A 144,179-nucleotide genomic window follows, 5' to 3' on the forward strand; every position below is an offset into this window, starting at 1 on the left:
CCAGGTCTTGAGTATCCTCCTGAAGGTCAGCAGGTCTTGGGTCTGTCGTAGGCTCAGTGGGAGGGTGTTCCATGTCTTGGCGGCGAGGTGGGAGAAGGATCTCCCAGTGGTGGTTGTTCTTCGGATGCGCGGGACGGTGGCGAGTGAGAGGTCGGCGGAGCGTAGCTGGGCGGTTGGGGATGTAGAAGGAGAGCCATCTGTTGAGGTAGGCTGGGCCGGTCTTGTGGAGTGCCTTGTGTGAGTAGCTGAGGAGCTTGAAGGATATCCTCTTGTTGACGGGGAGCCAGTGCAGGTTTCTCAGGTGGGGGTGATGTGGCCGTGGCATGGTACGTCGAGGATCAGTCGTGCCGAGGAGTTTTGGATGCGTTGTAGTCGTTTGATGAGCTTGGTCGGGGCTCCCTCATAGAGGGCGTTTCCGTAGTTAAGTCTGCTGCTGACTAGGGCCTGGGTGACTGTCTTTCTTGTATCTGTGTGGATCCATCTGTAGATCTTGCGGAGCGTGTTGAAGCAGGAGGAGGAGACGGCGTTGACTTGCTTGGTCATTGAGAGCATTGAGTCGAGGATGATTCTCAGGTTGCGTGCATGGTCGGTGGGTGTCGGTGCTGCCCCCAGTGCCGTCGGCCACCAGAAGTCGTCCCAGGCTGAAGGGTTGGAGCCGAGGATGAGGACCTCCGTCTTGTCCGAGTTCAGCTTTAGACGGCTGGTCTTCATCGAGTCGGCGACAGCCTTCATTCCTTCGTGGAGGTTGGCTTTGGCGGGGATGGGGTCCTTGGTGAGGGAGAGGTTCAGCTGAGTGTCGTCGGCGTAGGAGAGTATGTTGAGGTTGTGCTGTCGGGCTACGTGTGCGAGCGGGGCCATGTAAATGTTGAACAGCTTTGGGCTGAGGGAGGATCCCTGGGGTACGCCACAGATGATCTCGGAGGCTTTGGAACAGAATGGGGGAGGCGGATGCTCTGGGTTCTGCTGGAGAGGAAGGAGGTGGTCCAATCCAGAGCCTTGTCTCGAATCCCTGCGGCGTGTAGGCGTGCGCGTAGTGTGCGGTAGCAGACGGTGGCGAAGGCGGCAGAGAGGTCTAGGAGGATGAGTGCTGCGGTCTCGCCGTTGTCCAGCAGGGTCCTGATGTCTTCAGTGGCGGCGATGAGGGCAGTCTTGGTGCTGTGATTGCTGCAGAACCCTGACTGGGAAGGGTCCAGAATTCTGTTTTCTTTGAGGTATCGGGTTAACTGTCTGTTGACGGTTTTCTCGATGACCTTGGCTGGGAAGGGGAGTAGAGAGATGGGCGGAAAGTTCTTGAGGTCTCTTGGGTCTGCCTTAGGTTTTTTGAGTAGGGCGTTGAACTCTGCGTGTTTCCAGATCTCTGGGAAGGACACGGTCTCGAGGGAGAGATTGATGATGTTGCGCATGTGGGGTGCGATGGAGCTGCTGGCTCTTTTGAAGACGTGGTGCTGGAATGGGTCTGACGGAGAGCCGGAGTGGATTGTGCGCATTGTCTTGATGGTGTCATCGATGCTCACGCTGGCCCAGGCTAGTAGGGGGTCGTGGTCGATGGTGTGCGGGGGGTCTGTTGTGTTGCTGTCTGGGTGTTGAAGCTGTCGTGGATGTCTGCTATCTTGTGGTGGAAGAAGGTGGCGAGGGAGTCGCACAGGGCTTGCGACGGCGGGATGTCATTGGTGTTGGAGCTGGGGTTGGGGAGTTCCTTCACGATGTTGAAGAGCTCCTTGCTATTGTGTGCGTTGTTGTCGAGGTGGTCTTTGAAGGAGGTCCTCTTGGCCGCCCTGATGAGGTGGTGGTGGTTGCGGATGGCGTCCTTGTGTGCTGCGTGACTGTCCGGAGTTTGTTCACTCTGCCATTTCTTCTCTAGTTTCCGGCAGGCTTGCTTGGAGGCTAGGAGTTTTGGGGTGAACCAGCTGGCCCTCTTGCTGGTATCTCTGTGGGGGGGTTTCTTCAGCGGGGCGAGGGTGTTGGCACAGTCCTCGATCCAGCGTCTGAGGCTGTGGGCAGCGTCGTCGGTGTTGGAGGGTTTGGTGGGTGGGCTGAGAGCAAGGTATGCGTGTAATTGGTCTTCGGTGATTTTGCTCCAGCAGCGGCGGGGATCTGTTGGGTGTGGTGGTGTGTGGTGGGCTTCTGGAAGGCGAAGTAGATGCAGCGGTGGTCGGTCCAGAGGAGTTCGGTGGTGTGGCTGACGGAGACGTGCGGGCTTGAGGAGAAGACGGGGTCGAGCATGTGGCCGGCGGAGTGGGTGGGTGTTGTGACGAGTAGCTTCAGTCCGAGGTTGGCATGGTTATCGATCAGGATTGTGGAGTTGTTGTCGTTGTTGTTCTCAAGGTGAAAGTTCTGGTCTCCGAGGTGGATGTAGTCGGTGGAGAACTGGGCGTGTGTGCTGATCAAGTCGGCGATGGAGTCGTTGAACTGGGGGTGGGGTCCGGGGGGTTGGTAGATGAGGGTGCCTCTGAGGGTGGAGTTAGGGTCTGTGTGGATCTGGAAATGCATTTGTTCAGGCGGTGCTGAGTGCGTCGTCGGTGTTAGTCGAGACCCTGATGCTGTTCTTGTGGACGATGGCGATTCCCCCTCCGACAGCAAAAAAGTGGGACCCCCTCTGAAACTTACTTTGGGCCAGGGAAAAGAGAGGACAGTGTAAGCAAGATTATGAGATATTCCCCTATGGCCTTATATTTTCATGTTCGACATAGTTCAAACTATAATTCTTGTTGACAAAATCCCATTAGACAACACAGATAACGTAAAAAACTATATTTTCATTAGTTTCTTTTATTATTTTGCTTTTTTACACATAGGTTACTTTCATTTTTTACTTTTTTGTTGAATATTTTCATCATATAAACATTTAATAAATACTGTACATAATTCAAGTATCAAAAAAAGAGAATACAAACAATCCTTAAGGAAAAGCCCTGTTATCCACACATACAATGACAGTCACTCACTATTCATGCATACTCCATAATATTACCCACTCAACATACAATTCAACCAAACATATTCTGTGCTTGAGGTAGTCCAGTTGGTTTAAATGACTGAATACGCCATACGCGTTTCGGTGGATTATCACCACCTTCCTCAGGACCAACAGATTTTCTCCCTTTAATTCTTGTGGAAACAGGGTTTCTATAATATCTGAGAATAGATATTAGTCAGGGATACAGGTGTTGCTTGAAGACATCAATTAGGTCAATCGATAGAAGGTATTTTCTATCCTTATATCAGAACATCAGAGGCATCACTTTACACACACAGGTTCTACTTAAAAGTCTGCTTCTATTTCCTTTATTTTAAGGATGCAAGGACGAGATCCTTATCACCTCATCAAAAGTACATTAGGGGGTCATGGAGAGGTCGTAAGGGCGTTGTCGTGTTTATGCGTTGATGTCCTATGTCCTCACCGTAAGGCTTTCTCAATGAGGCTGCATTCCCTCTGTTTTTTTCTTTTTCTTCCCGTCCTATTTCTCTGGTTTGTCAATTTAAAATCCTTTTGGTCGTCTTATCGTGAGTCGTCATGCTCCGAAACGTCCCGCAACCAGGTTGCGGGACGTTTCGGAGCATGACGACTCACGATAAGACGACCAAAAGGATTTTAAACAGAGGGAATGCAGCCTCATTGAGAAAGCCTTACGGTGAGGACATAGGACATCAACCCATAAACACGACAACGCCCTTACGACCTCTCCATGACCCCCTAATGTACTTTTGATGAGGTGATAAGGATCTCGTCCTTGCATCCTTAAAATAAAGGAAATAGAAGCAGACTTTTAAGTAGAACCTGTGTGTGTAAAGTGATGCCTCCGATGTTCTGATATAAGGATAGAAAATACCTTCTATCGATTGACCTAATTGATGTCTTCAAGCAACACCTGTATCCCTGACTAATATCTATTCTCAGATATTATAGAAACCCTGTTTCCACAAGAATTAAAGGGAGAAAATCTGTCGGTCCTGAGGAAGGTGGTGGTAATCCACCGAAACGCCTATGGCGTATTCAGTCATTTAAACCATCTGGACTACCTCAAGCACAGAATATGTTTGGTTGAATTGTATGTTGAGTGGGTAATATTATGGAGTATGCATGAATAGTGAGTGACTGTCATTGTATGTGTGGATAACAGGGCTTTTCCTTAAGGATTGTTTGTATTCTCTTTTTTTGATACTTGAATTATGTACAGTATTTATTAAATGTTTATATGATGAAAATATTCAACAAAAAAGTAAAAAATGAAAGTAACCTATGTGTAAAAAAGCAAAATAATAAAAGAAACTAATGAAAATATAGTTTTTTACGTTATCTGTGTTGTCTAATGGGATTTTGTCAACAAGAATTATAGTTTGAACTATGTCGAACATGAAAATATAAGGCCATAGGGGAATATCTCTTAATCTTGATTCCCCCTCCGACTCCGTTGGTGGGGTCTCTGCGGGTGATCTTGTAGCCGTCTCGGATGGCTATGGCGATGTCGGGTGCGGAGGAGTCGTTAAACCAGGCCTCTGTCAGGGAGGCGACGTCCGCCAATGTTGTGGCGAGCAGGCCACAGAGCTCGATGGCATGCTTGCGTGCAGAGCGGGTGTTCAGTAGTATGCATCGGAGGTGGTTGGGGTCTTTCTTGGCGGGTGGTTTGTCGGCTCTCAGGCTGGTGTTCCGGCAGGTGAAGGGGCCGTGTGTGCATTTCAGGGTGGCCTTGAAGCAGGTGTGGCTCCGTCCAGAGTTGAGAGCGTGCAGAGTGCTGGCTTCGTAGTGGTGGCGGTCGTCATGGTGGGTGCGGGGGCCAGGGGTTCTGGCACTGGGTGGGTTCAGGCGCAGACGGGCGCAAATGGTCTTGCATATATGGGGAGATGGGAGGGAAGAGCAACTGGGAGGTGGGAGGCGGGGGCAGCGAATGGGCAGTGGGCCGTCAGGGGGGTGGCGCTGCAGGGGACGCAGCGGCGAGGGGGTGAGGGACAATGAAGGTCACAGAAGGAAAAAGGGGCACAAAATTGAGGGAAAAACGAGTTGCACAGAAGGCAAAAGGGCACAAAAAAAGGGTGAAACAGAAGGCAAAAGAGGCACAGAAATGAGGGGAAAACGAGTGGCGCAGAGGGCAGAAGGGCACAAAAAACGAGTGGAACAAGAAGGGCACAAAAAATTAGTGGAACAGAAGGTAAAAGGGGCACAAAAACAGGGGAAAACAAGTGGCACAGAGGGCAGAAGGGCTCAAAAAAACGAGTGGCACAGAAGGCAGAAGGGCACAAAAAACGAGTGGAACAGAAGGCAAAAGGGGCACGAAAACTAGGGGAAAGTGAGTGGCACAGAGGGCAGAAGGGCACAAAAACGAGTGGAACAGAGGGCAGAAGGACACACAAAACGAGCTGAACAGAGGGCAAAAGGGGCACAAAAACTAGGGAAAAAACGAGTGGCACAGAAGGCAGACGGGCACAAAAAACGAGTGGAACAGAAAGAAAAAGGGGCACAAAAACGAGGGACCCCACTCACCACAGATGACACTCTCAAGACCATGAAGTGCATCCACTCCATAGCCCCTTCGGACCCATCCCTGCACCACATCTTCCATAGAGCAGCCATTGCCCCCGAGCTCTGTTGCACCATCAACTGCTCCATCAAGACCGTCACCTTCCCCGACGACTGGAAACACGCCAAGATCAACCCTCTGCTAAAGAAACCATCCGCCAACCCGACAGACTTCAAGAACTTCAGACCCATCTCACTGCTCCCCTTCTCAGCCAAGGTCATCGAGAAGACCATCAACACTAAAGTCTCTGAGTATATCGAAGCAAACCACATCCTAGACAACTCCCAATCCAGCTTTAGAAACAACCACAGCAATGAGGCCTCACTTCTCACCGCCACCGACAACATCCGCTTCCTCCTTGACTTCGGTGAAACTGCAGTTCTAATCCTTCTGGACCTCTCGACCGCCTTCGACACCGTCTCCCACTGCACCCTAATCACAAGACTACATGATGCTGGCATCCATTACATGGCCCTGGACTGGATTCACTCCTTCCTCACCAGTTGAACACAGCGAGTTAGACTACCTCCGTTCCTCTCCGAACCCACGGAGATTAGATGCGGAGCCCCCCAGGGCTCCTCCTTGAGCCCCACCCTCTTCAATGTCTACAAGGCCCCTCTGACAACCATCATCAGGAACTACGGACTCAACATCATCTCCTACGCTGACGACACCCAACTGATCCTCGCCAACGAACCCAAAACCACCAGAAATTACTTCCACATAGGGGTTTAGAAGGCTGATGCCACCTGGATCAAAAACAGTTGCCTCAAACTGAACTCGGACAAGACCGAAGTCCTCATCCTGGTACCCACCCCCTCAGCTTGGATGACTCCTGGTGGCCCTCTGCATTGGGAATCCTGCCCACCCCCACATATCACGCACAAAACCTCAGCATCATACTAGACTCCTCACACACAATGAACCACCAGATCAACGCTGACTCCTTATCATGCTTCCACATGCTTTGCCTGCTTTGAAAGACATTCAGATGGATCCCCACCAAATCCAGAAAATCAGTCACACACGCCCTCATCAGCAGCAGACTCAACTACGGCAATGCACTCTACGCCATCGTCACCCAGAAACTCCTCAGGAAACTACAGAACGTTAAAAAATGCCGCTGCTAGTCTAGTATTCAACATTCCCCCCACCACAGGCATATCACCGAACACCTCAGAGAACTCCACTGGCTCCCAGTCAACAAAAGAATCACCTTCAAGCTTCTCAGGCAGGACTACAAAGCCCTCCATGACGCAAGACTAGCATACCTGAACCGCAGCCTCTCATTCCATGTACCCACAAGACACCTCAGCTCCACCCAGCAGGCCCTTGCCACCGTCCCTCAGATCTACAAGACTAGAACCATAGAAGATCCTTCTCCTACCTCATCACCAAGACTTGGAACACCCTGCCTCTCCACCTCAGAAAATCCCCGTTGCTGACCCAATTCAGGAAGGATCACAAGACGTGTTGCATCGATTTAAGCTGTCCCCCACTTGTTGCCCCATTAGGACTTCTAGATACTGGTTTTCTGACTAAGAGGGATCAGTACCTCCCACTCTCTCTCCCCCCCGCCCCTCCCCCCCACCTTCCAGCGCCTGGAGACCCTCACAGGTGAGTAGCCACGCTTTACAAACCCTGATTGATTGATTGATTGATTGACATAGGGTCTGATTTAGGGTTTGGCAGATGGATTACGCTGTTACAAACATGGCTGATATCCCATCCGCCTATAAGTGCATTATAGCCTATGGCACTTGTGATAAGGTGGACGGCATCTCTGTCTAGTTTGTGACAGAGTAATACGTCTGCCAAACTCTAAAATCAGACCCTAGGCGTTCGCAGCACCTCTGAACTAATCGACCCTGGAAAGTCAATGAGGTTTGGGAGACCAACCTTCAATCACACACCAAGTAACCAGTAAACCAAGGCCCCAGCTTCCTGGTTAGCAGGACACCTGCAATGTCTCCTTTGATATTGGTAGGGTGTTCCCACACTGCAGGGGAAAAGCCAGAAAATAAATCAAAAGTTAAATAGCAAATACAATTGCAAACGTTTTAAAATATTAACACTGGCGCTTTTTTTAACCAGACAACCACACGTGATTTTGTTATGTGCACAAATGTTTATTGTTGAGTGGTCTGTGGAAAAAAACACGGGCCTGTCTTTTCTGTTCTCCCTTTTTCAGTAACCCTGCACAATGATAACAGAAAGGACACGGTACAGCAAGGTATTTTTCTGAGCTACGCGCTAGAACCACCCCACAATGGTGTATTCCAGTACTAGTCACAAGTTCGTGTTGTGATAAAAAAAAACAGTTTCTTAATACGATAGCTAAAGTAAAGAAAGTGCAAAAAGTGCTTTCATATATCATGACTTCTTGCAAGAAAATCACACTCCACGGAACTCAAGTCTGATCAGCATATAAATGAAACATGCCCGAAAGGAATGAAACCCCTGCTAACAAGGACTATTATGTGTTGTGTGAGGCCCGCAAACGGGTTTGTCTCATCAGTCTGGTAAATGAATCCAAGTGCCACGCTGCACGTTCACCCGAAGCACGGTGCACCAGAAATCACTGGTCTATGAGTAACAGCCTGGCATAAAAGGGCTGCGAACTGGAGCTTTCGACGCACACAAAGGGCTTTTCTTCCATTCATGCGCTGGTGAACGCCGGGACTCGGTCCAGCCGGTTTTCGCCTCTGCAAGGTTGCACCACTGTGTTAGACAAATACTGATAAGTTACCAAGGGCGCGCACCTGCTGCTCCCTGCCTGGGTAACCTGTTTGGAGGGCAGGCGCGAGGCGGCAGCCCTCGCCTCGCGCGCCTTTACGCCCATGCAGGCCTCCTCCCTCCCCAAATTCTGCAGGGCGGTTTCACTGCAGGCCAGGGCAGTGCTGAGAGCAAGGGCTTCTTGGCACCGAGGTGGAAGGGAGGAGATCTGCAACAAACGAGCGTCCTGTGGGAGAGTTCCCTGCAGATTAAAGATGACTGCAATATGACTCAGTGCCACAAAAAATCACGGCACCTTTGTTAGACGCCGAAACTGCGAGGGCGTGGCAGAGACGGCTCCTGCAGCTGCACTGTTACTGCCCAGAGTATCAAAATGTGGCCACCCCGGGTTATACGTTAACCCGCAAGTTAATATTGATTTTGCTTCAGCACCTGGCCGCGGTGTGACGGAATCTTTATCATTCTACTACATTAATAGCTGGCACGCAGGAGCAGAGGGTAAAGTGCAGTAATTGCCGGAGGAAGTTGGGCACTTGGGCGAACCTGGCAGCAGAGTGCCAGGCCTAATTGCACAAGGTTAAACCAGTTAATGCAGATCTGCTGGTTTACACGCAGTCTGGGCACAGTGAGTGCATTGTGTCAGCACATACCCGGCCCTGCAAATATATTACATTATTGATATCCTGCGGTTGGGTTTAATGTTTTTGACTGTATAAAAAAATATATTCTGGAGCAGGAAGAAACTGGAAGTGACAAAGCATACACATTGTGCCCAACTGTGTCAGCTTTGTACTTAAGCTCACAGCAGCTGAAAAATATTAAACACTTAATTATTCAAGCAGAAAATTCATTTTTGTTCTATTTTGCTTTATCCTTAAACCTTGGGGAATGTTGCAGACTATATCAGATACTACAGGCATTCACGTTTAATTCACTTTAATATTTTTGATTTATGAATTTGTATTAATGGAAGGCCAAACAAACAGAAGTTGTTACAGTCCATATATATCCCTGATTGGCTTTCTCTTTTAAACTTTGCGGATGAATGTCCTCACATTGTGCTGACAGCGGTATAATCCCTCTTTTTTTTTTAGTTCTGGCTTGACAGTGCAGCCTTCGCTTGACATTATGTGATCAACAAAAAAGAGCTTTAAGAAGCCCAGCTGACCACATGTTGATTGGCTTCAGTACAGATTTTGATGGTGCAGAAATTGTGTACTTCCACTGCAAAATAGTGCTTGTATTCCTCTTTTTGCCTTGTGTGAAAGCTTAAAATAAGTACAGCAAGAATGAGTTGGTTATGGTGACTAGACAATGATCAAGGCTATAGGTCTATTTGCAATGAAAAGTTATGACAAAGGTAGTAGGTCTGGCTCTTTATTTTGAAAAGCGTATGTTAAAGCCAATAGGTCTTTAAAGGTGGATTGACATTACACTGTGCTAAAGCTTGTAGAAAGATATTTTGCTATATTGCATGTCGCAGTTAACCATAGCAGGCAAGGGTTTTGGTGCACGCCACCTCGTGACAACCCCTGTAGGTAGAAGATCTGCACTTGAGAACCCTAAATATAACATTTTGTGAGAATTTGTCATCTTTTTTGCCATTGTAAGTTACTAATTATTTGTCATTTTATAACGGTGTATCTGTAGTGTCATGGGCGAGCCTATGCATATTACAGGAGGTCTGTGCTGGATATGGTAACACACCAGTGCTAAAGGCTACAGGCACAGTTGGTTCTCTGGAAAAAGTTATGTCAGATGCCGTAGATCTTTTTAATTTTATTTTGAAGTTTACTACAAACTCAGTAGGCCTGTTGTGTGTATTGCATGTTGTGTTAAAGCCAACAGACAGTTAGGGGGATTTTTATGATGCTGTTTTAAAGTCAATAGACAGGTATTGTGTTAAATTAATTCTCCCAGATTACCTAGATAGGCAAGGATTGTGTGTTGATTTCCTCCTCTTGGGAAGATGTGTGCCTGGTAATCCTTGTTAATCATTTTAGGAAAGTTTGAATATTGTGTTTCAGCTGTAATTTTGTATATATGTCTCATTTTCCGACTGTATGTTTACATGCATTTTTCAGTAGGCCTGACTGAGTTGGTTATAAAGAGAAACCATTCATGAAGGCTCATTTATTATTTGCTGGTCCGGCAAAGGAGCACCCGCCTAACGCCCTCCAAGGGCTGTTTGGATCCTGGTGGGGCCCCTAGAAGGGCCAGGGTCACCACCAAGCATTTTTTTTATGTTGTGGACGGTTCCTAGGAGCGCAACAAGCCCCAGCAATATTAAAAAAATACATTAAGTCTCCATGGCCAAATAATATATGACATCAGTAGAGCTTAGCCAATTTTTAAATCACTCTAAGCTGGAGTTCTATACTCTCCAGCTGGACTGCTGGGACCCCTTGTTGTTGGTTCTATGACTGCACTTTGTGGTCTGAAAGGTGTTGAAAAAGATTTAAAGACATTTTAATGTCTTTTTTTATATAAATAATGCATTAAACATGTTCTGACAATCACTATTATTAAACATTTGACAAAGACAACAGGGCTACTTTATATATATTGATGTGCTCACATCTTGATAAAGCCAGGAGGCCCCCTTCTTTTGATTTTTGTATCAAAGCCAGTAGGTCTGTGTTGCCTAAAATGACACAGTTACATAACATAGCTGTGCATGCCGGGGGGAGACGGGGTGCCCCAGAGGGTGGATGCCAGGCCTGGCCACAGTCCATGCCTTGCTAATTACCTCACATATTACATCACTCGTGACATGTTCTAAGCCTTCATTGATAACATCACTGCAACATCTGGGACAGCATAATTGACAACAGCACTGTGCATGGTGTGAGCGAGTTACATAACTATAACTGGCGAATTTCAGTGGTTTTGTGTGTTTAAAATGGAATGTTTTAACTGATATTTTCATATAACTATAATGTTCCTTTAACCTTTGCTTTTTTCAGTGAATATAATATACATATATTTCTGTGACTATTGAGTTAGGATCAGTGCGCAATTCCTAAGTATTGGTGTTGGGACGGACGAGACCCCCTCATACTATCTTATTAAAAACACAAGAAAAGAGTTCTCGTAAATGGAGGTAGTGTTTGAATATTATATTTGTGCAGAGATGGCAAAGTTACATGAGGTGCAAAAAAACGTGTTTTAACGGTCTCATCAAAGATAATGTTCCTTTGGTTTTTAACCTGTGGTTGGGGGACAGTATATACCTAATGGGCGAGCAAGGTTAGACTTGATTAGGGCAGCTTGTAAAAGTTTGGCTTTGGGTCATGCTGCATCAGTTCTACTATATCAGTGCTACAGCAACAACACTGGTGGCATACAACATAGTAACTTTTGGAAGGTGGTTTATTAGTAGGTGCAGGTTGGTACCTACAGTTATTAATAACACCACAATAACAAATAAGGTCCAGTCAGGTCTCAATAAATTAATTCTTGCTCAAGTCTTGGTACGTTGGCTCATGAGCAGTCAGGCTTAAAATAGGAGACAGGTGTGTAAAGCAAATCAGTAAATAAGTAAAACACATCACATAATAAAAATACTACACCAATTTATAAAAATAGGAAATAGGGTTATCTTTAAAATCACACCAAAATGACAAATATGAATTTATAAAGATTAAATATAAACATGTGCTTTCTAGTGTTTAAAAGCAAAAAGCGCCAACCAGGGACATCTGGTTACGATTGACCGGTCAAGTCAAAGTCTCTGATTTGCCTCCTGGAGGTTTGGGACTACTTCCCACAATGCATCTAGTTAAATCCTTAAAAGTCCACTGGACGCTGGATAACTTGTGTCTTCTTGGTGGAGTTGATTCAGGTGACTTCTTGAAGCTTTTTTGTACCTGTTGCTTTTAGGGAGTCCACTCCTTCAACTTTAAAACAAGTCAAAGTCCTCATTTGTGAAGCCCAGTGTGTGCAGCAGGCGCAGTCCTTATGAATACAGTCCTCTCTTGGTGCAGACCAGGGGTTCAGCGTGGCAGTCCTTCTTCTCTTGATGTTTCCAGGATTGGGATCAGAGTTGCTGGGCAGGTCTCCCATATGTACTTAAATTTATGGGATGGCAACAGTGGGGGCATCCCTGACTAATGGGGTGCAGGGTGACACCCTCTATGATGACAACTTCCCTAGAAGTGTGGCATTTTTATTTGTCCCAAAAAGCAATTCTCACAAAAATCGAAAATGGAGAAAATCTATCCTGGAGGTTCAGGTCTGGCTAACCCAACCCACATGTGTGGCTAACTTTCCCCTACGCTCCCTTTCCAGCCCCTCTCCTCATTAAATTATAGGGGCATCCCATCTGGCTGGGGGTGCAGGAAGCAGGCGTGGTCCTCGTTCCTGTCCTGTGTTTGTCACTGTGAAGACCAGTTTGGCTACCCATCCCCCTTCCTGTCCTGGCATCTGCAGGTGGATTTCTCCTCCCACCAGCCCAGGGCACTTCACACCCTATTAAGGAAGGTTAGGTCAGCCTGTCAAAGGCTGGCCAAAAGGAAGACGCTGCTACTGGGCTGTTTTTAGGTAACTTCAGGACAGCCGTTCAATAACTTCTTTCCCGCAATAGTCATGATAAATCCAACCTTGGTAAGTTGCTGGATTTATTGTAACTATTATGTTCTTACTTTGAATTAAATTTCTAGCTCGTGCCTGTCAAACGATAGGCTTTATTAATATTTAATAAAACCGTCACATGTTAGCCCATGGAGCTAGCAATCTACAATGGAGAAAACGGAATTGGCAGTTTTTCCACCACTAGGGCATATAAAACATATTTTATAATGTCCCTGCTTATTTTAACAATGCACCCTTCATTTGAAGCACCTGGGGCATACCTTAGGGGTGACTTATATGTAAAAAACAAGGTAATTTAGGACTTTGGAAGTACATAGTATGATTTTAAAATCAGCCTGCAAAGCAGGGCCAGCTTTAAAATGAAATCAGGCACCACAGTGGTACATACTTAAATGCATTAAATCCTTGGGTCTCTCAACCAACATGCCGTACCCTATACTAGGGACTTATAGGTAGTTTGTCAGTTCCAATTGTAATTACACCTAATTGCCATGTACCTTTTAACCATAACACTGGCACTGGGCCTGGTTAACTGAACCCAGGGCACAATCAGAGTCAGAAAACCAGTATCTAAAAGTCTTAATGGGGCAGCAAGTAGGGGGACAGCTGCAAAAAGTCTTTTTTTCTCACAGCAACATGTATCAAGAAATGAAGCATTTACAGTTATAAGGCTAGTGGCTACTCCCCTTACTATATCTGATAAACCCTTTTGGTCATTTTCCTCGATTGTGTTGTCCCCCTGCCTGCTGTCAGTCAGTATATATACATATTGGTTGTGGTTGACTCCAGCTCTAGATTCTTCTAGGTGTGGCCACAAAAGAATGCCTGCTTAAGCAGTCATAAAAAAACCTGCAGTGCCTTGTAGCAATGGAAGCAGTTCATACTTTACAGCTAAGGCTTTTATGGATGCTATGTCTGCCCTGGGAGTACAACTACTAGACTCACATCAATTTAATCCAGAATTGCACAATGTGTCCGTTATGGTCCTACATTTAGACCTTGGCTTCAATATCATCATTCGTCGTGTGGCTTAGTAAGTTGATTTTTATTTTGTTGGTGATGCATGGTACTATCTTACTAAAAGTATAAAACTCTTGTGATTCAGGAGCTGCAACCACATTATTCATCACAGAGAACTAAAAGAGACTTTAATGTTGTAAATATCACTGCATTCTGAAGAAGTTATTTGCGAGAAGTTCCACATCAAATTTTGAGTCCTACATAAGTGATTCAAATCCCCTAAATTTTTAGAATTTTGTTGGATGACATTGTCACTTTAGGTCATTTTCCAAATTCAGTGGACATCAATACTGTTAAATAACTGATGCCTGCCTTGAGTTTGTATGAATCATTGATGAATCATTGGACAATGAAGATCTGTATTTCAACACAAATAATCATCAGGAGGTGTTTCCATCATCGTGAACACCACTACATTCATCAATCAAACAGCCAAAGGCAAGCCTATAATTTTACACAGTGGGAGCATTTTGGCACTCTTCCAATAACAGACCTGGAAGTTTTCAAAAATTTCAGAAAATATGTTTGTATTTTAATAGCAATGACCATTGAGACATGTTGCATGTTATCATTTCCAAGAGCTTGAAAAGTTTAAAAAGATGTAATTGCTCATCACAGATTTATATAGTCACCACAATGTATTGGTTTATTTCTAGAACAAGCTTACTCTCATTGGATGAAATATATTGTTGAGAAAATTGTTTGGGAAACTAAATTTGACATGTTCAGGAAACTTGTATAAAGCATGCAGGATTTGTAAGGAAATTATTTTTCTAAACGAAACTGTGCAGCAAACTACTTGCATACATTTCACTTCTATTTCACATTTAGAGACACCATTCCACAAATTAATTTGATACATTTTGCTCATGGAAATGGAAAGAAAACATCACTGATAATGAGTTGAAACTCAGTTAACACCTACAATGCTACATTGGTTGGCTCAAAACGTATGGCCTTATGCGAAACAGAAACTAATATGTGTATGATCAGGTTTCTATCTAAAGCTTCAGGTCAGTTATCAAATAGACCTGTTCCTACATATAATACATATTCTTATATATTCTTATAAATCACAGTCTAACTGGCTTAGGCAGGTGATGCCAGAGGTGGTTGTCCCGATCAGCCTGAATGCTGTGAAAAAACATTTGATGAAAATAAGTGAAGAAATGGATTTCTAGTTATTTTCGTTTCAGTACACATCCTGTGAAGAATAAAAAGTTCATAACTACAATCATTTTTGCAGCTAAAAAAGAAGAAAAAGTATAGTCAGAGAGCGAAGCCTCAGAAAGAAACAGGGAACTTAACAGAGTAATTATATAAGCCACTTCAGATTTATTGATAATAGCTTTCAAATGTTATCTCAATACATTTATTTTATATCTTTTATCACCTCTTCTCCTTTAAATCTTTTGCAAGAAGATTTTAGTGGCTGGTTTTGACTTTGGAGGATGGAGTTCTGTCCTTCAGGGCTACTGCCCTGATAGACACAGATATCCAATCTCCCAGTTTTAGAGATGTCCAGCGGTCCCGCAAACACCTCTTAGCATTGGTAGGAACTACTGTCATAGCACTTCCTGCCAATCATTTAAAAGTTTGACAGGCGCCCCATCAAAAAAGATCCCAAAGTGGGAGTTTGTTTTTGAAAAATAAAAAAACAATGACCACAAACAATGGGAGTTTTTGCCCATGGTGTGGAGTACTTATTTTATTTTATTGTCAGCTTTTGCATGGCGTTTACAGTCCACCAGTTTCCCTCGCTCGAAGGGGCAAGTCAGCTAAGATAGGCTATATTTGCTTCTAAAGTTGCTATAAGGTATCACCTCTGCAATACATGGCCTTGCATCATAAACAAAAACAATGAAATTTAGTGAAAAATCCACAGTTAAACCCTGGTTTATGGCTCTGGCTCAACCATATGAAACCACTAAAAATCACCAGTTATGATTATTAACGCAATAAACATATGTCATAAGTCAGTGTCCACCATGCTCAAAACATGTATTTCCCAATGGCACAGATAAACAAAATGAGTTACCAGGAGAACCACATTAACAATAACTGTTTTTTAACTATGGTTTTTCAGTGTATATATCTAGGCTCATGTGAATTGCCTGGATACCCCCAGTTTTTCATACCTTGAATGCCCTGCAAACATCTATGTATGGATGAAAAAGCTCTATTTCCCTACTTTTTTTGACAGAAAACTCTAAAATGTCCAGTCGGTAGCAAACATCCAAAATTCTAGGATTTCTTAACTTATCCCAACAAAAACATTACTCAGTGTGTGTGGTCCTGCCACACTTGACAGGAAAGGATCAAAAGTGTAGCTATGTGAAAACTAAATTGATACAATATTTATTGCACATGGGCACAGTTTTGGCCCTTTCCTGTCCATTCCAATATGCCCACCTAAACATGTGGGATACCTTTTTTATTGGGAGGAGCGTAGAAACCAAGATTCGTAGTTCCTTTTCCTCTGAATATAAATGTTATGAGTCCTTCTGGAGAGAGGACTAACACTTGCTGTGCTGCTTCTCACTGTGGTGCTACCCAAGCCTCTTATCCAGCTCTGGATCTTGCGCCTCAGTCCTGCTCTCCTTCATGAAGACCACACAAGCTAAGTCCGCTAATCCAGGAGAAGCTTATCTCTGAGCTTCATTGCTCTGCGCTTCTGCATAGTGCAAGATGTTTGGAACTACCTCCTGCTCTGGGAATTTAAAAAATCAAGGGGCCAGACTGTTTTCTTTTTTAAGACCTCATTTCTTTTCTCTAAGGAGATTGGACAAGAGATACTTGGAGGGCATCCAGTGGTTAAAGATCAAAATTACAGGTCCATGAGTCCTTCAGGAAATCACAGTGTTTGTACTAGGACTTTGTCAGGGCAAGATACTGGAAGATTATTTTCAGGTCAACAGGGCTAGTACCAGTATTAGAGACTGTATAGTGGTCTTCAATTCATTTATTTATTATTATTTTTTTTTTAAAACCTTTATTGAAAGACACGTAGAAGTACAAGCGCAGGCCTACAACCACAGGGGCCGGCCGCAAAAGCAGGAGAGTCAAAAAAGGGGCAACATCAATGCGTACAATAGAATAAATACAGGATAGACGTAAAATAAAGACGTTAAACAGTCAGCGCCAGGATAAGAAAGGTTTCATTTTACATTTTATAGAGGAGGCAGCAACCATATCTACCGGGCGTCACGCAACATATACAGAGAAAGAGGGGGGGGGCGGGAGGGAGACAGCCCCCCACGCAATCAAATAACCTTAGTAGGGCGAAGCCCAAAGACATCCCACGCCCAGCAAAAGTTCAAAAATAAAGGTCAAACGTCAGCAAACAAATAACGTGGACGCCACATGTACAGCCCTCCCGCCCCGGAAAAGGAGAAAGTGCGGACACTTACGAAACAAAGGAGTGAAAACAAAGGGACATAGCCCACCCCCTGAAAAAGGAAAAAGGGACCATAGAACAAAACAAACTAAAATAACAAACACCCCCCCACCCTACATCACTGTAATGGCTACGGCCTACCCCACTAAACAGCATGCCTGTCGCCCAGAGTCACCCGAAATATAGAAGAAAGAGAAAGGGAATAATAACAAAGAAAGAGAAAGAAGAAAGAGAGAGAAGGAGAGGAAAAAGAAGGACAGGAGAGGAGAGGAGCCAGCGATCGAAACATGGAATACTACCCCGCCCGCAATAACGGATCACCAATCGAGGTCGAAAAGGACATTGAAAAAAGCCCACACAAGGATGAAAAACAAGAACTAACCAAAATAATGAGGCCTGGAGATGCCATTTAAAAGGGTCCCACAGGTACTCCGGCACAATCACCCCTGTCCACTTTTATGAAGAGTCGAGCTTCCAGACTCCGCCACGGCCGAAAAGCAGAATGATACAGTGGGTCCATACCAGTCCAGGAAGGCCAGTGGGATCTCCGCAAAACACCGTCCCGGCCAACAAGAAGCAACCAGGAGAACTCGGCAGCAGTCAGAATGCAAAAGTACCTCAACGATCCACGTGGCCAAGCACAATATCTGGGCTGTCCAGCACGAAACAGAGAAATCAGGATGTAGGAAACACTGCAGCATCGGCACCGGGTCCACATGATCCCATAGAATCAAACACCCAGCTGGAGATCCCAGCACAGCAGCCGGAGAAGTTTCAACCATCACAATTCGGGAAGACGACACCGCATCACAAAATGGCGGAGCAGCCATGGCGGAGATCCGCGACTCCAAGTCTCGGCATTTCAAGGACAGGTCGCTCCCCAGAGCAGCCAGGGCAGACAAGACAGCACTCCGAGTAGGGGCCGCCCGAATCAAACGAGGGCTGGAGAAGACAAATGCAGCAACTTCCCTGTCTCCAGGAGAAAGACTCTCCGAGGGGCCATCCGCCATCTTAAGCACAGCGCCCGCCGCCATCATCGTGGGCGCCTCCAAGGCCACCAGGAGCACCGGCGGCCCCAGGGCACACAACCGATCCGCGGCGGATGGCGCTCGGCGGAGAAAGGAGAGTCACCAGAAGAACGGGCGTGCTCCCCACAACACTCGGGGGGAGCCCAGCACCGGACCCCGGGCGGGACAAGCAACAGGAATGGGCTACCCACTTGAGGGGTGCCGGACAGTGCGGCTTCTCTTCGTCGGGCCGGCAGGCAATCGGACATACGGGGTGGCCCACCCGCGGGGGTGGGCCCGCTCCAGGGCTTCCGGCCCGCGGCTCTCAGGCTCCCAGCATCGGGTCTCTCCACCGGTTCCGGACCGCCGGTACTCCGAACATCTCCGGGCAAGCACAGCACTCGAGGCCCCGGCGTCAGGGCCGGGAAGGCCAGCAAGGCAACAAGGGCAGAACGCCGAAATGACTGCACGCCAGAGCCCCGGACAAGGATGGTAAGTGAAGGCTATTCCTTGGTGACCAAATTCGGAACACCCCGAACAGGATGAAATACAGGATAGGTGGCGGGGAGGAAGAAATCACGGAGCGAGGCGGTTATGCGACTGTTCCGATCGCCATCTTGGCTCCTCCCCCTTCAATTCATTTCTTGTTTGCATTGCAATGTTTGATATTTCGTCTTATTTGTGTTCAGTGCTCTCTTGCACTCAGTTCCTTGTTTCTACTCTCTTCTTTCTACAATTTCTGGCTTCCTCTGCCTAACATTATTTTGTTATTTTGGGTGCCATGAGCTTGGTGAGAACAGGCCTTTTGCGGCCATGAAGAGCCCAAAACATCATTGTTTTGCCTTTTGTTCCAGGAGGAAATCAACTGATGCCACACCGAGAGTCCAGAACCTGGCAGGTACCTCTTGAGGATCAGGAACTCACTCCAGCAGTGGCCAGCAGGGCTGAGGCAGGTCCAGGTTTGTTCAGTGCAACAGGTCAGCTGGCCAGTTGCAGGGAGACCTTTAGAGCTTCCACCACACATTATCACGGCTGCTAGCAATCCCCACAGAACAGATTCATCATTTACTAGCCTCAAGAATTGTATTCTTCGCAGCACGACGTTTCGGAAATATTACAACACTGCATTAGATGTAAATTAAGAACTACTCACACTCGAGTCTTCATCGGAACCCGGTTCATCCCACTTTGTAACCGACTCGCTTCGTTTGGTCTAGAGCCCAGCCGGGTTGGAATTATCACCAGCCAAGCGACCTTTTTTTCTCTTGATTGAATTGCACAGCCCTGAGGAGTCGCACTATTATGTGACGAAACACGTGTTGTCTGGCTGCAAAAGATATTAAAGAAGATTATCTTTACAGATTGTGTTGAAGATTTTGTGTGATCTCTGACAGCTATAATTGTTTATTTTGATGCTAATGTGTCCATTGAGACACGGACTTACGAAATAGAGAAGGAATTACTCCCTTTTTGTGTGCAATAGGCATCCTGCTTCTTCGACCTTTAGAGCTTGTTGTGTCCTGTAGCTTAGAACAGGAGGCCAGCTAACTTGCCCTTCGAGTCACTCCGATAGCTTGGGATGAAGGGTGAGAGTCCAGTCTTCCTTCTTGGACATCAGGGCAGGCCTCAAGCAGCAGGGCAGTCCTCCAGTGACAAAGCAGTCTCTCTTCTGTAGTATCCATGGGTCAAGGAGTGTTCTGAAGAGTGGGTCTGCGGGTCCTCTTTTTACCTGATGCCAGCTTTCAAATTGAATGAACTTCTGGAGTTTTTCCCCCACAGAAGTGTCTGGAATTTTCTGCCTCCCTGCCCTGGTCCCAGTCTATCTGCCGTCACAATGGGCTAGTCTGAAGTTATGTGTGTGTGAGCTGAGGCAGAGCCTTTGAAGTGCAAGTCAAGCTATGCACAGCTCTGCCCTTCCATCCTGCTTTGGATGGCCCATCCTGCCAATTTCCAGTCCCTCTATTGTGTTGCTATCTGGGAGGTACCTAGTCATGTAACCCAGGAAACAGACTGCAGGCACCTAATGGTTAGAACAAGAAAATGGCAACTTTCTAAAAGAGGCATGTTCAGAATTATGTTGCAGCAAAGGCCTGGAACAAGCTCCAAGTCAACATCAGATGCTCCCCCACTCTGCACACCTTCAGGAAGAGCCTCAAGACCTGGCTCTTCGACTGATCCAGAGATGAACCTCACCCCCAGCACCTTGGGACCCTCACAGGTGAGTAGCACACTTTAAAAACCCCTGATTGATTGATTGACTTAATATCCAACTTTATCATTAAAGAGGATTTAAAATTACAATTCCTTAGACACCAAACATGATATTTCTACCTCCTCCCACACAAATGTTACCACCTATTAAATGTAATAGGCAGACCCCTTGTTATCCTATGGGTAAAGCAGGCCTCACAATAGTGAAAACAAATTTGTGAGTTTTTACTATCAGGATATGGCAAACATAAAAGTATATGTTAAACATTTTAAATACAAAGCACCCTGACCTTTGGGCTGTTTAGAACCTACCATAGGGGTGGCAATTTTTAACACTGCATACAGGCTGCAACTGCTGGCCTGTGACCTGTTTTAAGGGGTTGTCTCAGTGAGTGGCACAATTGTAGCATTTCATTTATCAGCCTTGGGTATATGGTATACCACTTTACTAGCAACTTATAAGTAGATGAAATATGCCAAACAAGTGCAAGCCAATTTTGCCATGTTTTATGGAGTGAGCACAAACACGTTTGCACTGGTTGACAGTGATGAAGTACACAGAGTCCTAAGGCCAACAAAAACAAATTTAGCAACACAGGAGGGGAGAAGGCAACCACCCTAAGACTGATAGATCTGACAATGACTAAGAAAATGGAAATTTAGCTAATGATAAAACACCATATCTAAACTTAAAAAACACACTTCTTAAAAGTAGTGGGTTAATATAGTCTAAACATTCCTTACACTTGAATATAATTTTATGGTGCTAAAACACTTGTGATAAAGTCTAGGACACAGAGCCTTCCCTTTTCTGCATGAATAATTCCCAATACCTGGCTTTTGCTCTGGCGATTACAGGGGAACGTAATCAGGCCAAGTTCTAATAAAGATATCTGAATGTTGCATAGCGAAGGAATATTTACGTGGCTCCTGGTCGAATAATTATATGATGAAGCGCGTCCCTAAATAGTCTTAGCTCGTCGACACACCAAATACGAAGCCAATACAATATAGGCATTAATTTAGTGAGCTCTACAATAGGCTTCAGTTCAAGATCAAACTTAAGGGTAACAAAGGAGTATTCTGGCCCAGATTCATTAAAGCACCTTAGTAATGTGTTCTCTTCAATCCATAAGATTATTTAATTGCAATATTTCCAAAGCACTGCACTATAAAGAGCAGTATTAATTGCTTGAGCTTTGTACATTTCTATTGCTGGGATGATTGGATGTGCAGAAGTATACTTAGCAAACCTAAGAACAGCTGAGCTCCTGTGCTTAATGGCAAATGAACTTTTGGTAATTTATGACACCAATGAATTGCAGTTTGTTAGCTTAAAACCCAAGTAATCAAATTCATTGACTTTCTCAAGACGATTCTCCCCAGTCTCATTTCCCAGTGATTGAAGCACATACTTGGTCTTCTGGCCATTGATTTCCAACCCTTGCTTCTCTCCTATTAAGTTGTGTTTGTAGTCCTTATGAGGATTTGGAGATGAGCAGGGTATCATCAACAAAAAGTATGTCTGGAACCCTTTCCCCAGCTAGAGTCAGCGCATAATCTTCACAGTTAGTCAGGACGTTAATGCATACATTAATACAAAGAAAGAATACAGTAGAGGCCAGGACTTGACCTGATGAACACCTTTATTACATTGATTTTGCCTGTCAGTTTGCCCTTTGGAACCAACCTAACCTTTGTGAAATTGTCTTTGTAGAGGTCTAATATAACTTTTAACAGGTTAAGTGAAACTCCAGTTTCAGTAAAAACATCCCAGATCCATGTTTCATGGACCAAGTGAAATGAGGCTGTGAGATCGTCTTACGCAACATTAAGGTTCCCCCCGCCAATGACAACCATTCTCCACTTTGCAACCAGAAATCGGAAGACCTGATCCATAGTTCCTGTTTTCTCCCTAAAGCCTGTTTGGTAGTGGCTTAGAATATCATTTTCCTTGATCAAGGACTTATTTTGACAAAATCTTTTAGATGTTATACTGGAGACTTATTAGGCGATCATTTCCCGGTAAGTTTCTGCAGCCATTTCTTGAAGATGGGCTCAATCTTAGCGCCCTTTTATAAGGAGGGGATTGGAGCACCCACAAGTATGGCATCAGAGATAAGATTTATGTAGGGAATCTAGATTTTGAGTTCCAAGTGGAACAAGTCCGCAGGAACCCTATCCAAACATGGAGCCTGCCCCTGCCTTTGGGAGCCAAGTGCATTCTCAATGTCTTCCAACAAGAAGGTAATAGTATGTCTTATTCCATTTGCTAGGGAAGGCTTGATCTCCTCGTAAAAGGAATCTGAGTAAGAAGGCTGGCTTGGACTGGCATAAAGCGATTCAAAATGATTCACCAATTCAGCTGGGTCAATGTGGGTTTCTAGTGTCATGGCGATATTTAGGGGTGGGCGGAACTCACTGAGTTACATAAAAACCCAGCAGACTTCCAGTAAAAGGCGGAAAATGTGCATGTTGCGCTGCTCATGCTGCAGTTTAGCGGGAGTACTGCAAGTAACACTGAAAAATCAATGCTCACAGCACATTCAGTGCACAAGAACACACATCCATTCAAGTTTATTTTGGTGTCGCTCGACTAGAAAACGTATTTGAGTGGCAGCAAATCTACTCGAAAAGCAGCCCCCTGACCACTCGCGACCGCCCTCGACCATCATGCGGGGGGACACAAAATCTCACTGGTGCTCGTGAGCTTCATTTCGGGATCCTCGTGGAAAAAACATTCCACCATGAGGAAATTGGTGGAATTTGGCATGAATTCCGAGTTACAAGAGTAAAACGGAGTCATTAAGTTCTGACAGTGCCACAGGCGGAATGTTAATTCAGCCCGCGCACCCCTGGCGATTTTGCGACCGCCAAGGCTCACTAGATGCCAGAATCTCCTCACATCATTAGTCTTGGATGCTTCTAAAAATTCATCCCACATTCCTGATTCCCACTGCATTTTTGCTGAGCACTGCGTAGCCTTATAAATTGTCCGGGCTTCTGATATCTTGGCCCTGTTTCACTGCTCAGTAGTCATCGCGAAGACAGTCTGTCAGCTTTACAAGTTGGTGTAATCCATTCTTGATGCATGGGAGCTCTAGTAAAATTTTTGTATTTTTTCTGAAAGAAATATTCGAGATTGCTCAAGAGGCACAGTACTTACGGTGTCATAGATCTTTGAGATGAAGTAATTGGAGTTGCAGAAAGTATTCCGACTGACGGTCCTAAGATTGTTACTAATTGTCAAGGCATCAGGACTGGTATAGGGGTAGCATGCCTGTTTGTCAAGTACTTAACTATGTGTTATAAGAGATAATGAGAGTGATCACACTCTTCTCTACGAATAACCATCATGTCGACCATACCACTCCAAACCCTTATATCCAAAAGTATATATAGTCTATATTCATCCTGTAAACGCCCCTTTGAAATGTTAGAGATGCCTTGGTGTCACGACACACCAAATCTTTATTGACAGCCCTAAGGGGTGGGCATCCACCGTCTAGGCCAGGGGTCTCCAACCTTTTCTCTAAGAAGAACTACTTATGTTCAATTAAGAGGATCACAAGCTGCTATTAGATTATATTAGTGGGCGCCACATTCAAGATTACCATCAGTGATTATCTTGAGGAAGCAGGCTTGGTTACCAGTAGTAATGTGAATAAAAGATTTATAAAATATGCAATGAATCTACATTGGACATGCATAACAGCCATAGTTGCAATATCCCTGGAACAGAGATAATATTATTAGTAATAGGTCTCCCCAACAACGCTTGATTTGTCACTGAGCTATCAGCTTTAAAAATATTATGGATACTCCACTCTATGCCACTCCACTTTACACCACGCCACTTTACACCATGCCCTTCCACGCAACACCACTCCACTCTACACAGTGCCACTCCAGGCAACGCCACTCCACGCAAAGCCATTCCATTCTACGCAATGCCACTCCATTATATGCCGTTCCACACTAGATCACACCACTCTACTCGACGCTACTCCACAACACTACACTCTGCTGAACTTTAGAACCCTTCACTTCACGCCCTTTTTCACTAATAACTTTTAGCCATACTGAATAGCAGCAACATTCGAGTACAACATAGCTAAAACATATTGGCAAAGCCATAGGTGAGACCTATTTGCTATGGCAATGCTTGTTTTTGTTTTGCTGACAGACACCATGCCTGAATGCCAATATGCATTGAGTTGCTGCCTGCCCAGCTCACTGGCCACTGGCCATCAGTGACTCTTTGCCCAATTGTGCAGACTGATGGGAGTCTGACTGTAGAGCAGCACCTTAACACACAGTGGCAGCTATTCATAAAGGTATACTTACAAGTAAGTAAATCTATATAAGTTTACTCTAACACTTTTGAGTAGCTGTAATACTTTTGGTTATTCACCATTTACAAGTGTAAAGTTACTCAAAAGTGTAGTCTCACATGCCCGCACAAAGAAGTCCTCCCATGCCTCCATGCCTTTTCCCATTTATTCCCTTTTTACCCTCAACTTCATATCCTTCCTCACATTCTCTCCTACAACCTTTTCTTCTCTTGGTGCCCTCTTTTCAAATCTTTGTATCGTAAATTAATTGGTACACCCTATAACAGCTATGGTGCTTTATACTCAAAATACAGTCTCATTTAATCTCCTCTCCTGCGCTCAGAACTCCGTGCACGCCATGCTATCCACTATTTTCTTCACTTCTCCCGCATCCCTACTTGTCTTCTGTTTTTTTATTTTGTGAATCCTTATCTCATCCTCCCTCACTATCCTCCTTCAGCCATCCCTCATCCCCACTTTACTGTCTTCTCTTCGCCCTCCCCTTCTTGCAAATAAGAAATCTGCAAAGTGTTCCTCTCCCTATCTTCAAAACCGATGGGCTCTGCCATTTATTAGGACTCGCTTAGGCAGCGCTTTCTCTGTCTCTTCGAGACATGTTATATTCAGAATATGGGCTTTAAGCTCTGCCCATTTTCCCGCCCATGCATTTTATTGGCTCCTTTGACTTGCATTTCCAAATGTTTTCTTCCATTGGTTAATCTCTTTATTAGTCCCACTTTCGTACCTCCTTTTCCCCTGTTGAACCCTCCCACAAGGAATGCCCCTGTTACATGTTTTGTTACTCAGGATCTGTTATTTACAGTCTGTGAGCACTATTTTGTTAATTACTTTTTCTGAGCTGCTGTTGCAGGCACAACACGATCTCTCCCTTCCAGAAAGCAGAGTCCTCCTGTTTTCCTAGCTGAGCTAGCCGCCCTATCATGGACATCACACTTTATCTGTTAAAGACACTCCCCACGGCCAGCGTCTATATGGTATGTTCGTATGTTTTCTTTAACCCCTTCAGCGCTCATGACGAGTTCAGCTCGTCATGAGCTACGGCGCTCCGGTGCTCATGACGAGCTGAGCTCGTCATGACCGCGCCCGTTCCGTGGAACGCTCGCATGCTGGGCTGAGTCCCCTGCAGTGCTTAGCGTTCCATTGGAACAGGTGTGGCCATGACGAGCTCAGCTCGTCATGAGCACCGGAGCGCCGTAGCTCATGACGAGCTTATCTCGTTATGAGCATGGGGGCGCTGTGCGCGCCCCCCCCACCCCCCAGCACAGCAGGAGAAACAGCCCCGCATGGAAGGGGTTAAGCAGCTTGTCACGCCACTTTTCAGTTTTAACAATGGCAACCGCATGCCTTTTTATTTTTCTTATGCGTGGTTTGCCAAACTTTTTTAAGCAGAGGGGCATGACGCGTTTGATCTTCGACAATGGCGGACATGTGCCTTTCTTTTCTTAAAGTGGGCTCGCCCAGCTCTTTTTTTTAAATATTTTTTTTTATGCAGCACAGCATGCCACGCTTGATTTTCAACAACTGCTGTGCGTCTTTCTTTTATTTAGCTTGGCTCGCACAACTATATTTGTTAATATTATATGTTTTTAAAGCCGCACTTGATCTTCAACAATGGCTGCAGTGCACCTTTCTTTTCTTAGGCACAGCGGAACGCCCAACAGTATACACATCTTTTCTAGTTAGCGACCTTCAAGTCCTGGCTCAATAAACAATACTAGTGGTACTGCACCCTTTCCTTGCTTCGTGGATTTTCTTTTATATACTTGTGCTACTGCTGGGATATTTTTTGACGAAAAGAAAATCTAACAGACATTATCATTTGCAACACCAATAGCTCAAACTTTCACTAATGTGACACCAATTGCATCGCAAATGCTTGTTTTTAATGAGTCTGCCTGGGTGTGGGAAGGGCCAGGTGGGAGTGTTATTAGATTTCATTACACTCGTGGTATGCACCCAGAATGGAATTTCGAGTAAGGAGCAAATTGCCCATGCTCTATTTTCTATTTGCCATTGTCCAAAATGCTTAAATCATGCTATTTGGCTATACGTTTACATCAGTAAGACCTGACAAGGCCATTGTTCACAAATAGAATGAAATTCAGATTTTGTGCACTCTGGAACAGCGCCAGCCTCAGAGCCTGGTGAAAAGTACACATCTTTTCTGCCAATTGCTTTCAGAGGCAACACATGAGCTAGGGTTGTGCAAAGAGGATTTGATGCTCTTCAGTCCTCTGGTGGCATGCAGCACTAACAGTCTCAGGACTGTGAGACCAAAGCGAAGGTCCATAAGTACTGCATGATATAAGCAAACAAAATGGCTATTCATTAGGGGCCACATGTGAAAGTTTTTTCAGTTCAAACTGTGCGATTTGTTAAAATCGGGCGTGTGCCAATGCAAAATAGCCTTTCATGATGTATGAAAGGCTTTGTAGTCACACTTAGTAATTGCAAACATTGCCATTATTTAAAATTGTGACTACAAATAGGCAATCGCAAATTGTGATTCCCTTAGCACATGTATGAAGTATTTTCCAGATGCAAACTGTGCATTTAGGAAAATGCAATTCCCATTAACTACAAGTCTATGGTAATCATGTAAAAACTTTGAAAAATGCACAAAGTGCCAAGTAGTGCACACAAGCCCTTAGGGCATGTGTGCACATGTGCACATTTTTTTTAGGGTGTTTCAGGGGTGCCTTCGGCCCTCGGGCACTCTTGGCATTTCATTCCCTAATTTCCGATTGCCAACTAGGTAATCGCAAATTAGCTAATACAAAACTGTTCGCACCTATGGGCCTATCCGCCCATATGAACGAATGGAGTAATATTACCTAATAGAGATTTGCTATTTACCAAATCGCTTTTTGGTAATATTTAGGAATCGCAAAATATTTGGAGATTCCTAACATACATAGCATTTTGCGATTCCCAAATAGTAATTCAGTAAAAATCGTTATTTAGTAATCGCAAAATGCTTATTTGATACATGTGACCCTAGATCTTAAAGTTAGCATTCTTTATTTTTCACAATGGTGGCTATTTGTCAACAAGATCCTGGTCAGGTTTTACCTAAGGTAAACTTGTAGGCTAATAGCGCGAGGTATGCTTTTAGTGCTTGGGCAAATACCCCAACTTTGAAATCCTGTTATTGAATAAGGACCTGCAACAATGTATTCAACTCACAATTTCAAGCTTTTTAATATCACCCATACAATATATTCATTAAAAACTATAACATTATGGACTCACTAATAGGCTCTCATTGCCAATACTTTTCGAGCCCCAAATCGTGAATTCATCGAGAAGTGCCACGTCATCTTCACAAGTATCCACACACTATATGCAATTACTCCCAAATCCATTTTATAGGTTTTCCTAGTCTGATTCTGTAATTGCTCCAAATTTATGCACTAGTTTTCTAAAACCAGGTCAGTGATTGCGCCATAAGAAAGCACATTTGTCACACTGATCACCCTGCATTTGGGCCTTCCACGAAGAGCTGAAGTAGCTGGGGTAAAGGGGAGGTTGTCAAAGCTGGTACTGCTCTGAGTCTTGTACCTGTGCTCTAGGAATCTTTTGAGCCTGCTGCCAGTATAGCTGTACCCAGTGGCGGGTATCCAAGTTGAGTGGTTGCAAAAACCCTAAAATTATATGTTCCATCTGTCTGCATCCTTTGCATTTACTTTACGAGACCACTGAAGATGCCAAACATATTTGGTTGTTTTCGTCAAGCCCACAGAGCTGTTACTGTAAAGACACCTTTGTTGTTTTTACCCAAGGCTCTCCAAAATTGACAAAACCATCCTGGTGAATGCGATTAAGCGTTAGTAGGCTGTGGTTGATCACTCAAAAATAATAATGGAACTCTACCATGCCTTGCACTACTTAATTCTATTAGCAACAAACATTTCCTACCATGGTACAGCAGTTTGATTACCACTTGATTACCACTTGAAAATAATAAAGTGCACCACATGGTACCTGAGCACCAACCACTCAACCTCACTTGCTGGAGCAGTGATTTTACTAAGGCAGATTTTTTGGGTCCCCATTGGCCAGCACATTTCCAAATATTCCAACGGAGTCAGCCCTATTGACTTTTAATATAAAAAATTTAGTATTGTAAGAAATTGGGTTTCGGGTTAAGGAGTGTGAAACCCTTCTCAAGCAAGAACCACAAACCTTGACTGGGTGAAGTTACAAGCAAACCCCAAATTAGCCTGTGCTCAACCATCAGGTAGGTTGGCACAGAGCACTCAGGCTTAACTCAGAGGCAAAGTGTAAAGTAATTGTGTAGCACTCCAAACATTAACAAAGTGAAAACACACCACAATAATGATCCCACACCAAGGAGTACATTTTTAATAAATAAAACAGGACCAAAATGGCAAAAATCACATCCGTAGAACCGGAGATATGTAGCTTTCAAGATTTCAGTGAAAATAGCACCGACAAGCACAAATCACCAATTGGAGTATTCTGGTTGCTTCAGATGGGACAAAGTCACAAGTTCAGTCCAACCTTGCTGGAGTGTGGGTAGGCTACAGGGACCTAGTTAGGCCCTCTGAACAAGAGTGCTTTAAATCCTGGTTGCGGAGTTCGCATGGTCCTGCATCAAGGATGCGTTGCACGGCCGAGGCGATGCGTTGGTTATGAAGGGCTGCAAAGCTGTGATGTGAGGTCCTGCATCATCGAGGATCAGGTTGATGAGCGCTTCCAATGCGAACGTTGGCGTTTGATTTGAAGTTGCGGTACGCAGCCAAAGTGATGCATCTGTTTAGAGGAGCTGTGAAGCTGCAATGTGTGAACCTGAATCGTCATTGAGGCTGCCATCAACAAGAAATTTGCCTGCGTCAGGGGTGTGTTGCACAGCGGGGGTTCCGATGTGGGATGCGGGTTCAATGCAGAGTCCTTGCGCTGGGAGAATCCTCGCAGCAGAGGTGATATGTCGGTGCTGCTCTGGGTTGCACCACGTAGCAAAGGAGATGCGTCAGTACAGCTAGATCCACAGATGAGCTGACAGAGCACCTTCTGGCCCACTTTCAAAGGTCCAGGACTGGGGTGGCACCACTTTGCAAGGTAGAATGCGTAGTTGCAGATTCCAGGTGCTGATTACAAGAGACTAGCCCTTGGAGTCATTCTGGTGGTCCTGAGTACAGCTTGCAGGTCCAGTCCTTCTCACCCAGGCAAGAGGCCAGCAGGTAGCAGGTCAGCAGGTCAGCACAGAAGGCAGCAGTCCTTTGGGGCAGCAGTCCAGCAGAGTAGAAGTCCTTTCAACATCACAGCAGTCCTATATGATAGATTCTTCCACAGGTCCAGACGTGTACTGAAGATTTGGTGTCTCAGGTCTAATATTTATACCAAGTGCCTCCTTAGAAGTGGGAGAAGGTTCTAGAGGTTTCCCGTTGAAGTGCACATGTTTCCTGCCTCCCCTACTCTGGCTCTAGACTAACTACGTGGGGTATGCAGCTGTTTGTGTGGAGGCAGGATACAGCTTATTCAAGTGTAAGTAGGGCTGTGCTCAGCTCCGGTCTCCCATCCTGCTAGAGATGGCCTATCCAGGCACACATAAGCTCTCTATTGTGTGTAGCTTTCTAGGAGGAATACACAAAGCTCAACTGTCAGCTATTCCCAGTCATTTGACCCAGATGCAGGCTACATGAGCTAAATGGCTAAGGCAGGAAAATATAAACTGTCTAAAAGTGAAATTTTTTAACTTGTAACTTAATGAGACTTCACCCCAAGAAAGGGATTTTTACTACAATTCCAAAGACACCAGGCATGAAATGTTTACATGTTCCCTTTTGGAAATTGCTGATTATTAGATGTAATAAGTAAACTCTAATGTTATCCTATGGGAGAGGTAGGCCCTGCAATAGTGAAAACCTATCAGGACATATAAACCTTAAAAGTACATGTCCTACATTTTAAGTACAATGCACATTGCTCTTTGGACTGTCCAGGGACTACCGCAGGGGTGACTTATATGTATTAGAAAAGAAAGTTTAGTCCTGGCAAAGGGTGCTGAAGTGGCAGTTTAAAAACTGCACACAAAGGCTGCAATGGCAGGCCAGAGAAATGTTTAAAGGGGTTACTTAAGTGGCTGGCACAATCAATGCCGCACGCCCACTGGTAGCATTTAATTTACAAGCCTTCTGTATATGAAGTACCATTTTAATAGGGAATTATAAGTAAATTAAATTTGCTAATTGGATATAAGCCAACTATACCAGGTTTTAAGAAGGGAGCACATTCATTTTAGTGCTGGTTGATAGTGGTAAAGGGCTCAGAGTCCTAAGGTCAGCAAAAACGAGATCAGAAAAAATTGGAGGAGGAAGGTAAAAGGTTTGAGGGAAGACCACCCTAAGGCTGAGAGGTCTAACAAGCACGAACACCCAGTTACATTCAGAAGACACTTTCTATTAGTTACTAGAGGGCCAAAGAATCAGATTTAAATGTCTGTCTTTGATTAAAGATTACAGGTATTGGTTTTCTTCTTTCTTATGTTATTGTGCCACCAAATACAAACTGACCTAAACATTGCAATTCTCCTCCCAACGTAGCCTGTCGGTTTTTTACTGTCACAGGGAGCATCAAACAAAACAAGCATTGGCTAAGCTAATAGATCTGGCATTTGCCACCAGTCTTATAGCAATTCCTTTTTAGGTCTCCGCTAGCGAAAGGCTGCGCTTGCGCAGTCTCGCTCCGAGACTTCATGTCTCAGAGAAGCGAGGGTAAACCCCGCCCCTCTTCTCCATTGGCTGGCCTCCTAAACGGCTGCCAGCCGTTGGAGAAGAGGTCTCTGTGACATCATTGTCTCGCTGTAAGCCCCGTCCTTTTCGGATTGAGGGGCGTGTTTATGTCGTTTCTTTCTCTCCTCGAAAAACACGCCCCTCAATCCGAAAAGGACGGGGCTTACAGAGCACGGCGAGCGCTTGTATCAGAGCTGACGTGCTTCCAGCGTAGGCTTGTTTTTTGTGCTCCAGTTTTCGCGATCTCCATGGCCAGGTGAGGCACGTCTGCTCCAGCGTCTCTTGGCGCGCTGTTCCCTGCTGCATGGTGCCGGCTGGTGTGAGGAGTCCACATGGCCGATGTGGCGTTCTTCCTGCAGTTCCTTGGTGGGCGGTACATTACGGTACATTCTTTCAGTGAAATTAAAGCCGCAGTGTCTACAACTCCCATAAACCATTCTTTCATAGAGGCCCGGGGTTTAAAAAGAGGCATGGAGCAGATTGAAACGGTAGCATGGGGGTACCACCACAGACCCGGAAGCTTGATAAGTAAAAGTGACTCGCCTCTTCAAATTACTAGCACACTATAGTAGCATCATGTGAGAAATCAGCAGGGCCTGGTAAACAAATATTGGCGTTTTACACAGGCCATTACTTCCCAACCTAAATAATGCGGGTGTTTACATTTTACTTCGTAATCAATAAAAATTCTTAAAGTAGTGAAGACTACTGAGTGAAATTGTTTTCCCAGACTCGTTTTTTATTATTAACTAAGGCAAACAGGGGCTCTTTGACAAACGAAAACGTGTTGTTGCTAACACGAAGGTGTAAACACTCCCTCATTTACAATGCATCTCAAAACACCCTAGCAGTTAGCACCTGCACGTTGTGTCTTGCCCCTCGGAGCGGGCTTTAAACCAAGTCCATTGAAGTTTGGAGGTATGGTAGGTGTGAGGGTGGCAGTCCAGCTCTGCCCGCCACGGAGGTTTGAGAGCGAAGCCTGAGGGACTCCAAACTGCAGAGGGAAGGGAGACGAAGGAGTCTGACTGCCCCAAAATTGACACTCACCACCCTCTTAGCGGATCCAGGCAGCTGCACTGCACCCGATGTGGGTTGTTGGAACAGGAGGGGACCAGTCTGCCTGATCCCTGCGGGAGGGAGGGACAGAGGGCCCGCAGGAGGCAATGCGCCGTGGTGAGTAAACAGCCCGGATGGCTCTCGGGGGTGGAAAGCACCTCTGGAGCTGCTGCTCAGTGTATGAGACCCGCAAGTACTAGGGCGTCTTAATGAAGAGAATACTCACCAGCGCAAATACAGATCATAAGGGTCACCAATGAATCCCTGATGTCTCAGGCCCGGGAACAGGCAAAAGCACACAGAAAACAATCAGGGATCCCTTTCTCTGACTTAGTTGCATGATCTATGCAAACGCATTTGCTTAGCCTTTCTCATTCACAAGTAATACTCGTATGCACAATGAAGTTTGAGAGCAATGCCCAGAGGGATAAGGTAATGTTGTTCACAGGGTCACGCAACGAGGTCAACTGGGTAAGCCACTGGTGATTAGAACTTTATTGTTCAGAGTCGAAAGTCTGCAGACAATGCGTCCTTGGCACTTGATGTGCTACAGCCCAACCCCCATGAGTAATACTGTAATCCTGGCCCAAGATGTCAGCCGTTTAGATGTAAATGTAAACCACCACCCATTAAACAACCCCCACTCCCCAGCTGCCGGGCCCAAGTGCCACTGAGCTACCCCTGGAGCTTTTGAGACCGGGGTTTAGGGCAGGGTCAACTGCTGGCGCTGCTGGCCCTTTCTCCAGCTTTCCTATGTAATTTAGAGGTGGCACACTAGTTGTTACTGGGAGGGAGGGAGGGGGGGGGATAGAAAGGAAAGAACAGAAGCATGGTTAGTTTGAGCGTTTGTGTTTTTTCCGAGCAGTGCTTTCGGTTCCCAGACTACCTTGCATCTGTAACCGCTCTAGAAACGGCACACGGTCGATTACTATAGTCTATGCATCATTGATTTTAGAGATGTCCTGGTTTCTCCTCAGTGGTCCTAATAATGGAGAGGCAAGCGCGCCTACAGTGGCTTCTGAGGCAATATCCATCTGGGGTCGGATCCTTCATACACTCATTATCCACCTGAAGCCGTTGCTGCTACTCCCCATCCTTTTACTGACTGTTTGGTATAAAGTATGTATGGGGCTGTTCACTTATGTCAGTGCTTTCACCTTGAGCGATAACAATCAACAACGTCTTCATTGATTTATTCAGCCAGTGTTGAGGGCAGAATATTCAGTGCCCGTAAAAGCATTAAAGGAGGCTTTTCCCATGACCTAGTCACATGAGGTTTATGTCGTAAGAAGTGGAGCGTTGCAATTCTGAAATAATTGAAGTGCGGAACGGTATTCAGGATATATTGGATAGCTTACTAAAACTAGTTGCCCAATGTGTGGGCGAGCAGTAGGTAGAGTGGCAGTAGGTTCTAGGCACTTCAGAGACTACCTTCCTTTCAGGCATTCAAAAAGGCTTTGAAAACTCACCTTTTTACTCAAGCGTACTTGTAGCGATGCAGCAATCTCACTTTTGATCTGTTTTATTAGGCGCCTTGATACCTTCGGGTTACTGTTTGCGCGTTATACATTCTATTCATTTCATTTCATTTCATTTGTATGCCAATTGTTGGTGTCTTTTGTTACCCCACTAGGGGGATAGGTTGCCCCTTTTCATTGTTCCCACTAGGGCCCCTTAACAAGCATTCTACACTACTGACACCAGCATAGGTATAAGGATGTACAGACACCTATACACTACCCATACTGACTTTAGTACACACGAACACAATGGAATTTCACTGTGGGGTTTAAAAAGTTCAGGGTTCAAGATATGAAGGGCCGATTGCACCCTAGTCATGGGTGTCTTCTACTGGCTTACCCGAAGGACCCGACTGGGACCATTCATGCTACTTTTATTAGGGTCAATCGAATCTGTGTCACTGTGTGTAAACATCATGGCAAATACAATCCTGCCAGGCGCAGTATGTATGACGTTACTGGGGTTAAGGGGAGCATTGACTCACTCAGGACTTTAAGTGGGATGAAAAAACTGGTAGTCTCTCAAAGGGGGGTGGCCTACTTAATTAATGGCATGGCTTAAAAGCACCGTCATTTTTGGTAGCTAAGCCCTGACCGTTTCGGATTGAGGGGCGTGTTTTTTTTCTTCGTTTAATACACTCCGTGAAAAACACGCCCCCCAGTCTGCAAAGGACAGGGCTTAGCTTCCAAAAATGACGTTGCCTCCTCTACCCCCACCCCTATTCTCACCTCTTAACTGGTTTGTGCAGTGACGCGGCCTGGCGCCCATGTCAAGCCCTGTTACACACAAGGAGCAGGAAGTGAGGCTTTGAGTAAAGCGGCAGGCGGGGACATGGAGGCTACTTCACTTATGCTGTCTGCAGTGTGCCTCAGTGTGTGTGTGTGTGTATGTGTGTGTGTGTGTGTGTGTGTGTGTTAGTGTGTGTTAGTGTGTGTGTGTGCGTGTGTGTGTGTGGCTCTCCGTGTGTGTGTGTGGCTCTCTGTGTGTGTGTGTGTGTGTGTGTGTGTGGCTTTCTGTGTGTGTGGCTCTGTGTCCGCTAATACTCTCTAATGCTCACCTATTGCCATTGTAAATGACAATACCATTTATTTATGTTTTTTAAAAAAAACAAAAAATGAAAAAAAATGCCATTTGCAATGCCAATAGCTCTAACTTTAACAAAGCCGAGGCCATTGCATTGTAAATGATTGTTTGTTTTCTCATGGGTTTTGCAAAACTTTATTATTTGTGACGCTACTGGGCACTCATTAAATCTGAAGAAAAACATTTTCTACAGGCAAAAGTGTTTTTGGTCTAAAAAAGTACACATTCTCCGCACGGTGTAACGTCAGACACACAACCCGGATTAGACGGGCAAAGGACAGTGAGCCTGGATATAAATCTGCAAGGAGAGTATAGAGACATCCCTGAAACGATACCCTGCATGTGGCGATAATACTGTGCGGACAGGTTGGACTCTGGCGCCGGGACCGCCATCCAGTATTCGGTGGGGCGAACATCTGGGAGCAGCATTCGGGGAGCGAACCAAACAAGACTGCGTCTGCAGAGAAACCCAAGAAAGACGCACGCAGCGCTGCACGACAAGATGGCGGGGAAAGGGTCCAGAGGGGGCACGGCACAGGCACGCCTCGAGAAATACGCATACGGCAAGGGTGCGTCCTCGCCTTTGGAGGGAAGGCAACCCGGCCGAAAACTAGCGGATGGGGACGGCGAGGGGCCGAAGGCGACGCTGGACGACGTTATGCGCACTTTAACACAGGTGCAAACCACAGTCGGCTCTATCTCCACGGAGATTACACTACTCAGAGCGGATCTCCATAAAATATCGGAGAAAGTGGGCTCACTGGAGGTAGTCACGAAATCCTTAGTGGAGGACGTGTCAGAACTACAGACGGCGATGGAATGTGTCACGGCAGAAAATAGAGCACTGAAAGAAAAGCTGAACGATCAGGAAGGACGTTCGAGGAGAAACAACATAAGGATCCTGGGAGTTCCGGAATCGGAGGGCACTGAAGCGACGGACTTGTTCGTTGAAGATCTGATCAAAAAAGAATTGAAACCCAAGGGACTGTCCACGTTCTTTTCGGTGGAAAGGGCGCATAGAGTACCAGGGGGCAGACCGAAGCAGGGAGCGCCTCCGAGACCCATTCTGGCTCGTATATTTAACTTTCGCGATCGAGACGCCATCTTACAGGCAGCCCGGAGGTCCCCCCAAACAAAATACAGAACACGACACTTGCCTTTTTCCCGGACTACACGGCAGAGGTTGCCCGTCGCAGGAGAACGTTCCTAGACGTCAAAAAAGACCTGAGGGCACGAGACATTCCGTACTCTATGATCTTTCCGGCGAGATTGCGGATAGTAGCGGACAACAAAACTTGTTTTTTTGACACCCCTGAGATGGCACGGGAGTGGCTAGAGGGGTGGAGGCCGGCCTCCCAACACCGAAGGACGGGCAGGACACAAGGCAACCGTGACACCAGGGGTCGCGCGGGCTCGCGGACTCCAGAACACGCCGAAAGGGACCACTCACCAGTGACGGAGAGGGCGGAGACAGACCCAGGAACGGGACAATGATACATCAGACACTGAAAGTCATTAGAAGCTCGAAATGACTGCCTGAGAGACTGCCATTGGACATCGGTCGGAAGGCCCCCGGGGAGAGTATGAGAGGCCGCAGATTACGGGGCATTCCTCACCTCAAGGAGCAAGTATATTGTTTGGGTTAGGGGCCAAGCACTCTGCTGAGTTGGGGGGGCGGGCAGTTATGAGTCCGTGTGGCAAGAGGGCAGGGTGGGGGGGAGTTCAGGGGGGGGTGGGTTTGGAAGTTCATAACTCAACGTTTGGGTTTTTGTTAATTGACGATTTGAATCAAAGTAGAAGAATAAGGTACAAGTTTAGAACACGCGAACACACTGTCATATTCTGGTGCTCCTCTGGGGATCCCCTAGTAGCGGACAAGACTGCTCAACCTCACACTATTTCATGGCAAGTGATGCGCAGACAGACACCCCAGGGTTAGACCCCCAATGGCACCGGTGGCGCCACTGCAGCTCATGTCCTGGAACGTACGGGGGCTGGGGGATAAAATTAAGCGGGTCTAGTGGTACAGGGTATTAGGAGAGTGAATCCTGCCTTGGTCCTCCTCCAAGAGACTCATTTAGTGGGAACTACGAGCCAGGCATTGAACAGGAAGGGCTATCATATGATAGTGCATTCAGAATTCACCTCGGGATCGAGGGGAACGGGAATCCTTATGCGGAAATCGGCCCCGTTCTTGCTCAGTTCTACAAAAACGGACGACCATGGCCGATTTGCGGCGGCGTGTGGTCAGTGGGAAGGGAGACCGTTGACAATAGTCTCGGTCTACATTCCCCCAGCACTGCACAACATAGCATTCCCTGAATTGGGGAGGTTCCTACTGGACCTTCCGCAGGGGGACGTGATCATAGGGGGAGATTTCAACGCAGTCATACATAATGCACAGGACAGGTTCCCGGTACGGGCGCGAGCCCCGGCTCCCTCCCGATTCAGCGAATTCGTAGAAGCACAGGGTTTGATGGATGTATGGCGGAGCATGCACCCCAATGAGCAGCAATATACCTATTACTCGACGACACACAATAGCCTTTCACGCATTGATTACTTCTTCACACTGGGGGAGGGTCGCTTTTACCATTGATGACATACAAATTAGGCCTAGGGGGATATCAGACCACTCACCCGTGATCCTTACACTGTCTTGTCCTGAGAGGGTGTATAAGAGAATGTAACAACTGCGCCCGGGATATCTAGCGATTCCTGCGATAAGGAAGGAGCTGAAAAAGGCGACGCGGCAATATTTTGCTGAAAATATCGCATCGGTGGACCCACCCACGATCATATGGGAAGCATATAAAACAGTCCTGAGGGGACAGGCCATATCGACCATACAAGGATACAAGCGCACACAGGCGAATGAGGCTACGCAACTTGAATTGAGCCTAGCAGAGGCACACGAGGCACACATGTTAGACCCATCGGCAGCCACCCTGCACTCACTGACACTAAGTCAAAGACTCCACACAGACCACTTAAAGAAGAGGGCCATAGAACACATTGCGACAACGGCACAGACAATATATGATGTTGGGGACAAGGCCAGTAAGCTCTTGGATGGTTGGGAAAAAAGGGGGGAGGAGCCAGGCACATAATGCAGCTGAAGGACGCAGAAGGGGGGACGCACACACGTCCTGCTGCGATTGTAGGACTACTGGCGGACCACTTCCAGGAGGTATATACCCCGGAAACTAGTGTCACAGAAGGAATAGCGGTAGCAGCGCTTCAAGACGTGCCAACGCCGACATTGTCGCAAGACGCAGTGGCTGAACTTGAGGCCGACTTTACGATAGAAGAAGTGCAAGAGGCCATTACTAAGATACGCTCGGGAAAAGCTGCGGGCCCCAGCGGCATTCCGATCGAATGGTGTAAGGCGATGTCGGAAACGCTGAGCCCGCACTTGTTGGCTATGTACCGAGACAGCTTGGCTAGGGGGACGTTGCCCGCGACCAGCGGCAGGCCATTATTGTGGCAATCCCGAAGCCGGGTAAACCGCCTGAGGAATGCGGGTCCTACCGCCCGATATCACTTCTCAATGTAGAAGCCAAAATATTAGCAAAGCTACTAGCCACCAGACTGATGCCACATCTTGCCCAGCTGATTCACCCGGATCAATCGGGCTTTATGCCGCACAGGAGTACAGCGTTGAACCTCCGGAGAGTTCATGGTGCGATAGCTAGGGCCTCTCTGTTGACTGAACCGACGGCCATCCTGTCGCTTGACGCTAGGATGGCATTCGATATGGTGGAGTGGCGCTACCTTTTTGCAGTACTGGCTCATATGGGCTTTGGCCCTAAATACATTTCCTGGATCCAGCTCCTGTATACCGATCCGGTGGCACGAGTTACGGCGAATGGGCATGTCTCCCGGGAGATAACACTGACCAGGGGGACGAGGCAGGGATGCCCGCTCTCGCCGTTACTATTCGCGCTGGTCCTGGAACCGCTAGCTGCGGTCCTTAGAACCACTCCACTGCTCAGAGGGATCGTGTGGGGAGACAACTGGGAAGATAGAATTTCCTTGTACGCCGACGATATGCTGGTCTACCTCACAGACCCTGAGAGGGGAATTCCAGTACTCCTGGCAATGTGCGAGGCGCATGGTCGGGCGTCTGGCTATAAGATAAACTGGACTAAATCTGTCATGTACGTGTTGAGGGGACCTCCCCCTGACCTGCCACCTAACTGCCCACTGCAGACGGCAGACGTTTCATTCAAATACTTGGGTATACACGTTACACAAGACGCCACAGCCTTTTATGAGAGGAATCTACTGCCCCCATTGAATAGGCTAAAGGGAGACGTTCGACACTGGAAGACCCTTCCACTGACGTTGCTAGGGAGGGCTGCGTTATATAAAATGATGGCACTACCACGTTTCCTATATGTATTGGAGAATGCCCCGAGCGTGGTGTCCCCGGGCTATTTACGACAGGTGACGTCAGTGGTGAACAGCCTATTATGGGGCGAGCGACCGCCTCGAATAGCACACATGAAACTCATCAGAAGTTGGTATGACGGCGGGATAGCTCTGCCCAATTTACAGCTGTATTACTGGGCGGCACAGCTTAAGGTCATTAATTACTGGTTACATGCCCCGCAGGATGACCCGGCCTACCTGTCAGATAGATCTCAGCTAGGCACACAAAGCTTACTTGCACCGCTGTACAATAGGGGGATGGCAGGGAAACTACTGGGGCCGACCAAACATACAGTGACGCTCTGGCACAGCGCACAAACAAAGCTTAAATGGAGGGGGGTTATAACGAAGCTGACACCCTTGTGGGACACCAGGGCGCTGGGGAACCTAAGACACACTAAAGGTTTTACCGCTTGGGACAACATAGGAATATCTACAGTGGGAGACATGTGGACGGCGGATGGTGTGGTCCCGTTCTCCCACCTCCAGCAGACATATCACCTAGGCCCCAACGAAACATACAGATATATCCAAATTCGACATGCCCTAATGACCGCCATACCAGCAGGAACTGCAGTCCCAGAGTCATCCCCCTTGGAAGATAGACTACTGACAGAATACATGCAAACGGGCGCTACTTCCCTCACATACCGCAAGCTATTACACAATATGCCTGACCCATTGATCAAGGTGAGAGAGAAATGGGTGGAGGAACTGGGTGACATGGATGACGCAGACTGGAATTCGGCGCTGGCGTCCCCGAGGGAGGCGGGCATCTCAGCAAGGTTTCGCCTGGTACAACTGAAGGTCCTTCACCGCATATACTTCACAAGGACAACCCTACATAAATTACAAAGGGCGGAACACCCGAATTGCCTGAGAGGTTGTGGAGGGGCGGGTACCTACCTGCATACACTTTGGGAGTGCCCTAGGATCTCAGACTATTGGAGACGTGTAATTCGCACCATCTCGCAGACACTTGAAATAACACTGGTTCCAGACTGATAAATAATATCTAAAAATAGAACTAACAAAACAACAGTTTTCCTATAATTATAACAAGGGAACGTAAGACGTATTAAGTATTCAATTTATTACATAGAAGAGGCATGTGATTCCTCTATCAAATAAGTAGAATCAGAGGTCAATTCAGAGTTGTTATCTTACTGTAGTTGTTTTATTATTTGAGACCAAGGTAAATTCTTGAATTAGAAGCTAAAAATAAGATGGTCCCCCACTATTATAAAGATAACGAAAAAACAGACTGACACGTAGGAGGTATTGATAATTAACCTGTTTTAGGTTTTACTGCGCTGCATCTTGTAAGTGAACGCCAAATGTAAACAAGCTTTGCAATGTAGTAGATCTCTCATTCCTGAAAGTTTGGGCTATTTACGTTGCAAATAATAATGCAACGGTAAAAGCTCAAACTTTCAGTAATGAAAGACCTATTGCACTGGAAATACTTCTTTAATGTTACAATCACTGTTCCCTCTAGGCTGCGCGCGCGCGCGCACCTTCCCTGACGTCAGCCCGCACCACCTAGCGTGGAGCGCGCACACAGGACGTCGCTAGAGAGTCGCGCCGCCCGCCGCTTTTAAAAAGCGAGCGGCGCGAACATGAGGCACTTTTCCAGTGGTGGCGGTGGGCGTGAGGAGTGCGGAGTGCAGGTAAGGAGGCAGGGGGGGGCTGGTGGGGATTGTGGGGATTATGGCGATTATGGTGTTTGCGGCTGCGTGGGCACGTGGCAGACTGTGGCCTTTTGTTTAAATATTGCTGACAATCAGAGCCCCTTCACGGGCTCCGATTAACAGCAATACTTAAACAAAATGCCACAGTCTGCCATGCGCTTTACTAACAAAAGCATAGACACTTTCCAAACACCGCGTGTACTTTAGCACACGCTGTGTTTGGAAAGTGTCTACGCTTTTGTTAGTAAAGCGCGGGGCAGACTGTGGCATTTTGTTTAAGTATTGCTGTTAATCGGAGCCCGTGAAGGGGCTCTGATTGTCAGCAATATTTAAACAAAAGGCCACAGCTGTTGGGGAACGAGCGGAACAGAAGGCAAGAGGGCATAAAGGCACAAAAACGAGACAGAAAGGCACACAAACGAGTGGGACACAGGACAGAAAGGCACAAAAACGAGACAGGAAGGCACAAAAACGAGTGGGACACAGGACATAAAGGCACAAAAACGAGACAGGAAGGCACAAAAACGAGTGGGACACAGGACAGAAAGGCACAAAAATGAGACAGGAAGGCACAAAAATGAGTGGGACACAGGACCTAAAGGCACAAAAACGAGTGGGACACAGGACATAAAGACACAAAAACGAGTGGGACAGAGGACAGAAAGGCACAAAAAACGAGTTGGACAGAGGGCAGAAGGGCACCAAAAACGAGTGGGGCAGAGGGCAGAAAGGCACAAAAACGAGTGGGACAGAGGTCAGGAGGGCATCAAAAACGAGTGGGACAGAGTGCAGAAAGGCACCAAAAACGAGTGGGACAGAGAGCAGAAGGGCACCAAAAACAATGGGACAGAGGGCAAGAGGGCATAAAGGCACAACAACGAGTGGGGCAGAGGGCATAAAGGCACAACAACGAGTGGGACAGAGGGCAGAAGGGCACCAAAAACGAGTGGGGCAGAGGGCAGAAGGGCACCAAAAATGATGGGACAGAGGGCAGAAGGGCAGAAGGGCACCAAAACGAGTGGGACAGAGGGCAGAAGGGCACCAAAAACGAGTGGGGCAGAGGTCAGAAGGGTACAAAAAACGAGTGGGGCAGAGGGCAGAAGAGAACCAAAAGCGAGTGGGACAGAGGGCAGAAAGGCACAAAAAATGAGTGGGACAGAGGGCACCAAAAACGAGTGGGACAGAGGGCAGAAGGGCACCAAAAACGAGTGGGACAGAGGGCAGAAAGGCACAAAAGACGAGTGGGACAGAGGGCACCAAAAACGAGTGGCATTTGGCACCACAGACACGCGAGGTTCGGTTCCTGGCGCACATAGCCATGGTTGCAGCGCACAGAGACCCTCCATTGCTGCACACAGAGGCAAAAAATTAGAGGGAACATTGGTTACAATGTCCATATAATTCCGACAATTCTCCAAAGAAAATGAAGGGATTTCTATTATGAACAAGGCCAACGTCTCTCAAAGGCAGGTGTAACAAGTGGTGGCCAGCCTGGACATCATCCGTATTTCCTATACTAAGTCCACGTCATTGATTATGAATAGGTACTGTTAGACCTGGCATTTTTGGCTTGGTTTCCCCTGTCTTTTTGGCCTCTACCTCCTGTATTTTTGATGCTGTGCTGGATTTCGTTTTTGCTGGTTTAGATGCTTTGGACACTCTGCCACTGCTGATCAGTGCCAGAGTGTAAGTGCTCCCTGTGTAAATTGTTATGATGATTGGATATACATGATTGGCATATTTGTATCACCAAGAAGTCCCTAGTAAAGTGCACTGAGTGTGCCAGGGCTGGTGATGACAAATGCTACTAGTGGGCCTGCAGCACTGATTGTGCCACCCACATGAGTAGCCCCAAAATGGTGTCTCAGGCCTGCCACCGCAGTGCCTGTGTGCAGTCTGTGAACTGACATGTCCTCCTGGTCAGTGTCCCCACTGACCAGGCCTAACCCTTCCCTTTTTGTGCACATTGGTCACCCCTATGGAAGGCCCAAGGTACCCCCCCTGGGCAGGGTGCAGTGTATGTGAAAGGTAGAGCATGTACTGGTGCAGGCGACATGCTCTGGTAGTGAATTACAGACATTTTCGTTTTTCACTATTGTAAGGCTATCTTGCTCCATAGGTTAACATGGGGTATGCTGGCTACAGTGGCTACCAGCATTTCTTCCCATAGGAACAAGATAGGACATAAGAGTCTAGTATCCCTGAACTCAGAATTTAATAACACATCTTTTAGGAAAGGTTGTTTTTGTTCACAAATAGAATGAAATTCAGATTTTGTGCACTCTGGAACAGCGCCAGCCTCAGAGCCTGGGGAATAGTACACATCTTTTCTGCCAATTGCTTTCAGAGGCAACACATGAGCTAGGGTTGTGCAAAGAGGATTTGATGCTCTTCAGTCGTCTGGTGGCATACAGCGCTGTCTCAGGACTGTGAGACCAAAGCGAAGGTCCATAAGTACTGCATGATATAAGCAAACAAAATGGCTATTCATTAGGGGCCACATGTGAAAGTTTGTTCAGTCCCAAACAGTGCGATTTGTTAAAATTGGCCGTGTGCCAATGCAAAATAGCCTTTCATGATGTATGACAGGCTTTGTAGTCACACTTAGATAATTGCAAAAATTGCCATTACTTAAAATTGTGACTACAAATAGGCAATCGCACATTGTGATTCCCTTAGCACATGTATGAAGTATTTTCCAGATGCAAACTGTGCATTTAGGGAAATGCAATTCCCATTGACTACAAGTCTATGGTAATCATGTGCAAACTTTGAAAAATGCACAAAACTGCAGTTTTCAAAGTGCCATGTAGTGCGCACAAGCCCTTAGGGCATGTGTGCACTTTACACGTGCATATATTTTTTTGAGGGTGTTTCAGGGGTGCCTTAGCCCCCTGGCACTCTTGGCATTTCGTTCCCTAATTTCCGATTGCCAACTAGGTAATCGCAAATTAGCTAATACAAAACCATTCGCATCTATGGGCCTATCCGCCCATATGAACGAATGGAGTAATATTACCTAAAAGAGATTTGCTATTTACCAAATTGCTTTTTGGTAATATTTAGGAAGCGCAAAACCTTTGGAGATTCCTAACATATATAGCATTTTGCGCTTCCCTAATAGTCATTCAGTAAAAATCGTTATTTAGTAATCGCAAAAAGCTTATTTGATACATGTGAACCTAGATCTTAAAGTTAGCATTCTTTATTTTTCACAATGGTGGCTATTTGTCAACAAGATCCTGGTCAGGTTTTACCTAAGGTAAACTTGTAGGCTAATAGCGCGAGGTATGCTTTTAGTGCTTGGGCAAATACCCCAACTTTGAAATCCTGTTATTGAATTAGGACCTGCAGCACTGTAAATCAACTCACAATTTCAAGCTTTTTAATATCACCCATACGATAAACTCATTGAAAACTATAACATTATGGACTCAGTAATAGGCTCTCATTGCCAATACTTTTCGAGCCCCAAATCATGAATTCATCGAGAAGTGCCACGTCATCTTCACAAGTATCAACACACTATATGCAATTACTCTCAAATCCATTTTATAGGTTTTCCAAGTCTGATTCTGTAATTGCTCCAAATTTATGCACTAGTTTTCGAAAACCAGGCCAGTGATTGCGCCATAAGAAAGTACATTTGTCACACTGATCACCCTGCATTTGGGCCTACCACGAAGAGCTGAAGTAGCTGGGGTAAAGGGGAGGTTGCCAAAGCTGGTACTGTTCTTGTACCTGTGCTCTAGGGATCTTTTGAGCCTGCTGCCAGTATAGCTGTACCCAGTTGCGGGTATCAAAGTTGAGTGATTGCAAAACCCCTAAAATTATTTGTTCCATCTGTCTGCATCCTTTGCATTTACTTTAAGAGACCACTGACGATGCCAAACATATTTGGTTGTTTTTGTCAAGCACACAGAGCTGTTACTGTAAGGACACTTTTTTTGTTTCTACCCAAGGCTCTCCAAAATTGACCAAGCCATCCTGGTGAATGCAATTAAGCGTTAGTAGGCTGTGGTTGATCACTCAAAAATAATCATGGAACTCTACCATGCCTTGCACTACTTAACTCTATTAGCAACAAACATTTCCTACAATGGTACAGCAGTTTGATTACCACTTGAATATAATAAAGAGCACCACATGGTACCTGAGGACCAACCACTAAACCTCACTTGCTGGAGCAGTGATTTTACTAAGGCAGATTTTTTAGGCCCCATTGGCCAGCACATTTCCAAATATTCCAACTGAGTCAGCCCTATTGACTTTTAATATAAAAAAATGAGTATTGTAAGAAATTGGGTTTCGGGTTAAGGAGTGTGAAACCCTTCTCAAGCAAGAACCACAAACCTTGAAAGGGTGAAGTCACAAGCAAACCCCAAATTAGCCTGTGCTCAACCATCAGGTAGGTTGGCACAGAGCAGTCAGGCTTAACTCAGAGGCAATGTGTAAAGTAATTGTGTAGCACTCCAAACATTAACAAAGTGAAAACACACCACAATAATGACCCCACACCAAGGAGTACATTTTAATAAATACAACGGGACCAAAATGGCAAAAATCTCATCTGTAGAACCGGAGATATGTAGCTTTCAAGATTTCAGTGAAGATAGCACCAAAATGCACAAAGCACCAATTGGATTGTTCTGGTTGCTTCAGATGGGACAAAGTCACAAGTTCAGTCCAACCTTGCTGGAGTGTGGGTAGGCTACAGGGACCCAGTTAGGCCCTTTGAAGAAGAGAGCTTTAAATCCTGGTTGCCGAGTTCGCAAGGTCCTGCATCAAGGATGCGTTGCACGGCCGAGGCGATGCATTGGTTATGAAGGGCTGCAAAGCTGTGATGTGAGGTCCTGCATCATCGAGGATCAGGTTGATGAGGGCTTGTAATGCGAACTTTGGTGTTTGAAGTTGCGGTACGCAGCCAAGGTAATGCATCGGTTTAGAGGAGCTGTGAGGCTGCAATGTGCGAACCTGAATCGTCATTGAGGCTGCCATCAACAAGAAATGTGCCTGCGTCAGGGGTGTGTTGCATAGCGGGGGTTCCGATGTGGGCTGCGGGTTCAATGTAGAGTTCTTGCGCTGGGAGAATCCTCGCAGCAGAGGTGATATGTCGGTGCTGCTCTGGGTTGCACCACGTAGCAGAGGAGATGCGTCAGTACAGCTAGATCCACAGATGAGCTGACAGAGCACCTTCTTACCCACTTCCAAAGGTCCAGGACTGGGGTGGCACCACTTGGCAAGGTAGATTGCGGAGTTGCAGATTCCAGGTGCTGATTACAAGAGACTAGCCCTTGGAGTCATTCTGGTGTTCCTGAGTACAGGTTGCAGGTCCAGTCCTTCTCACCCAGGCAAGAGGCCAGCAGGCAGCAGGTCAGCATAGAAGGCAGCAGTCCTTTGGGTCAGCAGTCCAGCAGAGTAGAAGTCCTTTCAATATCACAACAGTCCTTTATGATAGATTCTTCCACAGGTCCAGAGTGTGTACTGAAGATTTGGTGTCTGAGGTCTAATATTTATACCAAATGCCTCCTTAGAAGTGGGAGAAGGTTCTAGAGGTTTCCAGTTGAAGTGCACATGTTTCCTGCCTCCCCTACTCTGGCTCTAGACTAACTACGTGGGGTATGCAGCTGTTTGTGTGGAGGTAGGATGCAGCTTATTCAAGTGTAAGTAGGGCTGTGCCAACTCCGGTCTCCCATCCTTCCAGAGATGGCTTATCCAGGCACACCTAAGCTCTCTATTGTTAGTAGCTTTCTAGGAGGAATACACAAAGCTCAACTGTCAGCTACACCCAGTCATTTGGCCCAGAGGCAGGCTACATGAGCTAAATGGCGAAGGCAGGAAAATGCCAACTTTCTAAAAGTGGCATTTTTTAACTTGTAAATTTAATGAGACTTCACCACAAGAAAGGGATTTTCACTACAATTCCAAAGACACCAGACATGAAATGTTTACATGTTCCCTTTTGGAAATTGCTGAGTATTAGATGTAATAAGTAAACTCCAATGTTATCCTATGAGAGAGGTAGACCCTGCAATAGTGAAAAACTATCAGGACATATAAACCTTAAAAGTATATGTCCTACATTTTAAGTACAATGCACACTGCTCTTTGGACTGTCCAGGGACTACCGCAGGGTTGACATATGTATTAGAAAAGAAAGTTTAGTCCTGGCAAATGGTGCTGAAGTGGCAGTTTGAAAACCGCACACAAAGGTTGTAATGGCAGGCCAGAGAAATGTTTAACGGGGTTACCTAAATGGCTGGCACAATCAGTGCCGCAAGCCCACTGGTAGCATTTAATTTACAAGCCTTCTGTATATGTAGTACCACTTTAATAGGGAATTATAAGTAAATTAAATATGCTAATTGGATATAAACCAACTATACCAGGTTTTAAGAAGGGAGCACATGCATTTTAGTGCTGGTTGGTAGTGGTAAGGTGCTCAGAGTCCTATGGCCAGTAAAAACAAGATCAGAAAAAAATGGAGGAGGAAGGTAAAAGGTTTGAGGGAAGACCACCCTAAGGCTGACAGGTCTAACAAGCATGAACACCCAGTTACATTCTGAAAACACTTGCTATTAGTTACTAGAGGGCCAACGAATCAGATTTAAATGTCTGTGTTTGATTACAGATTACAGGTATTGGTTCTCTTCTTTCTTATGACATTGTGCCACCAAATACAAACTGACCTAAACATTGCAATTCTCCTCCCAACGTCGCCAGTTGGTTTTTTACTTTCACGGGCAGTATCATACAAAACAAGCAGTGGCCAAGCTAATAGATCTGGCATTTGCCACCAGTCTTATAGCGTTTCCTTTATGTTTTCTCATGGGTTTTGCAAAACTTTATTACTTATGACGCTGCTGGGCAATCTAAAGAAAAACATTCTCTACAGGCAAAAGCGTTTTTGGTCTAAAAACGTACACATTACCATTGTACATCCCGCACTGAAGGGAACGACCTTGCATGTGGATGTGCTCGCCTGTTGGTTCTTTCCTTTCACAGGCAGTATCAAACAAGCATTTGGCAAAGCTAATAGGTCTGGCATTCGCCACCAACCTTTTTGCAATTCTTTTTTTTTGTCATGGGTTTTGTAAAACTTTATTGTTCGTAACGCTCCTGGGTCCTCATTAAATCTAAAGAAAAACATTGGCTAAAGGCAAAAGGTTGTTTTGGTCTTAAAAAAGCACACATTACCATGGTACACCCCAGACTGAAGGGAACCACCTTGCCTGTGAATGTGCTCCTTGTGAAAGGGCAGCATGAGGTAACTCTTAGTAAAGTCAGGTGGGCTAACTTTGTAGCCTTGATGAATGCTGGAGTCGGTGGAAGAAACATGTGAATGACACAATCACAGAGTATCACGAAGTCTGTCTGAAAGCTTCTATAACTCTACTATACATACTTTTAGAAAAAATCAAAAGATCTCGTCTAACACAGACAAAAAAGCCATTGGTCTGGCATTGGCTGCTAACCTGGCCTTTAGAAAGAAGGTAAAAAGGGATGGAAGGAAGAAAAAAGAAAGGAATGTAGACAGAAGGAAGGAGGGCATACAAAAAAGAAAGGAAAAGGGCAATAATAGAAGAAAGGCAGGTTAAAGGAAGAAAGGGAGACAAAAAGGAAGGAAAGAGGGAAAAAGGCAAGAAGAAGGTAGAAAGAAATAAAAAAATGAAAGAAGGCAAGAAAAGAGAATCCGCCGTGGAAAGGCATCTGTTTTCCGCCATCCTAATATGGCTGGCGGTGTCTGAAAGACACCGCCAGCCATGTTAGAGCCATGTTAGAGCTTTTCCGCCGCGGTCGGAAGGCGACCGCGGCGGAAAAGCTGCGGACCGAATTTGAGACCCACCGCCATCCTAATTTGGCGGTGGGTCTTTTGTGCCTCCCCGGCGGTTTTCCCGCATCCTCACCGCCGGCCCGGAGGATGCGGGAAATCCGCGATCCTAATGTGCCCCTAAGATAGGAAAAAGTAAAGAAAGAAAAAAAGAAAACTGAGAAAGAAAGAAAGGAAAAAAAGAGATCACAGTATAAAATATTGGATTTAAACCCAAATTACACCCCACCTAGGTTTAAATAAAACTGTGACAAGTGTGCTGCAAATAAAAAACGATAACGTTTGGTTTTCTAACTGGGAAAAGTTTATTAAAGAACCATTGTTGAAACTGAGTCCAGGAACACAATATGGCATGCTGTAAAATAGCAGAAGTAAACTACAAAAAGAGTTTACAACCGCATTGGAAGGCGACAGGAACTGATAAAGCTAGAATGTGCCCTGTGCTCACTTCAAATGCATCCTACTGTCACGTCAGGCAACACTTGCACTAAAGGGAACTAAACTACCTTGTTTGCGGATGTGAACATTGTGAAATAGGGAGATGCAGTCACTCAAAGTGACATCAGAGGCTTAATTAGGTTAACGCGTTGCCCCATTCTATATGATGTAGTGGGCAGAAGAGAAATACAAGGGGGGGCCAATAGGCCCCCACGCAAGCATGGCGGGGCCCGGCCCCTCCCACACCCCGTCCCTTTCGGGGCCGCTTGCCCCGCCCCCTCGCCCCGGAAGTACTGGTGTGCTTCCGGGGCGAGGGGGCGGGGTCGCGGCGGCGAAAGGGTTAAAAGCCTGGGGAGCGCGGGAAGCGGCCTCTTTGTGCCCGCGCTCCCAGGCTCGCTCCTCGTCCCACCGTGGGACCGTTTAATTTTCTCTTTGTTATTTCAGGTACGACGCGCGGTGGAGCCCTAGCTGCGGAGAACAGTTTTCAGACTGCGTGGTTGCTGCCCCCGTCGCTCTGTGGAGCCCTAGCTGCGGAGGAAGGAGCGGTAGAGTGACCACTCGCGGCGAGCCCGGGGATCCTCAGGACGACGCAGAACGGAGCCGGCACAGGGAGTGCGGTAACAGGGAGAGCGGCACAGGGAGAGCGGACACGAGGGAGCAGCGGACCGTCGATCGTCAGGTGCAGCGCTGTGACACCGGAGCTGTGATCGTCGGTGACATCGGAGCACAAGGTATTTGTCGGGGCGGGCGGGCAGCCAGTCACCTGCGACCGGTGCCGGAGAGTTACGTGGGCCATCACCGGTAAGCCAGCAAGGGGCGCGAGCACGTGTAGTGTCTGCCGGCAAAGAATTGTGTTGGAAGCGCTGTGTAAACGCGCTCACATTGTTACCTGTTAGCCTGCCATCTGCATGGTCTCGTAAGCGCGGTGCAAACGGAGGGTAAACGCGCTCAGATTTTAACCGCTTGTCTGCATTGTATGAAAGCGCTGTGTAAACGCGCTCGATTGGTAAACGCGCTCGATTTTCTAACCTGCTTGGTGCCTTGTGGAGAGCATTATTGAAGCGCCGTACTGATTGTGTAAAATCGCATGACCTGCCTGGGGTGAAGCAAACTGTGGGTTTAGCGCGAGGCAAAGCCGGGACACGTGGGGCACAAGGTGGAGGGGAGACCAGTGAGCGTCTGGCTAGAGGGAGACGTTTTTTCACGGTTTGATAACGTGCTCTTAAGATAAAAACAGTGAAGGTGATTCACTCGGTCAATAGACAAAACTGAGTGGGTTTGTTAACTAGCAGATATATTGTAAGTTATGAGAGAGCTATTCAACTGTTAGTTGCATGTTAATGAATTGAATATTTAACAAATATTACAAGGAGCAAGATTTAAATTATTCGGGTGTTACTTAACTGTGGTAGTGGTATTTTACCGAGTAACAGGTGAAGGAAGTTTATACCTCTTTGGACTGCTGGGGGTTAAACAGGTATCTGCAAGTTTATTGTGTGTGACCAAGGAGGCACTTCTGAAGTATTTTGGGTTAACATTTCTCAAGACAAAGTATCTTTAAGCGAAGCGTTTAAGATTGGTTGGGATACTGACAGGGGTGTTCTGATTGCTGGTACTGCGTGCTTTACGAGGTGATAACGTGCTTTCTCATTCCAGGGAAGCAAGCCTAGGACCTAGGTCCGCGTGATCCGGCTCGGGCACCTTCAACTGGGTCAGGTACGGAGCACGGTGTGCTCATCAATATGTCTCAAAGAAGTGGACAGGCGAATGTGGGGCGAATGTTCCAAAAAATGATGCGCAGAATGTCTGCAATGGATAAGCGGTGGGGGAAGTTTGATAAATTGAATAAGACTGTGGCGGAGTTGGGGGCTAAGGTGGATGCCCAGGCTGGCCCATCTGGTAGACCAAGGCGGACTATAGTACCGCCCAAGCCAAGGGGCGTCTTTGTGACACCACCCAGGCGGGCAAGAAATAAGAGGGTTGGGGGTCAGCCACAGGGTACTACCCCCAGTTTACCTCCTGTTGCACCAATCCCACCACCCCAGGTACCCCTTGTTGTCCCAATCCCCCCACCCCAGGTCCCGTTGGCCGTCCCAGGCCCGGTACCACAGATACCAGTGGCAATACCAAGTGTGCCAGTAATTCCGGTGGCAGCACCAGCGCCACCCGCCGTGCCACCTCATGCTCCAATGCCCCTAGGTGGGGCCCCCACTCCCGTCCCCGCGGCGGGGCCAATGCCAATAGACCTGGCAGCTCAGGTGGCGGCTATTCTCCCATGGTTAGGGGGGGGTGCGTTGCCGGTCAATACAGCCCTTACACCAGAGCAACAAACATTGGTGGCTCAGATATTGTTGGCTAGTGGTAGGGGCGCCACGCCGCCTGCACCAGTTTCTCCCCAAACAGGTACAGCGAATGAAGGAGGCGGTGCCAAGGCCGCGGAAGCAACGTTGCCCGACAACAATGGTAAGGAGATTGCACAGCCACTGCTGGGCGAGGGAACATTGCCCTCTAGGGGAGAGTGCTTAGCACAGCATGTGTCACAGAGTGTGAAGGAAATGATATGGGCTGACAAGTATGTCAATATTTTTTCACTGCTGGTTGATAACAGGGAATGGGAATATGCTGAATCACAAAAGGATATGTTGTTGCCCAGTGAATGGAGAGCGAAGTTGTACAAGTTCAGGGTGGAGGAGAACATCATCAACTGGGTTAGGGCTTTTGCAGTGTACGGCGCAGTCATGGGCGAACGCTTTAAGGGAATGCAACCTGCCATGAACTGTTATCAGAGTAGAATAACAATGTACCATGAGAATCATGCAGGGGATGTATGGAAGGAATATGATATCGCTTTCAGAAAATCCAAGGAATTTAATAAAACTTTGTCTTGGGACACAGTGGATTCTATCTCATGGCACAACCAATTCGAGAAGGGTCAAGGGGCAAGCACTAGCGCTGCTGCCAATAAAGGTTATTCTCCCAGGCCGCAGCAGCCGTTCCAACAGCCCTTTCGATCAGCACCAGGTGGGGAGTCGGCCCAAAAACAGAGAACAAATGGGGGGGCGAAGGGGGTATGTTGGGATTTCAACAGGCGGACATGTCACAGGGCACCAGGTACCTGTAAGTTCAGGCACGCGTGCAGCATATGTGGGCACCACTCCCACCCAGAAACAACATGCCGCAATAAGAACAGTGGTTCAGGAAACAGGGGTAGGAAGAAACCTGAATAGTAAGATCCACCCCCTAATAGCGCATTCACCCATTCAGTTGTCAGCTTTGATCCCCTGGCTGAACAGGTACCCCAATCACACTTCTGCCAGGCTATTGCAAGAGGGTTTCACACATGGTTTTAGAATTCCTGCTGGGGGGTATGTCGGGAGACCACAGTGTAGAAATCAGCTGTCAGTCCTTGCCAATCCAACACTGGTGTCAACCAAAATAGGTAAAGAAGTGCGTTTGGGTAGGGTAGCGGGACCATTTAACGTCATTCCCACGCAGAATTTTGTGTGCTCTCCTCTGGGGGTGGTGCCTAAGAAGGAACAAGGGGAATTTAGGCTCATCCACAACTTGTCCGCACCAAGGGGGACATCATTGAATGATGCTATTGATGATACAATTTGCTCTGTGAAGTATGCATCCTTCGATCAGGCAGCGGACATGCTGAGGGGTTTGGGCGCAGGAACACTGATGGCTAAGTCAGACATTGAGTCAGCCTTTAGATTACTCCCGGTTCACCCAGAGGACCAGCACCTGTTAGGTTTCTCCTTCAAGGGGAAGTACTACATGGATAAGTGTATGCCCATGGGTTGTTCAATTTCATGTGCATATTTTGAACAGTTCAGCTCATTTTTGGAATGGGCTTTTAGACAGCGTACGGGTCACCAGTGGGTTATGCACTACCTGGATGACTTTCTTTTTCTGGGTCCGGCGGGTTCACGGGAGTGTGCGTCAGCATTGCAGGAATTTTGCGTGCTCATGCGCTCTTCGGGGTCCCGTTGGCGCAGGGGAAGACGGTCGGACCAGTAACATGCCTCGAATTTTTAGGCATTGAGCTGGATTCTGTTGAGGGCTGTTTTAGATTACCAGGAGAAAAGATCCTGAAATTCAAACAGACTCTAGGTCTGTGCTTGCAAGCGAAGAAAGTGAACTTGGGACTGTTGCAGCAGACAGTGGGGCAGCTGAATTTTGCGTTGAGAGTAATTCCTATGGCTCGCCCCTTTTCACGCTCAATTGCACAGGCCATGAAGGGTCTTCGTGAAAAACATCACCGGACACGGCTATCTGCTGAGGTGCGCCAGGACATGCGGATATGGATTGCATTCCTGGCGGATTTCAATGGCAGAGTGCTGTGGGGTGCACCCACGGTCTCCTCAGAGGACATGGGTTTATGGACCGATGCGGCAGGCAGTGTGGGGTTTGGTGCCATCCTCGGCAAGAAATGGGTGGCACAGAAGTGGCCCGCCTGGTGGGAGGAGAGCGGGTTGACGGTGAACATTGGTTTCCTCGAGCTCTTCCCAATCTGGGTGGCACTGAAAGTCTGGCCCAAGGAGTTGGCCAACAGATCGGTAATTTTCTGGTCAGACAATATGTCAGTGGTTGAATGCATCAACCAGCAAGCTGCAAGGTGTCCATTCATTTTACGCTTGATCAAAGAGATTGTGCTGTGTTGCATGACAGGGAATGTACTTTTCAGAGCGAAACATGTCCCAGGGGTGTTAAACAATGCAGCTGATGCCCTTTCTCGCTTTAAGATGCAGGTGTTCAGGGATCACTTGCCGGAGGCAGAGGCAACGCCGGCGCACTTCCCGGCGATTCTTTGGCAAATTGGTGCCCCCAACTACATGACCTCGTGGCAGCCAGCCTAGCACCAAAGACCAGGACGGCATACGAAGGGGTGTTCAGGTCTTACTGTCACTTTCTGGGACAGGGCTGGGAGAGTAGGTGGACTATGGAGGCTAGCTTCAATGGGTACTTAGGTAACTTACACAGGGAAGGGCGCACGGTGGCGACAGCCAACAGGCACAAGGCCGCTATCTCCTTTTTCGCACGTGCAAAAGGGGGCAGGGACCCTACGAACAGCTTCCAGGCCCAGAAGGCATTAAAAGGCTGGCGGCGCATGCAGCCCCCCTCCACAGATGCTAGGAAACCTATAGGTTTTGAACGTCTATCAGCTGTCCTCCTCGCGCTACCGGACACATGTAGCTCTACGTCTGAGGTGGGCCTCTTTAAAGCTGCTTTCTCTTTAGCCTTCTATGGGGCATTCAGGATAGGTGAACTCGTGGCGGCCAACAAAGGGGATAGGATAGGCGGCCTTCAGCTACGGGATATCAGCATAAAGGGTGACACTATGTGGATCAGCATCAGGAAGTCTAAAACTGATCAGGAAGCTAGGGGCCAAAGCCTGGCGTTACATCGTGCGAGGAACAATCCCTGCTGCCCGGTGACACATGTTGAGGAACTGATAAGACAGCGGGCGCAGGAGTGTGTGGGGTCACTGCTAATGCATGGGGATGGGACTCCTTTGACCAGATTTCAATTCCAGAGGGTACTAGCCATGAGCATGGCAAAAGCTGGTTATAACCACAAAGAGTTTGGGACACACTCCTTCCGGATAGGGGCAGCCACGGAAGCAACAGCTAGGGGTTTGACCACAACTAGTGTGCAAAGAATTGGGAGATGGTCATCAAGCGCTTATAAACGCTACGTGCGGTTGCACATGTTGTGAGGCTGCTGCCATGTTGAATATTGCTAATACCTGCTGTTTTTCTGGTTATTTACAGTTTCACGGGCCTGTGACGCAGGACGGAAACTACCCATGGATCATCTAGGCAACTTAACTACATCATGGAGGAGCCAGGAGGACAGACAGAAGACAGCGGTCATCTGGGTAGTGGGGCATTCATATGTCAAACGTGCTAACCAAATTTTTCTTGCAGGTTCAGGCAAACAAAGGGTGGAAAGTAGGGGGTGCAAGGTCTCCTTCCATGGCAGGGGGGGGCTCCGCCTCAATCAGTTCAGGGACTATATGTCGGAATTACTAGCACGACATACTACACCTCCCTCGGCGGTAATAATTCATTTAGGGGGGAATGATTTGGCAGGTCTGGGCAGAAGGGTCCTCCTTGAAGAAATTATATCTGCAGCGGGTTGGCTAGCAAAGCGGTTACCAGGTAGTGTTATAGTATGGTCACAACTGATACCAAGAATGCAATGGAGGGGGGGAAACTCAGTCAGCGCGTTGAATAGCTCGTTAAAAAGGGTCAACAACAAGCTGGACAGGTTATTTAGGACTCCGGTCTTACAGACCATCCCTCATGGTTGCATTTGGGGGGAACACTTCTACCTGCGGGACGGGGTTCACTTAACAGAGGAGGGGAATGCCCTTTTTATAAGAAACATCCTGGCATGGGTGGAAGTTTTTGCGGGGAGAGTATGACCTTTCTAGAAAGGGGGTGTTCTGGGGGGGGGGCCAGATAGTCGGTTACCTACCTGGCCTGTGGCGGTAAGGTCATTAATTGGTGAGCAGCATTTTAAGGTCCTTACGGGGGGGCGGACCCATTCACGAAAGGGGCCGCCCGCGGGAGGGGCCATTTGTCTCTCTCAGAACTTCAGGGGCAGGATATGATATCCAGTAATTTAAAGGGTGCGGGGGAGGGAGTCTACGCTTTCCTCAGGCTGGTAGCCACCCCTCACAACACTATGACGTCACTAAGGTGCGCGAGTGTCTGGGCCCTCCTGTTATGGTTAAATGGAGTTCAGGGAGCGCACGTGGGTGTAACGTGCCCTGGGTTGCGCATGCGCATCTTCAACGTGAGAGCGCAGCTGTAAAAGGATCTGACACCGGTTGGCGACCTTGCCGTAGGACTTTATTAAAAATAATAAAAATATTAGAATGCAGTTTAATTTTCAGGATGATTAGATTACGTTAGGAAACACGCTGTACTAGCTATTTGTTACGGTTAGCCCATCATACCATGTCGAAACGGATGTCAATCTAATCTTCTGAAAAGTGTGCATTTTAATAATTGTCAGAAATGTTTATTTGATTAAAATTTTTGATTTGTTTTTATATTTTAATAAATACGGCCAGGGGGGGGGGGCCCCGTACCCCCCCCTTGACTTCCAAAGACCCCCATGTGTTGACTGGTTGAGTTGGGTAATTCAGTCGGTGTTCAAGGGGGGAGGTGGCCGGCAGTCCAAGACCATGATACAAGGGGGGGACAATAGGCCCCCACGCAAGCATGGCGGGGCCCGGCCCCTCCCACACCCCGTCCCTTTCGGGGCCGCTTGCCCCGCCCCCTCGCCCCGGAAGTACTGGTGTGCTTCCGGGGCGAGGGGGCGGGGTCGCGGCGGCGAAAGGGTTAAAAGCCTGGGGAGCGCGGGAAGCGGCCTCTTTGTGCCCGCGCTCCCAGGCTCGCTCCTCGTCCCACCGTGGGACCGTTTAATTTTCCCCACCCTCCATCCCTTATTAGCAGACCTTGGGGCTTGGCAAATGGTAAGTATCAGGTTTGTCAATGTGCCGGAATATAGGTGTAAGGGGGGCTTGATCCAGTAGGCCTTGAATTTCCTGTTTACTGGAAGGTAGAACAGATTTAAACTTTTGGTGCAGTGCCGTGATATTTAACTAATTCTTTCCTTAGGCCCTTTTTCCCGCTTACAGGAGTAACTTTATATGTAAATGTTTTGTGCTTTGCTGTGTGTTAACAATTTTATCCTTAGGCCTTTTTTCCTTTTAGAATAACAATGTCGTATTTATTATGTGTGCGTCTGGCGGTAAGGTCATTAATCGGTGAGCAGCATTTTAAGGTCCTTACGGGGGGGCGGACCCATTCACGAAAGGGGCCGCCCGCGGGAGGGGCCATTTGTCTCTCTCAGAACTTCAGGGGCAGGATATGATATCCAGTAATTTAAAGGGTGCGGGGGAGGGAGTCTACGCTTTCCTCAGGCTGGTAGCCACCCCTCACAACACTATGACGTCACTAAGGTGCGCGAGTGTCTGGGCCCTCCTGTTATGGTTAAATGGAGTTCAGGGAGCGCACGTGGGTGTAACGTGCCCTGGGTTGCGCATGCGCATCTTCAACGTGAGAGCGCAGCTGTAAAAGGATCTGACACCGGTTGGCGACCTTGCCGTAGGACTTTATTAAAAATAATAAAAATATTAGAATGCAGTTTAATTTTCAGGATGATTAGATTACGTTAGGAAACACGCTGTACTAGCTATTTGTTACGGTTAGCCCATCATACCATGTCGAAACGGATGTCAATCTAATCTTCTGAAAAGTGTGCATTTTAATAATTGTCAGAAATGTTTATTTGATTAAAATTTTTTATTTGTTTTTATATTTTAATAAATACGGCCAGGGGGGGGGGGCCCCGTACCCCCCCCTTGACTTCCAAAGACCCCCATGTGTTGACTGGTTGAGTTGGGTAATTCAGTCGGTGTTCAAGGGGGGAGGTGGCCGGCAGTCCAAGACCATGATAAGAAGGACGCAACCACCGCCATATAAGGAAGACACTCGAGGCTGCGTTTTTGATCCTTCTGGCTGTCCCCACCGGCCCCCCTCCAGGCAAATGAATGACCAACCTCTTCCCTTGTTGGGGTTTTAACATCCAACTTTGATGTTGCATTGAATAAGTGTTAACCCTGCGCAATAATATTGAGGGATTTGAATCCCACCTACTTATAACCTTATAATTCTTTTTATATTTGCTGTTGAACTTAACACTTGTCGTTTTATGCATCCAGTTTAAGCCCAAAATAATCGCCGACGCTTTTAAGATCTATTCCAAAAAGTAAAATGTTTTTTTAGATGAGCTCATGGTGCAGCTTTTCGGCTTTACAGTGGGTACTGTGGCCCCAGGCCCCTGGACGGTGGAGCGCCCTTTGCACTCCAGTTGTATCAGGCTTGTATTAACCGCAGACGCCTTGCTAGGCCGCTGCATGTGCACAAAATGGTACATTGTCTCTTATTCAGAAAAATATATATATCCCAGCGGGTGAAACCTATGCATTTTCGAACAATTTTGTGGATTAAACTTGTGTTTAAAATGAAATGCACTGATATTAAATTGCAACGTGCAGCAGACACTACACGACGCCCAGCCTTTCAGTTTGCATTCTTTCTGGACAGATTGTGTACAAACAGCTGTCGCCAGAGTGACTTCAGCACAAGGGCCCGGAGCCCGTCTGCAAAGCAGCATGAAGAGCCGGCCTTGTTTCTCCATATCGCAAAATCATGCAAATGATTAGTTGCACGCTAACACCACATGCTGGTCTTATGATGAGTGTTATCTCCCAGGCGTGGCCTCGCGCCCTGGTTTCCTCCCCGGGGCAAAGGGTGGGGTAGGGTCGTTTCAGCGCTTTTCCCGGGCCCTGCCTAGCGCTGTCACGGTAAGTTAGAACCACATCATTAATGCAAAGAGAGTTCCCAAGAAATATTATTCTGACAGGCGTTGCTTCTAAAGTTCTTGTGTTTTCACCGAATGCAGATAACATCGAAAGATATTTCGACGTAGCGCGTGCAATCTGAAGACCTCAAAATGGCCGCGAAACCGGGAGACTGCAGAGGATGAATGAATGAATGAATGGGGTCTTGTAAAGCGCAACTTAGCCCAAGGACATCAAGGAGCTAGAGCGGATCATCCAACACACAAATCAGAGGGGGCAGCTTCACAAATATGCCTCAGAAAAAAGCCAGGTTTTTAAGGCCTTACGGAACAGAGAGAGAGAGGGCTGCCCTGCTAGCTCTGGAGGGAGAGAATTCAACAATCTGGGCGCCACTGTGGAAAACGCTCTACCACCCCATTTTGCCTTGGCAGACCTGGGAACCGCAAGACAATTTTTGTTAGAAGAACGAAGAGATCTACTGGGGCTATAAAGATGAAAAAGTGACTTGATACCCTCCGGGCCAGTGCCATAGAGGGCTTCATGGGACAAATATAGAATTTTAAAGGTGATCCTACAGTGCATCGGAAGCCAGTGTAGGTTCTTACGTGCCACCGAGGCTGAGGCAAGTCTTGGGAGGTTCAATACCATCCTCGCCGCAGCATTCTGGAACATTTGAAGACGATGAATAAGACTCTTATTAATGGCCAAGTAAAGGGCATTACAGTAGTCCAGTCTGGAAGAGACTAATTCTAGCGTGGCCTGTTTCCGAGCATCTGGGGAAAGATAATGGGAAATCTTTCTAAGGATCCTGATGATCCCACAGCAGGTGGAAACGGTCCTGTTTACCTGATGGTCAAAGAAAAGGGCAGTGTCCATTGACACCCCTAAGTTCTTACCAAACTGGCCTGGACGGGGACATTCCCCTAGTGAGGGCGGCCACCAATCCCTCGACCAGATTTCCTGATTACCCCCAAAGATTAATACCTCCATTTTCTCCCCGTTCAATTTCAGGAAGTTCAAGTTCAAGTTCAAGTTCGAGCATTTATATAGCGCACTACTCACCCAGAGGGTCTCAAGGCGCTTGGGGAGGGGGTTCATTATTTGTCGAATAGCCAGGTTTTAAGTTCTTTTCTGAAGGAGATGTGGTTTTGAGTAAGGCGGAGGTGAGAGGGGAGTGAGTTCCAGGTCTTGGCAGCCAGGAAGGAGAAGGATCTGCCACCCATGGTGGATTTTCGGATGCGCGGGACTGCGGCGAGGGCTTGATTGGACGATCTTAGTTGGCGGGTGGGTTTGTAGAAGGACAGTCGAGTGTTGAGGCATTCGGGTCCTAGGTTGTAGAGGGCCTTGTGTGCGTGGGTGAGAAGACGGAACGTAATTCTTTTGTTGACGGGAAGCCAGTGGAGGTCTTTTAGGTGTCCGGTGATGTGATCTTGGCGAGGGATGTCCAATATGAGTCTCGCTGATGCGTTTTGGATGCAGTGGAGTTTTTTATGTAATTTGGCTGTGATTCCGGCGTATAGTGTGTTACCATAATCCAGTCGACTCGTGACCAGTGCGTGGGTGACAGTCTTTCTTGTTGCGAGGGGGATCCAGCAGAAGATCTTTTTGAGGATGCGAAGTACGTTGAAGCAGGAGGATGAGACTGCGTTGACTTGTCTGGACATCGAGAGAGCGGAGTCTAGGATGAAGCCAAGGTTACGTGCGTGGTCTGTGGGTGTGGGTGCTGTGCCCAGAGCAGAAGGCCACCAAGAGTCGTCCCAGGCAGAGGGGGAATATCCTAGGATGAGCACCTCCGTTTTGTCTGAGTTGAGTTTTAGGCGGCTATGTTTCATCCATTCGGCTACTTCTTTCATGCCTTCGTGAAGATTGGTTTTGGCGGTGTTAGGGTCTTTGGTGAGGGGAAGGATTAATTGGGTGTCGTCGGCGTAAGAGATGATGTTGAGGTTGTGTTGGCGCGCGATGGATGCGAGTGGGCTCATGTAAACGTTGAAGAGGGTGGGACTGAGTGATGACCCTTGTGGTACTCCACAGATGACTTCAGTGGCCTCTGAGTTGAATGGGGGAAGTCGGACTCTTTGAGTTCTCCCGGCGAGAAACGAGATGATCCAGTCCAAGGCTTTTCCTTGTATGCCGATGTTGCTGAGGCGTTGTATAAGGGTGCTGTGGCAGACTGTGTCGAAAGCGGCGGAGAGGTCGAGTAGAATGAGGGCCGCCGTTTCTCCGTTGTCCAGTAGTGATCGGATGTCGTCTGTCGCTGCAATGAGGGCGGTTTCGGTGCTGTGTTTGGCTCGAAATCCGGATTGAGATGGATCGAGGGAGTTGTTGGATTCAAGGAAGGCGGCGAGCTGGCTGTTGACGGCTTTCTCAATGACTTTGGCGGGGAAAGGGAGGAGGGATATGGGTCGGTAGTTTTTAAGTTCAGAGGGGTCTGCTGTGGGTTTCTTCAAGAGGGCGCTGAGTTCGGCGTGTTTCCAGCTTTCTGGGAAGGTGGCAGAGTTGAACGAGCAGTTGATGACATCACGGAGATGGGGTGCGATGATGGAGTCAGCTTTGTTGAAGATGTGGTGGGGGCAGGGGTCGGTTGGCGAGCCAGAGTGGATTGAGTTCATTAGGCGGATGGTGTCTTCAGTGGTGATTGTGTTCCAGGCGCTAAGGTAGTTAGTTGGCGGAGTGGGATCTGAGGGTTGATCGCTGGGAGTGTTCTCGAAGCTGTTGTGGATGTCGGCAATTTTGTTGTAGAAGAAGGAGGATAACGCATCGCAGAGGTCTTGGGAGGGGGTGATGTCGTTAGATGCTGCGGTGGGGTTGGTGAATTCTTTGACGATGTTGAAAGTTCCTTGCTGTTGTGGGTGTTGTTGTCGAGACGATCCTTGAATGCTGATTTCTTGGCGGATCGAATCAGTTGGTGGTGTTTGCGGGTGGCTGCCTTGAGGGTGGCCATGTTGTCGGTGGTTGGGTTTTTTCTCCATGTTTTCTCCAGGGTGCGGCATAGCTTCTTGGATTTTTTAAGGTCATCATTGAACCAGGAAGCCTTTTTGATGGCTGATTTGATCTGGTGCTTTTTCAGGGGTGCTAATTCGTCAGCACTGTGGGTGATCCATTGCTTGAGATTGGTGGCCGCTTGGTTTGGGTCCAATGAGAGGGTGGGAGGATTTTGGTTGAGTGATGTGAGGAGTTGGTCGGAGGTGATTTTGTTCCAGTTTCTCCGAGGAATAGTTTGTGGGCGGTTGTGGTTCAGGGTGGTTTTGTAGCTGAAGTGAACACAGCTGTGGTCCGTCCAATGGAGAGCTGTGGTGCGATCGAAGGAAATGTGCTTGCTGGAGGTGAAGATAGGGTCGAGCGTGTGTCCGGCTACATGGGTGGGGGTGTCAACAAGTTGTTTGAGTCCGAGATTGGCCAGGTTATCCAGAAGGGTGGAGGTGTTGCTGTCGTGTTTGTTTTCAAGGTGGTAGTTGAGGTCTCCTAAAAGAATGTAGTTCTCGGAGGCGAGGGCATGTGGGCTGACGAAGTCGGTGATGTCATCGCTGAATTGAGTGCGGGTTCCTGGAGGCCTGTAGATGAGGGTGCCTCTAAGTGTGGTCCTAGGGTCGGTGTGGATCTGAAAGTGGAGATGTTCGGCGGTTGCAAGATTATCGTCGGAGCTGGTCGTGATTTTGATGGTGTTCCTATGGATGATGGCGATGCCTCCTCCTGTTTGATTGGTGCGGTCTTTACGGATAATCTTGTAGTCGTCCGGTATGGCTATGGCGATGTCGGGTGCTGATGATGTGTTCATCCATGTTTCTGTAAGGAAGGCGATGTCCGGTGACACAGTGTCGAGTAGGTCCCAGAGTTCAGTAGCGTGTCTGTGGACCGAGCGGATGTTAAGCAGGATGCACTTCAGGTGGTTAGAGTCGGAGCTGTGTATGGAGGAAATGGATTTGGTGAGGGTCCTGAAGCAGTTGAACTTGCAGGAGAGGCAGGCGAATGGGCCGTGGGTACGTCCTGGGGTGGCTTCGCAGCATTGTGGTGTGCGTCCGGGGTTGAGGGCGAGGAGAGTTGCGGCATCATATGTGAATCTAGTGGGTTGGGTGTGGCGGGGACCAGGGGGACTGGCGCTGGGCGCGGTCCGGGCGCGGACAGGCGTAGACGGGCTTACCTTTGGCGCACCTTCAGCGCGCATGGAGCGCTTCTGCGCGTCAATTGCTCTGCCGTAAGTAGATAGTGGAGGGGCGGGGCGAGGGAGGGTCAGCTGGGAGGCGGGAGCGGAGTGGAGCTGTTGGCTGGGACGGCACAACAACAACAAGATGGTCGCAAAAGCGAAACCTAAGAGAACGAGGTTGGGGTGGGCAGAGGCGCCGGCACAGTCAGGCAGATATGAGCAAATACATTAAAAACCACCAGCAATTTATGCAACTAGCGTAACGCTAAGGTTTGGCTAAATTAAAATCAAAATAAATTGATTTTACAATTCAAGCGCAGGCACAATCAAATAGCGTAACGCTAAGGTTTGGCTAGATTTAAAGCACAAGTCAAGCGCAGGCACAAGCTACGATACCACAGGAAGCCTTGTGAGAAAGCGATGGAGCGTGGGGGAGCGACCGCTGCAGATGGAGGCAGGACGGTCACAGCGCTTACTTGGGAGATGCGATCCTGTACTCTATCGTGGGAGGGAGGGTCAGCTGGGAGGCGGGAGCGGGGTGGAGCTGCAGGCTGGGACGGCACAACAACAACAAGATGGTCGCAAAAGCGAAACCTAAGAGAACGAGGTTGGGGTGGGCAGAGGCGCCGGCACAGTCAGGCAGATATGAGCAAATACATTAAAAACCACCAGCAATTTATGCAACTAGCGTAACGCTAAGGTTTGGCTAAATTAAAATCAAAATAAATCGATTTTACAATTCAAGCGCAGGCACAATCAAATAGCGTAACGCTAAGGTTTGGCTAGATTTAAAGCACAAGTCAAGCGCAGGCACAAGCTACGATACCACAGGAAGCCTTGTGAGAAAGCGATGGAGCATCGGGGAGCGACCGCTGCAGATGGAGGCAGGACGAGTTCTGAACCATCCACTGAGAAACAGCCTCCATGCAACTACTGAAATTCTGGGCGGAGTCCTTCACTGAGTGAGTAAGAGAGACCATTATTTGGGTATCATCTGGGTAGGACAGCACCTCCAACCCCAATGATCTCACTACCCTTGCAAGGGGGGCCACATAGATGTTAAATATTGTAGGGCTCAATGAAGAGCCCTGAGGGACCCCACAGTGCAAGGGTTTAGGGGCAGAAAGAAACTGACCCAGTTTCACTCTCTGTTCCCTTTCGTTGAGGAAGGAGGCAAGAAGACTCAGGGCAGGGCCCCGACACCTATCTCCCTAAGACGTGACACCAATATAGAAGGAGACAGGGTATCGAAGGCCGCTGTAAGATCCAACAGGACCAGGAGAGTGGTATGGCACTTGTCGACCTGAGAACGGATATTGTTAACGACTGCAGTGAGAGCATTTTCCGTGCTATGGTGTCTCCTGAAACCATGTTGAGAGCTATCCAAGAGGGCAAAGTCCCTAAGAAAGTTACTAAGGTGGAGATTAAGATGGGACTCCAACATCTTTGCGGGAGCAGGAAGCAGGAAGATGGGGTGAACATTTTTCAAGACGCCTGGGTCCAGGGCAGGTTTCTTCAGGAGCGGTTTTACAACCACCATCTTCCATAGGGAGGGAAAGACTCCCTCCAAGATGGCACGGTTCATAACCTTCATGAGAGGTGGAATAGCCACTTCCCGGCAGGCGTTCAATACTTTAAGTGGGCAAGAGTCTAATGGAGAGCCCGACTTAGTATTATCTAGAAGCTGATCCATGATCTCACGTGACAGAAGGGGGAAAGACAAAAGCCTCGGAAACTGCTCACCAGGCAAACTCCCGACCCCAGAAGAGGCAGAAAGGTTAGATGGTCCAGTGCAGGAATTTAAAGATTCACGCGTAACATGGATATCCAGGATCTTTGTATGAAAAAAGGCAGATATTTTGTCGCACAAATCCTGAGATTCCACTATTGAATCTACTACCTGAGGAGAAGTTAAGGAATCTATGACCTTAAAAAGATCTTTAGGAGAATTAAGGGAGGCGGTGACTTTAGAGAAATAGGCTCTTTTTTCCTACACAATAACTAATTTATATTCCTTTAGGAATAGTTTACGTCGTTCTTTCTCCGAGGGGTCAAGATGAGCCCGCCATAGCCTCTCCTGTTTTCGACAGCCTTGTCTCAGCTGTCTGAGTCTATCTGAAAACCAAGGGGCCGAAGGACTCTTCCTCGCTGAATAATGCTTTTTAAAAGGGGACAGGATATCCATTGCTCCTGAAAGAGTACGCGAGAATTCCTGAACAGTTGGATTAACATCCAGCGTATCAGTAAACTCCAGCTTATTCAGGAAGGGGGAGAGTACTTCATTATTGACAGATTTAAAATTCCTTCTCAGTTCCTGCGTCCTAGAGCCCGACGAGGGGAATACTGCTTCCTGAGAAAGCAGGTCCAGCGGTACAGCAAAGTGGTCAGACCATGCTAATGGGACCGGCGGTCCCACCCTCAACCTAGGGTCATTAGAAAAAAAACCATTGAGGGTGTGTCCTGCCAGATGGGTAGGGCCTTCCACCAACTGGGCCATACCACAGCAGTACAGGGTTTCCAGGAGAACTTGAGTATCTCTACCTCCCGCATTTTCCAAATGGAAGTTAAAATCACCAAGGAGAGTGATATTAGGGCTCTCAATAAATGGCTCTATCAGTTTAATAATGTCCTGACTAAAAGAAGATCTGGGCCCAGGTTGCCTATAAAACTAGAGGCCAGAAAATGAGTCAGAAGGGCGAGAATTAATAGAGAAATAGAAGGCCTGGAAAGGATCAGAGGGGGTAGAGAGGGACTGGGTACGGCAGATGAGAGAGTCCTTGTACAGGATTCCCAGTCCTCCTCCTCGGTGACCTATTCTTTCCATCCTGGACAGCGCGTAGCCGGTAGGAATAGCATCAACCAGGTCGTGACCCGAGGCGTCCGTAGCCCAGGTTTCTGTAATAAACACCTAAGTCGGATTCCTAGCTGAGATAAAGTCTCTAAAAGCAATATTATTTTTTACTAGCGATCTGGCATTAATAAGAAACCTTTTTCAATGATCAGGCCAGAGGCAGGCTTAGACACAATAGGATCAGTCAAGGACTTCATTGCAGGTCCCTTTTTAAAATCACAGCTTTGGCACCCACCAAACATTCCATCCAAAAGATCCTCAGGGTCATAAGTATGGTGCCAAGACTTAGTTGTGGGCCTAAGTTCTAACAAAAGCTATCTAGCATAACAAATACTTACTTGGGTGCAAGCGACCGATAAGGCAGTCTCCCTGGCCCCTGGCGCGATCGCGGCGCGGACGGGCGCAGAAGGGCTTGCCATTGGCTTGCGGAGCATGTCATGTGCGTTAAATAGGGAAAGCGCTGAAACGCTGACCCGACTCGTGACCTTCGCCCCCAATCAAGAAATGACCTGAAATCTGTGCCGTGGTGGAACGGGGCGCTGGAAAAAGAGGCTATCGGAAGAGCAGCTTAAGGTAAACGAGCAGAGGACAAAATAAAATTAAACATTAAAAGTTTTCCTTTTTTAAAAGCACAACGTAATTTCATGAAGCAGAAACTTGCAGCAGACAAATGCGTCTATGACCGCTGTAACAGACGCGTCAGTAACGTCAGACACAAGGAATATGTCAACTGCAATGAAGTACAATTAAACACTAGCCTAGCAAGGATGCTATGAGGCATGGTACATGCAAGAAGAATGCCCTCTTTTACTGCCTTCAGGGTGGGAAAATACAGTAATTTCCAGGGTCCAATGGGTTCTTCTGGGCTCCTGGCCCTGGCACAACTGCACCTGCTGCACCACTGGTACCTACGCCCCTGAACCTGGAGTTTTGGGAACATATCTTCATAATTCAGCAGTGAGTATCTGAGGGCTGAAAAGTATTCCAACTAATAAAAATGTAACATTGAGGGGCATATTTACGAAAGCCTGCATCACTTTTGCCCCACGTAAAGTGGTGCATGCGTGACGAAGTGCTCTGAAGCAGATTTATGAAGCCACGCAAAGCCACCCTTCATGGCTTTGAGTTGCATCATAGACAATGAGTAAGGCGACGCAGAGCAAATCGCTGCGCCGTGTTACTGTGCGCTCAAAAGGCGTTCCATGGGCGTTGCGGTGGGTGGTTCCATGTAACACCCATGGATTTTGACGCTGCCCCAGATTTGCTAAAACATGTACACCTGGGGAAGCTTCAAATCCTTAAGCCTCCTGAGGTGAGGCGTAACAAGAAGAAATATCTTTATTTCTCCTTTTTTTTCTCTTTCAATGTATGCTGCATTCTGCAGCACACATAGAAAGAGGAAAACGCCTCTTAGGATTGTTTCTGTGAAGGAAGGTGCCCCTTCCCGCACAAAAACAATCCTGCATGCAACGGAGGCACCCTTGCACCATCGTGCAAGGGTGCCTACGTTGGCGCTAGGCTGCCAAAATGGCACCAGTGCTGGGAGAAAGTACAGGAATGCACCGCATAATTGAAATATTGTAAAAAACAAAAAAAACTAAAAAAATCTTCAGTCACCTATTTTTTTTATTTTATATTGCTTGATTTACCATGGTAAAGAAGGCGAAGGGTGTTGCACCCACAAGGGGAATAGTACTCTGGATAAAAGTCTACCTACAGAGGTATGCTCAAGTTCATATAATATTTACATACTACACCTGATAAATAATATCTAAAAATAGAACTAACTAAACAACAGTTTTCCTATAATTATAACAAGGGAACGTAAGACGTACTAAGTATTCAATTTATTACATAGAAGAGGCATGTGATTCCTCTATCAAATAAGTAGAATCAGAGGTCAATTCAGAGTTGTTATCTTACTGTAGTTGTTTTATTATTTGAGACCAAGGTAAATTCTTGAATTAGAAGCTAAAAATAAGGTGGTCCCCCACTATTATAAAGATAACGAAAAAACAGACTGACACGTAGGAGGTATTGATAATTTACCCTGTTTTATGTTTTACTGCGCTGCATCTTGTAAGTGAACGCCAAATGTAAACAAGCCTTTTCAATGTAGTAGATCGCTCTAGATTCCTGAAAGTTTGGGCTATTTGCGTTGCAAATAATAATGCAACGCTAATAGCTCAAACTTTCCGTAATGAAAGACCTATTGCACTGGAAATGCTTCTTTAATGTTACAGTGCTATTTTAAAGCGCTCTGACGTCTTTGGTGTATCCTTATAACTCCGACAATTCTCCAAAGAAAATAAAGAGATTTCTATTTATGAACAAGGCCAACGTCTCTCAAAGGCAGGTGTAACAAGTGGTGGCCAGCCTGGACATCATCCGTATTGACTATACTAAGTCCACTTCATTGATTATGAATAGGTACACAAACTCACTGTGATGTAAGCTACAAAAGTCTGAGCAACTATTCATAATAATCCTGTAGAAGGAAAGAGCTCAACGTGTAAAGCCACTCCAAGTGAAAAGGAAGCACTCGAGGACTATTCTGTGATGGAGTTCATATATTCAAGAGCACTGTCAACATTAGATCACCAAAGATGTTCACCCAGTTGAAAGACAGGTCTTAACTCAAGTGCAACACAACATGGATCATCCTTCGGGATCAAGTTTGCGCTATATAAAACTTTATACATAAATACCTAAGGAGAAGCAACCTATGGATCCCAGGTTTAACATCAAGAGAAAGAGTTGAAAGCTAACATCTTCTCAACTGAAGCTGGCACACTCCTTAATTGTAGTGCCAGAAAAGTTTGCAGATAATCTACTGTGCACTAAATATTTGCAGATGTGAACAAAAAGCCATTCTTGAGAAACACAGGATACACCTCTGAGTACTGATTGTATGTTGAACAAGAAAATAGCCTGGGACACTGGAATTATGCGGCAGGTTAAGGCCAAATTATGCGGGAGTGTTGAGTAAATTATATGGCATGGAAAGTCAAACTATGCGGCTTAGTGCGGCATAATTTGTAACGGTATTACTCCATTATTTTGACATTTTTAAACTTGGTAGCACTGTTTGGGCATTCGTTGCACACCATTAGTACCAGTTTAGCTCCCAAATACAGCAATAAGCAATAGAAAGTTGACCAGTCCAGATTTTTAAAGGACGTGTTGCTACACTTCTAGTAACTTTTGAACCATTTGAGCTAGAAACTAAATTTTGTTTTTGTTGCGGTTGACTTCTCAAACTCATTGACTGGTGCCACTGCACTTGCTGCATTATGGGCAGTTCCTTTCATCATGTACTAGCAGCCGAGCAGCTTGCACCATGAGATCATTTAATCAGCAAGGGCAGACGCCTTCAGCATTTAGTTTAAACCAGAAGCATCAGAAGTCTGATAACCACACTGAGGAGCTCGGCTAATTTATAATATGGGACTAGAGTGAGCATGAGAAATGCAATTATTTCTAAGGCACTACTTAACAAGCCCAAACAAACACAACTTTGCATTTAGGTCAAACTTCATGAATTGATGCAACTCATCACACAGAGAGATCTGGCGCCTGCCTTATATTTTAAATACTGTTATTTTAGGACACCCTACAAAATGCAGCTTAACTTATCCTCCTTTGCAGGGACAAAATACGCAACACACTCACCCCTTTAGTCCTTATTTGTAAAATAACCACAGTTTCATGCAGTGTGTGTAAAAATAAATAAATACAAAAAAATAGTTCTGCTTTTTAAAGAAACATGATTTCCCGTTATTTTTAGAGACTATTACAGTGACTGTCTCCACCATGCAAGCAGTTTCCACTAAATGTGTATAAAAAGGCACATTGAACAGCATGTAGTGATACTCTACTTCAGAAAAAGTGCAATGCAGTGTAGCATAAACGTGCAACCTAAATAATTAATCAATATAGAAAACAGTGGTCCTAGATACTCCTTCGCTATACTCAATTCTATACTAGTAATAGAGTATACTTCTTTAAGCAATTCATAGAAGCTTATAGGCACATTTATTAACGAAAACAAAGAAATCATTCAAAACATGAATTACAAGCCACTTCAAATTAACTAACAAACTTCAATTTTATTCATTTGAGATGAATATTCATCCTACAAGTAATACATTAGTAATATATTCAGAAGCATAATATGCAACATGTAATATCCACAAGGTTATTATCAAGAAGAAAGGGGGTCTGTGTCTTCACTGGCTTTTTAAAAAACGACAGGCGCTTTATAAAAGATACTCCATTCCTGTAACAGGGATTACACAATCCTCAGAACTCACCTTCAGATTTTCTGAGGAATGGAAGATGGTTGACTGTGACCGAAACGTCTTATTTAATTGTTAATGTTTATTCTTCTGGGGTCATTTAACATCTTCCATAAATTCCTGGCTGACCTAGATGTTTCTCAAATTAGCGAACAACATCAGCTATCCAATGAACTTTTAGAAGATGCATCTGGCAGATAACCTGGGGCTTGGAAAAAGCGCTTAGCCTCAGTTAGGGCCCTAGATCTTGGGCAGAAGGCTATCAAAAAATGGATGGATTGTGAAGACCTTGAAATTTCTACCAACTTGTGGTCAACTATTAATAATCTTAATTTTAGCACGCTGAGAGGTACAAATTGGCGTAGGATGCTTTTTTTCAGTAAATGGCAACTTTATCGAACCACACTCTTTCTTTCAAAAATGTATGCCAATCACTCCCCGCACTGCTTTCAACATTTCATCAGGTCATTTTGGATGTAGCTTCCCTCGCTAAATCAGCCATTTTATTGCTGGAAGCCTTCTGACAAAATCCTAAACATGCAAATTCCACCCACAGAGAAATTTTGAGTGCTTAACAGAAGTGTTGTGTTTCAGGAAACTATTCTGCTTTGTGAAATTTTGCACTTTTCACAAATGTCTGAGTTTTTTGGGTTGATTACAGTACAACCCATAAACTGGTAGCACATTTTTGAATTGCATTAACAAATTCGCCAGATGTTATGCAGATGTGAAAACAGCAAATCAAGGAAGAGCCATGATATTTTGCTTCAACAGTCAACTGAGGATATGGATTATTATTCTCATCCGGGATTTCAACCTGTTTCAGAGGACTGCATGATCAACTGTATTTTAGGCTTGGAAAGTCATGCATCGCCACATCCTATATCTAATTCTTTGTGGAGACCCTGTCTGATATCAACCGTGGTAGTCTCTGTGCCTCGAGTAGATTTGAACAGGGTTCATGAGCTGGTTAGCAGTGACTGGAATTCCAACAAGCATTGTGAAAACCAATAGGTATTGCCTATGTGAGAGCTATCGGCTTTGCCAATGTCTTTTAGCCAAGCTAAAGACAGCATTGAGGCTGCTGTTCAGCATGGCTAAAAGTTAGTGGTGTGGCATAGATGAGAGAGGTATAGACCATAGTGACATAGAGGAGAGTAGAGGAGAGTGGAGTGTAGTGACGCAGAGTAGAGTGGTGTAGAGCGGAGTGGCGTAGAGTAGATTGACATAGCGTGGAGTACAGTGGTGTGGAGTAGAGTGGTGTGACTGGAGCAGAGTAGCATAGAACAGAGTGCCGTAGAGAAAAGTGGAGTCACGTAGAGTAGAGTGGTGTGGAATAGCATAGAGTAGAGTGGCGCAGAGTGGAGTGAATTTGTGTGGAGTGGAGTGGCATGAAATATGGTGGAGTGGAGTAGAGTGGAGTGGCATAGAGTGGCATAGAGTACAATGGCATTGAGTAGTGTAGTGGCATAGAGAGGAGTGGTGTAGAGTGGAGTGGTGTAGAGTTGGGTGGCATAGAGTGGAGTGTTGTAGAGTGGAGCAGGAGTGGCCCGTGCAGGTACGATCAGTGGGGCGATGGGGCCGGTTTGGGGGGTGGGGGTTTCGACAGATGACCATAAGGGAAAATTAAATAAATAATACATTTTCCCTCGTGGTCATGTGTCGAAATACCCCTCACCTGGCCACCCGGCTATCCACGCCCTACTGCTCCTACCTGCACAGGCCACTCCTGGAGTTGAGTGGTGTACAGTAGAGTGGGCTGGAGCGAAGTGGGGTAGAGTGGCATAGAGTAGATAGCAAAGAGTAGAGTGGCATAAAGTGGAGTGACATTGTGTGGAATGGAGTGACAGAGTAGAGTGGCACAGAGTGGAGTGGTGCAGAGTGGAATGGCATGGAGTAGAGTGGATTGGGGTAAAGTGGCATGTAGTAGAGTAAAGTATAGTGGTGTGGAGTTGATAAGAGTGAAGTACAGTTGCATAGAGTGGAGTGGCATAGATTGGATTGACATAAAATGGAGTGTCATAAAGTGTCCTCGAGTAGAGTGGAATAGAATATTGTGGCGTGGAGTAGCACAGGGTGGAGTGGCATAGAGAGGAGTGAATTACAGTGGAGTGGTGTAGAATGGGGTGGTGTAGAGTGGAGTGGAGTGGCGTACAGTGACTTGGAGTGGCGTGGAGTAGAGTGGTGTAGTGTACAGTGGAGTGGTGTAGAGTGGAGTGGTTTAGAATAGACTGGCATAGATTGGCATATAGTAGATGGCATAAAGTAGTGTGGCATAGAGTGAAGTGGCATTGTGTGCAGTGAAGTGGTATAGAGTGGCATAAGGTGGTGTAGAGTAGACTGAAGTAGAGTGAAGTAGAGTGGAGTGGAATAGAGTAGAGTTAAGTGGCATTGAGTGGAGGGGTTACAGTGGAGTGACATGGAGTGGCACAGAGTAGAGTGGCATAGAGTGAAGTGGCATAGAGAGAAGTGGTGTGCAGTGGAATGTTGTAGAGTAGAGTGGTGTGGAGTGGAATTGTGTGGAATGGAGTGGTGTGCAGAAGAGTGGTATAGACTAGAGTGGCATAGAGTGGATTACAATTGTGAAGAATGGAGTGACATAGAGTAGACTAGCGTAGAGTGGAGTGGCAGAGAGTGGAGTAGCGTGGAGTAGAGTGAAGTCACATAAAGTTGTGTAGAGTGGTGTAGAGTGGAGTAGAGTGGCATAGAGTGGAGTGACTTTGTTTGGAATGCAGTGACAGAGTAGAGTGGAGTGGGGTAAAGTAGCATGTAGTAGAGTAGAATATAGTGGTGTGGAGTTAAATAGAGTGGAGTAGGGTTGCATAGGATGGAGTGGCATAGACTGGATTGATATACATTGGAGTGGCATAGAGTGGCAGAGAATAGTGTGGTGTGGAGTGGCATAGAGAGGAGTGGATTAGAGTGGAGTAGTGTAGAATGGGGTGGTGTAGAGTACAGTAGAGTGGGGTGGCATACAATGGCTTGGACTGTGGTGGAGTGGTGTAGAGTGGTGTGGAGTAGAGTGGAGTGGCATAGAGTTGAGTAGAGTGCAGTGGTGTAGAATAGAGTGGCATGGAGTAGCATAGAGTAGGTGGCGTAAATCAGTGTGGCATAGAGTTGTGTGCAATGGAGTGGTAGAGAGTGGCGTAGAGTGGGGTGGCATAAAGTAGAGTGTCATAAAGTGGTGTAGAGTAGAGTGAAGTAGAGTGATGTAAGTGGAGTGGGAATAGAGTGGAGTAAAGTGGCGTAGAGTGTAGTGGTATCGTTTGGAGTGACAGAGTGGTGTGGCACAGAGTAGAGTGGCATAGAGTGGGGTGGCAAAGAGAGAAGTGGTGTAGAGTGGAATGCTTTAGAATGGAGTGGTGTAGAGTAGAGTGGTGTGCAGTGAGGTGGAGTGGTCTATAGTAGAGTGACATAGAATAGTTAGGCTAGAATAGAGTGGCATAGAGTGGCATTGTGTGGAATGGAGTGACATAGAGTAGACTAGCATACAGTGGAGTGCCATAGAGTGGAGTAGTGTGGAGTAGAGTGAAGTGGCATAAGGTGGCGTAGAGGGGTGTAGAGTGAAATAGAGTGGCATAGAGTGGAGTGGTATAGAGTGGAGTGGGGCAGAGTGGAGTGGCATAGAGCAGAGTGGCATATACTAGAGGAGCTGAGATTGGAATCACGTAGAGCAGAGTGGCGTAGAGTAGAGTGCCATAGAGTGGAGTGGGGTGGCGTAGAGTAGTGTACTGTGTCATAGGTTAGAGTGGCGTGGAGTGGCATTTTTTTAATATCCAGCACCACCTCCCCTCCACCCTGGCAGCAGGCGACAGGCCTGGGTCCGAGAACGGGATGTGGGAGCGCTGGCAGCGCTGGGCGAGGGTGCACCGGCAGTGTAACACTGCTCTGAGGTCCGGCGCACCTATCATCAGCTGGTACGACATCCTGGACCAAGAGTAGGACCTGCTGGACCGACTAGGGGTTGAGATTGCGGGGCTAGGTGAGTAGTTAATTATTACAATTATTAATTTATTATTACTTGTGTGTTCTATTTAGTACTTAGCGTACCACACAATACTCCCACAAACCTGTCCTACACTTAAAATATAACTGAAATAAATAAGTGAACAATAATTCACTTCTCACCCTACACCTCTACAAACCCAGGAACCCGCACCTAACAACAACTTAAAAATATAATTATTACACAATTTACATAATTTATAATCAATGAAATAATTATTTTCTGAAGTAACTAATTGTTAATGAATTATTACTTAATTAACTTCCCACCCTATACCCCTACAAACCTAGCAGCCTGCACATAATATATAAGTTAAAAATATTGACACATTTAAAATAATTATAAATCAATTACATAATTTATGATAAGTTAACTATGTATTAATTATTCTTAATTAACGTCCCACTCTACACCCCTACAAACTTAGCAACCCACTATGACAATATAAATTACGATTATAATTAAATTAAAAATAATAAATCAGTTAACATTACAAACTATATTTAAAAGTGTTATCAACTATACAAACAATATTAACCCATAAAATTAATATGTAAACTAACATACAAAACGATGGTTAAAAACAATATTTATTACAACTATATTATTGTAAGCTATATTTATAACAACAATATTCTTTTTTTTTTTTTTTGAAAACCTTTATTGTGCACGAAAAGAGAACAAATACGGGCCTACAACCATCAGGCCGGCCACGGGACTTGTAAGCACAGGTGCGAGCAATACGGTTCCACAGCGGCATCAGGCAAGATAGCAGCAATTTGTAACAGTTACACTGAATGGAGTCATGCCGCCAAGGAGAAGGAGCATTGAAGGTTAAATTTCTAAAGTTTCGATTGAAATATAAATCAGTAAAGAATAGAGTCAAGGAGAACTGAGTCCGGACATTAGCTTCATAACATGAGCAGGCGGCATCAATAAGAACAACATTAGGAAGAACACCCCGTCAATATGGCAGTACCATACAAAACAACAGTAGCTGTAGTCCACATTTACGCACCACCCTCAGCGCCACCCACTCCCTACTAATCCCTATTGCAGACCCAGAACAGAAACCAGAACAAGAAAGCGCAGAAATTAGAGAAATAAGGCCCATAGAAACTAAAAAGAGGAAAACTAAATCTACCCCCCCACCCTACAACAATCCGGAGGCTACGGCCTACCCCCCCCCCGGCAAAGTGCCTGTCGCCCAGTAAAGAACCCGAAATATAGAATAAGAAGAGAGAGAAAGAAGAAAAGATAAGAAAATAAAGATGTTCACACTTGAAGTATCGGGATGAAGAAAAGAACTAGCTATTCTACCACTCCCAAAAGAGAAAGGAAACGGGGGAGGAGCCCTAACACTAACAAGACTCCCGGTCCCCCAGCCATGTATAGCCCCCTTTACCGAATGAAACCATAATATCGAGAAGTAAACTACCAAAAGGAGAATTGAATCAGATACATCCGGGTCCCCGAGCCAGTACTGGAATGATCACCCCGTCCATAAGGGCAATAGCAGGATACGCACAGTCCCACCCCATGTGCAAAAGTACCAGGATAGACATCAGTAGCAGAACAAATGTGGGGAGCTACAACCATTACATACGCCAGAGAGGCAGCACAGTTCGAAATCGTACCGGCTAGTCTAACAAAAGTGAACCCCCGGAGATCTCCAGCGCTAATCAGGTCGCAAGCGACCACTACACCATGACGCCCAGCAGAAGCCCGCCCCAGTCGGAACAAAGGGACAAGATGGCCGCCTTAATGAGAACGCAGACAAAGGAGAGCAAGATGGACGCTACCCTAAACAAATAGCCCCCCTGTCACAATAAACTTCCATAACCAGCAGACAGGAACCAAAGAGAACGTGGCGGAGCCGATAGCCCGCAATTTATCAGGGTAGCCAGTATATGGTGCCGACTGTGCCATTGACAAAGGTCACAATATCCCGAAGGACGCCATGATCGTAAAGCAGAACTACCACTAGCAATAATAGAGACAGATGGGGGAAAACAATCTACACCATACATATGATCCATGCAGCCAGTACGTACAACATTCCAACCCCAATCCCCACCTGGCAAGAAAGTAATACAACCAGGAACCCGTCTAACCCTGTCCCGATCTCAGGAGCCCCCCCGATCCCAGCCCACGATGAATGCAACCTCTCCCCTCAGTAGAGAAACAAAATGGGCGCAAGGGAGGAAGAGATGATCCGTACATATAGGATGGTCGGTGCCAAATACCCAACAGTGCAGCAAACACAGTCAAAAGCATCTCCAAGGTGCTACAATAACACCAGGACACCGGGAGGAAAAACGGATACTTGCACAGGAGAGTCCCGAAGGGAGCCTGAAGCCGCCGGGCCGGTAACATCATCTGCAATGGTGAGGGCGGATACAATGAATCAGTCCCGGAGTGCGGCGACAATGTAGCATTGGCAGAGTCCATAAGCGGTCTTTCACAGGCACCAGTCCAGGCATCACGGGTCTCTCCACCGCTGAAATCACTCGGCGACACAGTAGCAGCCTTAGGCACCAGAAGGGGACAGTGCAGCTGTTGCTGGGAGCAGTCTCTCCGCATCCGATCCAGATCCAAGGCTACGCCGTCAAATTTCTTGCTCAGCCTGTGGGAGTTGTGAAGCAACTCCGATCTCAGATCGCCAAGGGAAGACAGGAGATCTCCGTAGGACAGGGCAGGCTGCGGTCCGTCTGCGGCTGGGACAGATGTGGGTGTAGTCAATGCAGACTCCGGCCCGGCCACGGTGCCGCAAGCACAGGGCGAGGGTGGGGAGTCCTCTCCAGCTAGTGGATCCACAGGAACGTTCAACGCTCCCCCAAGCCGATCGCCAAAACGTGGGGGGGTGCGACAGGAGTCAGCCGGAGTTCCCTCTCCCATTGTGAACAGTGGTGTAACCAGTGGTAGCCCAGCGTCGCCTGCAACGGGCCCCCGCCGATCGGAACAGGCAGTCAGGGCAAACGGGCGGTCCATCGAATCAGGGGACATCCCGTAATGGAGTCCAGGCAGCCCTCACCTAGTACACAACAAAGGAGCCGGTCGTGCAGTCTCGCCCGCCCTCCAAGCCAATGCAGTCTCAGCGTCCAGCAGTTCCCACCAGGCAGGATTACGCAGGGCGCGATAGAGAAAGCAGCTCCGCACGGGCTGCGGGTGTCCAGCAGGCAGGCCGGCCGTCTCCTCTCCGTCTAAGTCCGGCATCCGGCGGCGATGCACGTCTGAGTCATGGCGCAGGGCCGGGCAACGTTCTATCTCCCCAATCCGACCGGGCCGAGGCGTCGGAGGAACACGGGTGAAATCAGCACGCATTCCCCATTACAGCAGTCGGTAAAGTGAGCAGGATAACAGGCAGGATAGGAACAAAGGGCTCAAGGGCTGGCGGAGCCGGGAGCTCACACGTCTGCTCCGGTCGCCATCTTGGCTCCTCCCCCACCAACAACAATATTCTTGAAATCCAAGGTACTCACATAAAAAAATCTATATTTTTCACAATATTTCTGCATCACAATATTTTTGTAGCACAGTATTTTTGTCCTGATATTTCTGCAACCAATATTTAAAACTCGATATTTTGTCCAAATTCCAAAACAACTAAGGAAAAGTGTTGGTTAATTGCAGGCTGGCATCAACACTGACTTGAAGTTCTTTATATATGCAGCAGGCGTGGGGCCCAGACATAGTTCTGCAGGCCAAAGTTCCAGATAGAGATGCTTTCACTCAGGAAAAGAACTTGGCCTTGTTTTTAACCAATGTATAACCGTCCAGTATTTACCTCAGATATGTAATTACTCAAAGCAAGAATGAGTGTCATGTGTGTAAGTAAAAAGTAAAAAGTCACAGTATTGAATTTGGGAAGACAGAGGTTGCACATAGATATTAAAGAAATAGGAAGACAGAGTGGACCTTTGTGGGATTCAGCAAATTAACACGGCAGATTCAGCTAGAAAAGAGCCTAGTATCACTCTTTGGGAATGGCTGCGAAGGAAAGAGAGGAGTCACTCCACTATAGTGCCGGTGACAGGACATTTCCAGCTTTCAATTGAGTGTCCTGTGTTTGACAGTGTCAGATGTTTCAGTGAGATCTAACAGGAAAAAGGCACTATCACTGTAACATCTGTCACTTGAAGCTCAACGAGGTTGGGGGGGTCCACCAAAGCAAATCTATATCATGGCCATGGCAGAACCCCTCCTCCTGTACATCATCAGGAATGGCCTGAGATTTAAGGAAAAAACAAAGCTCTTTGGCTGCATGGGTTTCATGGCTCCTAGAAGCAACAAGAAGTGGTATGATTGGATGGTAGATGCCAGGATCCAAATGATGCCCTTACAGGAAAGGAATGAACATTCTAAGATTTAAAATGTCTGTGACTTACTCAGAGCTGAGAGAATTGTTCAGAATCAGGAACAAGACAGAGACAATCAAGTGACTAAGTAGATGCAGAATATGAATCAAAAAGGGATCACTGGGACAACTAAATCTACAATGAACAGCACAGTGTGTCTGACTGGGATTTTACAGGTGCACTAGCCTCTACTGGGTGCGAGCATTCGCTTGGAAGAGAGGGGAGTGTGCCAGCCTGTAGATCGCTTTAGGAAAAAGGGAATAGTAGACTGTTCCTCGTATTTGAAGGGCCATATGCACTTTTCCCTAGATTTATAGGGTAATTACTGCCCCTCAGCTCCTCAACAACTCGTGGTGGCTTGGCAATGGGTGACTGGTTGCCGAGAAATGGGGTAGATTTGCCCTGTGAGCCTTCCAGTGATAAAAAAGGGAGTCAAAGTCTGCACAATTCATGTATCTAAATAGTTTCTTTCTATGGTAAACATATGTTGCTAGAGAACTTTTTTTTTTGTTTACACTACTGAGAGATGGGATCTGATTGCTTTCCTTCAGGCTGTACCACCTCTCATATAAAGGAAGAGGGTGGTGTTCTGTGCCCAATTTGATTGTTAAATGCGTAGTCATCAGTGCATGTGCCTGGGTTCTCCATGAGTGTCGCACATGTTGGCTTTTCCTCAAACCCATTTGGATGGTGTACATAAAATGTGTTCATGATTTCATTAATTACCGGTAAACTTCATTTCCGTGAGTTTGGTGCTCCTCATCCCAGTAAATACTTAGTTCATACACAGACCGTTAGCTAAGGCATATTTATATAGTTCCTTAACCATATTCTGTAACCTATAAATGACCCCTCCTTCCTCTTGCCGTCCTGCCTATTTCAAGCGCTTTGTATTGTATGTGCCATATCAATCGGGAGTGAGGGAGGGTCAGGCTGGGATGAACAGCCTGAATGTGGGGTAATGAAGTGTATTGGTAAGTAATAAATGTATTTGCCATTGTAAGTGCTCCTCATCCTAGTTTAATAATTATTGAGGATATAAAAAAGCCCAAATCGGCACCACAATATTCATTTATGCTATGAATGTATTATATTTTGTTATAGAATGCTTACAGTTGCAGCTTTAAGAATTGCTGGAGTCAAATTAACAGAATCATCCCTCCCCAAATCCAGATGAAAATATGATACAAAGGTGTTATCGCATCTGCATATCTCCCAGTGCAAAATCCCAGCTAGTTCTGCCTATAAAGTAGCAACTGCTATTGTTGATCTCCCCTGGCTTGTCTGTGGCAGTTCTGCCACTGCCTGTAAGTATGCTTGGGCTATCACTTGCTTAACCCATATATTCAGTGTGGGTGTAGACATTATTTCCGTTGTTAACTACTCCATGAGAACCAAAAGGGATTTGACTGTCTGAAGCCCTTAGTTCCCTGAATTTAGATTTGCAGAGCGCATTTAATGTCTCAGGTCTCCAACCTTTTCTGTAATGAGAGCTACTTCTGATCAGTGAAAATCTAAGGCTACTAAAGGCTAAATGACTCACACATTGTTGCCAATGTACAGATTAATTGGCTTTAAAGCCTCATGTCCTTAGAGCCAGATACTATGGTTTGAGCAAAATACTTTGACTAGGGGCATTCTGACAGGGCTGCCATGTGTGTCAGTGAAAGAGTGGTCTTTAGAGAAGTATGAACATGTGTGCGTATGAATGAGATATATTTGTATTGATCAGAGACCTGCTCTCTCCCCCGCAACTCTGTGTCTGTGCCCGTGTTGCCTGTCTTGTTTTGTGCCATTTTTTCAGTCTATTGCTTGTCTCTTATATTTTTTTGCCTCTGTTTGTTTTTTCCTGTTTTCTCCCTAATTCTGCCTGTGCCCTTGGTTTTGTGCCCTCCTACCTGTTTTCACCACCCTTTTCCCGCCGCTGTTGCCCCCACGGCCACTCCCCCCTGCTGGTTACCGCTCCCGCCTCCCAGCTGTGCTTTCCTCCCCCTCCCCTATTTAATGGTTGGCGCTGCGAGGGTGTCCGATGAAAACCTCTGACCTCCTGGTCAGAGACCTGCTCTCTCCCTCTGCAGCTCCGCAGTTAGTGCCGCTGCCCTGCCAAACTAGTTGTCTGTCTTGTGTCTGTTCCCGTGTTGCCTGTCTTGTTTTGTGCCAGTTTTTCAGTCTATTGCCTGTCTCTTATATTTTTGTGCCTCTGTTTGTTTTTTCCTGTTTTCTCCCTAATTCTGACTGTGCCCTTATTTTTGTGCCCTCCTACCTGTTTTCACCACCCTTTTCCTGCCGCTGCTGCCCCCACGGCCACTCCCCCCTGCTGGTTCCCTCTCCCGCCTCCCAGCTGTGCTTCCCTCCCCCTCCCCTATTTAATGGTTGGCTATGCGACGGTGTCCGATGAAGACCTCTGACCTCCTGGTCAGAGACCTGCTCTCTCCCTCTGCAGCTCAGCAGTTAGTGCCACTGCCCTGCCAAGGTAGTTGTCTGTCTTGTGTCTGTGCCCTTGTTGCCTGTCTTGTTCTGTGCCCGTTTTTTAGTCTATTGCCTGTCTCTTATATTTTTGTGCCTCTGTTTTTTTTTCTTCCTGTTTTCTCCCTAATTCTGACTGTGCCCTTATTTTTGTGCCCTCCTGCCTGTTTTCGCTGTCCTTTTCCCCACTGCCCCCGTGGCCCCTCCCCTATGTCAGTCCCTGCTCCCACCTCCCAACTGTACTTCCCTCCCCCTCCCCTATTTAATGGTGTCTGCTGCGCCAAAGACAAGCCCTTCTGTGACCATCCGTGACCCGAATGCGACCAGCGACAGGGAACCTGGATCTCCGACCACACACCGCTCCGACTCAGCTTCCCTCCTCGCACTCAACACCGGAAAAATCAATATCTGCCAGCTAGCTACACCGAACACCACCCACAGACAGTTTTCCTGCCGACACTGCAGCCGAACCTTCACCACCCTCTGCGCCCCCACGCCGAACGGCAACACCTCCCAATAGCCCTGAGGTGCATCCTCCTCAACGTGCGATCCCTACACAGACACGCCATAAAGATCAGGGACCTCCTCGACACCATCCCGCCTGACGTTGCCTTCTTCATGGAAACCTGGATCAACTCCACCTCCGCCCGACATCGCCACCGCCATCCCTGACGGATACAAGATTCAGAGGAAAAACCGCCCCAACCACCCAGGAGGAGCACTCGCTATTGCACACAAGAACTCCCTCTGACTCACCACCTTCAGCACGATCAACTCTTCGCCCACCACCGAACACCTCCATTTCCAGATACAGACCAGCCCCAGATCCACCCTACATGGCACCCTCACCTACAGGCCCCCCGGACCTCGAACAGCGGTCACCACTACCATGCCTGTGACTTTCTTCAACTTGTAAACAGTCCCACTCATAAGGCTGGCCATATACTTGATGGGGTATTTTCTAATGACCAGAGACTTTCTACTGGCCCCCCTCTGCCTCTGGTCTGGACAGACCACTTTGCAGTACCGTTGGAATTTGCTCTTCCTGCCCCCTGTTTCGGCCTTCAAGCTACCTCTTCACTCACTCTTAGGAGAAATTTTAGGGGCATTACAGATGAGGCCCTTGCCTCTCTGGTCCCCTCTATTGAATCTCTCTCTCGGGGAGATGCTGCTGAGGTAGCTCAAGTTCTGATGGATTCCATTTCCAATGCAGTGGAAAAGCTTGCACCTGCATCACTGCGCTATGTAGCCCGGCGTAAGCCTACGGCACCTTGGTTCTCTGACCAGCTGAGACTTTTGAGGCAGGGATGCAGGAGCAGTGAGAGAAGATGGAGAAAATCTTGGGACCTTAAGGATCGAGAGGCTCACAAGTCTGCTCTGCGGGAGTATAAACAGAGAGTGGTAATGGAGAAGCAGGAGTACTTCTCCAATCTTACCAGCTCTCTTACATCTTCCTGGGAGCTGTTTAAAATCGCTGACTCTTTGTGCTCCCTTCAACTCCCGGATCCTGTAGTTAGTTCGCAGGAACTTTGTAATGACATCTCAGACTTTTTTCATAAAAAAATCTTTGATATTCATGTCTCTTTGGAAGCCCACTGCCACTCTTTGGATCAGAACATCTCTCCTGTCATTTCAAATTTCGAGTCTCTAGGCAAAGATCCGCCTAAAACACTTATGGAGTTTCCTCCCCTGTCTCTGGAGGGACTTAACATTTTACTTGACAGGATCAAATCCGCTTCCCCCATGGATCCTCTACCTCTTAAAAAATTTAAAGAGTGTAGAAGTAGCATTCTTCCTCTAATGCTCGTGGCTATGAACAAAGCCATTGTTCAGGGCTCTTTTCCATCTATATGGAAGAAAGCTATTGTGAAGCCTCTTCTCAAAAAACCGTCCCTTGATCCTGGTCTTCTCAAAAACTTTAGGCCTATCTCCCTTCTTCCTGCTCCAGCAAAAATATTAGAGGCCCACCTTAACCTCCACCTGTCCTCCTTCCTCGATGAGTCAGAATACTTAGATAACACTCAACACGGATTCCGAAAACACCACAGCACTGAGTCCGCCCTTACTCTTGTGGTCGATAACATCCGGCGCAAAGTGGACTCTGGCCTTACTACAGTCCTAGTTCTGCTTGATCTCACGGCCGCGTTCGATACCCTGTCTCCCTCCATTTTAACATCGCGGCTTAGGGAGGCTGGGGTTACTGGACCGGCCCTGAGTCTTTTGAATTCCTTTCTTCTTGAAAGGGAGCAGAGAGTGATGCTTGGGAACTACCTCTCCCCTGCCAAGTCTTTGCAATGTGGGGTGCCACAGGGGTCGGCATTGAGCCCGACCCTGTTTAACATCTATGTGGCCCCCCTTGCTAGACTGGTAAGATCGCAGGGGATGGAGGTGGTGTCCTACGCCGATGACACTCAGATCATGGTGTCTCTGGCTCACTCCTCTGTTATGACATCCGCCTCCAGCTTCAGGGTTTGCATGCAGTATGTGGCAGACTGGATGACTATCAATTCCCTTAAGCTTAATGGCGAAAAGACAGAGGTACTAGTTTTTGGGAAGGACCAAGATGTTTGGTCGAGCGAGTGGTGGCCTTCTTCTCTTGGCATCTGCCCCACTCCCTCCCAATCAGCCAGAAATCTTGGCGTGATACTCGACACTTCACTCTCCTTGTCCCTACAAGTCAACAGGACTGTGGCCACATGCTGGGGTGTGATTAGGATACTTAATAGAATCCGTGGTTATCTCTCTCCCCAGGCGCGCAAACAGGTTGCAGTTGCTCTTGTTGGCTCCAGATTGGACTACTGTAATTCTTTGTACATGGAGTCTAACAAGAGCCTCATCCATCGGCTGCAAATCGTGCAGAATGCTTCCGCATGTTTTGTTTTGGCTTTGCCTAAGACATCGTCTGCCACTAAGGCCAGGAAAGACCTTCACTGGCTTCCTGTGCAGCACAGAATTTCTTTTAAAATTCTCTGCTTGGCGTATAGAGCAATGGCTGAGGGACCAACGAATGCGATTGGTTCCTTACTCACTCGCCACGCTCCAACAAGATGTCTTCGGTCTGCTGGGCTTTTTCAACTGGTTGTGCCCCGTTTTAAGCTGATGAGATGGGGAGCTAGGGCTTTCTCAGTCGTTGCTCCGCAGCTTTGGAATTCCATCCCAATTGAGATAAAAACGTTACCCTCAATTGATCTGTTCAAGAAGGAACTTAAAACTTGGCTTTTCAGCAGGGCCTACCTATGATAGAATGTTACATGTAGTGACGAGCTGCTATTTTGATATAGGCGCCTTGACGCCCATTGGGCAAAGTTTGCGCACAATAAAAATCCTTTCATTCATTCATTCATGCCGACATCGTCACCCCCACACCATTGCCTCCATGGACTACATTCTCATCGGAGACCTCAACTTCCACATCGACAATCTCAATGACCCCAGCTCCTCTACCCTACTGGACAACCTTGCCAACCTCGGGCCTAAACAGCTCATCACCACCCCCACCCACAAGGCAGTACACACCCTCGCCCCATCTTCGCAGGAGGAAAAACATCCACTTCAGCATCACCATGCAACCCCTCAGGACGGATTACCACTGCGTACACTTCCACGTCAACAAACCCACTGCCCCCAAACCTGCACCCCACCCACAGCGAAGGAACTGGAGCAAGGCTTCAAAGGCGCACCTCAACTCCACCCTCAACCGTGATGCCCCCTCCACCTCGACCGACACCACCCTTGCAACCAAAGAACTACATAGATAGATCTCCAACTGCACAGACGAACTCGCACCCAGATAGAGAGCGCCCCAGAAAGGCCACCTGGTTCACCGCTGACCTCCAAGAATCGAGACACACCTGCAGACGTCTCGAGAAAAACTGGCAAAACAGCTAAACTTTGGAAGACCGCACCGCATACAAGAACGCCATGACAGAATACCACCAATTCATCAGATCAACCAAACAAACCTTCATCCAGAACAAGATCACCGCCAACTCCAGCAACTCCAAGGATCTCTTCAGCATCATCCAAGATTTCAACAAAACCCCCCAGCGAGGCCATGGACATCACCCCCTCCCAGGATCTCTGCAACAAGCTCAGCTCCTACTTCCATCTGAAAATCAAGTCCCTCTATGATAACTTCAAAGAACAGACTCCGGACTCCGAAATCACTCCCCCCTTCAACAACGCTATCCAACCCACCATCTCCGCCTGGACCCCAGCCACCACCGAAGACACTGAATCAACCATGAAGGGTATCCACTTAGGAGCACCTATGGACCCCTGCCCTCTGCACATCTTCCACAGAGCCGCCGCCGCCATCGCACCGGAACTACGACGCATCATCAACAGCACCTTCCACGACAACTGGAAATGCGCAGAAGTCAAGTCTCTGCTCAAGCAGCCCGCAGCAGACCCCTCAGACCGCAAGAACTACGGACCCATTTCCCTCCTCCCCTTCGCAGCCAAAGTCACAGAGAAGACCGTCAACAACCAACTAACAAAATCCATCAAAGAGAACTCCATACTCGATCCCATCCCAATCCGGATTCCGCAACAACCACAGCACTGAGACCGCTCTACTCTCTTCTACAGACGACATCCACACCCTCCTCGACCAGGGCCACATCGCGGCACTGATCCTACTCAACTTCTCCGCAGCCTTTGGCACGGTCTCCCATCCCACACTCACCACCAGACTCCACGACGCCGGCATACAGGGAACTGCCCTCAAATGGCTCAGCTCCTTCCTCACCGGCAGAACCCAAAGATTCAGACTGCGACCCTTCCTCTCCGAACCCACAGAGATCAACTGCAGAGTAACCCAAGGATCGTCACTCAGCCCAACGCTCTTTAACATCTACATGGCCCCCCTCGCCGCCATCGTCAGACAGCACAGACTCAACATAGTCTCCTACACCAACAACACCCAGCTCATCCTCTCCCTCACCAAGGATCCCGTCACCTTCAGACTCAGCTTCCTGGAAGGAATGAAGGGCGTCACATCCTGGATGAGCAGCAGCTGCCTGAAGCTCAACTCGGAGAAGACAGAGGTCCTCGTCCTCAGACTCTCTCCCACCGCATGGGACACCACCTGGTGGCCCACCACCCTCAGAGCCCCCCACCCCCGGAACCCACGGACTACACCCAGGAACCTCAGCATCGTAGTCAAATCCTCCCTCTCCATGACCTGACAGATCGACGCCGCTGCCTCCACCTACTTCAACACCCTTCTCATCCTTCCCAAGACCTTCAAATGGATCCCCCTCGAATCAAGAAAGACTGTCACCCAAGCACTCATAACCAGCAGACTGGACTACGGAAATGCCTCTACGCCGGAATCAACAAGTACCTGCTCTCCAAACTCCAGACCATACAGAACACCGCAGCCAGACTCATCCTCGGCATCCCTCAACAAGAACACATTACCCAACACCTGCAAGACCTCCACTGGCTCCCTGTTGAGAAGAGAGTAACCCCCAAGATACTCAGCCACACTTACAAATGCCTCCACAACAAGGGACCCCAATACCTCAACGATTGAATCTCCTTCCACATACCAAAGAGAAACCACCAATCCGCGGACTCTGCTGTTGCTGAAACCCTGCTCATCTGCAGAGCCAGAACAGGTGGAAGAGCCATCTCCTACATCACGGCCAAGACATGGAACGAGCTCCCGATCAATATCAGGTGCACCCCCTCTCTGACCATCTTCAGGAAGACCTTCAAGACCTGGCTCTTCGTCCGAACGGGGCTGCTTACCCCCTCCCCACCCCTCACCCCCCAGCGCCTTGAGACCCTCATGGGTGAGTAGGGCGCTTGACAATTCCCTGATTGATTGATTGATTGATGACTGAGAGCCTTGGTCGTATGTACAGGACATACCTTTCACCATATGTGGCCCGTTACATGTATAACAAAAACATACAATCCTTTTTTTAAATGGGAGAAAGTTGAAGTGCAGAAAATGTTCAGCAAAAATATTCATAATATGAAACATTTTTCCGTACTTTAAATTTCTCTTATTTAAAAAAATTGCAGTATTTTTCTTATGGCACAGTGTCTACTGCCACTGGAGGCACTGGGGCAGCTGTTTGGAAATGCAACACTTTGAAATGGGAAAATAATAAAATGAAGAGTTAACTTAGGGCCCGAAGTACGACCATTTGATTTTGCACCTCGCAATTTGCGACACATTGTGAGTCGCAAATTACGAGGCGCAAAATCAGATGTACAACGGTGTGTTTAACACTGTTTGCAATTCCCAATGGGGTTGCAAATTGCGAGGCTCATTAATATTAATGAGGCTCTCGCTCTTTGCAAGCCCATTGGGAATGACAGGCCCTCCCAGGGATGGTGGCCTGCTGGGCTCAGCAGACCACCATGTCTGGGACAGCTTTTAAATAAAGCAGTTTTTTTTAATGCAGCCCGTTTTCCTTAAAGAAAAATGGGATGCATTTAAAAAAAAAAAAAATGAAAAGTGTTTGTTTAATTTTTTAAGGGCAGGCAGTGGTCCCTTGGACCCCTTCCTATTTGCGAATGCATTGCCACCTACTTGAAGTAGGTGGTAAATGCAAAACATTAGTACTTGGGTTTGAGACTCGCTATTTGGAAGGGAACACCCCTTCCAAATAGAGAGTCTCTAAACACTTTTTTGCAAGTCGCAATTCATTTGCAACTTGCAAAATTGTGTTGATACATGACCGTGACAATTTTAGCATGCTAACCCATTTGCGCATGCTAAAATTGTTCGTACAGCTGGTCCTAATATTTAAGATAACTTTTCATGTTCTCTCATTTGAAAGCATTCAGAAAAATCATTTTGTTCACAGCGCCAATATTGAGTTGACAAGAAAAATACATTTTATTTAAGTGTTAAATATCTTAGTGCTTCAGTTGTTCACCTCTGTGCCCCAGCCTGGTTCATACATCTAACATTATCAGGCCTTGCTATCTGCAGCTGGGTGATAGTGAGGTCAAAAAAACACAGCCTTCCCTTAGCTTTAAAAGGAAAATATGAACTTGTGCTTATTTAAAAAATTAACTTAAGGCTGTGAGCTACTGTCAAGGTATCTGGAAGTTCCTGGTAGTTCGAGATGGACTGGTTGGAGACACCTAGCTTAACTGGAATGGAGTCCTTTGACCCTGTTGTAAACACCTGTAATATGACCTCATGTGACAGTTGCACTTTGTTTTGAACTTTGACCCTATAATTCGGATCTGGCCTAACAACAACCCAATCTGGGGAGGGGAAAGATGGCGGCCGGTCAGTGAGCCCGGTCGGGAGCTCTGTGCTGTCCTCCTGCGGACAATGGCGCATTTAATCAGTAAGAGCGGGATAATGTAAACGGCCTCATCTTTAACTAAAACTTTTCCGGCTTCTTTGGAACCCTGCTTATCTACCTCCCTGCCTGCTTGTTTGTTTCTCGGATTAACGCTCTTCTCTCAGTAAAAACAAAAAAAATAAAAAAAAATTATTTCGGACTTAAAGCTGTAATGGTAGCTTTCAGAATTCGAAAGCTTTCTTCACCTCGCCTAACCCCTTTCAACACTCCCTCTCACAGAAGTGCAAGGCAGAGCCGTTTTGGACATGAGTAAAATCGGCGGGGACACACAAACAAAGACCCGTTCTCAACACACAGTCTTACCTGCTGGTTTAGCGAGCGGATATGTGATTCAAGCGCCGCCGCTGCAGCCGAGCTCTGTGCTCCAATCTCTCCTCAACCGATGGGAGGTGGCCTCTGAGGCTACCAGGAACTGCCGGAGGGCTGCCAGTAGAATCAATTGACTTTTTTCTTGTAGACCACAGTTTGATTGAAAAAACAGTCAAAGTAGAACACATCCCTGCCCATCTTTCAGATCACTCAGCAGTTCAGATTACCGTGAAACTAGAGCCTAACAAAGATAGCACAAGATGGACTTTGGACCGTACAATCCTTCTAGACCCCCAGATCATTGACCAGCTAAAACTACAGACCAATATCTTCTTTGAGGAAAATAAGGAAGGCACTTCGGTACAGACTACTTGGGATGCTTATAAAGCAGTAATAAGGGGACACATTCTTAGCCTAGCGGCGCATAAATCAAAGGGTATAAAACATTCGATATTAATCTTGGAGGATAAGATCAAAAACCTGGATTTCCAAATAGCCGCAGCTACCTCCTCTGCTCATAAAGAGCAGTTAGAGGCGAACAGAATGAGTCAAAAAGAAAGTCTAGCTGAAATCTTAGAAAATAAAGTGAGAGAAAAATGGGAAGCTAGCAAACTAGCCTATTATGAATATGGGGAAGGATGCGGCAAACTACTTGCTTGGAAAACCAAGACAGAACAAACCAGGAATAAAGTTGTCTGTGTCGACCCTAGAAATCATGCAGAAAATGGAGCGGATGAAACAGTAATAATACAAGAATTCCTCACTTTTTTCTCAGATCTATACAATGAAGGCTGTCACCCAAATTTGGAAGAAATAGATCACTTCCTGGATCCTCTAAACCTCCCCATCTTACCACTGGAGTTGAGAGAAGAACTAAATGCGGAAGTCTCGACTCAGGAAGTAGAGGAAGTATTAAAAAACCTTAAGAAAGGCAAAGCAGCGGGTCCAGATACCCTACCTAATGAATTCTACTCAAAACTAACGGAGGTTCTGGTCTCACCCTTAACATCACTGCTGAATAACATATTCATAGACAAATCTAACCTCCCAGACTCTTGGAACGAAGCCATAATTACCATCCTCCTAAAACAGGGCAAAAACCCAAGAAAATGTGAATCATACCGACCTATTTCAATCCTTAACTGCGACTACAAAATCTTCACTAAGATTATGGCGACGAGATTGGGGAAAATAGCCGGGCTCTTAATAAATAACAATCAGAAGGGCTTCATACCGGGAAGACAATTACAAGACCTAACGCAAGAACTGTTTGCCGCCATAGATATCGCTTCCAACAAGAAAATCCCCCTATCAATAATCACTATCGACGCCGCAAAAGCGTTCGATAGAGTTAACTGGGTATACCTAAGTAAAGCTTTGGAAAGGTTTAACCTAGGGGAAAACATACTGAACATGGTGTCAAAAATATATACTTCTCCTAGAGCCCAAATCCTAATTAATGGCAGTCTGACTTCAAATATACTGATAAAGAGAGGAACTAGGCAGGAACTCGCCCCTACTTTTTAACTTTTATATAGAGCCAATGGCGGAACATCTTAGATTAGATCCTCTAATCTCTCCATTTTCTTTTCAAGATTGGTCTAAAAAAATCGCGCTTTACGCAGACGATCTGATGATCTTCACAGACAACCTTAGGGGGTCGCTAACTATAGCCGAAGAGGCATTAACCAGGTTTGGGAGTATTGCCGGTTATCAAATCAATCAAGATAAGACAGAAACAATGAGCTGGAATGACAACTCCTCTAGCCCCTATAACAAAGATAAAATCAGATACCTTGGGATAGACCTAGTTAAAAACCTAGATAAAGTTACCCATATAAATCTCCAAAGAATAGACAAGGAAGTTAAAAGGTTACTGAAAGTTTGGGGGGGTCTCCCTTTGTCGTTTCAAGGCAAATCGAACTTAACTAAAATGTCAATCCTACCAAAATTTACCTTCGTCTTCGGTGCCATCCCTCTTGAATTTAAAAAAGAAACATTAAAAAAAATCCAGAGTGAAATCTCAAGTTTCATATGGTCTTCAAAAAAGCCCAGAATCGCCTGGAATAAGTTAAGAAGAAAAAAAATCCAGGGGGGAATCGCAAGCCCTGATCTCTATGAGTACTGTAGAGCTTTCCAATTTAAAACAAACAGAAAGCTCCTAAACACTTTTGAATGCTACCCGTTGCACTTCCAAACAATGACTAGTAAAACCAGCCACTTCTTATACAAATTTGGACACCCTAAATTCTTTAAAAAAATTAACTCAAGATGCTGAAGTCTGCGGCCAAACTGTGGTTTGCCATAAGATGTACCTTAAATATTCATTATTACAGCGACCTAGCCCCCATCTGGGACTCTCCTGGGTGTCTCAAAGATAAATTAGCTCTCCCGATAAAAGCAGCAGGATTAACCAAGTGGGGTCATCTGATGTTTGAAAACAACCTCATGGAGTGGAATATCTTATCCTCCAAAACTATGGGCACACTATCTAAATTCAAGTATTATCAGCTCTCTAGTTGGACTAAATCGCTAAAAGAAGTTAGAGCGGGAAACCCTTCCCTGGAAAGTGAAATGCAGAAAACAAACACCATTCATAAAGAAATCGCGTTCTGGTACTGGGCTTTGATTTTGGCAGGAGAGGAAGATTTCCGGATACCGGAGAGAGTATGGGTCTGCCGACGCTGGAGTTAAATAACCAATGGCAAGTATCTATGAGAGGAGAAGTGTGGCTCACTGGTTAGAAGCGGCAGACCCTGAAGCAGAGGTCGGCCCGGGACCAGGGTTCAATCCCCGTAGCGGCAGGGTCTTGGGTCAATGTCCGCGGACTCGCTAATTCTCGCCTAGGTGCCTAAGCTAACCATGGGTCCCACTCTGCAACTCTGGGCAATAGCTTGCTTAATCTCCACAACGGCCCTATCAGCGCCGGGGATGTCTGGCTTCACCTTGGAGGCGCCCAGGAGGGACCATCTTACAGGGAAAGCCAGGACGGGTTCCCCAGCGGTATACAGCGCCAGGACACTCCGAGATGGAGTAACAGTGCGCTTTACAAGTATACATTTACAAATGCTGGACAATTGTTACATCAGCCGCCCTAAAGAGAAACCATCTTTTCACCGCCCATAGAGCCTACTGGACTCCTAAAAAGTTATCGAAATTCGCTGGGTTGACAGTGAAAGCCTGCCCCAAATGCGGGCTGGAAAGAGCCAACGACTTACACATGTTTCGGCAGTGCCCCCTTCTCGACGGCTTCTGGAATGATGTGGGTAAGACTCTCGATGGGGTGTTAGGAAGACATCTAAATGTAAGTATTGACTTAATTATCTTTGGGGTAAGGAGTTCAAATGCATCAGACAAACTTTCTACTGCTCAGGAAAATCTCCTTTTTTTATTAATACTGCTGACAAGGAGAGAAATATGTGTAAAATGGGTAAGTTCGGCCCCTCCAACTCAAAGTGAATGGTTAACATCTATATTAAGAATATATAGGCTTGATAAAAGAAAGGCCCCTAGAAAAAAATTTAAGTTCTGGGATATTTGGGAAAACTACCAGCAAGGTGTAAACTAAACGCTTGGAGGTAATTTAGAAGTGATATTGTCCTAGTGATTGGCATGACGAACGTTCATAAACGTCCAATGATTATGTGTAAGCAATGGAAAGGCAGGAGAAGGCCTGCTTGAGTAGCCATAATGGCTAGCTCCACCCCCTGTTTCCAATCCTTCTGCAAAGTAATGGAAATAAGGGGACCCTTCTCTCTCCTAATGACGCTCCAGGGGAACTGTCCAGTTATATACAATCTATCTCAGGACAGTGAAGTCTAAGAACCAAAGAGAGACTGGGGCCCCGACAACTCCTTACTCTCGATATTGCACTAATGAGGACTAAAAAAAAAAACAACAACCCAATCTGACACATCACATTCTGCAATTGGTTACAACTACAGGTTCTTCTTCTTAACCTAAAACATTTCAACAATTTTGTTCATAGTGGAATGACTGTTGAGATGTCTGAGGAGGCTTCCCTAAAAACTCTTCTGGGTGCCCACTTAGCTGACAATGTTTCCGGAACTAAACCTGTTGGAAATATATACCTTAGGAATTCTAAAATGTAGAACTGATCAAAAGTTTTAGGATGTATGAAGCCCTTTTCCAAAATGTGACCAGTATTTAGAATGTGACCTGAGTGAAGACACTTTTCTCTCACCCTGAATGTCCAATGCTGCCTCCCTTGCATATTCCACATTTTGTAAGGCTGCCTTCTCAATGGCTATGCTGTTAGATGTATACTACGCAGCTGTCTCTGCACTAGCAGTGGGAATTGTAGGGGTGGCGCATCACATGTGAGCTGGTGACTCTGATCTATTGATGGTCTGCTGAGCAGGTAAACAACCTTCTCCCTGGCTAGAACAGAGCAATCAGGATTACTTCTACATCCTCTGATTGGATTATCCTTAATACCCTTGGTAACAATTAAATTGGGAGAATAGCATAAAGCAACCCTTCTGGTCACTCAATAAATACTGCCCATACATTTGGATACCACTGGTACGAGCAGTAATGATGAAGTAGGATATTGTTCTGTGATGCGAAAAGATCCAACCACGGCATCCCAAACGAATTCACCACTAGTCTGAATGCTTCTGGACTCAGGTGAAAAGACACATGGTGGAATACTGTGGCTGAGCTTGTCCTCCTATACACTGTGATTGCCCAGTATGTACACTGCTATGAGGGACGATAGATTCTCTGAAAGTTGAAAAACCGTGTGTGCTAAATCTGCCAGGGACTTGTTCTCTGTGTCTCCCTGCCGATTGAGATAACTTTTCTTCACATGATTGGTTGTTTTGACTAAGACAGCTTTCTGGACAAGGTGCTGAGAAAATCCCTGAAGTGCCCAACATACTGCCTTGAGCTCTTTCTAATTTGATGAATGACTTGCTTCCTACTTAGACCATTTGCTGTTCTGTTCTATCCCCTGTAGGACTGCACCCTAACCCACTACACTCACATTGGTCGTTTGTTTGTAACCACCATTGTGGTTTGCTTGATACCTCTTTTGTGACTGAAATAAGCTCCTCATAATTCTCGGTCACTAGAGACCAGTGTTTGAGTAGATGGTTCAACAAAGCATTTAAATTGTGTTAAGACCAAGGAACCACCATTGTTTTTTCAGGCACGAGTCTCTGGATTTTCAGCCACATCCTTTCAGGTTCTTGAAGCAACATTAACAATCTCAATAACTGCTTCTGTAGTTTGGATATTCTGGAGTCTTGAAGAAAAGCAAGACCTAAAACTGTGTTTTATGCAATTTTCACCCGAGTGGGCTGGGTATGCTCAGACGTGAGTCCCAGGCTCTCCACACCACTGGAGTCAAGCTATCCAGGCTGAATGAAGGCTGATAACCAGAAACCGGTCCTTGGATGCTTGATTCCGGTCTGGGAAAGACATGGCTTGGTAGTTCGGACTGGACTGTTCCCATGAGGCACAGGGTCAGAGCTGATTTGCATATAGCCAGTGTCTAACCCAGGGTGGTGTGGAGTGCAAAAAAACGATGGATTTAGGCCCAGATCCTTGTACTGGGGTGAATGTATGACATTGTTCTACATTCTGTCCATCAACTGTGTTTTTTGCTAATTCTGTATCCAGCAACGTTCTTATAAAGTTCCTCTTCTTTGTGAGTTGTAAGCTCATTTCTGGTAATTGACAATCAAACCCAGAGATTGGAGTGTTGCACCCACTTACCCACACTGGTATGTACCCTGAAAAAAGGAAGAACAACAGAATGCAATCGTCTAAATAGGGAACATTTTGTATGTTTCGTAACTGGAGGTGTGCAACTACTGCTTCTAGTACCTTCATACATATCCTTGGTGAGGATGAGAGGCCGAATAGTGAGGCTCTGTACTGATACTGGTTTTCTTCCACCACAAACCTGAGGTACTTCTGATTCCAAGGATGTGTCAGTATGTTACAAGTCCAGTATTGCCATAAATTCTCCCTTTGAAAGAAGAGGAATCATGGATTGCGAAGTCAGCATCCTGAATGCAGTGTAATGTATACATTGCTTCAGTGCTTTCAAGTCCAACACCAACCTGAACTTTCCTTCATGCTTTGGTACCAAGAAAATTATGGAATAAAAGTCAGGCCCTCTCTGCACAGGTGAACTAGTAAGAGTGCTCCCTTTTGTATTAGACATTGTATTCATGATATCATTGCCTGTTTCTTTGCATCTCTTTTGGGGATTGGTGTTAGTATTTCATGATTCGCAGGAGGATTTTGCTTGAATTCTACAGCGTATCCTTCTTAGACTATCTGGAGAACTATCTTCTCCAATTCTGAATATAATCTTCATATTCTACCACTAACATTCTCTTCCATATAGTCAGAATTCTTAATTCTATGATCTTTGGTTTTCATGTGACCGGTATTTGTCAAAGAGGGCAACTCCTCATATTGGATAGAATTCAATTTATTTTTGGCGTTTGAGGAAATTCTTCATGGAAACTTTCTAATGTAGAAATGTTTGACAAAAACGTATAGAACGAGGTTTTGTCAATATCCTTCCACTCCTTTAACAACAATTTCTTTACTACATCATGGAAAGGTGTTGAATCTGATTGTGCAGCAGTGTATTGGGTGAAACAACTCCTCACTCTGTTGTTGTTTTTGTTAACATTTTAAGATTTCTCTTACATGCTGCAAAATCTGCCATCTGACATATCTTGCTTTTGGACCATCTTGTTGCCTAGGCATAAGGTGGCCCCGACCTCTGAATGAGGCTGAAATCTTGGTGGCCAACTATTGATGGATTTGGCCTTTATCACTGCATGTCCTTCTTTTCTATCTGAGTGGGAGAGAGACCAGGGGTAGGTGGTGTTTGTGGAATGGAGCTATTTCATTAATCACCTAAAGACCCATTATCTCATCACTTCTCCTTTAGATGATGTGCATTGTTCACCACAAGCCTGGACAGTTGTCTATGTTCTAAAATGCCTGGGTGCCCTCAGTGTATATGCACAGCTTCATGAGCTCCTTTCCCTTTATTCTTTGGTATAACAGTTTGATAATACTTGCTTAGTCACAGGAGGGCGAGTTTTTGACACGTCAGTAAACTTTCTATTGTGGTCCGTGCAGTCTTTTCCCATTCCATGTCAGTTGCTTTTCCTATATATGGTGTCAGGTAGGGAGATCCATCCCTCTCACCTGCTTTGTCCAGCCTGGTACATCATGTCCAGCTTTTATGTATGATGAAGTCCAGTCTATTCAAGTGTATGTAGCCACTTTTCATTTGTTTATGTTTTGATGGGTGTTGATGAACACACTATCATTCGCGTGCCATCGTTCTGCAACCAGCCCATTGCCTGCTAATCATGACCCTCCATCACATATGTGAGTTATCGATGAATGGCCACCTCAGTCCAGTTCCTTCAAGTGTGCAACTTCTACTCAAGAAGGTCCTTAATTCCAGGTGAGGGCGCTGGTAAGTCTGCTCCATCCTGCCTCTCCTTCTTGACTCCCTGACTTGCTGCCCCCTCTTGCTTCTGACTGCTGCTGAGCAGTCTCTGTACTAAGGGGTCTCTGTGGTCCTTTCAGCTCCTTCAGTGCCGTTTCATACTGCTTGCCCTGCTGTGATTGCATTATTTTGCATCAGCTTCTGTGTATGCGCTGCTCAACATTCAGTCAAATCCGGTGGTTGGGTTTCTCAACTATGTTTTTTGTTCTAGTGGAATCAGGTTTCTTGATTTCCTCATTTTCTTTACTGTTTAACTGTTATAGAGAGGATGGTACAGTCCCGGGAAATGTAAGCCCCATGTGTAGTCCTTCCTGGACTCCGTCTTGTTCACTTTTTTGCTCTCTGTGATCTGCCTAAGGTGTTGTTGTAAAAGGGTTACTTGTATTTCACGATGAGCAGGCTGAATTGGATCAGTGATTGACTCATCCACATTTCAGATTGTACAATCATGTTTACTGTCAGTATTGGGTCTGCACACTAAATTTAAACATGTATGCAACGTGTTTGGAAATATTGAGCAAGGGAATTTCAGATTTTCCAGTTGATATGCAATTGGTTTGTTTCTCTCATGCCTAGTCGTGTTTTTTGGGTTAGGTTTTGGCTATGTTATTTTTTTTTTTACACGCAGGCTTAATTAAATTTATATTAATGTTGAATTCATCTGTCTGGGCCATGGCGACTTCCCTCCCCCACACTTTCGTCCATACTTGCCTTATGACTCAATTATGTTGAATAGTTTTAGTTGTTTAACTGTGGCACTTACTTTCCGAGTCATTTCCTTTTTCTATGTCTACTAACAAAAGCAAGTTAGGGTCTTGTGGTCCTTGGGTAGGCAATGGGCCTTACTGGACGCTAATACAGAAAAACACCTTAGTAACTTTCAACATGATCATTTATTTATTAGTAATACCTTGATCTGGCTAAATTGCTGGTGTATTGCAGATATAGATGTTCCTTTGATATCTTCATTGGGGTCGATTATCGCAGAACTGGTAGACATTTAAACTTGCTAAAATAGAAATGCAAACGGTTAATCATCAAGCAGGTCAGTTGTGGGCTGTGTGCATAGATGACGTTGCCCCCCCCCCAAAAAAAGAAAGTAAACCCTTTGTAAGAAGTAAATTCACGTGTAGTTGGATATGAACTGGAAAGGCTGACTTTTTCACATCTTACTGCCAAGATATACTTCTTCAACCAGCTGTTTCTTGGGCTCCACTGGTGATGTTTGTCCCAGTTGTAGATTAAACAGAATGTTTTGTATATTTCTTTAAATTCCTTCCACTCATGTGGCATGCTTCAGCTTCTTATTTCTGGCATTCTGCTGCCGATCACTTTGAAATGCTATTACATTCCAGACAGGAGCTACTGTTTTCCATTCTCCTAAATACCCTTACAAATATGAGGTGTGCGCCATCTTTTAATCTTTTCACATTGTCGATAAGCTGTGATGGAATCAAGCCATTTGGGCTGCTGGACATTGGTGGCTAAATGCGCTCCCACTGGAGATAAGAGTTATTACTCATGTCATGGGTTTCAAAGTGGCCCATGATGTCACTTAGTATGTCTTCTTCGGAATTTAATGAGCAATTTCCCTACTTTGGGAGGGCTTCCCTCTCTACTCTCATTGTATATGACGGCAAAAATGAAATGATTACAAAATGTGTTGCATATCAAAGGGACATTACCATCCCTTTATACTGTGTGTGCTGTTTAAAGTGTACTCAATGCAATACTAACCCATCTTTATATTCGCTGCCTTGTGCTCTTTGAAGATCAATCATCTTGAGAATGCATTGGGCATGGAGAGCAGAGGGCTGTAAAGGGAGATTAGTTCTAGATCCTAGGTAAAACAGCAAAAAAATAACTACACGCACTACATTGCTTATTGAATCAAATATAGTACTGAGCTGCCTAAACTGGCCAGGTCCATAAACTTTACCAGAAATTTCCTAACTTTTTCTATGGACTTACAGCCTGATTCATCAAGCCAAAATCGGCTCGCAAAGGGCCAGATTCTGAGAATCTGGCCCTTTGCGAGCGCTAATTTTGCATTTGGGATTCATCATCCCAAATGCAAAAATCGGTAATAGCGATTTCGCTATTTTGCGAGGAATTACATTTAAGGAATCTCTATTTGAGATTCCTTAAATGCAATTCATCATCCATTTAAAAATTGCGAATTCGCAATTTCGGCCCGCTATTTACCGCGAGGTCAAACCTCGTGGTAAATAGCGAAAACGTAGAAAAATGCTTTTAAAAGCATTTTTCTAAGTTGCATGTTGCACACACACATGTCCTTTGGACATGTGTGTGCGCAACACCTGTTTCAATTTGCATTTAAGGGGTGCTACAGGGTGTCCTTTGGACACCCCTGGCACCCTTTAAATCGCTATCTTATTTGCGATTAGCTAATATAAGGAATACTCCCCATTCATTCCTATGGGCCTTTTGGCCCATAGGAATGAATGGGGAGTTATTCCTTATTTGCGATTAGCAATTTGCTAATCGCAAATAAGGAATGTGTAGGAATCGCAATTCTTTATGCAATTTCTACATGAATCCCGTTTTGCAGGTCCTTAATAGCGATTCCTTATGAATCGCTATTAGGGGCTCGCAAAACGGGAGAATGATGAATCAGGCTGTTAAGAGTGGCCCCCGGAACCCAGGTCCAGGCATTGCAAGCACTGAGTAATGTCCTGCTAACACAAATCACTACCTTGTTTGCAAAACACTAACCGCCTGATTCATCAAGCTAAATTGCACTCGCAAAGGGCAAGATTCTCAGAATCTTGCCTTTTGCGAGTGCAATTTTTGCATTTGGGATTCATCATCCCAAATGCAAAAATCGCTATTTAAGAATTCGCACATTTGCGAAGAATTAAATTTAAGGAATCTCTATTTGAGATTCCTTAAATGCAATTCATGAAGCATTTTAAAATTGCGAAAATGCAATTTTGGGCCGCTATTTACCGAGAGGTGAGACCTCTCGGTAAATAGCAAAAACTTAGAAAAATGCATTTAAATGCATTTTTCTAAGTTGCATGTTACACACACACATGTCCTTTGGACATGTGTGTGCGCAAAACCAATTTATTTATTTATTTATTTATTTTCGGTATTTATAAAGCGCGACACTCATCCCAAGGGATATCACGGCGCTATGAACCAAGAGAGACTACTGAGGCATTGCTGGGGGTTGTGTTTTAGGGAAGGGTTAAGTTTTAGGGAAAAGGTGGGTTTTCAGTTTTTGTCGAAACTGAAGATAGTTTGTGGTGTGTCTAAGGTCGGAAGGTAGGTCATTCCATATTCTGGCTGCCAGGTAGGAAAAGGCGCGGCCACCTGTTCTGACTTTGTAAATACGCTTAGGTTTGGCCAGAGCTGATTGACTTGAACGTAGATTTCTGTTGGGAACGTAGAAGTCGATCCTCCCTTGGAGAATTGTGGGGCCAGTTTTGTGAAGAGCTCTGTGCGTGTGGCTTAGTAGTTTAAAGGCAGCTCTCTGGCAATGCAGATTACATTTCAGGGGTGCTACAGGGTGTCCTTTGGACACCCCTGCACCCTTGAAATCGCATCCTTATTTGCGATTAGCTAATTGCTAATCGCAAATAAGGAATAACTCCCCATGCATGGAATGCATGGGGAGTTATTCCTTATTAGCGATTAGCAATTAGCTAATCGCAAATAAGGAACATGTAGGAATCGCAATATTTATTGCAATTCCTACATGAATCCCGTTTTGCAAGTCCTTAATAGCGATTCGTTATGAATCGCTATTAGGGGCTCGCAAAACGGGAGAATGATGAATCAGGCTGCAAGAGGCTGATTACAAGACTGGTGGTCAACGGACCGCCAGACTCGTAAGGGGGCGGCAGTGGCAGTCTCCCCACCGCCCTATTACGAGATGGGCGTTGGGACCACCACAACCCTGCTGCCAGGGAACCGCCATTCCCTGGCAGTGTTGCATCGGTCAGGAGGTATCCATATGCTGGGCGGGACCACCACAGTCCCGCTAAGCATTATTAGGAGTTTCCACTCCACCAGGGTTTAAATGGTGGTTCCTCCTCCATGTAAACTCTGGCAAAGAGGAAACAAAGGGGTCCCAAAAGGCCCCCTTGTGCCGCTCCGCCCTGTGGATGCACACGGGGGCACAACATATGCCCCCCTGTGTGCATGTACACCAGTTCCTGCACTGCATGGACATTTTAGTCCATGCCGTGCAGGTACTGTTTTGGCGTTCCTATTGCGGTGCCTGTCTCCACTGTGGGAACCCCCCAAAAAAAAACAGTCAGACACGAGAAACACTCGTAATCTGGAAGGTGGTCTCACCACGGGATTGGGAGTGTGGTGGGGGGGCAGACCCGGCACCGCTTTGCCAAACTCATAATCAGGCCCCTATAGTACAGGGCTGCCTCACGTGACTTATGACAGAACGTTACAAACCATATCCAAACTTTCTCCAACTGTATGTTTCAATTCTTCAAGAATTATAGTAGAAGCCATGAGCCTGGTTATTAACTATACAAGTCATTGCTTAGTCTTCTACCAATTGATCACCAACCCCTAAGAAGAGAGCGCACACCTCTCAGAAGTGTAGGAAGCATCCCCAACATTCTAATCAACATACTACTCATAGCTCAAATTAGGAATTTGTTGTTTTTTAAACAATCGCAAGAACTGATCAACATCTGATTGTGTTCAGATGAGTCTAGCTCGAACAACAGTGAAGGGATGACCAAGCTCTTGTGCCAGTAGTGCCACCCATTCTAGCACCAATATGACTGTAGTCAGACTGGATCGTTGCCTCAGCTCACATCAGACAACTCTAACGGCACTAGTAGGGGTGAGATAATCAAAGGCCTTATCTCAACTCCACTTACAATCTGGGATTCCAGCCAGTAATTAAGAAATGCTCGAGAGAACTTAACTCTACGTAGAGTTTACCGAGCAACTAGATCACTGACTGCAAAAAACGATTTAAAAGAAGCAGCAAAGATTCATGCAATAGTGGTCTGGCAAGTGAAACGTGAAGTTACAGAACAAAAATGGCTGAAGATCTTCGAGCTGCTTGCCCCCAGTAAGACCCATGAGTTTTGGCAATACATAAATAAGGTGACCTACGGAACCTCAAAAAGAGAGAACCCACTTGATGCAAGCACTTGGTCAGCCCACGTAAAAACTCTATATACCAACGATCCAAAGAAAAACCCAATCAAAAGAACATCTTTTGGGGAATATCTAAATAAAGAACCGATTGAATCCACGGCCTCCCTAGCTAACGCCACACTTGCCGAACGAAAAGTATTAAGAACAATTTTGAAAAAAATGCGCCACAACTGTGCCCCCGGACCAAATGGTCTGCCTGGATCCCTTTTCAGGGAGGATATCAACTTTTGGGCTGAGAATCTGGGACAGCTATATACGGAGTGTAGGCTCTTGGTGGATGTCCCAGACTCCTGGAGGGGATCCCTATTACACCCAATCTATAAAAAAGGACCAAGTACGGACCCTAAGAACTACAGTATGACTGCCTTACTGGACGTGGAGGGCAAGGCTTATGCAAGCACCCTCCTGACGGAACTAGTGGACTGGGTCAACAAGGAGAATCTGCTTCCTTTTTATCAAACAGGGTTCCGCCCAGGAGGCTCCACCCTAGATAACATCATAGCCCTATCATATTTAGTACAACAAACAATGGCTCGAGAGGATCAGCCGTTTTTTGCCTGCTTTATTGATTATACAGCAGCCTTTGACGGGGTAGACCGAAACATTCTGTGGAAGAAATTGGCCTGCTGGAATATCTGCCCAAAACTATTACAAGCCATCAGATCACTGTATACTCAAACGTGGGTAAGAGTCAAACTCTCGTGTGAAACAGCCACAGAAAAAATTAGCACAGACCACGAGTTAAAGCAGGGCTGTGTCCTCGCCCCGCTGCTTTTTAATTTATATACAGCTGATCTAGGCAACGCATTGCATGGAGCAACTCTGGCGACTCCCAGGATTGGAGGAACCAGAATCCAATTGATACAGTATGCAGATGATCTGGTCCTTTTGGACCATACCAAAGCTGGCCTTCAAAAAGGCCTAACAGCATTAGCAGAGTATAATGCCAAAAATAAGCTGGTTGCAAATCCAACGAAATCCAAGATAGTGATCTTTGGCCGCTACCCAAAAAAGAAGCTAACTAAATGGAGACTGGGACCACTATCATTATCCAGTACACAATCGTATAATTATCTCGATGTATGGCTCAGCGAAACAAGTCGGCCACAGGTTCATCGACTTAAGTTACAGCAGAAAGGCAAAATGGTTACTTATGCCATCTGTAAACTTAACGCCACTTTGGAAAATCCAACAACTACGGCTATCCAACGAGTTCTGAGGGCAAAATTACTACCATCCCTCAAATATGCAATACAAACGTTCCCAGGCAAATTGGCGCAAGATCTTGAAAAAATCAATTGTGCAGCTTACAAAAAGCTATTCTGTCTTCCGTCATGCATAAGGAACACTCTAATTCACTTGGAATTCAACCTTAACCGGCAATCTCTGGAAGAACTGGCAAGTCTGGCAAAATATTTCTATCTAACCACTTTGGCACCAGAGAACTCAATGAAGTTTGTCATAAACAAAATATTTAAATACTCGGACAACCTGTGGTCAGCTGGTCTTGCCTCAGCCAAAGACCTCTTGAATCTAGCCATAGAGAACTGGGACCCCAACACAATTAAATACACAACTATTAAACCATCAATAAAAAAGCAAGTAAGATCATGTTCCCGAAAACTGGACATTGAAGCTTTGACAGCCAGAGGCTTCCACGAGACCCAAAGTTCTCTATACATTCTACATGGCCACAAACCGCATCTCGTACAGCCGGTGGGGAGGCAAGCCCTACAAAGGATTCTTGCAGCCAGACTGCATGTGCTTCCGCTAAAAGATCTGTACCCTTCATTAAAGTAAGACCAGCGATTACGGAGTGTCGCCTCTGCCAATATAAGCGTCAAACATTGACTCACGCCTTACTATGCTGTCCCGCCCTGCTGTCAATCCGCCAAATCCACCTAAGGCCTATTCTTCTCCAACTGGGAACGCGGACGGCAAAGGAGGCAGTCCTTCAGCTATACTTGCTGGACACGGTGAAGCATATGGCCAACTTCGCTAAATTCATCTACCATGCCCGACAAGCCCTAATGGACAGGTCAACTATGGCACAACATGGCATTTACCAGGAGGAAGGCCTCATGTAGCCCGGCCTATACCACAAACTAGCTCAGAGTAGCCAAAGGAACAATAGTGACTTCATTAAAAAATTTGAAAAAAAAAAATGTAATAAACACCAATGGTGGTTTTAGGTTTATTTCCTATGTATACGGTATTTTATCCAATCTTAACATCCTTTTTATACTAATTGCTCTCTTTTTGTATTGGTTTTAATTAATCACACAAATAAAGTATTGTCATTGTCATTGTCACTAGTAGGGGTCAGGGTCACTCTACAAGATAAAAAGTTTGCAAAAACAGACCCCAACACCTTCCAAATAAACTACCCTCTGAACTGCATGAAGACTGCAGTAAGCAATTTCAAACACAGACTCCTGAAAAACCTTCCAGAAATGCTAAGCTCAGATATATATTTCTGTATGAGAAAGGAGCCGTGAAATATGATGTCATCTGTTTCACACCCTGCACAGCCTGGTGGAGAGTCTCGCTTAGCACACTCGTGGATGTCTTGAACTGCAATAAAATACCCCATAGTCTCAAACTCTCCATGTCAGTGTGGCTCCGCGGCCAGGGCGACTGACGCTGGAATCTGGGGACCACGGTTCGATCCCCGGCTCCGGCGGCAGGTTAGCCCAGCACCATGTGACTCTGGGCAATAGCTCGCTTAATCTCCCCGACGGCCCCCCAGCGCCTAGAGACCCTTACGGGTGATTGTGCGCTTTACAAATGTGGACTTTACTTTACTTTACCCTCCCCCTTTTTAATGTGGAAGTAGTTATATCAATGTACAGGAATGGCAATATACTTCTTCAAGCATCAGACTCGAATTTGGAAACCTTTGTTTGGCTTTTTCACAAGCTAAAAGCCCACACAACTTCAGAAGAACACCTGCATCTTTGCTGTGATACGTCTGATACCCCACAAGATGGAGCACCCACCAATTCCAAGATCAAATTCAGTTAAAACCCACAGGCTAGCCTTCGACATCAAGCGATCGCTCTATGGAGAGGACACTTGGATTGCCACAGACAATGACTCACAAGCTCCCATGGGATTCAACAGCAAGAAATGCCTGGACCAGCTTCCTGCCAATCTGAACAGGTGTCCAACCCAACCGACAAAGTCCCTCACCATGTTACATCTAGGTGTCAGTCTCCCATCCCAGAACCGAATTAGTCAATACCCAAAGATCCCCCCTCATTACTGAACCTTTTTTTCTACAGACAGCACATAGATCAACACAGTCATTGACCGTCAATCCTCAATCAGACCATTGGAAATGAAAAGCCAGAAGCTACCTCACACCAACATCAACAAATCCTCAACTCAATCCCACACTGCAAAATACGGCATTATGGCAGGCTATTAGGCCCTCCATGATCCCCCTATAAATATTTACCATGACAGTGGAGCAATGCCCTATGCAATATCACCCACCACCAAATGGAGGCAGGCACTTCCTCAACTGTGAAACAGACACATTCACCTCTGAAAACGTCTTACATATGCACCAAAAGATCCAATGCTCTCACACACAGAGCAAGCCACCGGGAATAGTATAACTCAACAAGACCTCCCCTAGGAACATCCGTTACCGCAGGAGAAAGCCCACCACACCATGGCTCCAACTTGTTAATTAAAGGGAGCACAAAATCAACAAGCTTAATGAAAAGCTAAACCTAAGCATTACAAACCTAAAAGTGGCTTTACTAACTTTACAAGAGATAAGGACATGCCTGAATCATGGGTTTTAACCCACTCACAAAAGTCACTGTCCTCAAAATCAGACTCTCACTCAACTATGGCCATCCATACCTGTACCTAATGATAACTACTAGCCCAAGAGATCATGCAGTCCGCTATCCACAGCTGACATTGGAAACTTGCTTCGTTTCTATGAGGAAGTCTTGAGACCTCTACATTACCAACGTATGTCTTACCGGTAGTGGTTAGCACCATCTCCCATAAGCCACGAGGCAAGGAACTCAATGTAATGTATGACAACCTGATTTCAATCTTTCTTATACCAGGCCATGCAACCTCACCCCATAAGCCCTAAAATGCTTATTACACAGCTGCAGATCAGCAGCAAAACTTGCCACGGACATTGCAGGAGCTATCCTTTATCATGAGCTAGACCTGATTTTCCTGACTGAAACTTGACTTAATCAATCTTCCGCCTTCCTCATGGATTTACCAGTACCTCCAAACTTCACCATCAAATGTTTTGGCCATCCACAGGGAAAGGGGATTGCAGTCGTTCACCAAGACTCCCTACACCTAAATTCCCTCCCAATAGATAAACTGGCCTCCTGCAAATACAGGGGAGTTACAATCTTCATAGCAGGCAGATCACTGACCGAACTACACCTTATACACCACCCTCCTGGGGAAAGCCAGATGTTCTTCAGACAAATAGTGGGAACAATCACAGTACACTCTTGCTACACCCAAACACAATTTTTCTAGGGTATTTCAACCTTCAATGGAACGATGAGGATGTCTCATGGATGTCCACTTTAACTAAGTTCCTCAACTATCAAAATCTGGTGCTAGCCTTCACAGGCCAAATTCGCATTGCTGGATCAAATTATATCAAAGTAAGGAGCCATAGGCATCAATTCTATAATACCAACTGATTGGTCAGACCATCATCAAATCTTATTCCATATCACAGCAAGCATACCAAAATCTAGAGGCCAAGGGCTCAAACCCAACCACTGGACAAGGGACACCAGAAACTCGAACAGAAAGGACCTTGCCTATCTTTGCGAAACAAACCTCATACCCGAGTGGATTGCAGGGAGTTGAGAAACCAGCTGACCACTTTGACCAAACAATGACAGACATCTGGAGGTAGTAGCCCCACGCTGCATTAAAAGGCAAAATAATAAGTAGCAAACTGTTAGAACGGGCATTTTTTGGTGTGGTTCCTATCGTTTTACCTCTAACCTCCTGTTTTGACTGTGTGCTGGATTTTGTTTTTGCTGGTTTTAGGACTCTGAGCACTTTACCACTGCTGACCAGTGCTAAAGTGCAAGTGCTCCCTGTCTAAAACATGGTATGTTTGGTTTCTCTATGAAAGCCTATTTGATTTACTTGTACGTCCCTAGTACAGTGCACCAGGTGTGCCCAGGGCCTGTATATCAAATGCTTCTAGTGGGCCTGCAGCATTGATTGCACCACCCATATGAGTAGCCCTAAAAATATGTCTCAGGCCTGCCACTGCAGAGCCTGTATGGGCAATTTTAAACTGCCAAGTCGACCTGGCAGGTATACCTACTTGCCAGGCCCAAACCTTCCCTTTAATTACATGTAAGGCACCCCATGGTATATTCCAACTGGAAGCTGACAGAAAATTTAAAAACACATATTTTAGTGAAGTTGTTTTTTAAATTGCAGGTCTGAAAATGCCACTTTTAGAAAGTTGGCATTTTCTTACTTTAACCCTTCCGTGCCTCTGCCTGTCCCTGGAATACATGTCCCGGTTAGATGGCAGTTGGGCTTGGTGAATTCACTCTAGACAGTCACACTCAAAGGGAGCTGAGGTGTGCCCTGCATATCCTGCTGGCCCATCACCAGGCTGATGGGTCTTCCTGAGCTAGAGTGGTGGGAGGAGTTGCCACTTGCACATGAATAGGGCAGTGCCTGTCCCCATACGAAGAACTGCATACTCACAGTAGCGTGCATGGAGCCAGGAAGGGCAGGGTATTGTGCACTACAAAGACCTTTCTTTGAAGTCTCCCTACTTCAAAGGTCAAAATGAAAGAAAGTACTGAACCCTTGACACCATATATTCAGAACACTTCTCGACTGGGGACATTCTGCCAGGAAGAAAAGCTGTGTTCTGTCAGGAGGGACTGCAACTTTGCTGAGTTGGCCTGCCACTTTGCTCTGTTGGCCTGCTGCTTGCTGCTTTTTTCCTGGAAGTGAAAAGAGTGGATTTGCTTTCTACATCCTGCTTTCTATGATTCTCCATGGGCTTGAGTTGAGCTTGACTCCTGTTAGAAGTCTCAGGGCCATCAAAGACTTCACCTGCAGCACCTCAGATCCTCTGCTATGAGTCCTAGCTTGCAAAGCCATGCCGAATCCAGTTCCTGGATCCTTGCAAGTGAGTTTGTTGTGTTAATCAAGAAGAAACTAGTACATTAACCTCAAGTGCGACTTCGTAGCTGACGCCGTTCTTCTACACAGCATCGCTGCCTGCAGTCACTGATTGCAACGACCGCGACTTACAACGCAGGGTCTGACGCCGCCATAGTGCCTCAAAAGTCCCGCCTCAATGTGAGTCCCGAGTGCCGTGTCATCGACGTCCATGACACCAGACTCTGACACCCCCACAGCACCTGTGGCCTGTGGTGTGATATCGACACCATGAAGTCGACACCACGTGACTTGACCTTCTGATCTTCATCGACCCAGCACCATCATAAGGAGGCAACGCCTTGCCACCAACTCCGCATCACCTCCTCTGCACCTGCAACGTCCCCGGTTGTCCGTGGCTCAATGACTCTGCCCGCCTCCAGGAACCGACGCCTTACTTGCTTCAGGGACGCCTCACCTCCGCTGTATAACGCACTGTCCCGAGCACCCACATGCCACCGACCTTTATACTAGTATGGGACCCAAGCCGCACTGCCTACATCTCCACAGTGCTGTGCAACATCTTTGTTTCTCAATATTTTCCAAGGTACTGTAACCGGGGTCAGTGTGACTCTGTAGCTGGCCAGTGCAACATCATGGTCGGCGCCGAATTGTTGGATTTGACTTCGTCAGCACGTCTTATAGCCCCAACTGGACCTATTATGTTTTCTAAACGCTTTAACTGCATTTAATACTGAGAATTTGATATCTTGACTTTTGTATATTGGATTTTTGGTCTTTTTTTAATTCAGACAAATATTGGCTATTTTTCTAAACTGGTGTGGAGTACTTTTGTGGTGTTTTCACTGTGTTATTACGTGTGTGTGTGTGTGTGTGTGTGTGTGCACAAATACTTTGCATATTGCCTGTTTAGTTTAGCCTGACTGCTCTGTGCCAAGCTACCCAAGGATGAGTACTGGTAAACTTTTAGGGGCATATGTACAAGCCCCTATTGCCACGGAAACAACACTTTTAATGACTTCCGTGGCAATAGGAGCTTCATCTTATTTACAAGGCAGCATTAAGCCACTTAACGTGGCTTAACGCTGCCTTGTAAATAATATCAAGTCAACTGTTAACTCTGCCCAAGCCTCCAAGGGTGTATTGGGTTTCCCACGTCCTTACTGTGCCTTGTAAATAAGGCCCCCTTTCAATCTATGCTTAGCGTGAAAGGGGTGGGCAGTGGGTGTTGCGGTGGGCGTTCCACCGCGACATCCATTTTTTTTTACGCTGCCCCCTATTTACAGCAGCAGCGTAAATAGGAGACAGCGTCAAAATGAAGACCAGGAAAAACCTGGTCTTAAGTTAGTGAAGCGAGGAGAAATGCTTTTTTCCCCTTGTTTTTGCTTTTTCCATGTGTGCTGCCTTGTGCATACTTGGAATAAGCAAAACACATTGGATCCTTAAATCAAAATGATATTTTGTAACTTCCATGTGTGCTGCATTAAGCAGCACACATAGAAATTAGAAAATTGCATTTTAGGATTGTTTATGTGCAGGACGGGACACCTTCCTACACATAAACAATCCTGCCCTGCATACAGACACCCTTGCACTTTGGTGCAAGGGTACCTGCATTGGCGCTACACTGCTAAGTGTAGTGCCAGGACAGGGGGGAGCGCAGGGTTACACCATATCCTTGTAAATATGCGGCAGCCTTACATTTCTGAAGTGGCAGAGTGAGGCGTTGAGCCATGACGACTAACGCCTGACTCCGCCACTTCCTTGAACATATGCCCCATAGTGTGTACTACATTTACCCTGAGTAGGGTGTGGACTCCTGCTTGTACGAAATGCATACTCTGACAACCAGAAACCCCATTTCTAACACACATCCTTGTTACAACCAACACTTAAACAAGGAAAGAATCACAAAAAGACTAGCTGAGAGATCGTGGAGGCACCATCCCTCCGTGACTCATCTAAAACTACTCCAGGAGCAAAGAAGCAACTGCAAAAGGAGCATATGGAATGCCAAAGAAGATTTCCTCAGATCCTAACTAGATAGCACCAAAAACCAGCCAAGGAAAATCTTCAAAATTGTCAAACAATGACCAGGGGCCAATAATCCCACCGTGAACAAGAACATTTCAACAGAGATTTGTAATGCATTCTCAAACATTTCAAAGTGAAAATATAGATAATTGCATAGTCACTCACAGTCAACAGGGAAACGAAACATGAGTTGACTTTCAATTAACACCCCCCTGAGCGGGAAATGTTGATCTTTGAGTATGCTGAAACTCTCAACTACCCCATAAAGTCCAAAAATTAGGCTATTCGGAGTGAATTTCAAACTCTCGATGAAGATATGATCAATATTATCATATTGTCAATTAAACCAACCTCCCATTTGAACAACCCATTGCCCTTTATGATCATTAAGGACCTCAGTCAACATATTCCCCCCTCTGGAAGAAGATTGTTAACTCACGGGCAAGAAACTCTGATCCTGAAAAACACAGGCACTGACCTGACAGACCTAAACAATTTTCTCAAACATCTCATTCCTCGCAAAACTGTTGGAAAATGTTGTACACTGGCAAGAGGAAGCCACACTTGATCATGCTGCCTTCGATAAAGCATATCTCTTCAAACCTACGTTGGATGATACTTTCTTGACAAGAAAAACTAACTCTGTTGGTACATTAATCCATTCAACTTGCTTGATAAGTTGCACTCTGGATTCAAACCAGGCCATAGCATCTGAAGCAGTTTCCCTGAATGTTTCTTGCTTACTCATCCTTGTCAACTTTTTTTCGGCATTCAGCACGGTAAATCACCACACTCTCTTAGAACTATTGGAACATTGCATGGGGATTGTCTGGAAACATACTAAAAACCTATTTTATCCAAAACCGCTCACAATGAATTCAAGTGGGTGGTTCACTATCTAACAAGTCCTCAGTAAGGTGTGTTGTCCCTCAAGGATCTACCATTTCTCCTACACTCTTCAACCTTTCTATGGAACCGCAGGTCAGTTTCAAAACAGGTTGCCTGCTTTTCAGAGATGTGAATGGATATATACCTGTCATTGTATTGGGGGAGGTGTGGTAGGAGGACCTTAGCATCTTCTGCAGATATTATCAGATGGGTTTACCCATAATGTGGGCCAACTGAATGGATTCTTTAAAATCCTGTTTGCCCTCTCTACAAGTCCATTAGCTGACTCATATCACATTATCAAGAGAGCAGTCAAAGCATTTGTGATAGAATCGTCGTGCCTGTCTACCCAAGAATAACCGCGACCTTGAGGACATGCACACTGCAATTCTGGGAGCAGTACATTTTCTCCAGAAGTTACAATATCTCTCTATCTTCATATCAGAAAGTGAGAATTCATTGTTTCAGGGTTGAAGATGCAACACTGCCCACTGCCCCCTGTGCAGTATCCCACCCTCGTTGCCATTAAAGTAACCAATCTAAGAAGTGGACATGTTTGAAAGCTAGGATAATTTATTCAAATATACATCAAGTGTCAATTCCAGCATCTTCAGTCTCGCCTCATAGGGATCACTCTGACCAACCATGCCAGCATTTTAAGGCCTTTCACTGGAGCGTTTAAAAGGACAGTAGAAGTGGAAGGGAAGGAGGGCAAAGAAAGGATAGGTAGAATGGTGAAGAAGACAGGAAAGGGGAAGATTATAACATAAAGATACTCAAGCAAGCGAACCTCGCATACCGTATGTATACTGATGACACTCCAGTCTACTGAAAAATGTCCTACTTGGAGGACATCATCTGACTCAAGGACACCCAAACAAAAAAATAAGCTGGCTGGCACAATATCACCTCAAATTAAACTCCCTGAAAACAGAATTCCTTTTTTATTTTTTGTCGCCCTGGTGGAAGACGGCTCGACCACCAAGTTTTAAATTTAGCCCTTACTCTATCATCTTCTCTGTTCCAGCACAAGAATCTGAAACTCTCTCCCATCTGCTATATAAAACTCTTTAAATAAAAAAAATACTAGCTACTGAAAGCATCTAAATTTACAATTACTGTGTTAACTCCACAATACCGACATGTTAAAAATGTTGAAATTCCTCTTCTTAAATTTTTAGGTACTTGGGCCCTGATTTATAGTTTGGCGGACTGGTTACTCTGTCACCAACCAGGCAGGTGTGCCCTCCACCTTATTACTAGTTCCAAAGTGTATATCATGTTTATAATACGGCAGACAGATTATCCGTCGTGTTTGCGGAGGAACTCGCCCTCCAAACTCCAAATGAGGTCGTTTATTAGTAAATAATTCTAACTAAATGTTTTCACTTCGATATTTTGGAAAATATATGTTAAGCTGAAAACAAAATTATGCCAGTAGGTATTTCGGTGTCAATATTTTAGTTATACAGCGATCTGGGCTCAAAATTATGACTACTGGAAACTCCAGAAGCATGAAAATAATTGCAGTGACACTCTTGTGCTGAAAACTGAAAATCTTTCCATGTATCTTGACAAGTGACATAAAGCTGCAATTATTTGTAATGCTTCAGTGTATATAAAACTTCGTGGGATTTGTCAACTGTTCCCGATTTTCTTTTACAAAGGGTCTATCAAAATAGAATCCGCTAACTTTGACAGTTGACCGTTTTTGTCGGTTCAGAGAAACCAGGGGAACCGAGCATGGGGGTGAAACCAAGATCAAACGGCTCAGCCACCGTCCTTCAGGACTCTGTGTACTTTATATACACCGCGTTTAACTCGTGCTGATAAGGGCCTGGTTAGATTGGGAAAGTGGAAAACATGCCCTTCCGTGTTTGACTTTTACCTTTTGACCTAGATAAATGCATTTTTATCCTGGGGCAATGTTCAAACACTTCTGGCCATGAAACCACGTTTTCTGTATGCAGCCGGTGGGCCGCAGTGGATTATTTCAGAAGAAACAACCGGTAGAGGAGTGTTAAATGCATTGGTCAACTTAAATTCTTGCATTATTATACCTTCCCCTGGCTGATTTACCAATATGCAATTGATTAGAGGCAAATGGACTAGTCGTTTGACAATTAATTAAATTTATTAGAGTTTGAATTTCCTCTCATCAGAGCCACAGACTAAATAGAAACAGAATTGCTGAGGAAACGTAGTGAGTTTAAAAAAAATGTTAATGCATTTCCAAAATTAGGTTCTCCCATGTGGTTAGCAATAGGTGCACTTATCATGAATCAGGAGTTTCGCATGTGTAAAATACGCAAGATTCACAGAGACAGTTACAACTGGGAAAACGAGAAATTATGCGCAGTGTTTTTGGTGATTGGTCCAGTAATTGTCACAGATCTCAAGAGGAAAGAATTGAGAGAGCTGTTACATTCGAAAAAGGGGGCGTGTGGTCAGTGGAGTTGCCATGGCACTCTGTAAATGTGTCTCGGACCCAAACCATTCTCTGCCAAATGTTTATTGATATACTCACCACAGTTCTCAGGGCACCTACTTTTCAACTGAATGGACCTGGCAAAGCTAGTACAAAAACAGATGGAAGCTTCAACAATCCATTCAAAGGGTATAGGATGCGTATAGGATGCGTATAGGATGTATAGGATCCAAAGGGTAAAGGATAACATGTACATGGACAACCTCAAACGTGATAGAAATTTCATAAAACTGTTTTACCTTTCTGGAAATGAATTATGCAAACTTCTTCCACGACCTAGAGTTATTTTGACCTTGATGCACAGTAAATACGATCAATAAAATGAAAACAAATTAAATAATTTACTTAATTAAAAAAGAAACACATTCTTTCTTGACATGTTGATGCATTTATGAAGCTGATCTAATGATGGTTTGAGCATATCTCACAGGCTCTACGTGCTCAAAAAGCCCAAGTCTATGCCGGAAATGCTAATTAATTCAGGTTTTTTTCTTTGCCTTCTTGTACATTTAGGGTCAGATGTAGGTAACCAAATACCGGTCGGTAAAGGCCGAAAATACCGAATTTCGGCCTTTACCGACCTGTATTTGGCCTTTGAGATGTAGGGGACCCAAAAACATCCGAATCGGTAAATTTAGCGAATCGGTAAAGTTTCCGAATCGGTAAAGTTTCCGATTCGGTAATTTTACCGAATCGGTAAATTTACCGATTCGGAAATTAAGAAATGGTAAAAATGATCATTGAGATGTAGGTAACCTCTTAAATACCGAATTTGCATGAAATTCGGTATTTAAGAGTCGGTATTTACCATGGATTGAAATCAGGTGGTAACCAGGTGCAGGCTATAAAAAAGGCCCCAAAATGCAACAGTTTCACCAGAATGGCGGCATTCTATGTGATTGCGAGGCGGCTACGGCTACAGGCAGAAGGAGAGAGGGTCTGGAGGAGGGAGGAGCAGGTGTACAGGTAGAGGATCACCCTATTCCAACTAACTGAGCCAGAGATCCTACAAAGGTACAGGCTTGACCCCAAACTATCCTGGACCTTATCAGGGACCTCCACCCACTGTTGGACCATCCAACCCCAAGGGCGCACGCCATCCCACCCCATGTGCAGGTGCTGTGCAGCCTACACGTCCTTGCATCTGGGAGTTATCAGAGTGTGGTTGCTGCGGTAGGTGGGGTGTCCCAGAGCTGTCTGTCCCGTTTCTTTAAGAAATTCCTAGACGCCATGTTGCAGAGAATGCAGAGAATGCATTACTACATCAGCTTCCCTGCAACGCATGCAGAACTGCTCAGGACAAAGACAGACTTTTATCAGATGGCGCATTTCCCCAACATCATTGGCTGCATTGATGGTACCCACATACCAATATGTCCACCTGCTGCCACAGAGTACATTTATAGGAACAGGAAGTCCACCCACACCATAAATGTACAGGTGATCTGTGATTCCAAGTACATGATCACTGACATAGTAGCCAAATTCCCCGGGAGTACCCACGACTCCTACATCTTCCAAAACAGTGGGATCTACGCACGCCTGACAGCGGGGGAATTCGCGAAGGATACTTGCTAGGTAACACACTGTGTGAAACTCCCTTGATACGTATTGCAGATGGATGTGTTTGTGTGCATGTGAGTAATGTTTTTTCTTGTTACAAATAGGGGACAGTGCATATGCCCTCCGGTCCTTCATCCTCACACCCTACCTCAACCCTTCAACACAGTGGCGTCACTAGGGTTGGTGTCACCTGGTGCGGGTAACTCATGGTGTCACCCCCTAACAACTTACCACATGGACCTTTTTTTCGCTCCGAGTCTGCCAGTGGACACAATTGGCAAATAACGGGACCCTACAGAATCCTTAGTAACGTTTGTAAATTTAATTTGTCACACCTCTATTTGAGGGGATAGGGAAGTCTATAATCATTGCTCCTGAGGAAGGAGCAGCCCTGCTAGCCCCGAGCAGACGGCTTCCCCCTCATTTGATGGCGAACCTGGCGGTTTAACCAGATTTAACTGGTGGATGCGTTTCTGCCAGGCAGCTCTCCACCATGGTGGAGTCGTGTGACAATGACACCGTAGTTGAGCCTCCCACCCAGGCTTGGAAATCGGGGGAGCCTGGGTGGGAGGTATTCCAAATAAAGGTCTCAGTTCAATAGCACATAAATGCCCAATAAAGGACAGCCAAATATAGGCCCTGCCCCCCTTACTGTACTGCGAAGGGAGTGACAGAAGTAAATGGTCTGAAAAATGGTAGTGCCACAGATTCACCCCTTCACATTTCATATTACAGATGGCTGCCAGTGCCAGGTCCCATGATAGTGAATTTTACAGCATATTTTTCATTACATATTAAAATTGTATCAACTTTCAAAGCACAGCAAATAGTAGATGATGACCTTAAAGAACATCAGGTTACCCACCCAGTCATATGTACCCATAGACATTCTTTCAGAGAGCATCAAAAATAGACACAAGTAGTGAATCAGAGAGAACAAAGTAAAAGAGAGACCAGCCCCCACATGGTGTGTAGCGAGCAAGCGCAGTGAGCAACCACTACTAGGGGGAGTTTGGGGGGTTGAACTTCTTCCCTCCCAAGAACATTTGGGAGACAGAAAGGTCAAAAACAAAACATTTTTCAACACATATTAGATTGATTTAAGGTTATAATGAGTTATTGACAGTAAAATGTATTCAGAAAATGGCCGTGGGATATGCTTATAATAGCAGAATGTCCCCAAATACGATAAAATGTGGAAGCACAAGCCATTTTTCTCCGAGCCATGGAGTTTCTGTCATCATTCAGCACGTCTCCCTTTTCCACAACAGCAGTTCAAACATGAATGGCTAAATATCCTAGTTTACAAAAGTTTTCTAAATAATATTGGCTCAGCCATATTTGCCTCATAATGCAAGATCTGCAGCATGATGTGACCATTTCAACTAATACATTGTTTGTAGCTCAAACGTATCAAAAGTTAAGAAAAAATGTGACTTGTGTTGCTGTGGAGTAGATGACATAGCTCAATGTTCTATGTTAGGATTTTAACTTATAAACTGCAAGTAACAAAAGGATCGCTCTGACAAAAGCAGTAGCCCACCACCCACTGGCCTATTTACATGATTATTTGCACTTTGTGATCTGCATGGTACATGTTCTTTGCAGCAGGCACATTAACCCTCTGAGCTACCTTTCCATGAGTCAAATCTTCCATTAGACAAAATTCCGATCTCTCTCTAGGAAGAACATTAATCACCAGAGTCATCATGACATTTTTGTTGTTACCGAAAATTGCTGGAGGGCAGGGATGAGGCACTGGTTATTAAGGCTGGCTGAACTTGGTTTCACCAGTTCCAAATTCAGCAGCTCCTCTGCCCATAGTGCCACATCCTCTCCCCCACGGAACACCATGCTGCAGTGCCCCACTGAGAAAAACGCAGACTGTCTTCTACTACAATCCAATTGTTGCCACTGTGCTACAAACACATGGATGCGGCTCAATTACGCACTAGGCAAGAAGAGCAATATGTGGCCTAAAAAACAAAAGTGACAGCATCCTGGAAAAAGCAAACAATCAAAGGGAATGCAAAATTTTGCAAACCATGTGAAATGTAAGCAGGAACAACATGGTTATCTTAACGCTTTTACACTCAGTGTTCTGAAATGAGTGCTTTTGCCTGAAAAGTTAAGGACATGACTCGGGGCCCTGAATGGACCCATTTCAATGGCAATTGCTTATATCTTTACAAAACGTAAGCAGTATCTATGGTAAAAAAGACATCATCTCTAGATGCAGAGCAGCAGTACACATTTTGTTTTTGAATCCTCACATTGCAGTACCGCCAAGATTGGTGCACTAGTTCCAAGCCCAGTGAAAACAATGCCAAGACAACAAAAATAGCGCTTCACTGGCAAACTCTGTAAAAGTGGCGCTAGATGTATTTGGGTGAGAATAAAATCAATCTTGCCAGTTTGCTACCACTAGTCTGTCGTACTGTATTTAGTTATTTATTTTTCATATTTTTTAACTTTTATTCCCGATGCTGCACTTTGGATTTAAATGTCAGAAAAATACGACATTGATTTCCAGAAAGAACTACAACCCACTAAAGGCAGTGGGCAAAAAGAAAAAGAAAGTAAAATAGCAGCTCCAGAGACAGTCCAGAATCACTAAAGGAACTATGTAGAAAGCTGACATCGATCTCGCTGCTCACCTCACAAGTCACAACCCATTTCAGACCAAAGAAATCATCTTTGAATTACATCCATGGCATGACCCACATTTGAAGTAAAACTGTTTGAAGATTGTGAACCACTCTTACAAACTGCAACTCGGTCCAGTCAGAAAGCTAACAGCGTGGAGAACTCAAAGGCAAATCAGCAGGGCATCCCTTTGGCACTCATGATGAACCCCACAAAAACTATCATCTGAGTCACTCACAAAGTAAAAAGAAGAGCAGCCTGGGTTATTTATTATTGGTGCGTACCCCCCGTGCCGGTCCGGAGAAACTCACTGACTCACCTGCCCTGCTATTAGACGGGGGGGGGAGGTCTATGTCGGTCACGGTGCCAGCGCCTGTAGGCAGGGGAATAAAATTAAATTATGGCGGACCCCAACCCAAGCGGTGGTCAAGACGTGCCGCCTCTGATCCTCATGCTGCAGGCCAGTCACGCGCACTTAGGGCCCAATGCGCGAATCAGAGAAGAAGAATGACATCATCCGCCATCCGCCTGTACGCGGGCGGCAGGCCTAAGAGGCGCGCTAACGCAGCGGAGGAGGAGACAGTGCGCACTGCGCACAGGCATCTCCTCCAGTCTTCCTGAGCAGAAAAGTTAGGTTGCGTTGCTGCAAGACATTGCAACTGAACTTGCACGTACGTTGCGGTTTCAACGTAGTTTACTCTCACTGCAAGTCTGCACACTGTTGACAGCACACACTGCTGCTGACCGCCTTGGTGTCACCCCAGTGGAATGGTGACACCAAGGCGGGCCGCACCCCCCGCACCTCCATAGTTACGCTGCTGCTTCAACACCCAGCCAGAGGAGATACAACAGGGCACACAAATCAACCAGAAACATTGTGGAGCGCACCTTTGGTCTGTGGAAGAGCAGGTTTCGCTGCCTACATAAAAGTGGAGGGGCCCGCCAGTACACACCAGTCACCTGCTGCAAGATGATTGCAACCTGTGCAATGTTGCACAACCTTGCGGTTAAGAAGGGCACCGAAGTTGACATCTCTGATTATGAGAACCATGATGATGAGCAACCAGTGCCTGAACCACACACAGCTGGAGTTGCCACACCAACTGATGGCAGACACAGACGGGAAGAGATCACACGCAACATTTTTTAAATAAGTAAAGAGACACAGACAGGTGTAGTATGGACCCAACGTAGTTTAATTGCGTCACTAAGTAGGTTACTAAGGCACAAATGTGCAACACAAATTATTAACATTCAATGATCTGAGTCCTGGATCACTTCACCCTTAACTGAAATAATCATTTGCGTCCACGCTTACCAGTGGCAGTTGATTGATGCTCACTGTGGCGCCTGCTGCTCCTCCTTGTCTCTACGACAAGGGAGCTTGCCATGCTGCTCCTACTTGTGCTCTCTTCACTCTCTGGCACATCTAGAGCAGCAGTGTGTGCTGTTTGTGCATTTAACAGCGCCTCAAGAGCACAGGTCATCCTGGCCATGCCCCTAGTGACCTCATTATTGTTTTGGGTTAGTCCCTACTGCATGTTTATGCTCCTCCTGCATAGCAGGGATGTGGCTGTGGCCAGGCGGTTGATGGCTTTGTTTTGTTGATGTGCACGCTGCCTTTCCTTGCGCCTTGATGCAAATTCATTATCTAGTTTGTTGCACAGAAGCTGCACCGATTGTGACATTTCATGCATCCCTGCAGCCATTTCTTTGTTGACATCTACAAGTTCCCTGATGCCCTTTCCTATGTCTCCCATGTTGTTGTTTAGGTTCCTCATTTGGCGTTGGCAAGACATGATGGCTTTTCCCTGCATCCTCTGGATTTTCACCATGCTCCCCTCCAGGCCTCGGAACACACTTGAACCCTCCACACATCCAGCTGCACTGCTTTCTTGGACTCTGCGGCGTCTTGCGCCAGTATGGCCCACCTCTGCACTGGACTGCAATATGGCAGAGCTACCCTCCACAGGCAAGGTGTGTGTGTCTTCCCCCTCCATGTCACCTGCTGCTGACTCCATTACCAATAGTGGTGCAACAACTAGCCTCCTGCTTGGTTGTGATGCAGGTGTTGTTTCATGCAGTGCTGCTGGCATTTCTGGGGATGACAGCAACAGAGGGGATTGTGATCGTTCTGGGGACGCCTGCAACTCTGGAGAATTTTCCGTGTCTTGTGAAGGAGGATGGCTACTTGGTGCACCTGTGACCTGTGATACATTCTGTGCACTTGGACCTGGCTCCTGACTCTCATATCTCTCTCTGGTGCCGTGCCTTCAGTCTCCTGGGAACGCCTGCGAGATGTGTCACCTGTGGACATATGAGCGTACATTAGCTAGGCGCTACTGTCTCACACTCACTACAATTAAATCTTTTTCACTTTCGCATTATTCTGTCTGCAATCATTTCCCTAACTTGCTGGTTGCTGTGCTGTATGACACGGTCTTACATTTCCTGACTACATTTCCCAAGATGCATTGCTCCTGTATAGTGCTAGCAGTACTGGACTGGGGTTCACTTAGACACAAAGGGTACAGGTAAGGATGATGGTGTGGGGGAAATGCTGTGCATGCATCTTACCTTTTCTGCTTAGAGCTCTGGCTGAGCTGTCTACTTCTCCCAGTCCGCAGACGCTGTCAGGTTCTATGGTTGAGGCCACCATCTCCTCCAGGTCAGTAAGGGGGGGGTGCTGGGTTCTTCCCTCCTCCAGTTTTGGTTGCCTGCTTATGGGGTTCAGCCAATTTTTTTTTGTTTGGCTCCTGAGGTCGTAACACCTCTTTTTCAGGTCCTCTGTGTCTCTGGTAGTCACTCCAACTGCATTTACTTTGTCAAGTATGTCCAGCCAGAGTTTACTTTTGGCAGATTCTGCCACAGTGAGGGACTGCCTGCCAAACAGTTTTTGGTGCACCTTCACCACCTCCTCAACAAGGAGCTGCAGCTCCATGCTGCTAAATTTCAGTTTCCTCCTCCTCTCAGGCTGCTCTTTGTCTTTGCTGGTTGCCATTTCTCAGATTTAAAAGTGCACAAAACTCTTTCTGCTGCTCAGGGACACTCTCTGCTCCAACTACCTCTCCAGAAGCTTCTAATTAGTTCCAGCTGCCTGTGTAGCCACTTCCTGGTAGGGAGGGGGAGGGTGGTAGCACCTGATTGGCTGCCTACATAAGTTTCACTTTTGTTTGCTTTCCGATTCGGTATTTACCGAATCGGTATTTACCGAATCGGTATTTCCCATTCATTCCTATAGGCCAAATCGGTATTTCCCATTCATTCCTATGGGCCAAAAGGCCCATAGGAATGAATGGGTAAAACTGATTCGGTAAATACCGATTCGGTGAATTCCGAATGTCCGATTCCGATTTTTACCAATTCTGTATTTTTTACCGATTTTTTTATCTACATACTATTTACCGATTCTAAAATACCGATTCAGTAAAATTCGGTATTTTAGAATCGGTAAGTTTGGATTACCTACATCTGGCCCAAAGTCCTTATCTTATCAGTGGATAAAAATGAGTGCAAATACCGAATTGCAAAAATTATGCCCGAGCATAATTTTTGTTACTCTAATGTAATTTGTTCTAATGTCTGGAAGTTTGCCTTGCAAAAATTACACAGAGATTATGTAATTAAGCAGGGGAAAATCTATTGCAGGAGCAATGAAATAATATGATTGAATGCATGACAACAACACAATCAACCTGCACGGAAGCAGCATTTCTTTTATGGGATGTCCTGGAACGCAAATCTGTCTCTCTTTTGCTTACCTAGTGCACGCCAACTACACGGACCGGGAGCGGTGTAGTCCCTACACGAACTTTGGAGGCTTCCGATTGGACTCGCCTCTAGTTTATTGGCTCTAGCACACTGAAATAAAGCTGTGCTATTATCATTGAGATTGACAGATACAGGCAAAAGTTTAAAAGTTTACTTAAAGCATATAAAAGAAATATGCATAGGTAGAATCATCAATCAGTTAGCATAATGGCATACAAATGATAAGTAAGTTCTGCAGAAAATCCAGCATTGATTCACCTCTAAAAGTAGGAAAAAGGTGAGCTCTCTTGGCAAAGAAAACACGTCCCATTCACAGCACAAGAAAATGGTTCCCAGGCTATGCGCCAATGGGAAACAAGCAATATGATACAGTTTACTACAGAACACATTTGAAGATTTGCTCAAAATACTATTACATTAGATTCCGATGTTCTCAGAGTCTATTCAGGTAAGATGACTTAATGCTAAAGGGCTGATTCTGATGTCGGACGGACCGGAGTCTGAAAGACATCTGTCAGGAACTGGAACCGAACAACCTCTTTTCGTCGGTTCCAGATCTGCAAGTAGGATGCAACCGAACCCTGTTCGGTCACAATCCTATACTTAACAATGGGAGCATGGGAGGAGGAGCCAAGCTCGCGAGCGTAATGGTCGCCTTTTAGCTCGGCTCCCGCAGCCCTCCGGCCTGATTATTTATCCTGTATAATATCCTGTCCGGAGACGACACATTATCGGAGAATCGGAAACGGAACACCTCGCTTGTACTCACCATTTGGCCCGGAGGTTTCGACGTGCAGCGGCTCCGAAGTTGTGCCCTCCGCAAGACCGGGGCCTCCGTGGAACCTAGACCGGCACCTAGCCTGTGGGGTCCGACGACTGTCGGCCCCGGTCGAGAGAGTGAACCAATGATGAGAGCCGTTGTGCGAAAATCCCGGCGATCCTGATCCGGGCCTGCCCTGGTGACCGCGCGGCTGATGTGGGTGAGATGCACCGGGGACTGATTCTGTGAAGGGGTCCTCCCCCCGCCGCTGCTCTGACCGGCGGCCCTGGACCTCTGCGCCCGGACTCTGCTTGTTGGGGGCGCCGGTGCTGGTGTAGGCGGAGACCCGCATTGGGCGGACATCCTTTCGGCACCAAGGCTGCCATTGCTGGGAACCCCCCGGAGCTCTGTGAAGTCCTACATTTTTGAACTGTTTTTTGGGGGTCGCGGAGGGCGGCGACTGGGCTGACTTCGCGAAATGGCGGCCGACCCTCTGAAACATGAAGCGCCTTGTGGCGGCGGGCTTGGGTTGCCTAATTGCGCGGGGGTCCGGTCTGGTGAGCGTGAGCTTACGGTCAGAGATATCCTGGAAGCTCTGAGATCCCTGCGCGCATCCCTGGCCCCCGATGTCCCTGTGAGTCCGCCACGATCTGCCGCCATTTTGAGCAGCCATTTCTTCTTGCCGCCCTCTTGTTTCCCCCTCGATTGCTGCAAGTGTTGCTGCCGCTGATCGAAGATCATTTTGTGTGCCGGTGACTTTGGAGCTCCCTGTTTTTCGAGGTTCTGACCCCGGGGACTTGGACATTTTGCCGCGGCCCTGTTCGGCTCGGATGCCTGGAAATATTGGTGGACTGCCGCCTGCACCTGCTCCGATGGCTTCGCCTTTGTCTACTACAGAGACCCCCTCGCCTTCCCAAGCGGCGAAACTGAACTCCTGTTCTTCATCACCCGTGCTGCGATTGCTGATGCATTTAAACTCTCTGCTCGGACTTTTGCTCACTTGCGGACCGATTTACCCCCCATGTCTACGTGGTAGTCAACATTTTTTTTGACTGTGTGCTGGTCTTGTATTGAGTATCTCATTTTACACTGTCATGTGGTGGGTGGGATTTGTGGTTCGGAAGGGATGGGGGTGATATGCACGACTCCTGGTTGATTATGGGTATACGACTTAGTGGCGCAGTTGTTTGTACCCATAGAGCGGTGGGTGGTCCCCTCCTCTGTAAGTTTTATGGCGCTTGATGGGGTGTCGTCCTGGTCTGTTTTTGCTGCGATTGTCTGGTTGGGTGGAGGGCGGCGGCCGACCATATTGATTTCTGTTCTTATGCTCCTCCCTCCTGTTTTCTTTATTTCTGTTTTTTGTTTTTTTTGTCTCGTTCTTCTCTCTTTCCTTCTTGCTATATTTTGGGGTCTGGTTTAGGGCGACAGGCACGCTGTCTGAAGGGTAGGCCATAGCCTTCTACAGGGGTGCAGGGTGGGATGGGTGGGTTGGGTTCTATTTGTTGTTTGTTTTATGGTTCTATGGCCCTTTTGTATCTCTTTATAGTAATACCGCGTCTGTCCCTGCCTCCCGCGGTGTGTTCGGGGTGGGGTGTGTGGCGTCGTTAACCCTCCTTTTATGGTTCGGTTGCTTTTCTTCTCGATTGCTGTACCCTCACTGGTGCTGATACTCCTGTTTTCTCCTGTACTCCCGCCACGGGACGCCTGTGTCGGCGTGTCTTCTTTCTTTCGTTTTTGTATTTCATTTCTTTTTCTCATTGTTCCGTTTTGTCCTCCTCCCCTCCCCCTCTTTCCCCCCTCTTCCCCCTCTTTTCCTCGCCCCCGTCCCCCTCCCTCCTTTTTCCTAGAGGTCACTATGACGGGTTAGTTTTGATGTAAGGTTTCTCCGATCCCTCTGTTCTGGCTTAGCTGTGGTTTGGGTGGTGGGCATGTAACGATGGTAATGTTCAAGTGTCGATTATGTCTAAATTATCCCGATCTTCCTGTGTAAATTGTGTTGCCTCTCCTGTATTGCGGCCCCATACCCCCTTATTGTCGCTGAGGCTGGTTCTGGGACTTCGGACGTCTCTATATTGAAAGTGAGCCTGTCGTACGCCTTATCCCCATATTATAAAATTAACCTTTTTTGCTCCTGTGTCTTGGCCCTCTGGTTCCTAGGTATATTCCCCCTTTTTACGATTGTATTGCCTTTGCTTCTTGCTGATTGATTCTGTAATGTTTGCCTTGGAACTTCTGATTGCTTTACGTATTGAGGCCGGCCGATTTGGTTGTAGGCCTAGACTTGTATATCCTTTTGACGCTAATAAAGGTTTTAAAAAAAAAACAACAAAAAAAAACAAACAATGGGAGCATGCATTCCGAATGGAATGCATGCGCGCATAGTTAAGTGCAGAGGTGCAGTTCATCCCTGCACCCCGTGGCAGGCACCCCAAGGTGCCTGCCCTGGTGTTATATTTCATATCGGTACCTTGAAATAGGTCTAGGGAACATTGTTCACTATCCCCACATCATCTCCCCGTCATTTCATATGAACGAGCCTTATAAGGACATAACTCCAAATAAGGACAGACTGCCTTGTATGGACATAATGCCTTATAAAGACTGTAACCTTTTATGGACTAAACCTTTCACCTAGTTCCATGCAGAGAGTGGGTTTTTCCCAATCGATATTGCTAAGACGTCATCCTTAACACATATGAATAATTTATGAGTACACCCTACAGGAGGTCCACTTCACCTCTCCCATCAACGCACAAGGTTTAATTCTCAATGTCATCCTCATACTAAACAATGGAGAACATACCCACATAGACTGTGTAAATACAGCACCTCTTGTAATCAGTAAGCAGGAGGGAACCAAGAATTCAAGGCCGACACACTGACCAGAGACGCTGCAGCTCTGACATGCTATCGCTCCAGCTGACAGTGGTCTGACGATCCCTTGTGGGGTGTCCAGCCCAAGTCCAGGACAAAGTCCCACACACTCACTATTCAGGTATGGGGGTTCGACTAAATCCTAGTGGGATTCTTGGCTCTTAGACTTAGGCTCTTAGACTTAGGCACTTAGACTTAGGCTCTTTCGCACCTACGCACATGATAGGTACACTTAGATTCATCTAGACAGGCATCTTACGAGTACGAACTTTATTTTATAAATGCATTTCATATTCATGTATGTGTTCATGACTAGTGCAAAATGGTAGAACAATACTATTTCTTTCTATTCACGGTACTGCTGGTTCTATATCTCTGCTACTGTATTACAGTTGTAGCAGCACACTTATTTTACATGAGAAGAACAACAGTACAATAAATTCTTATTGTAAACACGCTCAACTGTTTCTCCTGTGTATCTCTCTGAGAGCAAAACAAGCAAGCACGAGCGATTGGGTGAAAAGTCGCATATTGTTTCCACGAGTCTGAGGTTATTATGTTCTGAAGTTGCACAAACTAATCTCTCTGACAACAGGAGATTCTAGTAGCACTACCAGCTAGCTAGTATGAAAACATAGGCTGACATATTCGTGGGGGGGTAAAGATTCAGTTTGCCACCAAGCCCACAGTATATGTTATCCGTAAACAGCGTAGGTCCTGCATGAAAGGGTACTATCGGAACTACGCTTCATGTCGCCCAACGTGATCTAATGGCACCCAACGTGTCAAACATGGTTTGCACAACGTGGTAAATACATGGCACACTTACTCAACAGTAGAATCTGAGTAGCTCAGTCATGATTATTCTCAGAAACTCTACTTACAAAACCCAGAGACATCTGGAGTAGGTGGGAAAAAACTCCGCTACAGCTGAGTAGGCGAGATATGCTATGTATTGCCTGTTGGTTAATCAAACTTGAAGGAATATTCCCAAAATTGTGCATAAAACCTTTTCTTAACTTCCTTGACAGTTATTCCGTGTCTTAAACACAATGTCTGTCGATAACAGAGAACTAAACCCACTAGAGCAACCACTTCCCAATGATGAGGAAGATACAGATGTAATACATATTGCACCCAAAGTAAGACAAACTCTTACAGTAAAACTATTCAAACATGGGTTACCGCCCAGAGGAGGTGTAGTAATATTCGTGATAGAGGCACACGAAGATGTCAAAACAGAGGTATTCTACTAATGAGATACATTCCCAGAAGGAGATGCTATAACAAAAACTTTTGATTATTACAACCATGAAGAAGTTCCAGCGGCTTACACTCTGTTTGAGGAGACTGAGATTCTGCTTACTTTCCAGGAACGTATTTTCTGGTTTAATGGCGTCCTACCCCACATAAGGACAAGAGCAAGGCTTGGTCCTTTAGGAAGACCAGGAGCAACATCGCTGATATCAGTGACCTATGCACCACATCCAGACATTGACACAATGCCAGGAGATGAACACTTGTTCAACTCAAAGAGTTGATAAAACTCTACAGAAATATGAAACACTTCGTCTTAAGGACACTAGCGGTCCAACCTACAGTAATTACACATATTGCAGCTCCTACACAGAGCACTAGTACTAAAATTACTCTACAAACATTACACTTGGTAATGGGCAAAGTTATTATTATTATTATTATGCGTTCTTATATAGCGCTCGATTAGCCGTAGGCATCTCGGCGCTTGCCTTGGGAACCCGTCCTAGCTTTTTTCCCTGTGAGATACCCGTACTGGGCATCCCCAAGGTGAAAGCCAGGCATCCTGCCGCGGGAGGGCCGTAGTGGAGATTAAGCAGGCTAATGCCCAGAGCTGCAGAGTGTGAACCCGTGATTCGAATAGGCACCGAAACGAGAATTATCGAGTCCGTGGATATTTGGGCTCAAGACCCTGCCGCGTCGGGATTTAAACCCTGGTCCTGAGTCTGACCTCTGCTTCAGGTCTGCCTCCTCTAACCAGTGAGCCACACTTCTCCACCAAAGTGCCCTCAAAACGTGAACAAATTCCTTCATGGGAGGCTCAGAAACTAACCCAGTTGGAAGCAGTATTCCCAAATACAATACCATTTGAAAAACACAGAATGTTAACAACATGTTTGCCCATGGGGATTACACCACAGCGGAAGGCACCTCTTGGGGTACTGTTGTTGCTGCCATATATACCAGAACTTATGGTATTCCTTCATGAATAGTAATCCCAGATGTATTAAGACAAATACAAAATGAGTATGGAGCAGAACTAGCCCTAAACTTAGGGATGAAGTTATTAAATAACTGCGACGAGGAATCAGCCATAATACTAGCTAATATTAAAGGGGAGGCAGCATCAGTGGCAATCCACTAACGCCTGAGGGAGGTGGGCCCGTAATTACAGGGGGCTGAACTACCCAAAATAATTTAAACTGCATATTCAGAATTGGGCAGAGATAGTTTGGGGGGAAAAGCTTTAAAACCTCAACTACAGGGCAGTCCTGAAAAGGACACTTCTAAGCAGACACCTCCTTCTTCTGCAAAAGAAGTGGGATAATAAAAAAGAAAACTCTAACGACAAGAGATCTCAATCCCGAGGTAGGTCACCTCAACAGGAGCTCTCTGAAAAGAGGTCTAACCTTAGGAATAGGGATAGCATTAGGAAACCTGACGGGTATCAGGATACTGATACATGTTCCTCTTGTTCCTCTCAGGGCTCGAAGAAAGGCTCCGAAAGAGGAGGACGGTCAGAAAATGGAGAGGAGCTCACACTGTCCAGAGACAAGCAGCGCGCTCAAGACTTTACTTCTAAAAAGAAGATAAGCAAAATCCAAAACCTCAATTTAAGAAAAAGTTGCTAGTCTGAAAATCAGACATGCCCAGAATTCTGAGGACACAACTTCTGAACGGGGAAAGGGCTCTGACGATGCTAGACAGTGCGGAACATTAGCTCGCCTGAACCTGAAGGAATTTCTGGTGACAGCGAAGTTGAATGATTACATCACGGTGAAACACCAGATGCTAGGGTGAGCGTCCCACATATGTTATATGAAATAACACTCCGGATGGAGGGGGACAAGCCCAGGAAAGTAAAAGGTCTTTTTTGGAAAAACGTATCATCTGGTTATGACATCCTGTTAGCAGAACAAGATTGGCCGCCTGCATTCGTTATGGAGTGTTCCAGGGGAGAAAGTATAGTTTTTCCTGTATTTTTCACCTACGTTCCTGTTCACCTTAAACATGCATATGCGCAGGAGTGGGCAATAGCCCAAGATACAGCATTGTACAAAAATCACGCAGGACGGGATGAGAACTCAACCTAACAAGTGATCCCGTTAAAAGTTTCACCTAATGCTCAGAGGCAATATCCAATAAAGCAAGAAGCTAAAAAACAGGTCAAGGAGATCCTAGATCAACTTGAGTACTAGGGGGTCATTGAAAAATGTACCTCTCCAATGAACAATTCTTTTTTTCCTGTTGCTAAACCTGACAATACATATCGTCTAGTTCTTGATTACAGACATTTAAACTCATGCACAAAGACATTTGCTGTTCAAAATGCACATAGTGCTGCATTAATGAAAAACAATGTGCGCAAAAAATACAAAACCACACTTGATATCTTGAATGGATTATTCTGCCAAAATATTGCTCCTGAAAGCAGGTATCTGACAGCATTCAGTGCGTTAGGGTCTCAACGACACTTCTGTCATCTAGCACAAGGGTATAAAAACAACCTGGGTGTAATTTCAGCAAGAGTAACAGAGTTACTTCAAAAATGTGATGAAGAAGCGTTGTCCTATGTGGATGATATTTATCTGACAGACAACGACTTAGAGAGGCACTTGACCAGGGAAAGCACCATTATTATGGGATTTGCCGCAGAGGGCTACAAATTCAACTTTAAAAAATCAAAAATAGCCCACCTCAATGTCCTATTTTTGGGATATGAGTTGTCAAGTGAAGGCAAAAGTCTGGCAGCAATTTTTCAGAAAAGTGTGCGCTGTTCCAGCCTCCAAAATCATAAAAACATTTACAATCAATACTAGGATTCCTAAATTTCAGCAGGACATACATTTTAGATTACGCACAAAGGGTAAAACTTTTCTATGACCTAATAAAACTTTACTTTTCAGCCAGAGATTGGACACAAGAACATACTAATCTTTGTTTACTCCAGGAAGACATGATCACTTCCAAACACTTCCAAACTCGCGTAAACGTACGCCACTTAGTGATCCGCATAATCTCGGGTCAATGTGGGTACACTTACTTAACCTTTAATGAAGGAGAAACTGTACCAATCGCTTACAAATCACACTTGTACACAAATGAAGAAATGCTTTTCACTTCAACAGAAAAAATCCTAACAGCAGTTCAGACCGCTGTAGCAAGAGAAAGAGCACTGGCTCAGGGGAAAAGCATTATTGTCGTACCGGTTTTAGAAGCTGTTACAAAGGCCAACATCCCAAATGCGAAAGCGTTACATCCAAGATGGATAGAATGGGCTAATTCTCTTACTGCAACAGATGTTGAATACAGATTTGATCCAAGTTTAAAAACACAAGCGTTCCTGCAATATGAACAAGAATATCCTCTACCAAATGAAGCCTTGCTTCTAGATCTGTATAAATATATTATTTATACTGACGGATCTGCGCAACTGGCCATAGGAAGTAAGCAGCAATATTTTTCTGAGTGTGCTAACATTAAAGGTCACATGCGTGATGGCAAGTTCCATCCTAGCTGTAGGAAGGTGGAATCTGACTGCATGGTTACCCCCACTTTTTGCCTGGTGTTTTGCTGGCTTTCAACTTAGTTTGACTGGGATCCTGGTAATCAGGACCCCAGTCTATCTGCTTTCTCCCTAAAATAATTGCTGTACTTTAAGTACACCACAGATTGGATTCTGGGTTACCCTTATAAGTCCCTAGTATATGGTATCCTGTATACCCAGGGCATAGGTACCCCAGAGGCCTCTCAGGGGCTGCAGCATGTATTATGCCACCCCTGAGAGACCATTCAAAATAACACAACAGGTCTGCTACAGCAGCCTGTGCAAGGTGGTGTATGCACCCCTTACTTAGATATAGGTTGCCTATATCTACCTTATATCACTGCACACATAAACCTATCAGTCACCCCTATTGCAGGCCTTCTCAATTCTGAAGACAGGGTGCTGGATTTTGTGTGAGAGGGTGCCCATGCATGAGCAGGGCCCCTCTGCAGCCTTAGGAATACATTCTCCGGGGTTGTTCTGCGATGGAGCCAACCATATACTCTTAAGTGTATTATAACCTCGTGGTAAATGCTAACTTTAAAACGGCTGTTAGGAAAAATGTTGTGTTTGGTATCAAACACCTTGGATTCATACCTCCCCGCCAGTTCCATCCTCCTAGAGGGAGAAATCTCACTTCACTGGTACACCCGGTACCAGCTTCACAGAACCCTAGCATCACAATATGGATGCTGCCAGCCGCAGACACGGGTCTGCCCTCCTGCTGCTGGATGAAACTCCGGCAGGGGAGGCTGGACAATAGGTTTCCGGTCACAGGGAGGTGCAATCACCTCCCAGCCAGGCTTTAGTGTAATGGGGCTGGGTGGGTGCACTCCAAGAGTGCTTTGATGTCTGCATTGGGGCACATTTGGTGTCCCTGTGCATAGTCCAGCTCAAACCGGTTGCAGGGGCTCCCAGCCCCTGCTCTGGTGCAAAACTGGACAAAGGATATGAGTGTAGCCACCACCCATTCCTGACCCTCTCATAGGTGGATCCCCAGAGTTTGTCCCACCCCTTCCTTGGGTATAAAGTAGGAACACCTGACTACGGGACTTTAGATGTATCTGGATGAAACTCTGCTACAGAATCCCAGAACTTCAGCTATCTACACTTTAGTGGGTCACCGAAGAATCTCCCTTGGAGTGAAGGAGTTACTCCCCTGCAAGTCAGGCACCAAAGACGCATCTGTCTGGTTTGCAACTATGCAGCTCCTGAAGGACTTCGAAGACTTTGCAACACAGGAGGTGGGTTTCTAAGCTTCCCTGAGGCCAAACCATGCTCTCAGCAAACCTGAGATCCAAAACCCTTGTGGGGACCATGCAACCCGAACCCCTGGACACCGTGACCATTTGCAGCAGCGTATGCTTTTTGTTGATCCCTAAGGCTGAGCTTTGAGTTACTTGTAGTTCAGACCCCGAGCAGTGACTCCACCTAAGATTACTGGCCTACACTCCACGAGTGTACCGTGGGCTGGTATTTAGTGATTCCTCTTGAGGTCCCTTCACAATCACTTGTCTGTCAACTTGTGGGTCCCTGAGAAGGGTACTGTAACTTTGAATGGCCTTACATAGTTGCTCCAGATGTGCCCTGACTCTCCATCGCTTGGGGAGTCACCAGGACCTTGCTGGTCCACATCAAAGCCTTTTTACTCTCACCAAATGGGTTGCTGTTGACATGGCTTGTTGGTCTCCCATCTGGACACCGACCCCCCAGCACTCGACATCCTTCGTGGGACAGCTCGTCTGTGGACTCTGATTGCCATCGACATCTCCTGGTCCCCGTGGCAGCGGAGTCGAGCTTCACCTCATTGCACCTGAAACACCCGACATTGGTTGGCATTGGTCTACCGTGTACCTGGTCACCCTGAAGTGACACAGACTCTGTCCCCTTTGCTTTCAGGTTCTTCACCGCTCTATTCCAGGCTTGGATCACACCGGACACTTTTCCTTTCCACGGCAGCTGCACTTTGCAGTAACTCGCCATTGAAAACAGTGACGATTCGTGACACCATTTGACACCTATGCATCCGGCTCCCCTGGGTGAGGTAACATGAGTACTTTGGTGCTCACATGGGTGCTGGCCTTAGAACCTTCTAAGTCTAAAAGGGTTTGCTCCAAGTCCACTCCGAAGTGTCCCTAATCTTTAAAATTCTAACCGTGACTTTCCCATAGGATTGTATGAAGCTTGCGTTGTGTTTTAACACTGCTCGCAACCCCTGTGGGTCCCCTGTGTCACTACCTTGGGTGGTTCCTTAGGGTCCCAGCAATTCTATGTGTCTAGTCAAGTCGTGGTTCTTATACCACTTTCTTAATATATGGTTTGGTCTCCTCCTGGGGCCCATTGTATATTGTGCTATTTACTTGCGTTCTAGTGTATTGATATTGTGTATCTTTCTCTCTAATCTCATAAAGAGGTCAGTAGAGAGTGTTTAGTAATAAATACATATATTTTATATATACCTGGTGTGGTTCTCCTTTCATTTAGTCATTCAAGAGGTTATAATCTGGTAAACCAAGCAGCTTTACACTCCTTCAAGACTTAGCCTGAAGGCTGCTCTCCATAGCTACCACTAAGATAGCTTTCAATAAAGGTTGTCTTAAACCTATTCATCAATAAGGGTTGTTTGGACTGGTACAAGGTGCCCACTATAACTAGTGGACAGCATATGCCAGGCCAACTTCTCACACTAGCTGCACAAAAACGCAATCTCTAGGAGACTGCATGGCTCAGTTGGCAGAATTAAAAGCACTTATACTGGCACTTGTAAATACGGATCGAGAATTCCCCACACTAATCATGTGTGATTCCTTTTACTGTGTACAGTCGTACAATGAATATTTACAGCATTGGGAACAAAACGGGTTTAAAGATGCAAAAGGTGGCACATTTAAACACAAAATGTTATGGGAATAGGTAGCGGAATTAAAATCTGAACTACCGAGGACTCACGTAATCCATACACAGAGTCATCAACGTGATCAACGTGATGGCGTTCACATTGAAGGGAATTCATTGGCTGATGAAGCCGCAAAGGGGGCTGTTTGCATGGCTTCCGTAGCTGCGCTGACTCGTTTAAAAACGAGAATAGACGGAGAAATAATGGTAGCTGTCATCACATCACGCAAAGACAGCACAGCAGTACCTAAAAAATGTCCACTCAAATACTCCTACAAGTTAGATGCACAAAACATTCCATATGCTCAGATTCCTGGAGTGGGGGATAGATTAATACCAAATATGGATCGTAGGCAAGGTTTAATAGTTACTTATTGAAACAGCGCTATTGGTGGCCAGGGTTAAATAAGCAAACTAAAGACTATGTCTTGAAATGCGACATCTTCCAGCAGATGAAAGGCTCCACCGTTGCGCGCCTGGCACAGACGCCATTACTGAAGTCAGACAGACCACTCACATGTGTGTACTTGGGCCACTGCGGCCTCTTACAAACGGACGGGCATACAGGTATATCATGGTAGCAGTGGATTCATGCTCAATATTCCTATGGGTATGGCCTCAGCGTTCTGCTGAGGCTCGAACTATTATAAAAGATTTGCGAGTCTTTATCGGTACATACACAGTTAGCATGTTACACTCTGACCGGAGCCCTGCGTTTAGCTCTCGGGCTTACAAAGAGGCCATGGAAGGAATGGGCAGTAGCATTGCGGTTCTCATCTCCGTACCATCCGAGGGAAATTCGAAAAAAACTGGGATTTAAAGCAATCTTTAACAGCTAGGAACTTGGGTCACACACCTATATGGGGTACAACGGGTATTAAACTACCAGCCGAGAAGCTCTCTAGGGGTGTCACTCCATATGAGATCCTCTTTGGGACATGAATATGGGTACCTGATCTTGATTGTGGAGGCGCAGTGGCGGATGAAAAACCATTTGATATCCATGATCGTTTGTGGCTGTTTTGCAGGATCTAAATGAATCCAGGACAAAACAAAGCAATGTCCATCTAAAGCAGGCAATCGCTGAGGAAGTCGAGGTACTCACGGCAAGAGCTGTCTGGATCCCAAAAGTCGGGGATCTGGTCAGCGAGTAAATTGCGGGTAGAAAGGAATTTGGACCCTCTTACAGAAAACCTGTACCAGTCCTTGCAGTACACGGGGCAAGAACTGTGCTACTACCACCTCTTGCCGGAAAAAAGGAGAAAAGATTTGTCTCAATCGACTTAATCAAACTACACTATGTGGTCGATGCTAAAAAGTAGGCCTAGTGGACTCCGCTGTAGCAGACGCCCATCTCTAGCTACAATCCAAGAAGTTCAAACAGAAAGACTCATCACGTTTGAAGAGCCACCTGTAAGGAATGAAAGACTAAGCAACCATGCTATGGAACTTGTTCCACTTGAAACAGACATTGAAATTCAGATTGAAAATCAGAATAATTCACAAGTTGCAATTAGTCCGAATACAGACGTCTACATCAACATGCCTCGTCGAGAGGAAAATAAAATGTCAACCAATCCTGATGCAATTTCTACAATTGATCGAACAGCTTCTGGCTATTTGATTAACTTTGATTCATTTTCTCTGGATTCAAGCGAGCCAGAAACGACGCCAGCCAAAACACCATTCAAGCAAGAATTAAAGAACTTTGTTCTCTTTCTTCAAAAGACATACCTGGTATCATCTTAGATTGATCTCTGGTTAATTTCTGGGGTATTGTTTCTTCTTTTCTGGCTAAGCTTAGTATTGACTTTTAGTATACTTATCAATGGACACTTTCTTCAACAAGGTCAACATCCTACTAAAGCCACATTCATCATCACATCTTGAACAAAGAGACTTGTAATCAGTGAACATTACAGCTGTTCCTATACTCGATGGTATAGTATGGGACAAGGTTGATTTCAACATATTCGGACCAATCGAACTTTTAAAAATTAATCATATATTTAAAATCTCATTAAGTGATTTCATTACTTCCAGTACATTTTCCGATGATTGGGACAATGAAACTGTAAATAAAATGTTGTCTGATTTAGAGCAAACTGCTGCATTCTCTAATAATGAAATGTTAGAAAGTTCTTCAGACTATGACAAACTGTACTGTTATCACAAATCTATTTTACCTAGGAGTGTATTTCAGTACAATCAGTGGGAACATTGCCCAACACCACCAAAAAGTAGTTCACAAATGTTTTCACAGAAAAGTGCATACTTTTCAGGGTTTAACACCACAGGCCCAGCCTCATTTTATTATCAGGTTTTACCAAAATCAGCTCTGAAAATTATGTTGACAAACACCAAACAGATTTACTCTGCTTCCTTTATGGCCCAAATGTCTGAACAGGGGTTCGACCTATGGAAAGACGAAAATGACTCAAAATCGATTCGGGGTTCAAGGAACTGGCAAATCCAGGGCACAGAGGCACTATTTAGAGCATGCTGCATTCCACAGCAGATGATCTTTTTAAATGATACTGTGCAACAGACATCCTGTCTTGAAATAGCCAAGATAAAGGACCTGAACGCTCTGAGTTTCAGGGGTGACAGAATTCTTCTTCAAAGGAAAGTGCAACAATTGATGACGTACTAAAGTACAATAGATCAGACCCTATTTGGAAGGAGTGGGTGGTTTGGCCCTTAGACATGAACACATGCTATAAACGGTTCCTAAACATCACAGAGGGACTCAGTATGCATAGGCCAGATCCACAATATGTACAGTGAGAACATCGAGGGGTAGTAACATCCTATAGTGTTGGGAAGTTGTGCCTGGAATGGCTAGAAATCTCAACACTTGCAGAAGTCAAACAACACTTATCTTTACTCTCACAAGACATGGATCTTAGAGACTTTTTACTAGGACCTAGGAAACAACGTCAACAACGTCAACAACGTTTCATATATGCAGGCATTTATGCTGCCTATGAAGAAATTTGGAAGATTTCCCAACAAGAAGCCGCAGAGAGATTACGGGAAAAATACAGTATAAACTTAGAAAAAACTTTAGCTGTGGTGGATAATGGGTTAACAACTTTGACCTCCAGAGTATATTCATTGGGCAACATTGTATCTTCTACCATTGACATACTGGAACAGGATTTAGTCATATTACAACACGGCCAATCTCAGTTACATTCTATTATGTTATTGAGCTGGACGCTACAATCTCTGTGTGCAGGCTTTGTGCCTTGGCGTTTTATAAACAGTACATCTTTGTTTTCAGAATACAATCTAACTGATACACAGATAGAAGTGGCACAAAGGGGAGCAAAATATACAATGCTGCAAATTGAAAAACTCGACAGGCTTCCATTCACAGTGGCTGAGTTACCATCCACTGAGTGGCTAATCCACGGCCAAATCACTCTCACGGTCACGACCTTTCAGTTTCACTATTGCCTTGAACAAAGGCAGACAGGCAAATATGAAAACTTGGTAAAGGAATACATTAAGAAATCCTGGCATTTACCATATAGATTTCAATGCCGGAGTGGGGATTAAGAAGTGTTTCTCAGTGGTGCTAACTGCAAGAGCGCTTTAACTGGTTCTCTCATGTGCCAAGATATCGCTTTGCATGGGGCTTGTAATAGTTCAGTTTCAATCTGTCTTGCCACATGAAAGGAACTCCAGCTGCCCTGATCACGCCAGTGTTCAAGTTACTTTCAAATGGGAGTTACTTGATGCTGAACGATCAAGGTTGTTGTGGAATGCTCCCGGGCGTTGCCTATCTGGTCACAGTGAACACCAGGTTTACTTGCTGTATGCAAGTATTATTTACTCCGACGAATAGAGTCAGGTAGGCGCAACTATGGCCTTCACTGAATGTTTATTTTATACAGTTAGATGCTTTAAGCAGATTGAAAGCCATGCTTTTACAGCAAACTGTGCCATTGACCTCTGCACGAGAAACCTTTGAACTTCAAGTTGCGAGGAACTCAACCGAGATACAGGTGCTGATCCGTACAAACTGCCCCCGACATTTCACAGAAATGGTGAGTCGTATCGTAAATATGTTAGATATGAGCGGTGTTGTACACCTATTTAAAATCATAGGGTCGGGATTTCTTAACACCTTCTAGACCATTCTCTGAGTTATTCTAAAATTTATACACTCCGTATTTGGAAGCATTTCGGGGGTCTACCACTGTTCCTCCTGCTGGAATCCTGATTGTCGTTTACCTGCTTCGCAATGGACGGACCATCCGCCAGCGAGATTGCAAAAGCTCTCCTGGAAAGATAATACCGCGAGCGCATGGTACAACATCTGGGTGCGCCTCGCCTTCGAGAACTAAGTGCGTCTTGGTTCCTGTCATTCAGACCAGTCTACGAAGACTGCATCATACCTAATTTCCGATGCCTGTTTTGCGGAGGAGAATGAGAGGTAGACATCTGCCTGACACTTCTAAAGGAGATGTCAGCGGACTTAAACTCCATGTTGGAACCACTGCGGTCCCATGCTCGACTCTGTCCCAGCGTATTCCCATCTTAAAGCATGCATTCCTCGAGGAGCCGCAGGTGCCCTTGAACCTGTTGGATTTCAGCTCTACCCTTGGCACTGAGGTATCGAAAACAGCAACGGCTGGCTCACCAACAACCGATGGCAGCACTGAGGAGTTTCATCTATGCACACTTGTGCTATGTGAGGAACTACAATGTTTGTCCCCTGCGATAGCAGGCAACGACAATATTATGTCTCCCAGACAGGACATGTAATCAGAATCTGGCTCACCGAGTGCTGGGAACAAATTCAGTTTATCTTTCCCCTTCCCTATTTTTTTTTCAAAAATAAATTTTTCCAAATTGACACTTACTATACCGAAGCATGGCCTTCTAAGTACACTTACAGTAGTTCAACTTGTGTGATCGAACTCATTTAAGAACTGTGATTTGCGGAGCTTTACTACAAATATCATACTTTCACATAAAACATTTATTTCCTCATCTTTTAAACTGTTTTTAAATTAAATGTTAACGTTTTTAGAAACATTTTGAATAACTACTTGATAATTGTATGCACTGACACCGTTATAAATGTGTATCTCAAAAGTGTATTATCATTGTTGAGTATAAGGTGGAGTGGGTGTTATATTTCATATTGGTACTCTGATATAGGTCTAGGGAATATCGTACACTTTCCCTACATCATCTCCCTGTCATTTCATATGAACGAGCCTTATGAGGACATAACTCCAAATAAGGACAGACTGCCTTGTAAGGACATAACACCTTGTAAGCACTGTAGACTATTAAGGGCCAAACCTTTCACCTAGTTCCATGGCGAGGGTGGGTTTTTCCCAATCGATATTGCTAAGACGTCATCCATAGCACATATGAATAATGTATGAGTACACTCTACATGGGGTTCACTTCACCTCTCCCATCGACGCACAAGGCTTAATCCCCAACGTCATCCTCATACTAAACAATGTAGAACATATGCACATAGACTGTATAAATACAGCACCTCTTGCTATCAGTAAGCAGGAGGGGACCAAGACTTCAAGGCTGACACACTGACCAGAGACACTGCAGCTCCGACATGCTATTGCTCCAGCTGACAGTGGTCTGATGATCCTTTGCTGGGTGTCCAATCCAAGTCCTGGACGAAGTCCCACACTCTCACTATTCAGGTATGGGGGTTCGACTTAATCCTAGGGTTTTTTTGGCTCTTAGACTTAGGTTCTTACACTTAGGCACTTAGACTTAGGCTCTTTCGCACCTACGCACATGCTAGGTACACTTAGGTACATCTAGACAGGCATCTTAGGAGTACGCACTTTATTTTATAAATGCATTTCATATTCATGTATGTGTTCATGACTAGTGCAAAATGCTAGAACAATACTATTTCTTTCTATTCACTGTACTGCTGGTTCTATATCTCTGCTACTGTATTAAAGTTGTAACAGCGCACTTATTTTCCCTGAGAAGAACAACGGTACAATAAATTCCTATTGTAAACACGCTTGATTGTTTCTTCTGTGTATCTCTCTGAGAACAAAACAAGCAAGCACGAGTGACTGGGTGAAAAGTAGTATATTGTTTTCATGAGTCTGTGGTTATTATGTTCTAAAGTTGCACATACTAATCTCTCTGATAGCACGAGATTCTAGTAGCACTACGAGGTAGCTAATGCGAAAACATAGGCTGACACGGTGGGGGTGTACAGACTCAGTTTGCCACCAAGCCCACAGTATATGTTATCCGTAAACAGCGTAGGTCCTGCATGAAAGGGTACTATCCGAACAACACTATACTGGGGTGCAGGGATCAACATGGGTGCACGATCAGTGCCCTCTAGGCTGACATTCGGCGGCCCAGCACCAATGGGGGTCCCCAAGACAGTTACCTACTCCCTTTCTGTGTCGGAAGGCTGGCACAGGAAGGAAGTGGGAAACTGCCATCGTACTCTCTCAGTCAGAAGGAGCCGGCCGAGGGAGTACTGAAGGGTTTCTGGATGGCAGACGGGCTCTCCGAGCCTATCAGAAGCCATCCAGAAAAACCGAGTTGGATTCCTTTCCGACCGAGCCCATCAGAATGGCTCGGTTGGAAAGGAATCCGTACTGGTAGGTCCGATGCAATTAGAATGGCTCCGATCCTTGGTTGGAGCCATCCTAACTGTATCGGAATCGGGCATAGTACGTAATTCAGCGTGGGACAGCCAGGTTGTCCTTGGTTACGTACATCATGTTCAGTGTGGCTGGCAAAGCCTCAGTCTTTCAGTGTAAATCTCACATTACTTTATTACAGCAAGAGTGATCCCATGGTGTATTACGACATCACATTTAGAATGGAAAAAAAGCATGAAATTGGCTTATGATAGTAGAAGCTTGTTTCTAGTAAATTGAACACTGCAATTAAAAAATTGATTTCACAGCCCCCCAACCCTGACGATTTCTAAATCATTACTTTTATGTCTTTATTACAACACAGCTTTTCTGATTCTTTTCTTTGGATCCTTACAAATCCTTCATGATATCATGATATCATAGAGTATGCTCTACATTTCTTCAATTGTCACATCCATTCTCTATTTCTGTATTCCTCTCATTGCTGATTGCTTCTTGATTTCTCATTTTAACACACCGTTTGATGAAATTCCTTTACAGATTTTAGGAGGAGAAGTACACATGCTATACCAATTAGTGTGACCAAAAGAGGTGCCAAAAGCAATGTAAGTATTCCTCTTCCTATATTCCCCAACCTTTCACCTGTTTTAGCAAATCCCTTTCTAATAGACCCAAATACGGAGCCTATCTTTTCACCTGTCTTCCAACTCAATTAGTTCATGTTAATTTTGAAATATTTGCCCCATAACTGTTAAGCTGGTTATCTATGCTAGGAATTTAAGTGCAACATTCTCTAGCATGAATTACCATACAGACTCCGCCTTCCTTTGCGAGAAGCATGTCTAAAGCAAACCCATCTTGTATTATCATAGCTCTCATACCAGGCAATTCATTGTCAATCATGGTTAGCGCCCCTGCTGTATTAGTGGCAAGTCTGTCTACTAGGGTTGATAATTTTCTAATCGTCACATCTTTTATTGGAACTCCGACCAATGCTATTAGTGCTCCAAAGATATTGCTTTATGTAGCCTTAAGCTGTTGATCTATCTCATTAGTGTGATAAATCTTAGGGAAGAATAGTGCTGCATAGCAACTACCTACCCATTTGGGCAGTAGCTGAAAGTAAACTTATTTGCCACACATGTAGCATATGCTTTTAATACTTACCTCTAATTCAGCAAAGATTCCCTATTTAACTAACTATGCGCACATCCGCTGCATCCCACTACTTTGACTGTATCATTACTTTCCTGTCTTCTAATCATGCATAATGTTCTTTTCTTGGCAACATCAAACCTCAGCTCTGGGGGTGGATCCTCTGGATTTTTGCTACCTTTCCCCCTACTAGATTCTGGTTTAATTCTCTCACTCTCTTTCTGCTCCTCTTGCATTATTCTTTTGTTCAGTTCGTCTAAAACAATTCTCTCATCCTTACTGATCTTGCAGGTTAAATCATGCATGCTTTGGTTAGTAACACTCATGTTAGTCACAGCAATAAATCATTTAATCATATACTCACACTGAATCATTTGCTCAAACCCCTTAGAAAAATGATAAGCATGTTTAGTAGACCACAAGTACATGTATATATCAGTCATAATTAGTACATTTTCTAAAGGCCTTTAATAATCACTATAAAACAAGTTAATAGAGTGCTGCTGTTAGAATATATTTAGAAAGATGCTACATGAAAAGAAATAGGATAAAGGAAGATGAAAATATGCAGCTACTTCAGCTGCAGAAGCTGTGAGATAGGAGCACACAAAACAGCCCTCCACCTGCATAATTTTAACATACTCGGCTAATATTTGAAGATAAACATTATAACTATAGATACTTGCAGAATGAGGGACATGGCAGATTCTACCATCATGCATTTGTTTAATAACAGCTTGTTCAATTGTCAGGGTTGTTTATAGGTAGGAAACATTTCTCTCCAGTAGATGGACATCTAACAACTACCAAACTATGGAAACAGAAATGGCATATAAAAAAAATACAATCAAAATTCTGCAACATTGCTACGCCTTGTTATCTACAATCAAATCGTTCTTATTAAGTGAAGAGATTTGCCCTTCTACAACTACCCTATCGTCACTACCCTATCCCAAAATCTATAGTGATTTTTATTCTGTGTCGACTGGGCCTAAGGCCATGCAGTCCTCTGACCATTACCCTATCTATCTATTCATCCCTTTTGACTTTGTCAACAGTTTACACAAATTTAGCCCTTTTATCTTGTCTTGGACTCAAGCAGGTTCTTCAATGTCAGTCAGATATTAGTCAGATTCAATGCCGGTTCTGGCAAATACATCCAATTAGGACCTGAATATTTCAGATTTACCTTTCTTTATGTTCTGGGTCATTATAGGACAGACAAGTCTAGACTCTCATCTCCAGTATCACTAACTTCTCTAACCATCTCTTGCCTTTTAGCAGCTGTCAGCAGTCTCTTTCATCGAGTCTTTGTCTTGTGGAGAAGTGTGGCTCAGGGGTTAGAGGTGGCAGACCCGGAAGCTGAGATCGGTCCTGGACCAGGGTTCAATTCCCCGCCTCGGCGGGTCTTGGGCTCAAAAATTCCACGGACTCGATAATTCTCGTTCCGGTGCCTACTCGACTCACGGGTTCACACTCTGCGACTCTGGGCAATAGCTTGCTTAATCTCCACTATGGCCCCTCGCGGCGGGATGCCTGGCTTTCACCTTGTGGATACCCTGCTGGGGTTATCTCACAGGGGAATACCAGGACGGGTTCCCAAGGCAAGCGCCTTGATGCCTTCGGGTGATACGTGCGCTATATAAATCGCAATACATTTACATTTACATTCGGCCAAGCATCTTTCATCAATGCTCGGATCTTCGATCTACTTGTGATTTCTAGCTCAGATGAAGCTGATTCACCTACAGAGGTGGAACCTCTGCCTTCAGTGTCACCCTCTGGTTCTGGCGCAACTGATCCAAGTAGATTTAATCAGTTTGCCATGTGCGCTTGCTGCCTCTGTGAAAGTGTAGCTTTAGTCCAGGGTCTTGCATCTCAGTTGTGACTGGGATGATGGTACTGTTGTTCCACACTTTTGGGGTTCTGTTATGGGAGACTGCAAACTATTGGACTGGTCTTCCCCTTCAGATACCTCAGAAATGTCAATCATAGGCGGACTCGAGGAGTTAGTGAATGTTGGCTAAGCTCCATCCTCTTCTTATCTCATCCTCTTGGTGTGTGAGGAATGTATCCAGTTGGGCAGTCCAGTACACTTCACAGCAGTGCTGGTGACCAGCATCATCTGGCATGGGCCCTCAAATGTTCTTCCAAGCATGACTTACTAACATGCCTCTTCACATGAACCCAGTCACCATGGACAATCTTGCCCAACTGGAGTAGCGGCTTAATCTGATGAGATATAGAACATACCATGGCAGCCAGTCCCTTGCAGTATTCGAAAACCGATTTGTAGGAAAGTGCCTTTTTGTTTGGTTGCTGTCCCCCCCACACACACTTTTTGCTCCAATGCTGATGGTTATGTCTCTGATAGTGTATTGGAGTCTTCTGCCCAGAGCCCAGTGCCCGAGCTCTCTCCCTAAAACTGTTATGTGTGAATTGGCAATCCCAATAGATGACAACTTTACCCTTCCTTATAAGTCCCTATTATATATGGTAGCAGTGGTACCCAGGGCCTGGAGCGTAAGGGGTACCCAGGGCTTGCAGTACTGTTTTGTGCCACTATGAGTGACCCAAATAAACTACTGACAGCAGGACTGCCATTGCAGACTGCAGGAGCAGTGCAAACTGGTCAAACTCAACTTTACCCAAACCATGTGTGGCAAAGTCAGTGCACTATAAAATAATAATAAATCCATATTTGTAAAGCGCAAACTACTCACCCTTATGGGTCTCAAGGCACTGGAGGCCATCGTGGAAATTAAGTGAGCTATTGCCCAGAGTCACATGGTGCTGAGCTGAGCTTCCCCCGGAGATTGAACCGTGAACCCTGTGCTCCGAAGTCAGCTGCCCTGGGCGCTGCATCGCACCTCTCACACTATCTCTGATATATGTCAGTCACGCCTAAGAAAGGCCTCCTAAAGCCCATGAGGCAGGGTGCATTATATCAGTATGTGCAAGCTTATATGCTCCTATAGTGCCCTTTACATTAAAGGACACTGTAAGTGATAGACGGTCCATAGAATACCATGGGCTAGCACTCGGGCAAATGCGACAACGTGCCTTCTCACCCATGACATGAATCTCATGTCGAGGGCGGTGTGGCATGCACCCAGGTGACTACCTTAGAAGTTGCTCACCAGATTGCCCCAGCTTCTCTGTTTCTTTGTTCTGTGGCTGGCAAGCCCACATTTCCAGCGTTTGCAGCTGCTAAATCAGGATTCTGGCCTCCTGTCAGGCAGTGTGATCACTCCCAGAAGTCAGGAACAAAGGATTGGGCAGGGAGGAGGTATGCAGGGCCGGACTGGCCGTAGCAGGCACCGGGCAATACCCCGGTGCGCTGCACGGTTGGGGGCCGGTTTTGGGCCCCTGTGGGCCGTTTTTGTTACTGGGCCGTTTTTGCAGCATAGCTGCAAAATCGTCCCTGGAACAAAATTGGCAGAAAACCGGCCCTGGCAAAGAGCTCGGAGGCACCCCCAACCCCCCGCAGTGGGGGGGAGCGGCCGAGCACTTTGCCAGGGCAGGTTTTGGTTCCCAGTCCTGCCCTGGAGGCATGTTAAGGCTGTTAGCTTCAAATGCTGCACAACCTCTAATATGCATCAGGTCTGACTCCCAGAGGAGGAAGAAGCCCTCCCCCTGCCCCAGGTACATTTACACCCAGACAGGCTAGAAATTAGTTAGTCAAAGAGGTGTACACCCCCAGAAGTCTAGCCATACCTCCTGTGTGATCCGCCTGGTCTGTACACTAAAATTTGATTTCTAGACCTATGTACTAAGGGGCAAAAATGTGTGTGATTATCTAATTTCGATTTCTGAATTTCATTTGATGCGATGTCCAATAATTTTAATAGCCTGGGCAGTAATTGTAAGTCAGTAACCTGCAAAGAGGCTGCCATTGCTATCTCGAGTGTCCTTACTCCGAGACAGTTGAAATATGAGCGTAAAAACTTTCTTCATAGAGTCATTGAAAGTAGACATATGCAGATTATGTGTGATAGAGTCGAAATGATGACCACGTCCTCTACGACAC

Source organism: Lissotriton helveticus, chromosome 9 (assembly GCF_964261635.1).
Source record: "Lissotriton helveticus chromosome 9, aLisHel1.1, whole genome shotgun sequence".
NCBI classification, from domain to species: Eukaryota; Metazoa; Chordata; class Amphibia; order Caudata; family Salamandridae; genus Lissotriton; species Lissotriton helveticus.